The 127,304-nt window shown below is 37.7% G+C and overlaps 1 protein-coding gene, 3 long non-coding RNA genes and 56 other non-coding genes across 61 annotated transcripts; 39 read left to right on the forward strand and 21 right to left on the reverse strand.

Annotated features, from left to right (window-relative positions):
- The first annotated feature begins 13,503 nt into the window (after positions 1-13,503).
- On the forward strand, positions 13,504-15,107 carry LOC124344055. Its single transcript, XR_006919526.1, has 4 exons — positions 13,504-14,049; positions 14,115-14,360; positions 14,425-14,665; positions 14,727-15,107. It is a non-coding gene; the product is annotated as an uncharacterized LOC124344055 (long non-coding RNA).
- A 2,251-nt stretch (positions 15,108-17,358) lies between these two features.
- Positions 17,359-17,431, forward strand: Trnak-cuu. Its single transcript has one exon. It is a non-coding gene; the product is annotated as a tRNA-Lys (tRNA).
- Positions 17,432-17,527: 96 nt separating this feature from the next.
- Positions 17,528-17,600, forward strand: Trnav-aac. Its single transcript has one exon. It is a non-coding gene; the product is annotated as a tRNA-Val (tRNA).
- An 8,175-nt stretch (positions 17,601-25,775) lies between these two features.
- Trnak-cuu lies at positions 25,776-25,848 on the forward strand. Its single transcript has one exon. It is a non-coding gene; the product is annotated as a tRNA-Lys (tRNA).
- A 96-nt stretch (positions 25,849-25,944) lies between these two features.
- On the forward strand, positions 25,945-26,017 carry Trnav-aac. The gene has a single exon. It is a non-coding gene; the product is annotated as a tRNA-Val (tRNA).
- Positions 26,018-26,511: 494 nt separating this feature from the next.
- On the reverse strand, positions 26,512-26,585 carry Trnan-guu. The gene has a single exon. It is a non-coding gene; the product is annotated as a tRNA-Asn (tRNA).
- Positions 26,586-28,787: 2,202 nt separating this feature from the next.
- Trnak-cuu lies at positions 28,788-28,860 on the forward strand. Its single transcript has one exon. It is a non-coding gene; the product is annotated as a tRNA-Lys (tRNA).
- Positions 28,861-28,956: 96 nt separating this feature from the next.
- On the forward strand, positions 28,957-29,029 carry Trnav-aac. Its single transcript has one exon. It is a non-coding gene; the product is annotated as a tRNA-Val (tRNA).
- A 494-nt stretch (positions 29,030-29,523) lies between these two features.
- Trnan-guu lies at positions 29,524-29,597 on the reverse strand. The gene has a single exon. It is a non-coding gene; the product is annotated as a tRNA-Asn (tRNA).
- Positions 29,598-31,586: 1,989 nt separating this feature from the next.
- Positions 31,587-31,659, forward strand: Trnak-cuu. Its single transcript has one exon. It is a non-coding gene; the product is annotated as a tRNA-Lys (tRNA).
- Positions 31,660-31,755: 96 nt separating this feature from the next.
- Trnav-aac lies at positions 31,756-31,828 on the forward strand. Its single transcript has one exon. It is a non-coding gene; the product is annotated as a tRNA-Val (tRNA).
- Positions 31,829-32,329: 501 nt separating this feature from the next.
- Positions 32,330-32,403, reverse strand: Trnan-guu. Its single transcript has one exon. It is a non-coding gene; the product is annotated as a tRNA-Asn (tRNA).
- A 2,199-nt stretch (positions 32,404-34,602) lies between these two features.
- Trnak-cuu lies at positions 34,603-34,675 on the forward strand. The gene has a single exon. It is a non-coding gene; the product is annotated as a tRNA-Lys (tRNA).
- Positions 34,676-34,771: 96 nt separating this feature from the next.
- Trnav-aac lies at positions 34,772-34,844 on the forward strand. The gene has a single exon. It is a non-coding gene; the product is annotated as a tRNA-Val (tRNA).
- Positions 34,845-35,345: 501 nt separating this feature from the next.
- On the reverse strand, positions 35,346-35,419 carry Trnan-guu. The gene has a single exon. It is a non-coding gene; the product is annotated as a tRNA-Asn (tRNA).
- A 25,080-nt stretch (positions 35,420-60,499) lies between these two features.
- Positions 60,500-62,103, forward strand: LOC124344062. Its single transcript, XR_006919528.1, has 4 exons — positions 60,500-61,045; positions 61,111-61,356; positions 61,421-61,661; positions 61,723-62,103. It is a non-coding gene; the product is annotated as an uncharacterized LOC124344062 (long non-coding RNA).
- A 2,156-nt stretch (positions 62,104-64,259) lies between these two features.
- On the forward strand, positions 64,260-64,332 carry Trnak-cuu. Its single transcript has one exon. It is a non-coding gene; the product is annotated as a tRNA-Lys (tRNA).
- Positions 64,333-66,830: 2,498 nt separating this feature from the next.
- LOC124344065 lies at positions 66,831-68,434 on the forward strand. Its single transcript, XR_006919530.1, has 4 exons — positions 66,831-67,376; positions 67,442-67,687; positions 67,752-67,992; positions 68,054-68,434. It is a non-coding gene; the product is annotated as an uncharacterized LOC124344065 (long non-coding RNA).
- Positions 68,435-70,589: 2,155 nt separating this feature from the next.
- Trnak-cuu lies at positions 70,590-70,662 on the forward strand. The gene has a single exon. It is a non-coding gene; the product is annotated as a tRNA-Lys (tRNA).
- Positions 70,663-70,758: 96 nt separating this feature from the next.
- On the forward strand, positions 70,759-70,831 carry Trnav-aac. The gene has a single exon. It is a non-coding gene; the product is annotated as a tRNA-Val (tRNA).
- Positions 70,832-71,341: 510 nt separating this feature from the next.
- Positions 71,342-71,415, reverse strand: Trnan-guu. Its single transcript has one exon. It is a non-coding gene; the product is annotated as a tRNA-Asn (tRNA).
- Positions 71,416-73,619: 2,204 nt separating this feature from the next.
- Trnak-cuu lies at positions 73,620-73,692 on the forward strand. Its single transcript has one exon. It is a non-coding gene; the product is annotated as a tRNA-Lys (tRNA).
- Positions 73,693-73,788: 96 nt separating this feature from the next.
- On the forward strand, positions 73,789-73,861 carry Trnav-aac. Its single transcript has one exon. It is a non-coding gene; the product is annotated as a tRNA-Val (tRNA).
- A 512-nt stretch (positions 73,862-74,373) lies between these two features.
- Positions 74,374-74,447, reverse strand: Trnan-guu. The gene has a single exon. It is a non-coding gene; the product is annotated as a tRNA-Asn (tRNA).
- A 2,203-nt stretch (positions 74,448-76,650) lies between these two features.
- On the forward strand, positions 76,651-76,723 carry Trnak-cuu. The gene has a single exon. It is a non-coding gene; the product is annotated as a tRNA-Lys (tRNA).
- A 96-nt stretch (positions 76,724-76,819) lies between these two features.
- On the forward strand, positions 76,820-76,892 carry Trnav-aac. The gene has a single exon. It is a non-coding gene; the product is annotated as a tRNA-Val (tRNA).
- Positions 76,893-77,404: 512 nt separating this feature from the next.
- Positions 77,405-77,478, reverse strand: Trnay-gua. The gene has a single exon. It is a non-coding gene; the product is annotated as a tRNA-Tyr (tRNA).
- A 2,183-nt stretch (positions 77,479-79,661) lies between these two features.
- Positions 79,662-79,734, forward strand: Trnak-cuu. Its single transcript has one exon. It is a non-coding gene; the product is annotated as a tRNA-Lys (tRNA).
- A 96-nt stretch (positions 79,735-79,830) lies between these two features.
- On the forward strand, positions 79,831-79,903 carry Trnav-aac. The gene has a single exon. It is a non-coding gene; the product is annotated as a tRNA-Val (tRNA).
- A 501-nt stretch (positions 79,904-80,404) lies between these two features.
- Trnan-guu lies at positions 80,405-80,478 on the reverse strand. The gene has a single exon. It is a non-coding gene; the product is annotated as a tRNA-Asn (tRNA).
- Positions 80,479-82,660: 2,182 nt separating this feature from the next.
- Trnak-cuu lies at positions 82,661-82,733 on the forward strand. The gene has a single exon. It is a non-coding gene; the product is annotated as a tRNA-Lys (tRNA).
- A 110-nt stretch (positions 82,734-82,843) lies between these two features.
- Positions 82,844-82,916, forward strand: Trnav-aac. The gene has a single exon. It is a non-coding gene; the product is annotated as a tRNA-Val (tRNA).
- Positions 82,917-83,417: 501 nt separating this feature from the next.
- Trnan-guu lies at positions 83,418-83,491 on the reverse strand. Its single transcript has one exon. It is a non-coding gene; the product is annotated as a tRNA-Asn (tRNA).
- Positions 83,492-85,674: 2,183 nt separating this feature from the next.
- Trnak-cuu lies at positions 85,675-85,747 on the forward strand. Its single transcript has one exon. It is a non-coding gene; the product is annotated as a tRNA-Lys (tRNA).
- Positions 85,748-85,843: 96 nt separating this feature from the next.
- On the forward strand, positions 85,844-85,916 carry Trnav-aac. Its single transcript has one exon. It is a non-coding gene; the product is annotated as a tRNA-Val (tRNA).
- A 501-nt stretch (positions 85,917-86,417) lies between these two features.
- Positions 86,418-86,491, reverse strand: Trnan-guu. The gene has a single exon. It is a non-coding gene; the product is annotated as a tRNA-Asn (tRNA).
- A 458-nt stretch (positions 86,492-86,949) lies between these two features.
- Trnal-caa lies at positions 86,950-87,069 on the reverse strand. Its single transcript has 2 exons — positions 87,032-87,069; positions 86,950-86,994 (listed from the first exon to the last, which is right to left on the reverse strand). It is a non-coding gene; the product is annotated as a tRNA-Leu (tRNA).
- Positions 87,070-88,455: 1,386 nt separating this feature from the next.
- On the forward strand, positions 88,456-88,528 carry Trnak-cuu. Its single transcript has one exon. It is a non-coding gene; the product is annotated as a tRNA-Lys (tRNA).
- Positions 88,529-88,638: 110 nt separating this feature from the next.
- Positions 88,639-88,711, forward strand: Trnav-aac. The gene has a single exon. It is a non-coding gene; the product is annotated as a tRNA-Val (tRNA).
- A 501-nt stretch (positions 88,712-89,212) lies between these two features.
- Trnan-guu lies at positions 89,213-89,286 on the reverse strand. The gene has a single exon. It is a non-coding gene; the product is annotated as a tRNA-Asn (tRNA).
- Positions 89,287-89,744: 458 nt separating this feature from the next.
- Trnal-caa lies at positions 89,745-89,864 on the reverse strand. The gene is made up of 2 exons: positions 89,827-89,864; positions 89,745-89,789 (listed from the first exon to the last, which is right to left on the reverse strand). It is a non-coding gene; the product is annotated as a tRNA-Leu (tRNA).
- Positions 89,865-91,251: 1,387 nt separating this feature from the next.
- Trnak-cuu lies at positions 91,252-91,324 on the forward strand. The gene has a single exon. It is a non-coding gene; the product is annotated as a tRNA-Lys (tRNA).
- A 96-nt stretch (positions 91,325-91,420) lies between these two features.
- On the forward strand, positions 91,421-91,493 carry Trnav-aac. The gene has a single exon. It is a non-coding gene; the product is annotated as a tRNA-Val (tRNA).
- A 501-nt stretch (positions 91,494-91,994) lies between these two features.
- On the reverse strand, positions 91,995-92,068 carry Trnan-guu. Its single transcript has one exon. It is a non-coding gene; the product is annotated as a tRNA-Asn (tRNA).
- A 458-nt stretch (positions 92,069-92,526) lies between these two features.
- Positions 92,527-92,646, reverse strand: Trnal-caa. Its single transcript has 2 exons — positions 92,609-92,646; positions 92,527-92,571 (listed from the first exon to the last, which is right to left on the reverse strand). It is a non-coding gene; the product is annotated as a tRNA-Leu (tRNA).
- A 1,387-nt stretch (positions 92,647-94,033) lies between these two features.
- On the forward strand, positions 94,034-94,106 carry Trnak-cuu. The gene has a single exon. It is a non-coding gene; the product is annotated as a tRNA-Lys (tRNA).
- A 96-nt stretch (positions 94,107-94,202) lies between these two features.
- On the forward strand, positions 94,203-94,275 carry Trnav-aac. Its single transcript has one exon. It is a non-coding gene; the product is annotated as a tRNA-Val (tRNA).
- A 501-nt stretch (positions 94,276-94,776) lies between these two features.
- On the reverse strand, positions 94,777-94,850 carry Trnan-guu. The gene has a single exon. It is a non-coding gene; the product is annotated as a tRNA-Asn (tRNA).
- A 458-nt stretch (positions 94,851-95,308) lies between these two features.
- Trnal-caa lies at positions 95,309-95,428 on the reverse strand. Its single transcript has 2 exons — positions 95,391-95,428; positions 95,309-95,353 (listed from the first exon to the last, which is right to left on the reverse strand). It is a non-coding gene; the product is annotated as a tRNA-Leu (tRNA).
- Positions 95,429-96,815: 1,387 nt separating this feature from the next.
- On the forward strand, positions 96,816-96,888 carry Trnak-cuu. Its single transcript has one exon. It is a non-coding gene; the product is annotated as a tRNA-Lys (tRNA).
- A 96-nt stretch (positions 96,889-96,984) lies between these two features.
- On the forward strand, positions 96,985-97,057 carry Trnav-aac. The gene has a single exon. It is a non-coding gene; the product is annotated as a tRNA-Val (tRNA).
- A 501-nt stretch (positions 97,058-97,558) lies between these two features.
- Positions 97,559-97,632, reverse strand: Trnan-guu. Its single transcript has one exon. It is a non-coding gene; the product is annotated as a tRNA-Asn (tRNA).
- A 1,964-nt stretch (positions 97,633-99,596) lies between these two features.
- Trnak-cuu lies at positions 99,597-99,669 on the forward strand. Its single transcript has one exon. It is a non-coding gene; the product is annotated as a tRNA-Lys (tRNA).
- A 96-nt stretch (positions 99,670-99,765) lies between these two features.
- Positions 99,766-99,838, forward strand: Trnav-aac. Its single transcript has one exon. It is a non-coding gene; the product is annotated as a tRNA-Val (tRNA).
- Positions 99,839-100,339: 501 nt separating this feature from the next.
- On the reverse strand, positions 100,340-100,413 carry Trnan-guu. The gene has a single exon. It is a non-coding gene; the product is annotated as a tRNA-Asn (tRNA).
- Positions 100,414-102,386: 1,973 nt separating this feature from the next.
- Positions 102,387-102,459, forward strand: Trnak-cuu. The gene has a single exon. It is a non-coding gene; the product is annotated as a tRNA-Lys (tRNA).
- A 96-nt stretch (positions 102,460-102,555) lies between these two features.
- Trnav-aac lies at positions 102,556-102,628 on the forward strand. The gene has a single exon. It is a non-coding gene; the product is annotated as a tRNA-Val (tRNA).
- Positions 102,629-103,129: 501 nt separating this feature from the next.
- Trnan-guu lies at positions 103,130-103,203 on the reverse strand. Its single transcript has one exon. It is a non-coding gene; the product is annotated as a tRNA-Asn (tRNA).
- Positions 103,204-105,176: 1,973 nt separating this feature from the next.
- On the forward strand, positions 105,177-105,249 carry Trnak-cuu. The gene has a single exon. It is a non-coding gene; the product is annotated as a tRNA-Lys (tRNA).
- An 11,666-nt stretch (positions 105,250-116,915) lies between these two features.
- LOC124341852 (corepressor interacting with RBPJ 1-like) lies at positions 116,916-118,687 on the reverse strand. 2 transcript variants are annotated; one of them, XM_046794802.1, is made up of 7 exons: positions 118,576-118,687; positions 118,350-118,506; positions 118,172-118,266; positions 117,853-118,103; positions 117,621-117,781; positions 117,455-117,546; positions 116,916-117,385 (listed from the first exon to the last, which is right to left on the reverse strand). In XM_046794802.1, the coding sequence occupies exons 2-7, from the start codon at positions 118,419-118,421 to the stop codon at positions 116,998-117,000; spliced, it is 1,059 nt and encodes a 352-aa protein (XP_046650758.1). In that variant the 5' UTR covers positions 118,422-118,506; positions 118,576-118,687; the 3' UTR covers positions 116,916-116,997. The 2 variants fall into 2 exon arrangements, with proteins under 2 accessions (XP_046650758.1, XP_046650757.1); XM_046794801.1 differs by having other exon boundaries at positions 118,572-118,681.
- Positions 118,688-127,304: the final 8,617 nt, after the last annotated feature.

Raw genomic sequence — 127,304 nt, forward strand, 5'->3', positions numbered from 1 at the left:
GTTGAGGAGTCAAACAACAATTTGGTTTACAGCGGGTAAGACATCGCTACTATTTATGGGGTGCGTCCAAAGTCCAAAAAAGTTAGCTGGGCTATCTAAGGTGAACGCCTGGTTATCCTGATTTCTCGAATTTCTATTGTTCCAACGTCAGGAATCGATTATTTGTTGCCTTTGGTGTCCAATATTATGGTTGCCAAAGTTCTATGTTTTAAAAACTGACGTCAAATCGACGACCTCTAGAAGTTTTTTGCATGTGATGACAACAAAAATGATTTTGCTTCCCTAGTAATTGCATTGTTGCTTCGCAGAAAAACTGAAAAGCTTGCATTTGAACTGTCTGGCAACAGTTTGATATTTTGCAAGGGGTGTCGACACTAACGACAAAGGAAGAAAGAAAAAGTAGGGTAGGTAAGATATACGAGATAAAATGAAAACCAAACAAAAAGAACAACGGCAGGTAAATTTAAATAATTTTCTTTCCTTTTTTCTCCTGTTATCTCCTGTTGCCAAACTATCAGAATTTTGTAGCTGAAAATTCTTTTGAGCCAGCATATGGCAGTCGCTGAAGCGATCACGTGCCAAGCTAGCACGTAGCTAGCCAGGCTGTCTAAACGTTCAACTTAGGTAGCCCAGCTAACTTTTTTTTACTTTGGACGCACCCCTGATTATGTTTTTATTTGATTTACTCCTTTAGTACCGACTCTAGCGACCGTTAGCGACTTCATTAGTCGTGTTCATCTCCACGTTCACCTTCGTGTTCACCACCGCATTCACCGCCACGTTCGCGTTCACCTTCACGTTCACTTCCACGTTCACCACTGCGTTAGCGTTCTTCGTGTTCACCATCGCGATCGCGTTCACCTTTGCGTTCACCTCGGCGCTCTGGTTCAAGTTCACGTTCTCTCTCTAGTTCAACTACGTGATCTACGGGATCATTTTCTTTTAAATATTCACCTTCACGTTTGGAGCCTGAAATCCTTGATGGTTATGAGACCGACAAGGAATTGAAAACTGCCGGTCGATAACCAATCCATAGCCGAATCGTTTTTTAAATAACATGTTGTGGTTGACCAAAGGAATGGGGTAATATTGGAACGCGATGAAATGATAAAATCTGGCAGCCAAATCGCTGGTTTTCTACAAAAATCATAAATGCGGCAACGGAACTATACTCTAAGAAGGGTCATCTGAAAAATGTCAAAATTCTCGGTGTCATCGACAAAATTGCTAGATGAATATGTTCAGCAGTCTGGTCTACGATGCCCCGTCGACTTTTTGTTTTACTCGATGTACCAGTAATGAATTTGCTGTATGGAACCAACTAAGCGCACATTCCCAAGGTCACGGGCCAGCACTATTGGTGCAGACAGAGGGAGGATTGAGCTAATGGTGCAGACAACCTTGATTATAAAAGGAAAAAATCTGTTGAGCTTTCGTACTTTGGGCGTATTCCATTCCAAGAAATCACCTAAATGAATTTCATGTTAACAATTTTAATATGCGTTGTTCTCCATTCTAAATTATTCGTATTAGATGTCATAAGAATTTAGAAGTTAATATGATTTTTTTTAATTCATTGGTTTAAAAGTAGTGGCCAATTAAGTAACTAACTTTAGATGAATTAAAACAAAGCGAAAAGCGTAAGCGTTTGGTTGATTGTTACGAATACTTGTATTTTGAAGTACCAGTAAGCAGGAACCTAGTACACTACGTTTGAAATGCGAGTGGCACAGCATTTATGAGATTAGAAAATGCTCTGGACGTGACGCTGGGTTTTTGTATCCCACATGTTTAAAAAATCCCAACACAAATTTCCTTTTTAAACGGCAAAAGAACATTGTAAAAAAAATTATAAGCTAGAAACAATCCTAAAGCTACTTCCGTGTTTTTTATACCAGGAAGAATATGTGAGCGGTCATATATTTTTACTTAATAAGAGTTTTTTTTCGATAAGGCAAAAGCCAAGACCAGGCCTCCTCTTACTCGAGATGTTTTCAACGACGTCTATCAGTAAAGTATCCTCCTACGAAATATCAAAATAAATGTAAAAACAAATTTTGATGCATCTTGTTATAATCTATAAAGGAAAGACTTCTATGATTTAATTGATAGCTTCCTCGTGTCTCTTGATCCCGTCGTTACACCCCACCCCACCCCCCACTCACGAGAATTTAGGAAGAGAAGAACCAATAGATAAAGTGTAAGTCTTATTTGTTCTGAAACGTCTGAATGAATGTCTGAATGATATGTCTGAATGTTTATTTAGCAACGAAGATCTATAAATGAAATGTGACGTATATTCAAAATCCTTTAAACTCCTCTTCGGTCTTGAGAAAAAGTGCAATAATGGCTTCAGATCTAAAGTATCGTTCATACCCACGCCTTTTGCATTATATTTACGTTACGTATAGCGTTTCTGTTTTGTTTCGCATCGCTACGTACGGAGTGAACAAGATTTTACACTAAAAGTTTGTTCAAACTACAAAATGTGTTACCGGAAAAATTGCGAGGAATTTGTCACAATAGCAGATGTTGTTTGGTAAAAATCTGCCATTTTGTAACTGTCAATAGTGTCAAAACGTTTATTTTTCATATGACAATATTCGTCATATAGGATTATTTACAACACGAAGAATTAGATTTCCAAATGGAAACAGAATATTTTGAAGACCCCGAACAATCAGAAATTGAATACGAGAATGCCATGAGACTATGGAGAAGGTAAGCCAAAGTAGTACTCTTACTAATTTTGTTGTTGAAACTAAAAAAGAAAAGAGCCATGGCGAACCGTCGACGTCCAGTTGGTAAAATTAAAGATATGCAGATATGAAAATTAAGATATCCTTTACATGTGCAGATAGACTGTGGACTAGGTTTCAAGACTTATCTGAAGAACTTAGAAAACATTCACGCTGTAATTCCATCCTAGTTATTAAATTTAAAATGGTTTTATTTTTCGTAATATTACTCAATTACTCGCATTTCTTTAACAATCTTTGAAAACTTATTACTCAAGTTGTTCCAATTCTGAAAAAGAAAGATACAAGGTTTTGGAAGGCTATTTTTGTTCGTGAGTAATTACCTACTTGTTGTTATACATGAATGTTAAATTACTTTCAAATATTTCAAAATCTACGTATTTCAGAAGAAAGGTTGGCTGTTATATTACGGTTTCTCGCATCAGGAGATTGTTTATAATCGCTGTCATATTTTTTTCTGATTGATCATTTTACCATTTCTACAATAGTTGTAGAGACTTGCATTGCAATTGCTGATGCGTTGTCTACGCAGTATTTTAAGAAGCCAGATATTGATGACTGGAAGAAAAAAGCAAGATATTTTTAAAAAATTTGAAATATTCCAAATTACGTTGTAGCTAGATATGGAAAAAATATTTCTATCTAATGCCCCAATAATGCCGAATATCATTGGTTTAACTATAAAGGTTTTCATAGTTTGTTGATGTTTGCCATCTACGTGATTCCAACTACTACAAAGTTAATTGATTTGAGAGCCTATGGCAGAAAAAGGGATGCAAGTATTTTCGCATAATCCCAAGTAGCTATAGAAATTGAAAATGGAGATATGAGACTACCTGTTCCATAAAAGTTAACGTGTTGCAACATCAGACTTACCCATTTCTCCTTTATGGTTCTTTCTTGGTTTTAAAAAATTATTCTATAAATATTTGAAGCAATAATGAATCATTCCATTCATCAAATATTTACACGATAGGATGATGCTTTTCCTCTGAAAATCTATCTTGTGAAGCCGAACCCATCAGCAAGGACTAAAAAGATTCTGTCAGAAAAACAAAGAACATTCAACTACAGGTGCTGTGTTATAAAAATAATTGATAAAAAGAAAATAACAAATCCCCTTTTCCCTGTTAAAATATATTGAAGGCTGTCACGGGCTAGGCAAAATATTGAAAATGCCTTTGGCATATTAGCTAACAGATTCAGGCTTTTCCTCAAACTAATAACGGCAAAACCGGAAAAAATAGAAAAATTCATCCGAGCCAGTGTTGTGCTGAATAGCATGGTAATTTAAGAGAATAGCTCCTTCTACTTTGATAATCAAATTCTATTGCGACAAATTCGACAAAAACGGAAATTTCATAGAAGAATCTTGGCGATCTCAAAATTGTTCGAGTTCTTTTAGTTAACATACACATTATTGTGGAATTATGATAGTTATATAGATTATGATTTTGAAATAGGACTATTGAAGCCAAAATAGGACCCAATTTCACTAATGATTCAAAAGCAGCCAGAGATAAATTTACGGACGAAGATATATGAACGAAGGCTATATTAGTTGGCAAACAGAAATTTTCAACGCCACTGGAAGAATTGATGCCTGATGGGTTTGTGTAAATCATCTGATACAGGCTTGTCAATCAAGATATTTGAACCGACTTCATCTATTTTTTTTCATTAAATTTTTGATTTTAACGACAAATGGCTATAGAAAAATTAGTATTTTTCTGTACCACTTTGTAAAAAAATAGAAAAAAACCTTACAAATATAATGATGATCAATCGTAGTGTGTAGCAACGTATTCTAAATGAAGTTTCTTGACTTTAAATTAAGTTTTTTTTTCATGACGTTTCCAACTTTTTCCATTCGACATGACCTTTACAGCCACACAGGGAAAAACACACTTAATCAGTCGAATCTTTACTTGTTCTTTCTTTCTTTTTTTTTCCTTTTCTTTATCCCTGTTGACACTCTCGTACAAAAGCTGCTCCATTTTAAAACTTAAATCGTTTTTGATTCCTTTACTCTTCATGTCAGCTACAATACAAAAATGTTTGAATTGTAATTAATGAGGATTATTGATGAGATTTATTTGATGAGATGAACTAACCCTCTTCAGAAAAAAACTGCAAAAGTTCCTCCATTCTTCAAAAACTTTATCAGCAATAATAGTTTCTTCCTTATTATTCCGCTTTTCAGGTTATTATCATTCTATTGAGACGTGGTTAGTGATTTCTTTATCAGTTTGCATCTCGGGAGCCTTTCTTTTTTTATACATACAGGGCTTTCAGGAAACGATAACTGACAAAGGTTATAATAAAAAATAAAACTGAATTGTGTGGGGATTTCGATTTATTTGATGGTTCAGGTTTTGAAGTGTCATTTGTTTTTGTTCTTATTTGATAGATCTTTAGAACGCTTGTCTACGAAATACGTTATTAAAAATAAACAATTAAAAAAATTTGAACATTCTTATTAAGGTTGTACCACATTCAGGCCCAGTCATTCAGGCGACGTTCAGGCGACGTTCAGGCCCACCTCTTTTTTTACGTGCCTTTCAGGCCCAATTTTGACGTCATTCAGGCTCAAGTTTCTTTTTTTATAAAATCATGGAAATTTTTTCATATTCGTTCGCAATAAAACGTCAATATTCGGGGAACAGGTGGGTGAGACGAATAAGGCGTCGCTTAGTGATCTATAGTCGGGTCACTTTGGGTATCTGAGTTTGACTCCCCTGGTAAGCATAGTTGCTCCCACACCTGGGCACTACCACTAAACGTATACAGTTCACACGCTACTACAAATCTTCTGATTCAAAGCTATCGTGTCGTCTTGTTCTGTATGTGACATTTTCTAGCTCAGAAAATATCACATACAGAAAAATTTTACGTGCCTGAAAGGCACGTAAAAAAAGTGGGCCTGAACGTCGCGGGTCTGAATGACTTGGCCTGAATGTCATACACCCATTATTAATTAAACTGAATGCCTACTACTATGTGATGAAAGGTTAGTATATTTTAGATAAACATTTCTCAGTTTCATTGTTTAGTTCTTCCATGGAAACACTATTTAGGCTAATTGGAAATTAAGCATATTATTTGTTCGAGTCAAATGAATCTTAATTGCAGTGATGAGATAAATTCTGATTGCTCGTTGATGCAACAGAAGTTGCATTTGAATATCTCCTATTAATAACATGGTTTTGAGGAATTGGGTTTAGGTACAAGTAAACGTGACAAAAAAATTTAAAATCTTTGTCTGATGTGTGCATCCATGAAAGTCATGTTCTCGTACAAGTCCCAACCTAAATTTCTTGTAGAGTCATCTGTGGCAGCGCCTGATGGATCTTCTTTCGACAAATTTTTCCTCGTTTCATGACAGGCGTGGCAAAAAATTAAATTGATTCCGACACACAGCTTGCAATGTGAAGTGATAATGAGCTAGAAAACTTGACGGTACAGTGTCTTGTTTGAGAGTAATGGTCGGATAAAGGGATCAACTAAAAATGACTGAAAAATGAAAAGACGGAGGGAAGGGGAAGCAAACGTACGATTTCACCAAACGAAATACTTTCGTCTGACTAAAAAATGGTCGTCAGAAAATATCCCATGTAAGAGATCAAAGAAAGTCGTCAATTCTACAAACGTGTATGTAACAAAAGAAATCATTACAAAATTCAACAGTTTTATAAAGTGTCAGGACCATAAGAGGGGATGTTTTTTCCTCACATATGATGCATCACTTTTACCAAATTCTAGCTCTGTTGACGAGGTGGCCTTGACGCTAACGAAAACTCCTTTCCAAAACTTCTTCGATTTTAATGACATTTTTAGCAAAATGGAAATAGTGAAACGCTCTTAAAAGGCGTGATGAGCGTTAGGTGGGAGATCTCTTCTTGGTCATTTGAATATTTTCCAAACATTACTAATTTGCATAGCATTTCTTTAATTAGCTGAGAATGCTATTCAGCACATTGCCGTTTGAAAGCAAGTGTTTTGGATTGATTTTTGAAATTGTTCATTGTGTGGGCGGGTTTTTTATTGCTTCATCCATTCTTTCATAAAGAAATACGGAAAAATCTTTTGGTGCGTCATTCTTCTTAATGAACGTTGGATAGTGAAAACTAAAAAATAAATTTTCGGTCGAATGGAATCATCTGGGTAAAGTGATGGGAATTCTAAGAATTCAGCGTAAAGCCAAAAGTCAACTATTACTCTTGAAGCTGCAAAAGAAGTTGCCAGGATAGGCTTCGTGTGTAAGAAAACTTGGAAAAAATTACGGGCTAAATTTAGGAATTTTACGGCTTAATTTTGGAAAATTGCAAGATTTTTGTGGCAATGAGGTTAGGTTAAAGACCATTACCAAGTGTTGGAATGGGTGAAAATTTAGTTGGTTGATGTTGCTTTTTCACTTTAGCATTGAAGAAAAACGCTAGATAGGAAAATTGATAATTAAATTCTACACTGCAATTGTTAACTTCTGAAAGGGAAAAAATCCCTCAATCCAAAACATATGGAATTATACCTTCTGGAATCGTCTGCATTGAGTCGTTAATTTAATATTATTCATTATGTGGTAGTACAGCAATTGAATCAAAACACCTGAACGTTTAATTCCGATGAAGCGTCCAACATTTCCGTCGCCTTCTATTCCACTAGTTCTCATTCCTAGTTGGTTTTCACGAAAAATACGACGCATGTCGTCTCTGGAATCGTAACACAGGGCGCAACAGCCATCATAATTGAAAGAGGGGTCAATCCCAAAAGCTTCCTCCAAGCCGAGATTATCAGCAGTATATTGAGTTAATATGCCAAGCACACGCACGGTTTCTTTTCCTTGAATATTTAGGAGATATCCAGCCATCTATTTTTTTTATTTCTTGAACTTTGTAACTCATTAACTGCTCATATCCGCCACCTTCTGAAAGATGTTTGGAGTTAGAAATTGCAATAAGAGGTTTGTTTGCCAGGCGAGCATTCAATTTTGGAACTATATTATAAAAAGTTAAATAGAACCTTTTGTGCCGCTAGGTGGACCAGCTCGCATTCCATTGCTCAAAGAAGCCGCGTCAGAAAACAATGAGTAAATACAATTACGTGATCTAAGTTCACTGCTTCTTTGGACAATCTGCTTTCTTGAAAATGTGTTTAAGTTTGATATTTCGTGTAAACACCGTGAACTTCTCATTACTTCTTACAACTTTTAACGTTGCAGGAAAGACTTCTGCTAATTCTGGGTCCAATACGAGGGACTGAATTGCTTTTTGGATTGAAATGTATTGCGCCGTTTTGTATTTGTTACTTAATCCATGTCTCCCTATTTTTATTGTTTCATGGGACACGAATCTTTCGAGTCTTTTGTATAATTTTTGTACTTTTCTCTCAGACTGAATATCGTCAAATACATGCTTTAGCGAAACGAGCTGTTCTATTACTTCCTCACTTGTATCTTTTACAATTTCAGTGATCCCTAGCGTTTGAAACGAATTGTGAATCATAAATTAAGTTTTGTTGACAAACAACTGTACGAAAGAAGAAAAATATTTTGCAATTTCAACAGTTTTGTGGAATACCACACTTTGCTCGTAGGTTCGACATTATTTTAAACGCTTCGTCTGCAAAATTCTTGTAACATAAAAAAAAAATTCATTTACCTCGTCATTCTCGGATTCGTATGATCCCTCACTAAAGCCTGACATATCAATTTCCATTCGTGTAATGCAGTTTTGATTACTTTCCTTCAATATTTCAGTATCATGGTCATTCAGTTGAACGTGGCCGCATTCCGTTACTTGAGTAAAATCTGTGAAATTACCACTATACAAATTTATAAAATGGCGTACGTAGTTCATCTTTATGGAGTTCACAGATACAAAACAATTACCTTTAGCACTTTAGTGGGATAAGTCATTTCACTACAATTTTCATGCTTATTTAGATGTGTATAAATAACATAACTGTCACCTATCACTAAATTTTTTTCGCAAATAGTGCACTTATACACTTTTTTGTCAGTTGATTACTTGTCCGTTATGCCGTTCTTCGATTGAAGTACGAGCTTTTCTTGGTTCTTAAATATATCTAGAGATCACATTTTTTTTCTTTGTGTTTTTTACTATGCATGTGCCTTTGTGTTTTGTTACTACTGCAATAGTACAATATACATACTATATACTATACTATGTCAATGACCAAAGAATTTGGAAAGACGGTTTATTAACAATGGAAAGCATAATTTCATATAACATGTGCGTGAAAAAGGAAATATTATAAAGTTTCATTTTTAGATATTGCAGAATTTATATGTGCAGTGTTATATCCACCATCTGCCGAGCGTTTTTTTTTTTTTTTTGAGAAGTATACCTGGATTTTAGTTGGAAAAGCTTGAAGAAGATGCCCTTTACGAAATCCTTAAGTTATTTACGGCCTGATGACAGCAACATTAAAATCAACAGAAGTGAATGCAATATCACCCAATTCAGAAATGTTTTCATACAAATTAAGAAAGTAAATAACGATTATTGCAATCTACATTTTAAAGAAACAATTGGTAATTTTAATAATGTAGATTAGAAGCAGGAAAAGAATAACAAGTAAACTGAATTGGACAAAATTACAAGGCCACATACAACACGACACGAGAGACACAGTGGATGCATTGAATGTATAAAAACTTTTTTTTAGATTAAAAATATTGTAGTTTATTACTCTAATTTAAAAAACTACGCAAGAAAAGAAAATATTGATAAAAAATTTGCATTTTAAAGTTGTTGAAATTGTTCACTTTTAGCTGTGTTAGAAGCGGCAAAGCTGTTCTCTCTGAAAACGACAGATCTGTCATTCTTTTACTTTCTGGAAAAAATTATAAGCCGATGACATAAATTGTTTGATGTTTTTAGAAGATCATATTGCTTCAAGTTAATTATTAAAAATCTTCTATTTTTCAGGCAAGTTTTATTATGTTTACTTTCATGTTTTACTGATGATGATATTCGAATAATTCGTAGTAATATTTCAGTGGTTTACCTTAAGATTATCACCGATTTATCGTTGACTATGGAATTCATCACATATGTGCAACGTTATTTAAAATAACGTAATTTTGTTTCTAGAGTACTGCAGCAACGATCCAAACGATACTATCAGGGAGAGACTATAAATTTCTGAACTCAGAACTAAAAGTTGGGCCCATATACACAGTATCACACGATAGAGATGAAAAACTCTTTCGTGTGTCACTCATAGTGCCAAAGCTTTTAATAAAAAATTACATTATTTGAATGATGCATCGCCATGTGTTTTGCATGAAACACATGGTGATGACGAGTAGGTTTTTCTTTTTAATAATTTATTTACATTACTTTTAGGTTTGGATCTGGATGATTTATATGCGTGTCGCTTTTTGGAAGCTGGCTAGAATTTGTGTACTGTTGCTGCCGTAAGGAAACTTGTGGAACGCGGATACCTTACTCAGGATGTATGGCATTTCGGACCCTACAATTTCGGCCCCGTACCATTTCGGCCCAGTCCGAAATCGACCTACCAATTCGGCCACACTATTACCTTTTCGGTCCCATTTTTATTAATATTTTTTAAATTGTTAAAGTTAATGTTCAAAATTATGTTAAAAGTTTGCTTTTCACATCGAAAGTTTAAACATTTAAAGGAACTTGGATTAGGGCCTTCTTATATCGAACTGATTCTCGTGTTAAGACATGCTGCCGTCAACTATTATCTTTAAATTTGCTCCCTGCTGAGAAAATCAGAAAGCTTTTCTATAAAATTAAAGATCAAATTGAGATGGAAGAGAATTTTGCCTGATCTTTTATCCTTTTGCATTTATGTAGAAAACACCTGGATTAATAGCTCTATCTGGCCCCCCGAAAATAGGTCTATTTTTATGCAAATGCGCAGAACCAACAACCACGTAGAAGAATTCCATAACTTCCTCCGTGTTCTAGTTAACGCCAACAACTCCCCTAATCTCATAAAATTTATTGGAATAGTGCTTTCAGAGGCAGAATCCATTGATTTACAGGCCAAACTCTTATCTCAAAATGAAGCTCTGAGTAACTTACACTTATTTATTTTATTTTAATAAAGGTGCCATTACAGACCAAGTTTTGGACATTTTAGGCCCCGGGCCGAAATGGTCGAAAAGGTATGGGGCCGAAATGGTAGGGTCCAAAACGTCGGAATACCCCCTTACTCGCCAGTGGAGGTTATTTTCTTAAAATGCAGTTGGTAGCAATATTTATAATTTCTCATTTTTTAACTATTTCAGTTGTGGGCCACTTTTCAATTTGGCTGTTGCCGTGGAATCCGATAGAGAACAATTATACTTTGGATTCCACATTGGTTCTGTCAGATCAATCGTTCTTCAGGAACTCACAAAAAAATGATTCTCAACAAAAAGGAAAACACATTGGGGGTATCCTTGTTTACAAAGTTCAAGTGTGAACTTATGGTTCCTGGCGTATTTTATGGTGTTTCATTTTTTCATAAATGATATGTATATGCTAATTTTCTGTTTATTAGGTCATCGTGCACAGTTCTTCAGTGAGACTTCAAAAAAGGATGCTGAAAATATGGCCTTCTTTAAGTTGGCCTCCAATCTGTTTCGTAGTAAAGTTATTGAACACTACGGTCACTACAGGGAAGAGGCGGAACAGAAACGTCAAACGAGAAACCCTGAAGTAGTTCAGGCGCCTTTTATGGCTCCAAATGCAGTTCAGGCGTCCGTCATGGCTCCAAATGTAATTCAGGCGCCCGTCATGGCTCCAAATGTAGCAGCCAATGCTGCTACAGTTGGAGTAGTTGAAAACGCATCCATTCAAGATGGTGGTAGGCGCAATAGGATTCTGGATTAGCATGATGTTTAAATCACCCATTGCCATTCATTCTTAAAAAGTGTGTTCTCTTTAATCATTAATTCTTGCCGGCTCCCATTCCGGTTCCATTGCCGGAAGCGGATAGGACAAAATGTCTTCAATAAAACTTGGTTGATGACATTGGAATATAGCAAATTTCAAGCCTGGCTAGCTCAGTCGGTAGAGCATAAGACTCTTAATTTCAGGGTCGGGGGTTCGAGCCCCCCGTTGGGCGTTGCATATTTGCGAATATTGTTGATTTAAGTTAGATTTTGGGAGACCATCGTTAGTATTTTGTATTCATTTCAGAAAAATTCAATGTTGGCATGAAGTTTTCATAGTGTAGTGGTTGTCACGTCGGCCTAACACGCTGAAGGTCCTCAGTTCGATCCTGGGTGGAAACAGGGAAGTATTTTTAGAAAGACTATCAATCAGATGCATATTTGGAATTTATGCAAAGGCCATATTCTTTGTGAATGAAATCTACAATCTGACAATCTGAAAATATTCGCAATGCTGTATCCGGAAGAAGTCAACAGCCAGGGGGAGATCAATGGCGACTGCTTTTGTTCTGCAGGTGCTATAACCCTTAAGAGACTTTCTTCTTTAGCCAATCGACAATGCCTTTTGGTTTTAGGAATGTGGGAAATGACTTGCGCTGGATGGAGAAGAATTCCATCAACACCAGAAAAGGGGAATCTATGATAGATTACACCTGAACCTGGAACAGTAGCTCCACACAGAGAATGAACATGATGCGTGTGCACCCTACGCTGCAAATGTTCAGTAGATTCAACAGTCATTAGCTAAAGAACCATATCGTGAGTGTGCACTCTACAATGCAAGCTTTAGTCGGGTATAAAGTCATGAGAAGAAGAGTTCAAAATAGAGCAAGAGAGTTCAATCACCATGCGCCCCTGGGTGGGATCGAACCACCAGCCTTCCGATTAACAGCCGAAAGCGCTAGCCAATTACAAACAGAGGCATGTTAATTAGCTAACGACACCCATTAGGAAAGCAAACAATACATTTTTGTGCAGCTGTGCTGTGCTGTGCCTGGAAGAATTTCTTCTTGTTCCTATTTCATAAACATCGTGGATGTTTTATGAATTCATTAATTCAATTAACTTTAAATGGTGTATTGGACATTAATTTACATATCCTGTAAGAATTAATCGCTTTGAATAAGCGAAACAGTAAATATATCAAATTCAAATTCATTGAAGTGGTGTTTGCCAGCTCGTCAAAGCAGTATTTTTGATTTTTCTTCAACACCAATGCAAGATATGACTTATAAGAAGTTATTATGTCAATTATTCATGTGTGAACGAAGTAGAAATGAAAATCCATATTTTTACCTAAAATGTATCATTATTGAAAATTGACTTCAATTCCGTAGGTTGACTAGTCTGCTAAGAACTATCAATAATAGCTAAATTTCGATAATCGAGATTCGAACTCGGGTCAATTGATTGGAAGGCAACTATGCTAACCACTATACCACCATCGCTTGATGTGAGTGAACGTCATCATTTTCGTATTATATTGTCACATCTTTCTAAATTACAGAAAATCGACAAGTATTACCACTTGGTGACCTTGTATCGTGGTACATTAAGCATTCTCTATCATGATATCAAAGCAAACTCTCTAATTATCCCTGAGAGATTTTTAAAATTCTTATTTTAAAAAGCCGAAGGCTTACCGCCTTTTAAGGGTGAGAGATTTGAAGAAACAAAAGTTCCGACAGCGCTCCAAATAGTCTTAACTGTGAGAGGTCCCTGGGGAATTGGGGTGATTCGTGATTGGTCGAAGGGTTTTTCGGGAATGTGACGCGTTCGTGCTGCTCTGATCGCGACGCGACTTATCTTATTCGATGTAGAATGACTTTTTACATAGGTAATGACTAAATTTTTTAACTATTAACGAAAATAACGAGAGATTGGGAGCAAAAAGGGGAAAAAAAGGGGAAACTTCTAAAATAGATTGCACATATCATTCCACACAATTTAAGGGTCCAGTCAGTTCTAATGGGAAGAACAACTTTCCATTTTACCGAAAAGACTAAATTTGTGATGCGTTTTTTGTGGTTCGCGAGATATTTGCGAAAGAAAAACACACCCAGATTGACTTTTAGCTTGATTGTTGACTAGCAGACGACGGTAAGTATTAACAGGCTTACAGTCAATCTGCTTGTGGCATGGCGAATTGATGGATTGAATGTTTGTGATAGATTTCATCTCGTGAAACACTGTGTTTTTATTTCATATGTTAACTATTGCTGAATTCTAATAAGAAAAAAAACCATGCATCCAGTATCACAACTGATGGTTCATTTACCCATAAAATGCCAGATTGGCAGATAGTTCAAATGTGGGTGCTGAATGAATTGGTAAATGTAAAAAATGGAATTGACAGTAGGTTTTCATTATGTTACTTATCTTTCTGTGTAATGAAAACTAAACAAACAAATTATTTGCAGATTATTTTTATCATCAGACATTGCTACCTTTCAGAAAATATGTCTTGAAGATGACGACAAGTTGCCAGTTGATTCATATGTCACACTTATTGATATCCTAGCACACTATACTTTATTCGGCATCCTAAAAATGTTTCCCTTCTGACTTTCCCTCATTTAAAAGGCATTGATGATGTAATGGTGCTAGGCGAACATTTTACCAACAGAGAGAAATTAAAGCTGCAACCGTAGAAAATGGAATTGACAGTATGTATTCCTTATTCAGTAATCTTTCTTTGTAATGAAAACTAAACCACAAAATTATTTGCAGATTACATTCATCATCAAACAAATTTCAGTTTCAGAAAGTGGAGTTTTGTCTTGAAGATGACAACAGTTGCCAGTCGATTGACATAACACCCTAAGTGATATCATAGCAGGAGCTTGTGATTTATAGTTTGCTACCATACTTTATTCGTGATGCCCTTTATTTGACATGCAAACAAAAATTTCCCTTATTAGAATGCCTTGATTTGAAAAAAAGGCACTGATCTTAGACTTCCTGCAAATTGGTAAAATTTAAATGCATTTGATTGTTTAAAGAGTTATTTAATTTCGGTTCTTTATTTTTAGGTACCCTGAAGCAACAACCTTGACATGCAAAATTGTATTTCATTCTGGCACAACAAATAGCAGGAAAACATATCATTTTCTTGAAAGGTTTTGTAATTGAAATCAGGATTTTATTATGATCCCTTAATCTTCAATTCCAAATCAGGAGTTTATTGTGGTCCCTTAAAACTTTTGGCATCTAAAGTGTATTGCAAAAGTAATGAGCGTGGTGTCAAATGTAATTTATTAACTGGAGAAAAAGACATTTTGCTAAAGCTACTGGTAAATCCCCTTTTTCCCATGTATCGTGCACTGTTGAAATGATCCAATAGTGAAAATCTTATCAACTCTTCTCCTGTTAAGTGCGATCAAACATAAATAATAAAAACGACTATTGTGTTACATTTGAATTCATTTATTTAAATACAAAATTGAATAAATAAATCGAAAATTTTTTAACATTACACACTGTAAAATTCTCACTAAAAAAACCACAACAATGACGCCATGACGGACAGCTAGTCGACAGAATACAGTGTCAAAACACACAATAGAGGGTAGGGCAAAGCAGAATCCCACCAAAGTGCGTTATTTCAAATAGTTCAAATTTTCATAAAATGATTGTGACTAAATGATGACAAACAAAGACAATCAATCGTGAAAAGTAAGACTACTGCGAAAAATAAATTTTTTAATTTACCAATAAAAAAAATACAAAAAGGCAGAATAATTTCACACAAGATGTGCAACAGTGAGAGTAAAAGATGACGAACAGAGAGAACAATACGAAAACTAAATTTTTAAATTTCTTAATCAAGAAAAAAAACGAAAGGAGACTTTTAAAATCTCGAAGGTGCCACAGAGGGGCTTGATTTTGCAATGCGATGATCATGTGAATTTAGAAAACCATAAGTTTGTCAGGAGTGGGATTTCAACCCACGCCTTCATTGAAGACCAGAACACTGCAACTTTTCTATATTGAATCAAGGAATATGTTCTTGAGTCTGGCGCCTTAGACTGCTCGGTCATCCTGACCACATCATATGTACCTAAATACCTTGTCCCTTAGTTATGTGGCATTGAAACTCTTTTCTGCACTTGCTCGCTGCACTTGCTCGCTGCACTGGCAGAGGGAAGTCCATAAACACCAGAAGGGAATCTATGATAGCAGCCGAACGCGCTAGCCAATTGCGCCACAGAGGCATGCTGATTGGCTTACGACACCCATAAGGAAAGCAAACATTACATTTTTACTAAGGCCAACACGAATAAAATCTTGCAGTTGACTTCCGGTATGCCATAGTGTAGCCCGTACGAAACTTTTAGCTAGTTCCGCACTAGAAATAGCTACGAAGTTAGGAGTATTTAGCTAGAAATATTCAGACTAAAATTTTTAAATTCCACATTGGGAATTTTAGGGTAGTTTTAGCTGTTTTTTCTAGCTAGAAATCTTAGATTGAAGGTAGCTTGAAATTTTCTCGCTACCATACCAATTGACGAAAAAGGGATTTTCCGCGGGCGCTTCCTTTATTAGCCTGGTCACCCATCCAGTTACTGTTTTAAAATTATTTGCAGCACTTATTTAGCTATGGTCGCTGGTTGTCCAAATCTGGCAGCTTCTGATGTTTCCTAAAAATTTGTTTCCATTAATATTTGATCCTATTATAGCTATGTCGATAATTCTTCACTTAGACTTCAAATTATAAAACTAATCAAATAGAATCAAGTAAAAACTTATATAAAAATAAAGAATTAAAAAATATATATTTTCAACATTGTACCTATTGCCCATACCTATTAAGCTATTATACTATGCGTAGGTTATACATAGAAAAATCTGTAGGCCTATTTTGTGTTTAGGACTACCTCATATGCAGCGTTTTTTTAACCTTTTTTATATCACGATTTATTTCGCGATCAAATTAAAAGCGAAACCCTAGATTCAAAATTCCATACTAAAATTAGCTGTAACAGTTAGGAAATATATTAGGGGGGAAAAATTCGAGCTGATTTTAAGGTCAATTATTTCAAGCCAGATCATAAAACGTCCTAGCTAGAAAAATAAAAGCTGATTTCTGCTAAAAAAAGTGGAGCGAAACCCTAGATGAAAACTTCCATACTGGAATTAATTTACAGTTAGGAAATATATTTAGGGAGAAAAATTCAAGCTGGTTTTCAGGTTAATTTTTTCAAGCAAAATAAGAAAACGCCCTAGCTTGAAGAAAAAGCTGATATCTGCTAAAAAAAAGGGGAATTATGTTGAGGTAAAAAATTTCGAGGTGATTGCAAGCATCATAGCTGGTTTGATTTTTTAGCCTAGCACCGCGCGAGCTGTTATTAGCTAACAGTTAAAATTTAAGCTAAAAGTTTCGTACGGGAGAGGTTATCACATCGTCTTCGCAAGCTGAAGATCCTCAGTTCGTTCCTAGGTGGAAGCATCAGAAAAGCTATGGGAACAAATAATATCCGAAGAAAAGTAAAAAAAAATGAGTAATAGTAGTGTATCTCATCTAGACGATTAGAAGTATTAGGCAACTGTGAACTACCCACAAAACCAAACAAACATAATAAAAGTTCGTTCACGGCTAGCGGACAGGACAAAATGTCTTCAATAAAACTTGGTTGATGACATTGGAATAGAGCAAAATTTCAAGCCTGGCTAGCTCAGTCGGTAGAGCATGAGACTCTTAATCTCAGGGTCGGGGGTTAGAGCCCCCCGTTGGGCGTTACATATTTGCAACTATTGTAGATTTAATTTAGATTTTGGGAGACCATCGATAGTATTTTGTAGTCATTTCAGAAAAATTCAATATTGGCATGAAGTTTCCATAGTGTAGTGGTTATCACGTCGGCCTAACACGCTGAAGGTCCTCAGTTCGATCCTGGGTGGAAACAGGGAAGTATTTTTTAGAAAGACTATCAATCAGATGCATATTTGGAATTTATGCAAAGACCATATTCTTTGTGAATGAAATCTACAATCTAACAATCTGAAAATATTCGCAATGCTGTATCCGGAAGAAGTCAACAGACAGGGGGAGATCAATGGCGACTGCTTTTGTTGTGCAGGTGCTATAACCCTTAAGAGACTTTCTTCTTTAGCCAATCGACAATGCCCTTTGGTTTTAGGAATGTGGGAAATGACTTGTGCTGGATGGGGAAGAAGTCCATAAACACCAGAAGAGGGGAATCTATGATAGATTACACCTGAACCTGGAACAGTAGCTCCACAGAGAGAATGAACATGATGCGTGTGCACCCTACGCTGCAAATGTTCAGTAGATTCAACAGTCATCAGCTAAAGAAGCCATATCGTGAGTGTGCACTCTACAATGCAAGCTTTAGTCGGGTATAAAGTCATGAGAAGAAGAGTTCAAAATAGAGAGAGATTTCAATTACCATGCGCCCCTGGGTGGGATCGAACCACCAGCCTTCCGGTTTTTTTTTTTTTTTTTATATTTAAACGATTTATTGTCACAATTAAAATTTAAATTTCTTTACAGATACTTGGGGCATTTACGAGATTTGTGACATAAGTGACTTGCTGTGGCCAAGGAGAGACATTACAAACAGAAAAAGAAAACATTTCGAGACGGAAATGAAAGAGGACAAATGATTTTAGTAAAAAATGTGGAATTTAACAATACGACATCTGGGGGGGGATCCAAGAAATAATAGTTGTAATGAGAGAACAATGTTGTATAAAGGTAAGAAGAAATCTGTTGAGAATTTTGAGAGGAAATATTTATGGATTAGAAGGTGACATCTGGGGAGAATTTTTTGAATGAAGGAGGCTTGACCAGAGAGACTGTATTTCATTGATGGCTGGGGTGAGGTTTTGGCTGCGGGCGGTCCAGACGGTGATGATGTAGGATTGAATGAGGGCCAGTATTTTCTCTTTATTGGGGCCATTTCCAATGTCTCCATTTATTGTTGATTTGAGTGGTTTTTGACATCCAAGTTTCGTTAGTTGAATTCGAAGCCATAAACTGATGTGGACTTTCTCAGAACAGAGTAACATAAGATGGTCGTCAGTTTCTTGGTCGCCATTGCATAGAGGACATTGGTCATTTCTAGAAAGTCTGAGGCTTGTGAGGCGCATTTTGGTAGGGAGCTGATTATGGTTGAAATCCCAGACCAGTTCAGCGTTTCTTCCTTTCATTTTGGCCACCCAACGCCAGATGGAAGCCCAGTCGAGGTCTGGTTTCGCAACTTCGGTTCTCCCTGGTTTTCCAAGGTTAGCGATCAGGTGATTGTAGGTGGCGCGGTGATTGGATACGGTTGACGATGTGAAGATGCCAGCTTTAAGTAGATCGGTGATGGTTGAAAGTGCGGTGGTGAAGTATGGATGTGATGAATGGGTTGCATTAAATCTGGGCTGGGTGATTTGTTGAAGGAGATTCTTGAGGTGTGGACCCAACCAATAAACGGCTGCAGCTCTCTCAATAGCCTCGGGATGGATTAAAGATTTAAAGATTTGACGGGTGAAAAGGGATTGGAAGAATTGAAAAAGTAAGGTGACTCCAAGTCCACCTTGGAGTCGGGGGCGGATCAAAACATTTAGGGGTGGGTGCTCTCTTCTTTGTGCCCAAAGAAATTTGTTGCATTTTTGTTGGAGGAGAAGGGCTTGGGTTTTGTTGCAAGGGAGTACATGAGCTATATGAACAAGTTGTGATAAGACATGTTGTTTGATGAATAGGGCGCGACCATAAAAAGTGAAATGACGGTGTGTGTTTGTGATAAGAATATTTTGTATGATGTTGTACTGTCTTTGCCAATTGTCTCTTACTGTTGTTTTTATTTCAGAAGAAAAAGTAATTCCAAGAATTTTCAAATTGTCTACTTGAGTTATCCAATCATGTGGCCAAGTACGTTTAGGATGAGTTTGATTGAAATTGCTTCTACGTGGGATCGAACTCCTAACCTCAGGAATCCCAGCCGACGCCGCTACCGTCTGCGCTACTACGGCCTGTGGATATTGATTTAAGGTCCAAGTGCCTAGACCAAGTAATTTTGTCTTCCCCTTGTTAATACGTGCATTTGTCCAGGCACAAAATTCTAGAATAATCTCGCATGCACGACGTACATCTTTCATTGATGAGACAAAAACTACTAGATCATCTACATCTGCACGAACTTTGATGCGCTTTCCGTAGTGTTCAATTCCGTCAATACCCCTAGACAAGCAAACTAAAAGCGGTTCAATATAGAGGGCAAACAGATGGACTGACAGAGGGCACCCCTGTCGCACGGATTGTGCATTGTCCACAGTACCGACTATGTCATTACCGTTCAATGGGCATAGTTCAGTTATACTGTACAGCGTTTTCAACCAATCAACAAAGAGGGGGGGATAGCCCATGGCTGTCATTACTTCCCACAGAACGTCTCGATTGACAAGGTCATATGCTTTCTCTAAATCGTACGCGAGAATGGCGGCTGGTTTGAGAGAAGATACCTCTTTTGATTTACGACCTGTATTATCAATGACATCTCGGATTAAACACAAGCTGTCAAAGATATAGCGGCCGGGTACACCACCTTTTTGATGTGAGTCTAGAGAGTTTTGAAGAGATTTTCTCAGACGAAAAGCCAATACTGACGCGATTAACTTATAATCGGTATTTAACAAAGAGATTGGTCGGTAATCGGTGATTTTACTCGGTGATGGGATTTTTGGGACTAATCTTATAGCTGCCCTTCCCTGCGACGGCTGGAGTTTTCTTTTTTCGAGGACGCAATTCATCATTTCCAGAAAATGAACACCAATAACATCCCAAAATTTTATATAAAACTCAAAAGGAATGCCATCTGTACCCGGGGCCTTGTTCTTTTTAGTTGCCTTAAGGGCGATGTTAATTTCATCTACTGTGAACGGATCTTGGGTATTGGGGGAGGGCTGGTTCTGAAAAATTCTACTAAAGTGTTCAATTATTTCTTGATTAATCTGCTCAGGTTGGGTAATTTTACAGTTATCATTAGTTTTGAGCTGAGTGATCAGAGACTTCTGGAAATTGCTCGTTGACTTGTTCATATGAAAGGTAGATGGCTCTTCTTCGGCTATACTTTGAACGCGTGAACGTATTGCAAATCCCCTCAATGCTTCTCGCTCCCAGGCTAGAAACTCACGTTTCAACTCCATGTAACGCGCATGATTGAAATTTACATTGTTCACGGTTTCTTTTAGTTGATGTTGGAGTAATTTCCTTTTGACTCTCTGATCACAGATTCTCTTTTTACAATAGTTAATTGATAATCGCCTGAGGCTAGGTTTGAAAATAATCTCCCACCAATGGTCTACGTTTTCAATACGGGATGGGTGTTGGGACATTTCTTCAATAAAGACATGCACCAAGTTTATATATTCTTCTTCCTCAAGAATTGATGAGTTAAGTTTCCATAAATTCCTTGACTTATTTCTCACTACACTAGGAGGGGTGGTGCTGTTTATATACCCTACGATTGGTCTGTGATCCCCGAGTGGTAAGTCGTGCAAATGGATATCAGAAAATTTTACGTGATGGTGGCAATAAATTCGGTCCAATCTAGCCTGGCTAGCCGCACAATTGTACGTCCAACAAGGTTCATTTTTCCGAATTTCTCTCCAGACATCTGTTAATGAAAGGGCTTTTACTAAATCTCGGAGGGGTTCTAGTAATGCTAGTCTAATTTTAGGTGGTGTTGTGTTGCTACTTTTACGGTCATCGATCTCGTCAACGGCATTAAAATCTCCCAATATAATTGCTGGTGCCTTATACTGGGCAACATAAGCCGGAATAGTTTGCCGGAGGAAAGAATCTCTATAACTTTTATTTTGGTCACCAGATGGGGCGTAAATACACACGAAAGCAAGACAATTTACTTCCATGGCTATCAGCCTCCCCTCCGGTTCAAACAAAATGTTTTTGGCGCTCAGCCCGTGTCGTACTAGGATGGCTGTCCCATGTTGTCTAGGACCGAGATTTGTGTGCATCTGGTAATGTTTAGTAAATACGGTGCTAGAGTGAAATACTACTTCTTGCAAACATATAATATCAAGTTTATGATGTAAAAAGAAATTGAGTATTATTTGAAGTTTGTCAGGTGACGATATTCGGTTGATATTATATGTCGCGATGTTAGTCATGATTAATATTTAAATTTGGGTTTAGAGGGTTGGGTCTTGTTATCGTGGGCTTTTTTCCTTCTAACGGCCTCCATTGCTTTGAGAGTTTTATCTTCTATGGGGGTTGATGGAGTGCCGAGGGGGACGCCCAAGGACTCCTGAGTCTCACTCACATGACTAGCCTCCTGGCTATCAAGTGGGCGTTGTCCTGGCTGAATACTCCCACCAGAAAAAGAAATGTCTTCATCAGGATTTGAAATCGAAACCACCTCGGTTGCATCCATCTCTTCAACCTCCTCGTTATCCATCTGATCTATCGTGGATGGAATAGATGGTACTCCAGGTGCGTTTTGAGCGGGTTGAACATCGTTCCCCCCAGGAAGGGCGGGAAAAGAATTAATGTCCACACCCGGTATCGAAACTGGAACCTCTCGAGTCGGAGACCCGAGTTCAACCAACTGAGCTACACCAGATTCAATTTCCTCAGCTACCTCGCCCGAGCCAGAGGAAGAGGCAGTACAACTCCTCTTTTTTGATTGTTTTTGGTGGTCACGGAATTCTCTCGTATGTTTAATTTTCTTTTTCTTAACCGATTTGGACGCAACAGACGAACCTACACAGTTAGTGTCTTCAGCGTCAGAATCGGTGTCAGAAGAAGATTCAGTTCCATCGGGTTTCGAAATTGGATCTTCTGGAGCTCCATCAAGAACGACCACAGTCGACGTCGTTGGCCTCTGGGCTAACTCAGGGAATGAATCAGCGTCAACAGTTGGAGCAATTGGCATTTGCCCGCCACCAATCGGTTCTGTCTCCTAAGGCTTCCTAGCAGTTGTCCTAACTGGCCCACGATTTGGTAGTACACTACTATAGCTACGTGTTCCAATGGGGCCTTTTGAAATGGTGCTGGGAGTGGTTAAACTACGGGGTTGCTTGGGACAATTAGCTAAAACATGGGTGGGAGAATCACACATGCGGCATGTCTGCATTTGCCCTGCATAAGACACCATTATTGGTTCCTTGTAGCTTCCAAAGGTGATATAAGACGGGATGCTCTTGTGGATTTCCATATCCACATTGACAACTCCAGTCTTTATCCCGTTCCACCTTGGAAGCGACCTATCCTGGTACGTGTCCCAAAAAATCCGAGAAATCACTCCATACTCACGCAATCTCTTGTTGAGCAGGCTAAGGTCATCATCGAATTTGAAATGTTGAATTCTAACGCGTACAAGGTTAACTGACCTATCTCTAACTCTAATTCGGACCTCTTTGCCACTAATAACAACAGACTCTTTAGCACTAAATTTATCCAAGAATTCAATGTGGTCTTTGACGGTCTTGAACCCAATTCGGAAGACACAAAAAGCTCGTCCTGGTAGGCGACAAACTGCATCAAAGATGCAATCAGATTCGTTACTACCCTGCTCGAAACATTCGTAGAATTCATGCCTGGTCACTTCACTATTACCAAAAGAGATTTCGGCAGTACGTGGCCAGACGTCTGGGGATTCCGTTCCCATTTTACCCACAATAAAGGGGCAAGGAGACGGAGAAAGAAACAATACAAAATAAATGGAACAAAAAGCAAAATGGCGCTTAACAAACAATAAGAGAAACACGAAAGACAAGCAACAATACAATAAAGAGAACAAAAAAAAGAACAAATAGTTTTTTGACTCACAGCAAGATGTCACACTTGGGAGATCAGTTAGACACGTCTAGTCACAGCCGAACGCGCTAGCCAATTGCGCCACAGAGGCATGTTAATTAACTAACGACACCCATTAGGAAAGCAAACAATACATTTTTGTGCAGCTGTGCTGTGCTGTGCTGTGCTGTGCCTGGAAGAATTTCTTCTTGTTCCTATTTCATAAACATCATGGATGTTTTATGAATTCATTAATTCAATTAACTTTAAATGGTGTATTGGACATTAATTTACATATCCTGTAAGAATAAATCGCTTTGAATAAGCGAAACAGTAAATATATCAAATTCAAATTAATTGAAGTGGTGTTTGCCAGCTCGTCAAAGCAGTATTTTTGATTTTTCTTCAACACCAATGCAAGATATGACTTATAAGAAGTTATTATGTCAATTATTCATGTGTGAACGAAGTAGAAATGAAAATCCATATTTTTACCTAAAATGTATCATTATTGAAAATTGACTTCAATTCCGTAGGTTGACTAGTCTTCATTTGAATTCAGAAAACCATAAGTATGTCAGGAGTGGGATTTGAACCCACGCCTTCATTGAAGACCAGAACACTGCAACTTTTCTATATTGAATCAAGGAATATGTCCTTGAGTCTGGCGCCTTAGACTGCTCGGGAATCCTGACCATATCATATGTACCTAAATACCTTGTCCCTTAGTTATGTGGCATTGAAACTCTTTTCTGCACTTGCTCGCTGCACTGGCTCGCTGCACTGGCAGAGGGAAGAAGTCCATAAACACCAGAAGGGAATTTATGATAGCAGCCGAACGCGCTAGCCAATTGCGCCACAGAGGCATGCTGATTGGCTAACGACACCCATAAGGAAAGCAAACATTACATTTTTACTAAGGCCAACACGAATAAAATCTTGCAGTTGACTTCCGGTATGCCATAGTGTAGCCCGTACGAAACTTTTAGCTAGTTCCGCACTAGAAATAGCTACGAAGTTAGGAGTATTTAGCTAGAAATATTCAGACTAAAATTTTTAAATTCCACATTGGGAATTTAGGGTAGTTTTAGCTGTTTTTTCTAGCTAGAAATCTTAGATTGAAGGTAGCTTGAAATTTTCTCGCTACCATACCAATTGACGAAAAAGGGATTTTCCGCGGGCGCTTCCTTTATTCGCCTGGTCACCCATCCAGTTACTGTTTTAAAATTATTTGCTGCACTTAATTAGCTATGGTCGCTGGTTGTCCGGATCTGGTAGCTTCTGATATTTCTTAAATATTTGTTTCCATTAATATTTGATCCTATTATAGCTATGTCGATAATTCTTCACTTAGACTTCAAATTATAAAACTAATCAAATAGAATCAAGTAAAAACTTATATAAAAATAAAGAATTAAAAAATATATATTTTCAACATTTTACCTATTGCCCATACCTATTAAGCTATTATACTATGCGTAGGTTATACATAGAAAAATCTGTAGGCCTATTTTGTGTTTAGGACTACCTCATATACGCGTTTTTTTAACCTTTTTTATATCACGATTTATTTCGCGATCAAATTAAAAGCGAAACCCTAGATTAAAAATTCCATACTAAAATTAGCTGTAACAGTTAGGAAATATATTAGGGGGGAAAAATTCGAGCTGATTTTAAGGTCAATTATTTCAAGCCAGATCATAAAACGTCCTAGCTAGAAAAATAAAAGCTGATTTCTGCTAAAAAAAGTGGAGCGAAACCCTAGATGAAAACTTCCATACTGGAATTAGCTTACAGTTAGGAAATATATTTAGGGAGAAAAATTCAAGCTGGTTTTCAGGTTAATTTTTTCAAGCAAAATAAGAAAACGCCCTAGCTTGAAGAAAAAGCTGATTTCTGCTAAAAAAAAGGGGAATTATGTTGAGGTAAAAAATTTCGAGGTGATTGCAAGCATCATAGCTGGTTTGATTTTTTAGCCTAGCACCGCGCGAGCTGTTATTAGCTAACAGTTAAAATTTAATCTAAAAGTTTCGTAAGGGAGAGGTTATCACATCGTCTTCGCAAGCTGAAGATCCTCAGTTCGTTCCTAGGTGGAAGCATCAGAAAAGCTATGGGAACAAATAATATCCGAAGAAAAGTAAAAAAACAAAATGAGTAATAGTAGTCTATCTCATCTAGACGATTAGAAGTATTAGGCAACTGTGAACTACCCACAAAACCAAACAAACATAATAAAAGTTCGTTCACGGCTAGCGGACAGGACAAAATGTCTTCAATAAAACTTGGTTGATGACATTGGAATAGAGCAAAATTTCAAGCCTGGCTAGCTCAGTCGGTAGAGCATGAGACTCTTAATCTCAGGGTCGGGGGTTCGAGCCCCCCGTTGGGCGTTACATATTTGCAAATATTGTAGATTTAATTTAGATTTTGGGAGACCATCGTTAGTATTTTGTAGTCATTTCAGAAAAATTCAATGTTGGCATGAAGTTTCCATAGTGTAGTGGTTATCACGTCGGCCTAACACGCTGAAGGTCCTCAGTTCGATCCTGGGTGGAAACAGGGGAGTATTGTTTAGAAAGACTATCAATCAGATGCATATTTGGAATTTATGCATATTCTAAATCTGCAATCTGACAATCTGAAAATATTCGCAATGCTGTATCCGGAAGAAGTCAACAGACAGTGGGAGATCAATGGCGACTGCTTTTGTTGTGCAGGTGCTATAACCCTTAAGATATTTTCTTCTTTAGCCAATCGACAATGCCCTTTGGTTTTAGGAATGTGGGAAATGACTTGTGCTGGATGGGGAAGAAGTCAATAAAAACCAGAAGAGGGGAATCTATGATAGATTACACCTGAACCTGGAACAGTAGCTCCACAGAGAGAATGAACATGATGCGTGTGCACCCTACGCTGCAAATGTTCAGTAGATTCAACAGTCATCAGCTAAAGAAGCCATATCGTGAGTGTGCACTCTACAATGCAAGCTTTAGTCGGGTATAAAGTCATGAGAAGAAGAGTTCAAAATAGAGCAAGAGATTTCAATTACCATGCGCCCCTGGGTGGGATCGAACCACCAGCCTTCCGGTTAACAGCCGAACGCGCTAGCCAATTGCGCCACAGAGGCATGTTAATTAATTAACGACACCCATTAGGAAAGCAAACAATACATTTTTGTGCAGCTGTGCTGTGCTGTGCTGTGCTGTGCCTGGAAGAATTTCTTCTTGTTCCTATTTCATAAACATCGTGGATGTTTTATGAATTCATTAATTCAATTAACTTTAAATGGTGTATTGGACATTAATTTACATATCCTGTAAGAATAAATCGCTTTGAATAAGCGAAACAGTAAATATATCAAATTCAAATTCATTGAAGTGGTGTTTGCCAGCTCGTCAAAGCAGTATTTTTGATTTTTCTTCAACACCAATGCAAGATATGACTTATAAGAAGTTATTATGTCAATTATTCATGTGTGAACGAAGTAGAAATGAAAATCCATATTTTTACCTAAAATGTATCATTATTGAAAATTGACTTCAATTCCGTAGGTTGACTAGTCTTCATGTGAATTCAGAAAACCATAAGTTTGTCAGGAGTGGGATTTGAACCCACGCCTTCATTGAAGACCAGAACACTGCAACTTTTCTATATTGAATCAAGGAATATGTCCTTGAGTCTGGCGCCTTAGACTGCTCGGTCATCCTGACCACATCATATGTACCTAAATACCTTGTCCCTTAGTTATGTGGCATTGAAACTCTTTTCTGCACTTGCTCGCTGCACTGGCTCGCTGCACTGGCAGAGGGAAGAAGTCCATAAACACCAGAAGGGAATCTATGATAGCAGCCGAACGCGCTAGCCAATTGCGCCACAGAGGCATGCTGATTGGCTAACGACACCCATAAGGAAAGCAAACATTACATTTTTACTAAGGCCAACACGAATAAAATCTTGCAGTTGACTTCCGGTATGCCATAGTGTAGCCCGTACGAAACTTTTAGCTAGTTCCGCACTAGAAATAGCTACGAAGTTAGGAGTATTTAGCTAGAAATATTCAGACTAAAATTTTTAAATTCCACATTGGGAATTTAGGGTAGTTTTAGCTGTTTTTTCTAGCTAGAAATCTTAGATTGAAGGTAGCTTGAAATTTTCTCGCTACCATACCAATTGACGAAAAAGGGATTTTCCGCGGGCGCTTCCTTTATTCGCCTGGTCACCCATCCAGTTACTGTTTTAAAATTATTTGCTGCACTTAATTAGCTATGGTCGCTGGTTGTCCGGATCTGGTAGCTTCTGATATTTCTTAAATATTTGTTTCCATTAATATTTGATCCTATTATAGCTATGTCGATAATTCTTCACTTAGACTTCAAATTATAAAACTAATCAAATAGAATCAAGTAAAAACTTATATAAAAATAAAGAATTAAAAAATATATATTTTCAACATTTTACCTATTGCCCATACCTATTAAGCTATTATACTATGCGTAGGTTATACATAGAAAAATCTGTAGGCCTATTTTGTGTTTAGGACTACCTCATATACGCGTTTTTTTAACCTTTTTTATATCACGATTTATTTCGCGATCAAATTAAAAGCGAAACCCTAGATTAAAAATTCCATACTAAAATTAGCTGTAACAGTTAGGAAATATATTAGGGGGGAAAAATTCGAGCTGATTTTAAGGTCAATTATTTCAAGCCAGATCATAAAACGTCCTAGCTAGAAAAATAAAAGCTGATTTCTGCTAAAAAAAGTGGAGCGAAACCCTAGATGAAAACTTCCATACTGGAATTAATTTACAGTTAGGAAATATATTTAGGGAGAAAAATTCAAGCTGGTTTTCAGGTTAATTTTTTCAAGCAAAATAAGAAAACGCCCTAGCTTGAAGAAAAAGCTGATATCTGCTAAAAAAAAGGGGAATTATGTTGAGGTAAAAAATTTCGAGGTGATTGCAAGCATCATAGCTGGTTTGATTTTTTAGCCTAGCACCGCGCGAGCTGTTATTAGCTAACAGTTAAAATTTAAGCTAAAAGTTTCGTACGGGAGAGGTTATCACATCGTCTTCGCAAGCTGAAGATCCTCAGTTCGTTCCTAGGTGGAAGCATCAGAAAAGCTATGGGAACAAATAATATCCGAAGAAAAGTAAAAAAAAATGAGTAATAGTAGTGTATCTCATCTAGACGATTAGAAGTATTAGGCAACTGTGAACTACCCACAAAACCAAACAAACATAATAAAAGTTCGTTCACGGCTAGCGGACAGGACAAAATGTCTTCAATAAAACTTGGTTGATGACATTGGAATAGAGCAAAATTTCAAGCCTGGCTAGCTCAGTCGGTAGAGCATGAGACTCTTAATCTCAGGGTCGGGGGTTCGAGCCCCCCGTTGGGCGTTACATATTTGCAAATATTGTAGATTTAATTTAGATTTTGGGAGACCATCGTTAGTATTTTGTAGTCATTTCAGAAAAATTCAATGTTGGCATGAAGTTTCCATAGTGTAGTGGTTATCACGTCGGCCTAACACGCTGAAGGTCCTCAGTTCGATCCTGGGTGGAAACAGGGGAGTATTGTTTAGAAAGACTATCAATCAGATGCATATTTGGAATTTATGCATATTCTAAATCTGCAATCTGACAATCTGAAAATATTCGCAATGCTGTATCCGGAAGAAGTCAACAGACAGTGGGAGATCAATGGCGACTGCTTTTGTTGTGCAGGTGATATAACCCTTAAGATATTTTCTTCTTTAGCCAATCGACAATGCCCTTTGGTTTTAGGAATGTGGGAAATGACTTGTGCTGGATGGGGAAGAAGTCCATAAACACCAGAAGAGGGGAATCTATGATAGATTACACCTGAACCTGGAACAGTAGCTCCACAGAGAGAATGAACATGATGCGTGTGCACCCTACGCTGCAAATGTTCAGTAGATTCAACAGTCATCAGCTAAAGAAGCCATATCGTGAGTGTGCACTCTACAATGCAAGCTTTAGTCGGGTATAAAGTCATGAGAAGAAGAGTTCAAAATAGAGCAAGAGATTTCAATTACCATGCGCCCCTGGGTGGGATCGAACCACCAGCCTTCCGGTTAACAGCCGAACGCGCTAGCCAATTGCGCCACAGAGGCATGTTAATTAATTAACGACACCCATTAGGAAAGCAAACAATACATTTTTGTGCAGCTGTGCTGTGCTGTGCTGTGCTGTGCCTGGAAGAATTTCTTCTTGTTCCTATTTCATAAACATCGTGGATGTTTTATGAATTCATTAATTCAATTAACTTTAAATGGTGTATTGGACATTAATTTACATATCCTGTAAGAATAAATCGCTTTGAATAAGCGAAACAGTAAATATATCAAATTCAAATTCATTGAAGTGGTGTTTGCCAGCTCGTCAAAGCAGTATTTTTGATTTTTCTTCAACACCAATGCAAGATATGACTTATAAGAAGTTATTATGTCAATTATTCATGTGTGAACGAAGTAGAAATGAAAATCCATATTTTTACCTAAAATGTATCATTATTGAAAATTGACTTCAATTCCGTAGGTTGACTAGTCTTCATGTGAATTCAGAAAACCATAAGTTTGTCAGGAGTGGGATTTGAACCCACGCCTTCATTGAAGACCAGAACACTGCAACTTTTCTATATTGAATCAAGGAATATGTCCTTGAGTCTGGCGCCTTAGACTGCTCGGTCATCCTGACCACATCATATGTACCTAAATACCTTGTCCCTTAGTTATGTGGCATTGAAACTCTTTTCTGCACTTGCTCGCTGCACTGGCTCGCTGCACTGGCAGAGGGAAGAAGTCCATAAACACCAGAAGGGAATCTATGATAGCAGCCGAACGCGCTAGCCAATTGCGCCACAGAGGCATGCTGATTGGCTAACGACACCCATAAGGAAAGCAAACATTACATTTTTACTAAGGCCAACACGAATAAAATCTTGCAGTTGACTTCCGGTATGCCATAGTGTAGCCCGTACGAAACTTTTAGCTAGTTCCGCACTAGAAATAGCTACGAAGTTAGGAGTATTTAGCTAGAAATATTCAGACTAAAATTTTTAAATTCCACATTGGGAATTTTAGGGTAGTTTTAGCTGTTTTTTCTAGCTAGAAATCTTAGATTGAAGGTAGCTTGAAATTTTCTCGCTATAATTTCGCTATATCGCTTTATATAAGTAAAAACTTATATAAAAATAAAGAATTACAAAATATATATTTTCAACATTTTACCTATTGCCCATACCTATTAAGCTATTATACTATGCGTAGGTTATACATAGAAAAATCTGTAGGCCTATTTTGTGTTGAGGACTACCTCATATGCAGCGTTTTTTTAACCTTTTTTATATCACGATTTATTTCGCGATCAAATTAAAAGCGAAACCCTAGATTCAAAATTCCATACTAAAATTAGCCGTAACAGTTAGGAAATATATTAGGGGGGAAAAATTCGAGCTGATTTTAAGGTCAATTATTTCAAGCCAGATCATAAAACGTCCTAGCTAGAAAAATAAAAGCTGATTTCTGCTAAAAAAAAGTGGAGCGAAACCCTAGATGAAAACTTCCATACTGGAATTAGCTTACAGTTAGGAAATATATTTAGGGAGAAAAATTCAAGCTGGTTTCCAGGTTAATTTTTTCAAGCAAAATAAGAAAACGCCCTAGCTTGAAGAAAAAGCTGATTTCTGCTAAAAAAAAGGGGAATTATGTTGAGGTAAAAAATTTCGAGGTGATTGCAAGCATCATAGCTGGTTTGATTTTTTAGCCTAGCACCGCGCGAGCTGTTATTAGCTAACAGTTAAAATTTAAGCTAAAAGTTTCGTACGGGAGAGGTTATCACATCGTCTTCGCAAGCTGAAGATCCTCAGTTCGTTCCTAGGTGGAAGCATCAGAAAAGCTATGGGAACAAATAATATCCGAAGAAAAGTAAAAAAAAATGAGTAATAGTAGTGTATCTCATCTAGACGATTAGAAGTATTAGGCAACTGTGAACTACCCACAAAACCAAACAAACATAATAAAAGTTCGTTCACGGCTAGCGGACAGGACAAAATGTCTTCAATAAAACTTGGTTGATTACATTGGAAAAGAGCAAAGTTTCAAGCCTGGCTAGCTCAGTCGGTAGAGCATGAGACTCTTAATCTCAGGGTCGGGGGTTCGAGCCCCCCGTTGGGCGTTACATGTTTGCAAATATTGTAGATTTAATTTAGATTTTGGGAGACCATCGTTAGTATTTTGTAGTCATTTCAGAAAAATTCAATGTTGGCATGAAGTTTCCATAGTGTAGTGGTTATCACGTCGGCCTAACACGCTGAAGGTCCTCAGTTCGATCCTGGGTGGAAACAGGGGAGTATTGTTTAGAAAGACTATCAATCAGATGCATATTTGGAATTTATGCAAAGGCCATATTCTAAATCTGCAATCTTACAATCTGAAAATATTCGCAATGCTGTATCCGGAAGAAGTCAACAGACAGGGGGAGATCAATGGCGACTGCTTTTGTTGTGCAGGTGATATAACCCTTAAGATACTTTCTTCTTTAGCCAATCGACAATGCCCTTTGGTTTTAGGAATGTGGGAAATGACTTGTGCTGGATGGGGAAGAAGTCCATAAACACCAGAAGAGGGGAATCTATGATAGATTACACCTGAACCTGGAACAGTAGCTCCACAGAGAGAATGAACATGATGCGTGTGCACCCTACGCTGCAAATGTTCAGTAGATTCAACAGTCATCAGCTAAAGAAGCCATATCGTGAGTGTGCACTCTACAATGCAAGCTTTAGTCGGGTATAAAGTCATGAGAAGAAGAGTTCAAAATAGAGCAAGAGATTTCAATTACCATGCGCCCCTGGGTGGGATCGAACCACCAGCCTTCCGGTTAACAGCCGAACGCGCTAGCCAATTGCGCCACAGAGGCATGTTAATTAACTAACGACACCCATTAGGAAAGCAAACAATACATTTTTGTGCAGCTGTGCTGTGCTGTGCTGTGCCTGGAAGAATTTCTTCTTGTTCCTATTTCTTAAACCTCGTGGATGTTTTATGAATTCATTAATTCAATTAACTTTAAATGGTGTATTGGACATTAATTTACATATCCTGTAAGAATAAATCGCTTTGAATAAGCGAAACAGTAAATATATCAAATTCAAATTCATTGAAGTGGTGTTTGCCAGCTCGTCAAAGCAGTATTTTTGATTTTTCTTCAACACCAATGCAAGATATGACTTATAAGACGTTATTATGTCAATTATTCATGTGTGAACGAAGTAGAAATGAAAATCCATATTTTTACCTAAAATGTATCATTATTGAAAATTGACTTCAATTCCGTAGGTTGACTAGTCTTCATGTGAATTCAGAAAACCATAAGTTTGTCAGGAGTGGGATTTGAACCCACGCCTTCATTGAAGACCAGAACACTGCAACTTTTCTACATTGAATCAAGCAATATGTCCTTGAGTCTGGCGCCTTAGACTGCTCGGTCATCCTGACCACATCATATGTACCTAAATACCTTGTCCCTTAGTTATGTGGCATTGAAACTCTTTTCTGCACTTGCTCGCTGCACTGGCTCGCTGCACTGGCAGAAGGACGAAGTCCATAAACACAAGAAGGGAATCTATGATAGCAGCCGAACGCGCTAGCCGATTGCGCCACAGAGGCATGCTGATTGGCTAACGACACCCATAAGGAAAGCAAACATTACATTTTTACTAAGGCCAACACGAATAAAATCTTGCAGTTGACTTCCGGTATGCCATAGTGTAGCCCGTACGAAACTTTTAGCTAGTTCCGCACTAGAAATAGCTACGAAGTTAGGAGTATTTAGCTAGAAATATTCAGACTAAAATTTTTAAATTCCACATTGGGAATTTAGGGTAGTTTTAGCTGTTTTTTCTAGCTAGAAATCTTAGATTGAAGGTAGCTTGAAATTTTCTCGCTACCATACCAATTGACGAAAAAGGGATTTTCCGCGGGCGCTTCCTTTATTCGCCTGGTCACCCATCCAGTTACTGTTTTAAAATTATTTGCTGCACTTAATTAGCTATGGTCGCTGGTTGTCCGGATCTGGTAGCTTCTGATATTTCTTAAATATTTGTTTCCATTAATATTTGATCCTATTATAGCTATGTCGATAATTCTTCACTTAGACTTCAAATTATAAAACTAATCAAATAGAATCAAGTAAAAACTTATATAAAAATAAAGAATTAAAAAATATATATTTTCAACATTTTACCTATTGCCCATACCTATTAAGCTATTATACTATGCGTAGGTTATACATAGAAAAATCTGTAGGCCTATTTTGTGTTTAGGACTACCTCATATACGCGTTTTTTTAACCTTTTTTATATCACGATTTATTTCGCGATCAAATTAAAAGCGAAACCCTAGATTAAAAATTCCATACTAAAATTAGCTGTAACAGTTAGGAAATATATTAGGGGGGAAAAATTCGAGCTGATTTTAAGGTCAATTATTTCAAGCCAGATCATAAAACGTCCTAGCTAGAAAAATAAAAGCTGATTTCTGCTAAAAAAAGTGGAGCGAAACCCTAGATGAAAACTTCCATACTGGAATTAGCTTACAGTTAGGAAATATATTTAGGGAGAAAAATTCAAGCTGGTTTTCAGGTTAATTTTTTCAAGCAAAATAAGAAAACGCCCTAGCTTGAAGAAAAAGCTGATTTCTGCTAAAAAAAGGGGAATTATGTTGAGGTAAAAAATTTCGAGGTGATTGCAAGCATCATAGCTGGTTTGATTTTTTAGCCTAGCACCGCGCGAGCTGTTATTAGCTAACAGTTAAAATTTAAGCTAAAAGTTTCGTAAGGGAGAGGTTATCACATCGTCTTCGCAAGCTGAAGATCCTCAGTTCGTTCCTAGGTGGAAGCATCAGAAAAGCTATGGGAACAAATAATATCCGAAGAAAAGTAAAAAAACAAAATGAGTAATAGTAGTCTATCTCATCTAGACGATTAGAAGTATTAGGCAACTGTGAACTACCCACAAAACCAAACAAACATAATAAAAGTTCGTTCACGGCTAGCGGACAGGACAAAATGTCTTCAATAAAACTTGGTTGATGACATTGGAATAGAGCAAAATTTCAAGCCTGGCTAGCTCAGTCGGTAGAGCATGAGACTCTTAATCTCAGGGTCGGGGGTTCGAGCCCCCCGTTGGGCGTTACATATTTGCAAATATTGTAGATTTAATTTAGATTTTGGGAGACCATCGTTAGTATTTTGTAGTCATTTCAGAAAAATTCAATGTTGGCATGAAGTTTCCATAGTGTAGTGGTTATCACGTCGGCCTAACACGCTGAAGGTCCTCAGTTCGATCCTGGGTGGAAACAGGGGAGTATTGTTTAGAAAGACTATCAATCAGATGCATATTTGGAATTTATGCAAAGGCCATATTCTAAATCTGCAATCTTACAATCTGAAAATATTCGCAATGCTGTATCCGGAAGAAGTCAACAGACAGGGGGAGATCAATGGCGACTGCTTTTGTTGTGCAGGTGATATAACCCTTAAGATACTTTCTTCTTTAGCCAATCGACAATGCCCTTTGGTTTTAGGAATGTGGGAAATGACTTGTGCTGGATGGGGAAGAAGTCCATAAACACCAGAAGAGGGGAATCTATGATAGATTACACCTGAACCTGGAACAGTAGCTCCACAGAGAGAATGAACATGATGCGTGTGCACCCTACGCTGCAAATGTTCAGTAGATTCAACAGTCATCAGCTAAAGAAGCCATATCGTGAGTGTGCACTCTACAATGCAAGCTTTAGTCGGGTATAAAGTCATGAGAAGAAGAGTTCAAAATAGAGCAAGAGATTTCAATTACCATGCGCCCCTGGGTGGGATCGAACCACCAGCCTTCCGGTTAACAGCCGAACGCGCTAGCCAATTGCGCCACAGAGGCATGTTAATTAACTAACGACACCCATTAGGAAAGCAAACAATACATTTTTGTGCAGCTGTGCTGTGCTGTGCTGTGCCTGGAAGAATTTCTTCTTGTTCCTATTTCTTAAACCTCGTGGATGTTTTATGAATTCATTAATTCAATTAACTTTAAATGGTGTATTGGACATTAATTTACATATCCTGTAAGAATAAATCGCTTTGAATAAGCGAAACAGTAAATATATCAAATTCAAATTCATTGAAGTGGTGTTTGCCAGCTCGTCAAAGCAGTATTTTTGATTTTTCTTCAACACCAATGCAAGATATGACTTATAAGACGTTATTATGTCAATTATTCATGTGTGAACGAAGTAGAAATGAAAATCCATATTTTTACCTAAAATGTATCATTATTGAAAATTGACTTCAATTCCGTAGGTTGACTAGTCTTCATGTGAATTCAGAAAACCATAAGTTTGTCAGGAGTGGGATTTGAACCCACGCCTTCATTGAAGACCAGAACACTGCAACTTTTCTACATTGAATCAAGCAATATGTCCTTGAGTCTGGCGCCTTAGACTGCTCGGTCATCCTGACCACATCATATGTACCTAAATACCTTGTCCCTTAGTTATGTGGCATTGAAACTCTTTTCTGCACTTGCTCGCTGCACTGGCTCGCTGCACTGGCAGAAGGACGAAGTCCATAAACACCAGAAGGGAATCTATGATAGCAGCCGAACGCGCTAGCCGATTGCGCCACAGAGGCATGCTGATTGGCTAACGACACCCATAAGGAAAGCAAACATTACATTTTTACTAAGGCCAACACGAATAAAATCTTGCAGTTGACTTCCGGTATGCCATAGTGTAGCCCGTACGAAACTTTTAGCTAGTTCCGCACTAGAAATAGCTACGAAGTTAGGAGTATTTAGCTAGAAATATTCAGACTAAAATTTTTAAATTCCACATTGGGAATTTTAGGGTAGTTTTAGCTGTTTTTTCTAGCTAGAAATCTTAGATTGAAGGTAGCTTGAAATTTTCTCGCTATAATTTCGCTATATCGCTTTATATAAGTAAAAACTTATATAAAAATAAAGAATTAAAAAATATATATTTTCAACATTTTACCTATTGCCCATACCTATTAAGCTATTATACTATGCGTAGGTTATACATAGAAAAATCTGTAGGCCTATTTTGTGTTGAGGACTACCTCATATGCAGCGTTTTTTTAACCTTTTTTATATCACGATTTATTTCGCGATCAAATTAAAAGCGAAACCCTAGATTCAAAATTCCATACTAAAATTAGCTGTAACAGTTAGGAAATATATTAGGGGGGAAAAATTCGAGCTGATTTTAAGGTCAATTATTTCAAGCCAGATCATAAAACGTCCTAGCTAGAAAAATAAAAGCTGATTTCTGCTAAAAAAAAGTGGAGCGAAACCCTAGATGAAAACTTCCATACTGGAATTAGCTTACAGTTAGGAAATATATTTAGGGAGAAAAATTCAAGCTGGTTTCCAGGTTAATTTTTTCAAGCAAAATAAGAAAACGCCCTAGCTTGAAGAAAAAGCTGATTTCTGCTAAAAAAAAGGGGAATTATGTTGAGGTAAAAAATTTCGAGGTGATTGCAAGCATCATAGCTGGTTTGATTTTTTAGCCTAGCACCGCGCGAGCTGTTATTAGCTAACAGTTAAAATTTAAGCTAAAAGTTTCGTACGGGAGAGGTTATCACATCGTCTTCGCAAGCTGAAGATCCTCAGTTCGTTCCTAGGTGGAAGCATCAGAAAAGCTATGGGAACAAATAATATCCGAAGAAAAGTAAAAAAAAATGAGTAGACGATTAGAAGTATTAGGCAACTGTGATTGCAGACAACGCTATATAAGAAACCCGCTTTCCCATCCCACCCTCCAAGACACGTCCTTTGCATTCCCGCACGCCAATGTCAAACATTTAAAGAAATGACAACGCAATGTCTGACGTCCGGTTCGGGTGGCTCATCTCAAGCTTCTGCTTTGAGATTTGTAGGAAAAAGTAAACCAAAAGCACCAACATTTCCCTTCCAAAAACTTTTTTCTAATTTGCAATTTGCAACGGAATGGATTACACAACTTGACTGCATCCAGTGTGGTTCGCATGAGCAGCAGGTAAAAAAAAAACAGCCCTCAACAGTAAGCACCGCAGTAATAAAAAAGAACACAGTCGCATCTATGGGAAAAAGTCAAATCAAAGTACAAAAGAGTCAAATTACCAACAATGTGTATGCCAAATTAAAATTAAGTGATTATTTCCTTTGACAACGCACTTTTTGTGTGTATGCAATCATTCCGATTACTATTGGTGGTTTCACGAAAACAGAAACTATAAAATTGCTTGAATCTGAAATTTTTCGGCGTAAGGTTTTGCATTGTACTACTTGTCTTTAAATTTGGAAGTTACAGAAAGTTTCTTGAGTTACAGACAGCTCAGATTCAGCGCCAAGAATTTAATCCTGTAGAAGTTTACAAAGATTCGGTCGCTTCACTGATGTATGTCGACGTTATAGGGATTTCATAGTTTACTGACGTAAAAATTAAAAATCGTGTACAGGGATAATTTGGGAATGAGTTTTTTTTGCTTTAAGGATTTTTTCCCCAAATGTGGGAAACTCACGCATGTGACAAAACGCAGGGTTTTGCCGAAAAAAGGGGGGTTGCGGCCGGGTAGCACACTCGTCCGTGGACGTCTTTCTTTAAACGTCCTACAACTTGGGCTTCGAGTTCCACTCCATTGTTGTACTGCCGAGCTACGGGTGTTCCCCAAAACCCGAGAACCAACTTTCCAATACTTGTTCCACACCTCAGTTTGACGTCTGGCGTGAAATCTTGCAATACGGTGGTCATGCCATCACCCTCTTAAGAATATCTCAGACAGAGAACTCTAATTAAACTCATGACGCCATCGGTAGAGAATCACTACACCCAACTGCCTCAGTTTACAAAAGACATCCCTACGAGTTACAAGATCCAATGTCTGGCCTTGTAGCAAAAGGAACCAATCATGGCATAAACACACGCAATCAAAGACACAAACAGAAGCACAACCACATTTCCTTCTAACAATTTTTGTTGTTATTGCAAACAAAACTTTTTCCTTACAAAGTTATTGCAGAATAACAAATTCTCATTAGCGCATCGTTCATTAGCTACCGTGTTTCGGCCTAAGTCGGAAGATGTCAACGCTACCGCCACGGTGGCGTCGCACTCAAGGGAAAACCTAAAACCCAGTCGTACGTTGGCACAAGATATTGTGATTTCTGAGCCAATCTTCCTCCCACCCCCTCCCCCCAAATAAAAACTAAAAAAAAAAACCTAAAAGCGTATGAGTATCTGGTCAGCAGGGTTGTTTATTTTTCAAAAGACTTGTTGAATTTTAAAAAGGCACATGAACCCAAGTTAAACAAATGCACTTTTCGTGATAGTTGGTTAAATTAGGAATACATAATTTGTCCGTGATGCAAATTTAAAAATGAAATGCGAATGGAGGGGCGTTTGGTGCTTGTACGGAACGAGTAGTTGGTCTAAAGAAACATAAAGAAAATTTGATGCCGAATGGGCAACGGTATGCCATCAATTCGCTGTGGTTCTACCACAGTCTTCGTCCTACCAATATAGCAAAATTGTGTTCCCATGCAAAGTCATGTCGCAAAATGCCAACCAGTCGGCTGAGTAAACAAGCAATAGGAAAAGTCGAGCAATCGACCACGGCATGCGGTAGTGCTTACTAAAATTAGAGCGAAATATACCATCAGAGACCAATTCGCCACGAATAGGTAGGACCCATAACGCCATACGCGTCACTGGCTAAAGCGATAATAGTTTTGTTTGCTTTTTCCTCGCTGTGAGCATCGCCCGATAGCTGTTTCTGCACAACCATTGCGCGAAAAACAGTGAATCCAATACATTAAGTACCATTTACGTTCACATAACGCCAATGCCGGTAATATGGTTAACTACCATACGAGCCACCGGGTAGATGTGTCAAGTTCATCCCAACCAAGGTGAAATCTATATCGAGCATGCTCTAGTGCGTCATTAGTCTGTGTAGCGTCAATGCTTAACTAGCCCATAACCAGTCAGATGACAAAAGAAGCAAACTGTTTTTCAATTATAAAGGCCTAAGCCAAACATACAAAGCGCTCGTCTGTTCAACACGCCCATGACGTGGGCTGAATTTCACTTCCCCTCCCATAACAATCGTCACCACGACAAGGGTCTTCGCTGAAAAATTCTTGCACACTACTCTGGTTTTGTGTAATTGATTTATTCCGTAAAACATTTTGTCGTTACAAGTTGCGTTGCTACCAACCTGTAATTCTACAAACACATGCTCTTAGTAGTACGAAAAAATATAAGCAAAACGTAGTCCAAACTGAGCGTGCCGGAAAAAGTTGACATTTGAAACGTTAAACGAAATACGTAAGAGGAGCCGTAGTCTGAACGATTATTTGGCCTATACCAGTTGATTGCCAACAGTAGCAAGGCACACCGTTAATAACCGCAACCACAGAAAGGAGGAGATGAGCACGTAAATTCCGCAGCGGGACAACAAGTCAACCAATAGGCAGTGACCACATACATAGTAAGGTTCAAAGCAGTAAAAACAGCCGCATCCGAAGGGCGGAAGCGGAATGCGTCTGGGACCGCGCTTGCGAGATTAGACATGCAAAACCTCTTCAGGCCATGACAATAGCAATACCGATAGGTTAGCGTTCATTAATCTTTATTGTAACTGTGTCGGGGAAAAAAATAAACTCGCATGTAACCAGCGTCAATGACAAAGTAAAAATACCGTGTTTACATCTTTGTTCTCAACAATTTCGAAGCAAGATTTTGGGCACTACTCTACAAGACTGACTGAATACCAGGGAAGGCGAGAAAAAAAAGGGAACAGTATAAAACACTGACACATATGTTGCTGTTGTGGTTTCGTCCCAAAATCACGCTGTGTGCGACAAAAAAAAAGACACAAAACAACAACAATAACGTTCAACTAGAAAGAAAAAAAAAGCATCACTCACTATGCTGCGTCTCCAGAAAGGAAGCAAGAGCGGAGGCAGACGGACGTTGCATGAAAAATTTGAGCTGGTGAACTGTACCGTGACGTACAATACCAACCAAGGGATTGGCTAACGAAAACATTAACTTACACAATTAAAATAAAAAAAACCATTAAACGCAAGACATCATGTGAAACCAATTCAAAAAGCAAATGCCACCTCGCAGTCGCGAATCGTACCCGCAACCCGATTGGCTGCACAGTTGACGCAACCAGCCACCCTTCACCACTCCTTATGCAGAGTGTGGCTCCTACGAGTTACTTACACGGTAAGCGGTGCAGCATTTCCCTAATGATCGAAAAGACGTCAGCTTCTTTCGAAAAAATAAAAAAAGAACTACAGCAATGGACATTAGAACCTAATAAATAAATAAAAAACTTTTTTTTTGTTAGACACAGAAATTTCAGTTAAACATTTTTAAATTTAATGTTAGCCACTTCGACTTAATTAATAACTGTCGGGGTTCAGTAGAATCTGTATTAACCGAAAACTGTTGAACAGCACATTTTCAATTACCATCTGACTGTCACTGGTCTAGACTTATACGGTATCATTGAGACTTGGTTGAAAGTAGGCTATGGTGACGTTATACTTCGTAATGTTTGCCCTTCAGGCTACTCTCCAATACGCAGCTTTCCAGTAACTAGTGGTCGTGGTGGTGGAGTTGCCCCACTCTTTTGTGACTCTATTTGTGTTAAACATCTCAGAGTTGATTTCAGCCCTACATCATTTGGATAATTCCTTGCTTCTCTCTCTGTGAATGGCACTACAATATGACTAGTGATAAATATATCGCTCACCGTCACTTAGTTCCATTCGGTTCTTGGTTGAGTATGATCTTTTTGAGATGCTTATATACCTACTCCTTCAAAATTTATGATCGCGAGAGATTTCAACATCCATGTAGATTCTCTGAGCAATCTTTTATGTCAGAAATACGTGTATTTCGTTCAATCTTGTGACCTTATTCAGCGTGTTACGGAATAGACTCATAACAGCAGTCATGCTCTTGACTTAGTTATCCTACAAGAGTGGACAACTAGGTTCTGGACTGTCACGCATTGGATATTCTGAGTGACCATCACGCTGTTCATTGGCTTGCCAATGCCGAACGTTAAGATCGTCCCTAAAAATCAGTCGCACTCCAAAACCGCAAAGCTATCGATCTTGACGAATTCACATCAGATCTCCTCACACTTCCTCTTCTCACTGAAGAAACTAACGACATTTCTCGTCTTATTGAATAATAGTATAATTCAGGCTTGACTAATGTACTGGAAAAACATGCTTTACTTCAAGAAAGGTTATTTTCAGTTTCCTGTGATAATCCTGGAACAATCAAGTCATTGCCTCTTATCGGAAACTTGTGAGGAGGCTGTTGAGGCGTTTGAAGTTGACGGCTTCGACAATCAAAAAGAAGATTTTACATGACGCCTCGGGGAAACTAAGGATGCTAATTTCTAATGCTAAAATTTATTTTATTACCTCAAAAATCAATCAGCTCGCTTGGAAAAGGTCATTATTCAGGATCGTCTACTCGTTTTTTTTAAGAAATCACCTCTCCACCTCCCATCCCATGATGATCTTTCGACTCTTCTTCAGAATTTCTGCTTCAACAAGGAAAACTTCTTTAGTGACTTCTTCCCCTACAAGGATCAGGAAATGCGATCTTCCCTTCCGTCCTAGCTTTGGAACCGGACGAAATGATTGCCTCTCGTGTTTTCACGGCGTTTTTTTTCCTGTGTATCCAGCTGATTGCTTGCTGTCCTACCAAATCTTCTTCTTGATCCCGCACTGATGTTCTCGATGAAGAAGTATGCTGAAATACTTGTTACACCTATTACTAAATTGTTCAATCTCTCCCTTTCATTGGGTGTTTTTGCTGATGATATGGAACTTGCTGTTATGACTCCACTCCTGAAAAATCTGATCCAAACCGAAAGGTTTTAAACAATTACCGACCTTATTAAGTTTATAGTTTTTACACCAACGTTGTATTAACTTCTTTGCAATAAACCGTTACAATATTGTATATCAGATAATATCAATGAGATTTCCAGAGAGTAGTATAAATAACCTTTACATACATGTCAGAAAGACAGGGGAGGGAAACTTGTGAGACATTAGTTGGATACGAAACAATATCCAACAACTGCGGATGGCAGGTTAGCTATTTTCAATATCTGACAGATCTATGTCCAACCTGTCATTTTGTAAACAATTCATGAGCGTGCTGTCGTCAAACAGCTGCATGCCCATATGTAGAAAGAAACCGAGTCTCTCCTCGTCCCTGTGTTATCAGCTTATTAAGCCATGTTATTGTTCTTTCAGGTGATGATATATGTAATATCTAAGACATTGCGAATCGTACAGTCTTAGCTCACGCTTTTTCTCGTTCAACGAGTGAATCACGTGAGAATTCGACACTTGGTAAATTTTAAAGATATTTTTCGTTTGTACGCAATAAGTTGTCAATTATTGCTTACTAATTTGTATTATTCGGTTCCAGTCGTTTACTTCGCAGAAACTCAAAAATTGGTTATTGTAATAGTAAAACGTTTTGTACTAGCCTAAATACTAAAGTTGTCATTACTTTCTTTTAAATGTGTTCTTTATAACGTACCCTGTCTACCAGAAGAGACACTGCTAAGGCTAACACTCATTTGGATTCAATGAACATATTTCCAACCAGTCCAAGGATTGCATTTTAAGTTTTTGTTTAAAATTAAGTGGCTAATCATCTTGATATTTTTAAAAAAGGCATAGAAGTAAACGACGGTTCAATTTTATTGCCCGATCCTGGCAGCATTGAAAATGTGGGATTGAATTGAATTTAAATCTGAATACACTCCTTCACAGAACACATAATTCTTCTGTGAAGTTTGTAAGTATCGCTGTATAACTGTGCCTGTAATGTATTGCTAGTTCATCGCATTGGTATTATTTTTAAGAGAACTTGACTACGAGTGAATTTCAACTAGCAAAATCTTAAAGAAATAAAATCAGGAATCCAACATCGAAGGTAATTTAGTAGAGAATTTAGACTTTATTTTCAAATTCAATTAATTAATTAATTCAATCAAATTATGATTTACATGTAATAAACATTAATTTATTTGTCTTATATTTTGATTTGAAATGCAGATAGCCAAGAAAGTTTCTATGCTGGTGGAATACAATGGCAACTCATAGAGGCTATGAGGAAATGGCGAATTTGATTGAACTTAAGCGTACCTGCAATGGAGGGGTAAGCAATTGATTTGAAGAAAAGGCTTACTTATATTATGGCCTTTCATATTATTCTCTTCAAGGAAACTGAATTTCATTTACATATCGTATGGATTGCTTTTAGCCACCCTTTTAAAAATCGTTTGTCCTCCGAAGACGATGGGGTCAAAGCCACTCGCCCAACCTTGCATCGGTGAAATCAAGAACAACCTTAAGTGAGAATACTCTTTCATAATTATTTTTTTCTTGTGTTTTTATTAAGAATACAGATATCAGTGGAGCTTGTGAGGACGGAAATCATTTTTATCTCATCACAATTTCTGCAACATCAGATTTTGCCCCTCTTACAAACGACGTTTGGGGACATGTCTACCATCCGAATGGCTTCCTCTAGAACATTCCTTTTCCAATCCGTTTTGTTGATGACATCGAATTTGGTCATGGTGGTATATTGTCGAGTCATTGCTGTTGATTTATGATGTGCTGGTGTTGGAATAAACGAGATAGCTGACATCATTAGTTTTGAGATCTTAAACGATTTCCAATATAGTACCTGCGTATCGACGATATGAATTTCCGATAATAAATTAGGAGGAATTGTTCGTCAAAAACAAACCAAATGCAATCTTTTTTAAACCATATGCACACGATGCATTACAGATAAAATGGAACTACGTTGGTGAATAAAATTGTTTCGGCAAAATCCATGTTTACATCATTCCTCTTCCCACCATTGTAGATACATAGTGAAAGAAATAAATATGAAAGCTCGGTTGCATTTCTGTTAAGTTCAGTAAATATGGAAAATCTGAGTAAAAACAAGTATCTGTTTCAAAAAATTATAAAATTTTATGAAGTGAAGGTATAATTAAATATTCTATTCGGCATCATCATCAGTTAAAAAGGTTACCGACTATCGGTAGTTAGGTATCGACACAAATCGATACTAGGTATCTAAATTTTGAAAACGATGATTAAAAGTCACCAAAAGAGACAGATCGGTAGTCTTATAACCCAAATTTGATTTCGAGGATAATAATGCACGATTTTTCTCATTTTTTCTCCGCTGGGCTTTTAACTTATAGATTTTTGTAAACATTTAGTCAAAATGAATTCCTATAATAATTCTGTACGTAGGGAGCCATTATAACTGTTGCTGTTATAGAAAATTAATAAGAATATATCGGGTCAATAATACTAGAGCTAAGAGCTGTGATCAACTTACACTATACAGGCCTACTTAGCACGCATAATATAACATTTTTTTTTCAGTTCAGGTTTACATAAAAATATATATTGAATGCTATCTACAACTATATGTAATATGATTTAGAGTATATGGGACTTTGCAAAATTTTGTCAAGTGACCATATTTTGAAGAATTAAGTCTTGTGATGTGTTATACGCTTCTATCAGAAAGGTTTTTGATTTCCAATATAGTATGTAAACCAATAAAAGAAACAATATAGCAATCACAAATTGTAATGTCTCAGTTCAATTTCATGATTTTTATATCGATTCATGGTTTAGTGGTTAGTGTACTATCTTGGGATTCTATAGGTCTTATTAGAATCAAATCATACTAGAAACAATTTTTTTTACCTTTTTACATTAATTTCTTATCTATGGGAGATTGGGTCGCACAGACATCTCAGAACTATGTCGGAATCATGTGTGTAATTTCCGATGTCTAAACGACATAGTTTTCTTCTAGTTACATCACTGAATCACGACACATTGACAACATAGCAACGATAGTCGGGAGCCAACTAGGCAGTAATCAAGTAAATAAAGTTGTTTTTCGATTTCATATTGAAATGCGATTGAACCTGGTTATTTTTAGCATTCGGATATAATGCGGTATTAATAAACTACGTCAATGTTTAACAATTATTTTTGCCGTTTATAAATGTTTAGTTTTACGAATGAATAAATTATGCACGCACCTTTTTTCAAAAACTTGTTTTATTAGTCATTAGCTGTTCATATGAGCTTTCTGGGGGTGGGCGTCATTAGTGTTTTTGCACTTTTGTCCATTTGAACATTATTACAAATGGTGCATAGTTTTTTTGAAAAAAGGTCTCAACAACTGGAAAAAATGCCCAATCGACGCAATGGTACTGTGGCTTTTCCAACTCTCTCAATATTACAACGGTGAAATCATACGAGGCCTTTACAACTTTTGACAGTACTGGATTCTTTCTAAACTGGAATTTGTTTACAATCAAGAAGAAGACAATCCTATTCTTCCAGAAATGGTTCATCCTGAAAACATTATCCAAAAATGAAGAATGCGGAAAAAAAGTCAGCAAACATTTCGAAAAGTGTGAAATAAACGTTGCTCAAAAATATTTTGACTCACAAATAAAGATCAAGATTGCGTTTCAGTATATGAAAGAGCTCTTTATGTCGTAAATGATAAAGATGGAATCTCAATAAGGCCAACAACAGGCAACAAAATTTTACATCATAGGTACTCTAGGTACCTCAAATATTGTCACGTTCTTCCCTCAACTATCGTGCACATACGAATACTTGGGTAATTGCTACCACGTACTAGCCTGTTATATGGCGATTGATAGACAACAGACCAAGTAAAAAAAACAAATGCGACTTTGTACCGAAAGCGAAGAAGGAAGCGGGCGGACAAGAGATCCAGATGAAAATGTCCCAGAAAGCTTGACAGACCAGCTCTACCGAAGGAAAACAGCGATACTCTAAGTAGAAATGACAACGTTGGTGGATTGGATCATGCTGATGATGCAACAAAGACGAATAAGAGATCTCTAATGAAACGTCCCAGAAAGCTTGAAAAACATGCTTGAACGAGCGAAAACAGCAATACTTTAAGTGGAAAAAATGACGACGGTGGGTTGTATTATGGTTATGACGCAGTCGACGATCGGTTGATGGCTAAGTTATAAACAAGAAAAGCCGATTAGTACCTCTGCACAAGGAGAATAAAACTATTTCTAACGGCAATATCCCCTCAACTGATAAAGGAATAGAGGTTCTCAGACTGGTACGAATCATTTGATACAGATTTCAAAATAAGCTTCGATAGCAAGGAGGAAAAAAATGCAGCACGTGCAAAGTGGGACGATAGAGAAATAATCCGTTTAGGCAATTTATTATCGGAACTCGATCAACTTGAAATACCGAGAAAAAAAGAAAAAAACCACCATTATTAAAGAAAACATTTCTTTTATTATTTATTTCTTTGTACAATTTTTAAAATTAAATGGTTTACCGAATTTTCAATTAAAGGTTGAGGAGTCAAACAACAATTTGGTTTACAGCGGGTAAGACATCGCTACTATTTATGGGGTGCGTCCAAAGTCCAAAAAAGTTAGCTGGGCTATCTAAGGTGAACGCCTGGTTATCCTGATTTCTCGAATTTCTATTGTTCCAACGTCAGGAATCGATTATTTGTTGCCTTTGGTGTCCAATATTATGGTTGCCAAAGTTCTATGTTTTAAAAACTGACGTCAAATCGACGACCTCTAGAAGTTTTTTGCATGTGATGACAACAAAAATGATTTTGCTTCCCTAGTAATTGCATTGTTGCTTCGCAGAAAAACTGAAAAGCTTGCATTTGAACTGTCTGGCAACAGTTTGATATTTTGCAAGGGGTGTCGACACTAACGACAAAGGAAGAAAGAAAAAGTAGGGTAGGTAAGATATACGAGATAAAATGAAAACCAAACAAAAAGAACAACGGCAGGTAAATTTAAATAATTTTCTTTCCTTTTTTCTCCTGTTATCTCCTGTTGCCAAACTATCAGAATTTTGTAGCTGAAAATTCTTTTGAGCCAGCATATGGCAGTCGCTGAAGCGATCACGTGCCAAGCTAGCACGTAGCTAGCCAGGCTGTCTAAACGTTCAACTTAGGTAGCCCAGCTAACTTTTTTTTACTTTGGACGCACCCCTGATTATGTTTTTATTTGATTTACTCCTTTAGTACCGACTCTAGCGACCGTTAGCGACTTCATTAGTCGTGTTCATCTCCACGTTCACCTTCGTGTTCACCACCGCATTCACCGCCACGTTCGCGTTCACCTTCACGTTCACTTCCACGTTCACCACTGCGTTAGCGTTCTTCGTGTTCACCATCGCGATCGCGTTCACCTTTGCGTTCACCTCGGCGCTCTGGTTCAAGTTCACGTTCTCTCTCTAGTTCAACTACGTGATCTACGGGATCATTTTCTTTTAAATATTCACCTTCACGTTTGGAGCCTGAAATCCTTGATGGTTATGAGACCGACAAGGAATTGAAAACTGCCGGTCGATAACCAATCCATAGCCGAATCGTTTTTTAAATAACATGTTGTGGTTGACCAAAGGAATGGGGTAATATTGGAACGCGATGAAATGATAAAATCTGGCAGCCAAATCGCTGGTTTTCTACAAAAATCATAAATGCGGCAACGGAACTATACTCTAAGAAGGGTCATCTGAAAAATGTCAAAATTCTCGGTGTCATCGACAAAATTGCTAGATGAATATGTTCAGCAGTCTGGTCTACGATGCCCCGTCGACTTTTTGTTTTACTCGATGTACCAGTAATGAATTTGCTGTATGGAACCAACTAAGCGCACATTCCCAAGGTCACGGGCCAGCACTATTGGTGCAGACAGAGGGAGGATTGAGCTAATGGTGCAGACAACCTTGATTATAAAAGGAAAAAATCTGTTGAGCTTTCGTACTTTGGGCGTATTCCATTCCAAGAAATCACCTAAATGAATTTCATGTTAACAATTTTAATATGCGTTGTTCTCCATTCTAAATTATTCGTATTAGATGTCATAAGAATTTAGAAGTTAATATGATTTTTTTTAATTCATTGGTTTAAAAGTAGTGGCCAATTAAGTAACTAACTTTAGATGAATTAAAACAAAGCGAAAAGCGTAAGCGTTTGGTTGATTGTTACGAATACTTGTATTTTGAAGTACCAGTAAGCAGGAACCTAGTACACTACGTTTGAAATGCGAGTGGCACAGCATTTATGAGATTAGAAACTGCTCTGGACGTGACGCTGGGTTTTTGTATCCCACATGTTTAAAAAATCCCAACACAAATTTCCTTTTTAAACGGCAAAAGAACATTGTAAAAAAAATTATAAGCTAGAAACAATCCTAAAGCTACTTCCGTGTTTTTTATACCAGGAAGAATATGTGAGCGGTCATATATTTTTACTTAATAAGAGTTTTTTTTCGATAAGGCAAAAGCCAAGACCAGGCCTCCTCTTACTCGAGATGTTTTCAACGACGTCTATCAGTAAAGTATCCTCCTACGAAATATCAAAATAAATGTAAAAACAAATTTTGATGCATCTTGTTATAATCTATAAAGGAAAGACTTCTATGATTTAATTGATAGCTTCCTCGTGTCTCTTGATCCCGTCGTTACACCCCACCCCACCCCCCACTCACGAGAATTTAGGAAGAGAAGAACCAATAGATAAAGTGTAAGTCTTATTTGTTCTGAAACGTCTGAATGAATGTCTGAATGATATGTCTGAATGTTTATTTAGCAACGAAGATCTATAAATGAAATGTGACGTATATTCAAAATCCTTTAAACTCCTCTTCGGTCTTGAGAAAAAGTGCAATAATGGCTTCAGATCTAAAGTATCGTTCATACCCACGCCTTTTGCATTATATTTACGTTACGTATAGCGTTTCTGTTTTGTTTCGCATCGCTACGTACGGAGTGAACAAGATTTTACACTAAAAGTTTGTTCAAACTACAAAATGTGTTACCGGAAAAATTGCGAGGAATTTGTCACAATAGCAGATGTTGTTTGGTAAAAATCTGCCATTTTGTAACTGTCAATAGTGTCAAAACGTTTATTTTTCATATGACAATATTCGTCATATAGGATTATTTACAACACGAAGAATTAGATTTCCAAATGGAAACAGAATATGTTGAAGACCCCGAACAATCAGAAATTGAATACGAGAATGCCATGAGACTATGGAGAAGGTAAGCCAAAGTAGTACTCTTACTAATTTTGTTGTTGAAACTAAAAAAGAAAAGAGCCATGGCGAACCGTCGACGTCCAGTTGGTAAAATTAAAGATATGCAGATATGAAAATTAAGATATCCTTTACATGTGCAGATAGACTGTGGACTAGGTTTCAAGACTTATCTGAAGAACTTAGAAAACATTCACGCTGTAATTCCATCCTAGTTATTAAATTTAAAATGGTTTTATTTTTCGTAATATTACTCAATTACTCGCATTTCTTTAACAATCTTTGAAAACTTATTACTCAAGTTGTTCCAATTCTGAAAAAGAAAGATACAAGGTTTTGGAAGGCTATTTTTGTTCGTGAGTAATTACCTACTTGTTGTTATACATGAATGTTAAATTACTTTCAAATATTTCAAAATCTACGTATTTCAGAAGAAAGGTTGGCTGTTATATTACGGTTTCTCGCATCAGGAGATTGTTTATAATCGCTGTCATATTTTTTTCTGATTGATCATTTTACCATTTCTACAATAGTTGTAGAGACTTGCATTGCAATTGCTGATGCGTTGTCTACGCAGTATTTTAAGAAGCCAGATATTGATGACTGGAAGAAAAAAGCAAGATATTTTTCAAAAATTTGAAATATTCCAAATTACGTTGTAGCTAGATATGGAAAAAATATTTCTATCTAATGCCCCAATAATGCCGAATATCATTGGTTTAACTATAAAGGTTTTCATAGTTTGTTGATGTTTGCCATCTACGTGATTCCAACTACTACAAAGTTAATTGATTTGAGAGCCTATGGCAGAAAAAGGGATGCAAGTATTTTCGCATAATCCCAAGTAGCTATAGAAATTGAAAATGGAGATATGAGACTACCTGTTCCATAAAAGTTAACGTGTTGCAACATCAGACTTACCCATTTCTCCTTTATGGTTCTTTCTTGGTTTTAAAAAATTATTCTATAAATATTTGAAGCAATAATGAATCATTCCATTCATCAAATATTTACACGATAGGATGATGCTTTTCCTCTGAAAATCTATCTTGTGAAGCCGAACCCATCAGCAAGGACTAAAAAGATTCTGTCAGAAAAACAAAGAACATTCAACTACAGGTGCTGTGTTATAAAAATAATTGATAAAAAGAAAATAACAAATCCCCTTTTCCCTGTTAAAATATATTGAAGGCTGTCACGGGCTAGGCAAAATATTGAAAATGCCTTTGGCATATTAGCTAACAGATTCAGGCTTTTCCTCAAACTAATAACGGCAAAACCGGAAAAAATAGAAAAATTCATCCGAGCCAGTGTTGTGCTGAATAGCATGGTAATTTAAGAGAATAGCTCCTTCTACTTTGATAATCAAATTCTATTGCGACAAATTCGACAAAAACGGAAATTTCATAGAAGAATCTTGGCGATCTCAAAATTGTTCGAGTTCTTTTAGTTAACATACACATTATTGTAGAATTATGATAGTTATATAGATTATGATTTTGAAATAGGACTATTGAAGCCAAAATAGGACCCAATTTCACTAATGATTCAAAAGCAGCCAGAGATAAATTTACGGACGAAGATATATGAACGAAGGCTATATTAGTTGGCAAACAGAAATTTTCAACGCCACTGGAAGAATTGATGCCTGATGGGTTTGTGTAAATCATCTGATACAGGCTTGTCAATCAAGATATTTGAACCGACTTCATCTATTTTTTTTCATTAAATTTTTGATTTTAACGACAAATGGCTATAGAAAAATTAGTATTTTTCTGTACCACTTTGTAAAAAAAATAGAAAAAAACCTTACAAATATAATGATGATCAATCGTAGTGTGTAGCAACGTATTCTAAATGAAGTTTCTTGACTTTAAATTAAGTTTTTTTTTCATGACGTTTCCAACTTTTTCCATTCGACATGACCTTTACAGCCACACAGGGAAAAACACACTTAATCAGTCGAATCTTTACTTGTTCTTTCTTTCTTTTTTTTTCCTTTTCTTTATCCCTGTTGACACTCTCGTACAAAAGCTGCTCCATTTTAAAACTTAAATCGTTTTTGATTCCTTTACTCTTCATGTCAGCTACAATACAAAAATGTTTGAATTGTAATTAATGAGGATTATTGATGAGATTTATTTGATGAGATGAACTAACCCTCTTCAGAAAAAAACTGCAAAAGTTCCTCCATTCTTCAAAAACTTTATCAGCAATAATAGTTTCTTCCTTATTATTCCGCTTTTCAGGTTATTATCATTCTATTGAGACGTGGTTAGTGATTTCTTTATCAGTTTGCATCTCGGGAGCCTTTCTTTTTTTATACATACAGGGCTTTCAGGAAACGATAACTGACAAAGGTTATAATAAAAAATAAAACTGAATTGTGTGGGGATTTCGATTTATTTGATGGTTCAGGTTTTGAAGTGTCATTTGTTTTTGTTCTTATTTGATAGATCTTTAGAACGCTTGTCTACGAAATACGTTATTAAAAATAAACAATTAAAAAAATTTGAACATTCTTATTAAGGTTGTACCACATTCAGGCCCAGTCATTCAGGCGACGTTCAGGCGACGTTCAGGCCCACCTCTTTTTTTACGTGCCTTTCAGGCCCAATTTTGACGTCATTCAGGCTCAAGTTTCTTTTTTTATAAAATCATGGAAATTTTTTCATATTCGTTCGCAATAAAACGTCAATATTCGGGGAACAGGTGGGTGAGACGAATAAGGCGTCGCTTAGTGATCTATAGTCGGGTCACTTTGGGTATCTGAGTTTGACTCCCCTGGTAAGCATAGTTGCTCCCACACCTGGGCACTACCACTAAACGTATACAGTTCACACGCTACTACAAATCTTCTGATTCAAAGCTATCGTGTCGTCTTGTTCTGTATGTGACATTTTCTAGCTCAGAAAATATCACATACAGAAAAATTTTACGTGCCTGAAAGGCTCGTAAAAAAAGTGGGCCTGAACGTCGCGGGTCTGAATGACTTGGCCTGAATGTCATACACCCATTATTAATTAAACTGAATGCCTACTACTATGTGATGAAAGGTTAGTATATTTTAGATAAACATTTCTCAGTTTCATTGTTTAGTTCTTCCATGGAAACACTATTTAGGCTAATTGGAAATTAAGCATATTATTTGTTCGAGTCAAATGAATCTTAATTGCAGTGATGAGATAAATTCTGATTGCTCGTTGATGCAACAGAAGTTGCATTTGAATATCTCCTATTAATAACATGGTTTTGAGAAATTGGGTTTAGGTACAAGTAAACGTGACAAAAAAATTTAAAATCTTTGTCTGATGTGTGCATCCATGAAATTCATGTTCTCGTACAAGTCCCAACCTAAATTTCTTGTAGAGTCATCTGTGGCAGCGCCTGATGGATCTTCTTTCGACAAATTTTTCCTCGTTTCATGACAGGCGTGGCAAAAAATTAAATTGATTCCGACACACAGCTTGCAATGTGAAGTGATAATGAGCTAGAAAACTTGACGGTACAGTGTCTTGTTTGAGAGTAATGGTCGGATAAAGGGATCAACTAAAAATGACTGAAAAATGAAAAGACGGAGGGAAGGGGAAGCAAACGTACGATTTCACCAAACGAAATACTTTCGTCTGACTAAAAAATGGTCGTCAGAAAATATCCCATGTAAGAGATCAAAGAAAGTCGTCAATTCTACAAACGTGTATGTAACAAAAGAAATCATTACAAAATTCAACAGTTTTATAAAGTGTCAGGACCATAAGAGGGGATGTTTTTTCCTCACATATGATGCATCACTTTTACCGAATTCTAGCTCTGTTGACGAGGTGGCCTTGACGCTAACGAAAACTCCTTTCCAAAACTTCTTCGATTTTAATGACATTTTTAGCAAAATGGAAATAGTGAAACGCTCTTAAAAGGCGTGATGAGCGTTAGGTGGGAGATCTCTTCTTGGTCATTTGAATATTTTCCAAACATTACTAATTTGCATAGCATTTCTTTAATTAGCTGAGAATGCTATTCAGCACATTGCCGTTTGAAAGCAAGTGTTTTGGATTGATTTTTGAAATTGTTCATTGTGTGGGCGGGTTTTTTATTGCTTCATCCATTCTTTCATAAAGAAATACGGAAAAATCTTTTGGTGCGTCATTCTTCTTAATGAACGTTGGATAGTGAAAACTAAAAAATAAATTTTCGGTCGAATGGAATCATCTGGGTAAAGTGATGGGAATTCTAAGAATTCAGCGTAAAGCCAAAAGTCAACTATTACTCTTGAAGCTGCAAAAGAAGTTGCCAGGATAGGCTTCGTGTGTAAGAAAACTTGGAAAAAATTACGGGCTAAATTTAGGAATTTTACGGCTTAATTTTGGAAAATTGCAAGATTTTTGTGGCAATGAGGTTAGGTTAAAGACCATTACCAAGTGTTGGAATGGGTGAAAATTTAGTTGGTTGATGTTGCTTTTTCACTTTAGCATTGAAGAAAAACGCTAGATAGGAAAATTGATAATTAAATTCTACACTGCAATTGTTAACTTCTGAAAGGGAAAAAATCCCTCAATCCAAAACATATGGAATTATACCTTCTGGAATCGTCTGCATTGAGTCGTTAATTTAATATTATTCATTATGTGGTAGTACAGCAATTGAATCAAAACACCTGAACGTTTAATTCCGATGAAGCGTCCAACATTTCCGTCGCCTTCTATTCCACTAGTTCTCATTCCTAGTTGGTTTTCACGAAAAATACGACGCATGTCGTCTCTGGAATCGTAACACAGGGCGCAACAGCCATCATAATTGAAAGAGGGGTCAATCCCAAAAGCTTCCTCCAAGCCGAGATTATCAGCAGTATATTGAGTTAATATGCCAAGCACACGCACGGTTTCTTTTCCTTGAATATTTAGGAGATATCCAGCCGTCTATTTTTTTTTATTTCTTGAACTTTGTAACTCATTAACTGCTCATATCCGCCACCTTCTGAAAGATGTTTGGAGTTAGAAATTGCAATAAGAGGTTTGTTTGCCAGGCGAGCATTCAATTTTGGAACTATATTATAAAAAGTTAAATAGAACCTTTTGTGCCGCTAGGTGGACCAGCTCGCATTCCATTGCTCAAAGAAGCCGCGTCAGAAAACAATGAGTAAATACAATTACGTGATCTAAGTTCACTGCTTCTTTGGACAATCTGCTTTCTTGAAAATGTGTTTAAGTTTGATATTTCGTGTAAACACCGTGAACTTCTCATTACTTCTTACAACTTTTAACGTTGCAGGAAAGACTTCTGCTAATTCTGGGTCCAATACGAGGGACTGAATTGCTTTTTGGATTGAAATGTATTGCGCCGTTTTGTATTTGTTACTTAATCCATGTCTCCCTATTTTTATTGTTTCATGGGACACGAATCTTTCGAGTCTTTTGTATAATTTTTGTACTTTTCTCTCAGACTGCATATCGTCAAATACATGCTTTAGCGAAACGAGCTGTTCTATTACTTCCTCACTTGTATCTTTTACAATTTCAGTGATCCCTAGCGTTTGAAACGAATTGTGAATCATAAATTAAGTTTTGTTGACAAACAACTGTACGAAAGAAGAAAAATATTTTGCAATTTCAACAGTTTTGTGGAATACCACACTTTGCTCGTAGGTTCGACATTATTTTAAACGCTTCGTCTGCAAAATTCTTGTAACATAAAAAAAAATTCATTTACCTCGTCATTCTCGGATTCGTATGATCCCTCACTAAAGCCTGACATATCAATTTCCATTCGTGTAATGCAGTTTTGATTACTTTCCTTCAATATTTCAGTATCATGGTCATTCAGTTGAACGTGGCCGCATTCCGTTACTTGAGTAAAATCTGTGAAATTACCACTATACAAATTTATAAAATGGCGTACGTAGTTCATCTTTATGGAGTTCACAGATACAAAACAATTACCTTTAGCACTTTAGTGGGATAAGTCATTTCACTACAATTTCCATGCTTATTTAGATGTGTATAAATAACATAACTGTCACCTATCACTAAATTTTTTTCGCAAATAGTGCACTTATACACTTTTTTGTCAGTTGATTACTTGTCCGTTATGCCGTTCTTCGATTGAAGTACGAGCTTTTCTTGGTTCCTAAATATATCTAGAGATCACATTTTTTTTCTTTGTGTTTTTTACTATGCATGTGCCTTTGTGTTTTGTTACTACTGCAATAGTACAATATACATACTATATACTATACTATGTCAATGACCAAAGAATTTGGAAAGACGGTTTATTAACAATGGAAAGCATAATTTCATATAACATGTGCGTGAAAAAGGAAATATTATAAAGTTTCATTTTTAGATATTGCAGAATTTATATGTGCAGTGTTATATCCACCATCTGCCGAGCGTTTTTTTTTTTTGAGAAGTATACCTGGATTTTAGTTGGAAAAGCTTGAAGAAGATGCCCTTTACGAAATCCTTAAGTTATTTACGGCCTGATGACAGCAACATTAAAATCAACAGAAGTGAATGCAATATCACCCAATTCAGAAATGTTTTCATACAAATTAAGAAAGTAAATAACGATTATTGCAATCTACATTTTAAAGAAACAATTGGTAATTTTAATAATGTAGATTAGAAGCAGGAAAAGAATAACAAGTAAACTGAATTGGACAAAATTACAAGGCCACATACAACACGACACGAGAGACACAGTGGATGCATTGAATGTATAAAAACTTTTTTTTAGATTAAAAATATTGTAGTTTATTACTCTAATTTAAAAAACTACGCAAGAAAAGAAAATATTTATAAAAAATTTGCATTTTAAAGTTGTTGAAATTGTTCACTTTTAGCTGTGTTAGAAGCGGCAAAGCTGTTCTCTCTGAAAACGACAGATCTGTCATTCTTTTACTTTCTGGAAAAAATTATAAGCCGATGACATAAATTGTTTGATGTTTTTAGAAGATCATATTGCTTCAAGTTAATTATTAAAAATCTTCTATTTTTCAGGCAAGTTTTATTATGTTTACTTTCATGTTTTACTGATGATGATATTCGAATAATTCGTAGTAATATTTCAGTGGTTTACCTTAAGATTATCACCGATTTATCGTTGACTATGGAATTCATCACATATGTGCAACGTTATTTAAAATAACGTAATTTTGTTTCTAGAGTACTGCAGCAACGATCCAAACGATACTATCAGGGAGAGACTATAAATTTCTGAACTCAGAACTAAAAGTTGGGCCCATATACACAGTATCACACGATAGAGATGAAAAACTCTTTCGTGTGTCACTCATAGTGCCAAAGCTTTTAATAAAAAATTACATTATTTGAATGATGCATCGCCATGTGTTTTGCATGAAACACATGGTGATGACGAGTAGGTTTTTCTTTTTAATAATTTATTTACATTACTTTTAGGTTTGGATCTGGATGATTTATATGCGTGTCGCTTTTTGGAAGCTGGCTAGAATTTGTGTACTGTTGCTGCCGTAAGGAAACTTGTGGAACGCGGATACCTTACTCAGGATGTATGGCATTTCGGACCCTACAATTTCGGCCCCGTACCATTTCGGCCCAGTCCGAAATCGACCTACCAATTCGGCCACACTATTACCTTTTCGGTCCCATTTTTATTAATATTTTTTAAATTGTTAAAGTTAATGTTCAAAATTATGTTAAAAGTTTGCTTTTCACATCGAAAGTTTAAACATTTAAAGGAACTTGGATTAGGGCCTTCTTATATCGAACTGATTCTCGTGTTAAGACATGCTGCCGTCAACTATTATCTTTAAATTTGCTCCCTGCTGAGAAAATCAGAAAGCTTTTCTATAAAATTAAAGATCAAATTGAGATGGAAGAGAATTTTGCCTGATCTTTTATCCTTTTGCATTTATGTAGAAAACACCTGGATTAATAGCTCTATCTGGCCCCCCGAAAATAGGTCTATTTTTATGCAAATGCGCAGAACCAACAACCACGTAGAAGAATTCCATAACTTCCTCCGTGTTCTAGTTAACGCCAACAACTCCCCTAATCTCATAAAATTTATTGGAATAGTGCTTTCAGAGGCAGAATCCATTGATTTACAGGCCAAACTCTTATCTCAAAATGAAGCTCTGAGTAACTTACACTTATTTATTTTATTTTAATAAAGGTGCCATTACAGACCAAGTTTTGGACATTTTAGGCCCCGGGCCGAAATGGTCGAAAAGGTATGGGGCCGAAATGGTAGGGTCCAAAACGTCGGAATACCCCCTTACTCGCCAGTGGAGGTTATTTTCTTAAAATGCAGTTGGTAGCAATATTTATAATTTCTCATTTTTTAACTATTTCAGTTGTGGGCCACTTTTCAATTTGGCTGTTGCCGTGGAATCCGATAGAGAACAATTATACTTTGGATTCCACATTGGTTCTGTCAGATCAATCGTTCTTCAGGAACTCACAAAAAAATGATTCTCAACAAAAAGGAAAACACATTGGGGGTATCCTTGTTTACAAAGTTCAAGTGTGAACTTATGGTTCCTGGCGTATTTTATGGTGTTTCATTTTTTCATAAATGATATGTATATGCTAATTTTCTGTTTATTAGGTCATCGTGCACAGTTCTTCAGTGAGACTTCAAAAAAGGATGCTGAAAATATGGCCTTCTTTAAGTTGGCCTCCAATCTGTTTCGTAGTAAAGTTATTGAACACTACGGTCACTACAGGGAAGAGGCGGAACAGAAACGTCAAACGAGAAACCCTGAAGTAGTTCAGGCGCCTTTTATGGCTCCAAATGCAGTTCAGGCGTCCGTCATGGCTCCAAATGTAATTCAGGCGCCCGTCATGGCTCCAAATGTAGCAGCCAATGCTGCTACAGTTGGAGTAGTTGAAAACGCATCCATTCAAGATGGTGGTAGGCGCAATAGGATTCTGGATTAGCATGATGTTTAAATCACCCATTGCCATTCATTCTTAAAAAGTGTGTTCTCTTTAATCATTAATTCTTGCCGGCTCCCATTCCGGTTCCATTGCCGGAAGCGGATAGGACAAAATGTCTTCAATAAAACTTGGTTGATGACATTGGAATATAGCAAATTTCAAGCCTGGCTAGCTCAGTCGGTAGAGCATAAGACTCTTAATTTCAGGGTCGGGGGTTCGAGCCCCCCGTTGGGCGTTGCATATTTGCGAATATTGTTGATTTAAGTTAGATTTTGGGAGACCATCGTTAGTATTTTGTATTCATTTCAGAAAAATTCAATGTTGGCATGAAGTTTTCATAGTGTAGTGGTTGTCACGTCGGCCTAACACGCTGAAGGTCCTCAGTTCGATCCTGGGTGGAAACAGGGAAGTATTTTTAGAAAGACTATCAATCAGATGCATATTTGGAATTTATGCAAAGGCCATATTCTTTGTGAATGAAATCTACAATCTGACAATCTGAAAATATTCGCAATGCTGTATCCGGAAGAAGTCAACAGCCAGGGGGAGATCAATGGCGACTGCTTTTGTTCTGCAGGTGCTATAACCCTTAAGAGACTTTCTTCTTTAGCCAATCGACAATGCCTTTTGGTTTTAGGAATGTGGGAAATGACTTGCGCTGGATGGAGAAGAATTCCATCAACACCAGAAAAGGGGAATCTATGATAGATTACACCTGAACCTGGAACAGTAGCTCCACACAGAGAATGAACATGATGCGTGTGCACCCTACGCTGCAAATGTTCAGTAGATTCAACAGTCATTAGCTAAAGAACCATATCGTGAGTGTGCACTCTACAATGCAAGCTTTAGTCGGGTATAAAGTCATGAGAAGAAGAGTTCAAAATAGAGCAAGAGAGTTCAATCACCATGCGCCCCTGGGTGGGATCGAACCACCAGCCTTCCGATTAACAGCCGAAAGCGCTAGCCAATTACAAACAGAGGCATGTTAATTAGCTAACGACACCCATTAGGAAAGCAAACAATACATTTTTGTGCAGCTGTGCTGTGCTGTGCCTGGAAGAATTTCTTCTTGTTCCTATTTCATAAACATCGTGGATGTTTTATGAATTCATTAATTCAATTAACTTTAAATGGTGTATTGGACATTAATTTACATATCCTGTAAGAATTAATCGCTTTGAATAAGCGAAACAGTAAATATATCAAATTCAAATTCATTGAAGTGGTGTTTGCCAGCTCGTCAAAGCAGTATTTTTGATTTTTCTTCAACACCAATGCAAGATATGACTTATAAGAAGTTATTATGTCAATTATTCATGTGTGAACGAAGTAGAAATGAAAATCCATATTTTTACCTAAAATGTATCATTATTGAAAATTGACTTCAATTCCGTAGGTTGACTAGTCTGCTAAGAACTATCAATAATAGCTAAATTTCGATAATCGAGATTCGAACTCGGGTCAATTGATTGGAAGGCAACTATGCTAACCACTATACCACCATCGCTTGATGTGAGTGAACGTCATCATTTTCGTATTATATTGTCACATCTTTCTAAATTACAGAAAATCGACAAGTATTACCACTTGGTGACCTTGTATCGTGGTACATTAAGCATTCTCTATCATGATATCAAAGCAAACTCTCTAATTATCCCTGAGAGATTTTTAAAATTCTTATTTTAAAAAGCCGAAGGCTTACCGCCTTTTAAGGGTGAGAGATTTGAAGAAACAAAAGTTCCGACAGCGCTCCAAATAGTCTTAACTGTGAGAGGTCCCTGGGGAATTGGGGTGATTCGTGATTGGTCGAAGGGTTTTTCGGGAATGTGACGCGTTCGTGCTGCTCTGATCGCGACGCGACTTATCTTATTCGATGTAGAATGACTTTTTACATAGGTAATGACTAAATTTTTTAACTATTAACGAAAATAACGAGAGATTGGGAGCAAAAAGGGGAAAAAAAGGGGAAACTTCTAAAATAGATTGCACATATCATTCCACACAATTTAAGGGTCCAGTCAGTTCTAATGGGAAGAACAACTTTCCATTTTACCGAAAAGACTAAATTTGTGATGCGTTTTTTGTGGTTCGCGAGATATTTGCGAAAGAAAAACACACCCAGATTGACTTTTAGCTTGATTGTTGACTAGCAGACGACGGTAAGTATTAACAGGCTTACAGTCAATCTGCTTGTGGCATGGCGAATTGATGGATTGAATGTTTGTGATAGATTTCATCTCGTGAAACACTGTGTTTTTATTTCATATGTTAACTATTGCTGAATTCTAATAAGAAAAAAAACCATGCATCCAGTATCACAACTGATGGTTCATTTACCCATAAAATGCCAGATTGGCAGATAGTTCAAATGTGGGTGCTGAATGAATTGGTAAATGTAAAAAATGGAATTGACAGTAGGTTTTCATTATGTTACTTATCTTTCTGTGTAATGAAAACTAAACAAACAAATTATTTGCAGATTATTTTTATCATCAGACATTGCTACCTTTCAGAAAATATGTCTTGAAGATGACGACAAGTTGCCAGTTGATTCATATGTCACACTTATTGATATCCTAGCACACTATACTTTATTCGGCATCCTAAAAATGTTTCCCTTCTGACTTTCCCTCATTTAAAAGGCATTGATGATGTAATGGTGCTAGGCGAACATTTTACCAACAGAGAGAAATTAAAGCTGCAACCGTAGAAAATGGAATTGACAGTATGTATTCCTTATTCAGTAATCTTTCTTTGTAATGAAAACTAAACCACAAAATTATTTGCAGATTACATTCATCATCAAACAAATTTCAGTTTCAGAAAGTGGAGTTTTGTCTTGAAGATGACAACAGTTGCCAGTCGATTGACATAACACCCTAAGTGATATCATAGCAGGAGCTTGTGATTTATAGTTTGCTACCATACTTTATTCGTGATGCCCTTTATTTGACATGCAAACAAAAATTTCCCTTATTAGAATGCCTTGATTTGAAAAAAAGGCACTGATCTTAGACTTCCTGCAAATTGGTAAAATTTAAATGCATTTGATTGTTTAAAGAGTTATTTAATTTCGGTTCTTTATTTTTAGGTACCCTGAAGCAACAACCTTGACATGCAAAATTGTATTTCATTCTGGCACAACAAATAGCAGGAAAACATATCATTTTCTTGAAAGGTTTTGTAATTGAAATCAGGATTTTATTATGATCCCTTAATCTTCAATTCCAAATCAGGAGTTTATTGTGGTCCCTTAAAACTTTTGGCATCTAAAATGTATTGCAAAAGTAATGAGCGTGGTGTCAAATGTAATTTATTAACTGGAGAAAAAGACATTTTGCTAAAGCTACTGGTAAATCCCCTTTTTCCCATGTATCGTGCACTGTTGAAATGATCCAATAGTGAAAATCTTATCAACTCTTCTCCTGTTAAGTGCGATCAAACATAAATAATAAAAACGACTATTGTGTTACATTTGAATTCATTTATTTAAATACAAAATTGAATAAATAAATCGAAAATTTTTTAACATTACACACTGTAAAATTCTCACTAAAAAAACCACAACAATGACGCCATGACGGACAGCTAGTCGACAGAATACAGTGTCAAAACACACAATAGAGGGTAGGGCAAAGCAGAATCCCACCAAAGTGCGTTATTTCAAATAGTTCAAATTTTCATAAAATGATTGTGACTAAATGATGACAAACAAAGACAATCAATCGTGAAAAGTAAGACTACTGCGAAAAATAAATTTTTTAATTTACCAATAAAAAAAATACAAAAAGGCAGAATAATTTCACACAAGATGTGCAACAGTGAGAGTAAAAGATAACGAACAGAGAGAACAATACGAAAACTAAATTTTTAAATTTCTTAATCAAGAAAAAAAACGAAAGGAGACTTTTAAAATCTCGAAGGTGCCACAGAGGGGCTTGATTTTGCAATGCGATGATCATGTGAATTTAGAAAACCATAAGTTTGTCAGGAGTGGGATTTGGACCGCATCATATGTACCTAAATACCTTGTCCCTTAGTTATGTGGCATTGAAACTCTTTTCTGCACTTGCTCGCTGCACTGGCTCGCTGCACTGGCAGAGGGAAGAAGTCCATAAACACCAGAAGGGAATCTATGATAGCAGCCGAACGCGCTAGCCAATTGCGCCACAGAGGCATGCTGATTGGCTAACGACACCCATAAGGAAAGCAAACATTACATTTTTACTAAGGCCAACACGAATAAAATCTTGCAGTTGACTTCCGGTATGCCATAGTGTAGCCCGTACGAAACTTTTAGCTAGTTCCGCACTAGAAATAGCTACGAAGTTAGGAGTATTTAGCTAGAAATATTCAGACTAAAATTTAAAAATTCCACATTGGGAATTTTAGGGTAGTTTAAGCTGTTTTTTCTAGCTAGAAATCTTAGATTGAAGGTAGCTTGAAATTTTCTCGCTACCATACCAATTGACGAAAAAGGGATTTTCCGCGGGCGCTTCCTTTATTAGCCTGGTCACCCATCCAGTTACTGTTTTAAAATTATTTGCTGCACTTATTTAGCTATGGTCGCTGGTTGTCCAAATCTGGCAGCTTCTGATGTTTCTTAAAAATTTGTTTCCATTAATATTTGATCCTATTATAGCTATGTCGATAATTCTTCACTTAGACTTCAAATTATAAAACTAATCAAATAGAATCAAGTAAAAACTTATATAAAAATAAAGAATTAAAAAATATATATTTTCAACATTGTACCTATTGCCCATACCTATTAAGCTATTATACTATGCGTGGGTTATACATAGAAAAATCTGTAGGCCTATTTTGTGTTTAGGACTACCTCATATGCAGCGTTTTTTTAACCTTTTTTATATCACGATTTATTTCGCGATCAAATTAAAAGCGAAATTCTAGATTAAAAATTCCATACTAAAATTAGCTGTAACAGTTAGGAAATATATTAGGGGGGAAAAATTCGAGCTGATTTTAAGGTCAATTATTTCAAGCCAGATCATAAAACGTCCTAGCTAGAAAAATAAAAGCTGATTTCTGCTAAAAAAAAGTGGAGCGAAACCCTAGATGAAAACTTCCATACTGGAATTAATTTACAGTTAGGAAATATATTTAGGGAGAAAATTCAAGCTGGTTTTCAGGTTAATTTTTTCAAGAAAAATAAGAAAACGCCCTAGCTTGAAGAAAAAGCTGATATCTGCTAAAAAAAAGGGGAATTATGTTGAGGTAAAAAATTTCGAGGTGATTGCAAGCATCATAGCTGGTTTGATTTTTTAGCCTAGCACCGCGCGAGCTGTTATTAGCTAACAGTTAAAATGTAAGCTAAAAGTTTCGTACGGGAGAGGTTATCACATCGTCTTCGCAAGCTGAAGATCCTCAGTTCGTTCCTAGGTGGAAGCATCAGAAAAGCTATGGGAACAAATAATATCCGAAGAAAAGTAAAAAAAAAATGAGTAATAGTAGTGTATCTCATCTAGACGATTAGAAGTATTAGGCAACTGTGAACTACCCACAAAACCAAACAAACATAATAAAAGTTCGTTCACGGCTAGCGGACAGGACAAAATGTCTTCAATAAAACTTGGTTGATGACATTGGAATAGAGCAAAATTTCAAGCCTGGCTAGCTCAGTCGGTAGAGCATGAGACTCTTAATCTCAGGGTCGGGGGTTAGAGCCCCCCGTTGGGCGTTACATATTTGCAACTATTGTAGATTTAATTTAGATTTTGGGAGACCATCGTTAGTATTTTGTAGTCATTTCAGAAAAATTCAATATTGGCATGAAGTTTCCATAGTGTAGTGGTTATCACATCGGCCTAACACGCTGAAGGTCCTCACAAAAAAATGATTCTCAACAAAAAGGAAAACACATTGGGGGTATCCTTGTTTACAAAGTTCAAGTGTGAACTTATGGTTCCTGGCGTATTTTATGGTGTTTCATTTTTTCATAAATGATATGTATATGCTAATTTTCTGTTTATTAGGTCATCGTGCACAGTTCTTCAGTGAGACTTCAAAAAAGGATGCTGAAAATATGGCCTTCTTTAAGTTGGCCTCCAATCTGTTTCGTAGTAAAGTTATTGAACACTACGGTCACTACAGGGAAGAGGCGGAACAGAAACGTCAAACGAGAAACCCTGAAGTAGTTCAGGCGCCTTTTATGGCTCCAAATGCAGTTCAGGCGTCCGTCATGGCTCCAAATGTAATTCAGGCGCCCGTCATGGCTCCAAATGTAGCAGCCAATGCTGCTACAGTTGGAGTAGTTGAAAACGCATCCATTCAAGATGGTGGTAGGCGCAATAGGATTCTGGATTAGCATGATGTTTAAATCACCCATTGCCATTCATTCTTAAAAAGTGTGTTCTCTTTAATCATTAATTCTTGCCGGCTCCCATTCCGGTTCCATTGCCGGAAGCGGATAGGACAAAATGTCTTCAATAAAACTTGGTTGATGACATTGGAATATAGCAAATTTCAAGCCTGGCTAGCTCAGTCGGTAGAGCATAAGACTCTTAATTTCAGGGTCGGGGGTTCGAGCCCCCCGTTGGGCGTTGCATATTTGCGAATATTGTTGATTTAAGTTAGATTTTGGGAGACCATCGTTAGTATTTTGTATTCATTTCAGAAAAATTCAATGTTGGCATGAAGTTTTCATAGTGTAGTGGTTGTCACGTCGGCCTAACACGCTGAAGGTCCTCAGTTCGATCCTGGGTGGAAACAGGGAAGTATTTTTAGAAAGACTATCAATCAGATGCATATTTGGAATTTATGCAAAGGCCATATTCTTTGTGAATGAAATCTACAATCTGACAATCTGAAAATATTCGCAATGCTGTATCCGGAAGAAGTCAACAGCCAGGGGGAGATCAATGGCGACTGCTTTTGTTCTGCAGGTGCTATAACCCTTAAGAGACTTTCTTCTTTAGCCAATCGACAATGCCTTTTGGTTTTAGGAATGTGGGAAATGACTTGCGCTGGATGGAGAAGAATTCCATCAACACCAGAAAAGGGGAATCTATGATAGATTACACCTGAACCTGGAACAGTAGCTCCACACAGAGAATGAACATGATGCGTGTGCACCCTACGCTGCAAATGTTCAGTAGATTCAACAGTCATTAGCTAAAGAACCATATCGTGAGTGTGCACTCTACAATGCAAGCTTTAGTCGGGTATAAAGTCATGAGAAGAAGAGTTCAAAATAGAGCAAGAGAGTTCAATCACCATGCGCCCCTGGGTGGGATCGAACCACCAGCCTTCCGATTAACAGCCGAAAGCGCTAGCCAATTACAAACAGAGGCATGTTAATTAGCTAACGACACCCATTAGGAAAGCAAACAATACATTTTTGTGCAGCTGTGCTGTGCTGTGCCTGGAAGAATTTCTTCTTGTTCCTATTTCATAAACATCGTGGATGTTTTATGAATTCATTAATTCAATTAACTTTAAATGGTGTATTGGACATTAATTTACATATCCTGTAAGAATTAATCGCTTTGAATAAGCGAAACAGTAAATATATCAAATTCAAATTCATTGAAGTGGTGTTTGCCAGCTCGTCAAAGCAGTATTTTTGATTTTTCTTCAACACCAATGCAAGATATGACTTATAAGAAGTTATTATGTCAATTATTCATGTGTGAACGAAGTAGAAATGAAAATCCATATTTTTACCTAAAATGTATCATTATTGAAAATTGACTTCAATTCCGTAGGTTGACTAGTCTGCTAAGAACTATCAATAATAGCTAAATTTCGATAATCGAGATTCGAACTCGGGTCAATTGATTGGAAGGCAACTATGCTAACCACTATACCACCATCGCTTGATGTGAGTGAACGTCATCATTTTCGTATTATATTGTCACATCTTTCTAAATTACAGAAAATCGACAAGTATTACCACTTGGTGACCTTGTATCGTGGTACATTAAGCATTCTCTATCATGATATCAAAGCAAACTCTCTAATTATCCCTGAGAGATTTTTAAAATTCTTATTTTAAAAAGCCGAAGGCTTACCGCCTTTTAAGGGTGAGAGATTTGAAGAAACAAAAGTTCCGACAGCGCTCCAAATAGTCTTAACTGTGAGAGGTCCCTGGGGAATTGGGGTGATTCGTGATTGGTCGAAGGGTTTTTCGGGAATGTGACGCGTTCGTGCTGCTCTGATCGCGACGCGACTTATCTTATTCGATGTAGAATGACTTTTTACATAGGTAATGACTAAATTTTTTAACTATTAACGAAAATAACGAGAGATTGGGAGCAAAAAGGGGAAAAAAAGGGGAAACTTCTAAAATAGATTGCACATATCATTCCACACAATTTAAGGGTCCAGTCAGTTCTAATGGGAAGAACAACTTTCCATTTTACCGAAAAGACTAAATTTGTGATGCGTTTTTTGTGGTTCGCGAGATATTTGCGAAAGAAAAACACACCCAGATTGACTTTTAGCTTGATTGTTGACTAGCAGACGACGGTAAGTATTAACAGGCTTACAGTCAATCTGCTTGTGGCATGGCGAATTGATGGATTGAATGTTTGTGATAGATTTCATCTCGTGAAACACTGTGTTTTTATTTCATATGTTAACTATTGCTGAATTCTAATAAGAAAAAAAACCATGCATCCAGTATCACAACTGATGGTTCATTTACCCATAAAATGCCAGATTGGCAGATAGTTCAAATGTGGGTGCTGAATGAATTGGTAAATGTAAAAAATGGAATTGACAGTAGGTTTTCATTATGTTACTTATCTTTCTGTGTAATGAAAACTAAACAAACAAATTATTTGCAGATTATTTTTATCATCAGACATTGCTACCTTTCAGAAAATATGTCTTGAAGATGACGACAAGTTGCCAGTTGATTCATATGTCACACTTATTGATATCCTAGCACACTATACTTTATTCGGCATCCTAAAAATGTTTCCCTTCTGACTTTCCCTCATTTAAAAGGCATTGATGATGTAATGGTGCTAGGCGAACATTTTACCAACAGAGAGAAATTAAAGCTGCAACCGTAGAAAATGGAATTGACAGTATGTATTCCTTATTCAGTAATCTTTTTTTGTAATGAAAACTAAACCACAAAATTATTTGCAGATTACATTCATCATCAAACAAATTTCAGTTTCAGAAAGTGGAGTTTTGTCTTGAAGATGACAACAGTTGCCAGTCGATTGACATAACACCCTAAGTGATATCATAGCAGGAGCTTGTGATTTATAGTTTGCTACCATACTTTATTCGTGATGCCCTTTATTTGACATGCAAACAAAAATTTCCCTTATTAGAATGCCTTGATTTGAAAAAAAGGCACTGATCTTAGACTTCCTGCAAATTGGTAAAATTTAAATGCATTTGATTGTTTAAAGAGTTATTTAATTTCGGTTCTTTATTTTTAGGTACCCTGAAGCAACAACCTTGACATGCAAAATTGTATTTCATTCTGGCACAACAAATAGCAGGAAAACATATCATTTTCTTGAAAGGTTTTGTAATTGAAATCAGGATTTTATTATGATCCCTTAATCTTCAATTCCAAATCAGGAGTTTATTGTGGTCCCTTAAAACTTTTGGCATCTAAAATGTATTGCAAAAGTAATGAGCGTGGTGTCAAATGTAATTTATTAACTGGAGAAAAAGACATTTTGCTAAAGCTACTGGTAAATCCCCTTTTTCCCATGTATCGTGCACTGTTGAAATGATCCAATAGTGAAAATCTTATCAACTCTTCTCCTGTTAAGTGCGATCAAACATAAATAATAAAAACGACTATTGTGTTACATTTGAATTCATTTATTTAAATACAAAATTGAATAAATAAATCGAAAATTTTTTAACATTACACACTGTAAAATTCTCACTAAAAAAACCACAACAATGACGCCATGACGGACAGCTAGTCGACAGAATACAGTGTCAAAACACACAATAGAGGGTAGGGCAAAGCAGAATCCCACCAAAGTGCGTTATTTCAAATAGTTCAAATTTTCATAAAATGATTGTGACTAAATGATGACAAACAAAGACAATCAATCGTGAAAAGTAAGACTACTGCGAAAAATAAATTTTTTAATTTACCAATAAAAAAAATACAAAAAGGCAGAATAATTTCACACAAGATGTGCAACAGTGAGAGTAAAAGATAACGAACAGAGAGAACAATACGAAAACTAAATTTTTAAATTTCTTAATCAAGAAAAAAAACGAAAGGAGACTTTTAAAATCTCGAAGGTGCCACAGAGGGGCTTGATTTTGCAATGCGATGATCATGTGAATTTAGAAAACCATAAGTTTGTCAGGAGTGGGATTTGGACCGCATCATATGTACCTAAATACCTTGTCCCTTAGTTATGTGGCATTGAAACTCTTTTCTGCACTTGCTCGCTGCACTGGCTCGCTGCACTGGCAGAGGGAAGAAGTCCATAAACACCAGAAGGGAATCTATGATAGCAGCCGAACGCGCTAGCCAATTGCGCCACAGAGGCATGCTGATTGGCTAACGACACCCATAAGGAAAGCAAACATTACATTTTTACTAAGGCCAACACGAATAAAATCTTGCAGTTGACTTCCGGTATGCCATAGTGTAGCCCGTACGAAACTTTTAGCTAGTTCCGCACTAGAAATAGCTACGAAGTTAGGAGTATTTAGCTAGAAATATTCAGACTAAAATTTAAAAATTCCACATTGGGAATTTTAGGGTAGTTTAAGCTGTTTTTTCTAGCTAGAAATCTTAGATTGAAGGTAGCTTGAAATTTTCTCGCTACCATACCAATTGACGAAAAAGGGATTTTCCGCGGGCGCTTCCTTTATTAGCCTGGTCACCCATCCAGTTACTGTTTTAAAATTATTTGCTGCACTTATTTAGCTATGGTCGCTGGTTGTCCAAATCTGGCAGCTTCTGATGTTTCTTAAAAATTTGTTTCCATTAATATTTGATCCTATTATAGCTATGTCGATAATTCTTCACTTAGACTTCAAATTATAAAACTAATCAAATAGAATCAAGTAAAAACTTATATAAAAATAAAGAATTAAAAAATATATATTTTCAACATTGTACCTATTGCCCATACCTATTAAGCTATTATACTATGCGTGGGTTATACATAGAAAAATCTGTAGGCCTATTTTGTGTTTAGGACTACCTCATATGCAGCGTTTTTTTAACCTTTTTTATATCACGATTTATTTCGCGATCAAATTAAAAGCGAAATTCTAGATTAAAAATTCCATACTAAAATTAGCTGTAACAGTTAGGAAATATATTAGGGGGGAAAAATTCGAGCTGATTTTAAGGTCAATTATTTCAAGCCAGATCATAAAACGTCCTAGCTAGAAAAATAAAAGCTGATTTCTGCTAAAAAAAAGTGGAGCGAAACCCTAGATGAAAACTTCCATACTGGAATTAATTTACAGTTAGGAAATATATTTAGGGAGAAAATTCAAGCTGGTTTTCAGGTTAATTTTTTCAAGAAAAATAAGAAAACGCCCTAGCTTGAAGAAAAAGCTGATATCTGCTAAAAAAAAGGGGAATTATGTTGAGGTAAAAAATTTCGAGGTGATTGCAAGCATCATAGCTGGTTTGATTTTTTAGCCTAGCACCGCGCGAGCTGTTATTAGCTAACAGTTAAAATGTAAGCTAAAAGTTTCGTACGGGAGAGGTTATCACATCGTCTTCGCAAGCTGAAGATCCTCAGTTCGTTCCTAGGTGGAAGCATCAGAAAAGCTATGGGAACAAATAATATCCGAAGAAAAGTAAAAAAAAATGAGTAATAGTAGTGTATCTCATCTAGACGATTAGAAGTATTAGGCAACTGTGAACTACCCACAAAACCAAACAAACATAATAAAAGTTCGTTCACGGCTAGCGGACAGGACAAAATGTCTTCAATAAAACTTGGTTGATGACATTGGAATAGAGCAAAATTTCAAGCCTGGCTAGCTCAGTCGGTAGAGCATGAGACTCTTAATCTCAGGGTCGGGGGTTAGAGCCCCCCGTTGGGCGTTACATATTTGCAACTATTGTAGATTTAATTTAGATTTTGGGAGACCATCGTTAGTATTTTGTAGTCATTTCAGAAAAATTCAATATTGGCATGAAGTTTCCATAGTGTAGTGGTTATCACATCGGCCTAACACGCTGAAGGTCCTCAGTTCGATCCTGGGTGGAAGCAGGGAAGTATTTTTTAGAAAGACTATCAATCAGATGCATATTTGGAATTTATGCAAAGGCCATATTCTTTGTGAATGAAATCTACAATCTGACAATCTGAAAATATTCGCAATGCTGTATCCGGAAGAAGTCAACAGACAGGGGGAGATCAATGGCGACTGCTTTTGTTGTGCAGGTGCTATAACCCTTAAGAGACTTTCTTCTTTAGCCAATCGACAATGCCCTTTGGTTTTAGGAATGTGGGAAATGACTTGTGCTGGATGGGGAAGAAGTCCATAAACACCAGAAGAGGGGAATCTATGATAGATTACACCTGAACCTGGAACAGTAGCTCCACAGAGAGAATGAACATGATGCGTGTGCACCCTACGCTGCAAATGTTCAGTAGATTCAACAGTCATCAGCTAAAGAAGCCATATCGTGAGTGTGCACTCTACAATGCAAGCTTTAGTCGGGTATAAAGTCATGAGAAGAAGAGTTCAAAATAGAGCAGGAGATTTCAATTACCATGCGCCCCTGGGTGGGATCGAACCACCAGCCTTCCGGTTAACAGCCGAACGCGCTAGCCAATTGCGCCACAGAGGCATGTTAATTAACTAACGACACCCATTAGGAAAGCAAACAATACATTTTTGTGCAGCTGTGCTGTGCTGTGCTGTGCTGTGCCTGGAAGAATTTCTTCTTGTTCCTATTTCATAAACATCGTGGATGTTTTATGAATTCATTAATTCAATTAACTTTAAATGGTGTATTGGACATTAATTTACATATCCTGTAAGAATAAATCGCTTTGAATATGCGAAACAGTAAATATATCAAATTCAAATTCATTGAAGTGGTGTTTGCCAGCTCGTCAAAGCAGTATTTTTGATTTTTCTTCAACACCAATGCAAGATATGACTTATAAGAAGTTATTATGTCAATTATTCATGTGTGAACGAAGTAGAAATGAAAATCCATATTTTTACCTAAAATGTATCATTATTGAAAATTGACTTCAATTCCGTAGGTTGACTAGTCTTCATGTGAATTCAGAAAACCATAAGTTTGTCAGGAGTGGGATTTGAACCCACGCCTTCATTGAAGACCAGAACACTGCAACTTTTCTATATTGAATCAAGGAATATGTCCTTGAGTCTGGCGCCTTAGACTGCTCGGTCATCCTGACCACATCATATGTACCTAAATACCTTGTCCCTTAGTTATGTGGCATTGAAACTCTTTTCTGCACTTGCTCGCTGCACTGGCTCGCTGCACTGGCAGAGGGAAGAAGTCCATAAACACCAGAAGGGAATCTATGATAGCAGCCGAACGCGCTAGCCAATTGCGCCACAGAGGCATGCTGATTGGCTAACGACACCCATAAGGAAAGCAAACATTACATTTTTACTAAGGCCAACACGAATAAAATCTTGCAGTTGACTTCCGGTATGCCATAGTGTAGCCCGTACGAAACTTTTAGCTAGTTCCGCACTAGAAATAGCTACGAAGTTAGGGGTATTTAGCTAGAAATATTCAGACTAAAATTTTTAAATTCCACATTGGGAATTTTAGGGTAGTTTTAGCTGTTTTTTCTAGCTAGAAATCTTAGATTGAAGGTAGCTTGAAATTTTCTCGCTACCATACCAATTGACGAAAAAGGGATTTTCCGCGGGCGCTTCCTTTATTAGCCTGGTCACCCATCCAGTTACTGTTTCAAAATTATTTGCTGCACTTATTTAGCTATGGTTGCTGGTTGTCCGAATCTGGCAGCTTCTGATGTTTCTTAAATATTTGTTTCCATTAATATTTGATCCTATTATAGCTATGTCGATAATTCTTCACTTAGACTTCAAATTATAAAACTAATCAAATAGAATCAAGTAAAAACTTATATAAAAATAAAGAATTAAAAAATATATATTTTCAACATTTTACCTATTGCCCATACCTATTAAGCTATTATACTATGCGTAGGTTATACATAGAAAAATCTGTAGGCCTATTTTGTGTTGAGGACTACCTCATATGCAGCGTTTTTTTAACATTTTTTATATCACGATTTATTTCGCGATCAAATTAAAAGCGAAACCCTAGATTAAAAATTCCATACTAAAATTAGCTGTAACAGTTAGGAAATATATTAGGGGGGAAAAATTCGAGCTGATTTTAAGGTCAATTATTTCAAGCCAGATCATAAAACGTCCTAGCTAGAAAAATAAAAGCTGATTTCTGCTAAAAAAAGTGGAGCGAAACCCTAGATGAAAAATTCCATACTGGAATTAATTTACAGTTAGGAAATATATTTAGGGAGAAAAATTCAAGCTGGTTTTCAGGTTAATTTTTTCAAGCAAAATAAGAAAACGCCCTTGCTTGAAGAAAAAGCTGATATCTGCTAAAAAAAAGGGGAATTATGTTGAGGTAAAAAATTTCGAGGTGATTGCAAGCATCATAGCTGGTTTGATTTTTTAGCCTAGCACCGCGCGAGCTGTTATTAGCTAACAGTTAAAATTTAAGCTAAAAGTTTCGTACGGGAGAGGTTATCACATCGTCTTCGCAAGCTGAAGATCCTCAGTTCGTTCCTAGGTGGAAGCATCAGAAAAGCTATGGGAACAAATAATATCCGAAGAAAAGTAAAAAAAAATGAGTAATAGTAGTGTATCTCATCTAGACGATTAGAAGTATTAGGCAACTGTGAACTACCCACAAAACCAAACAAACATAATAAAAGTTCGTTCACGGCTAGCGGACAGGACAAAATGTCTTCAATAAAACTTGGTTGATGACATTGGAATAGAGCAAAATTTCAAGCCTGGCTAGCTCAGTCGGTAGAGCATGAGACTCTTAATCTCAGGGTCGGGGGTTAGAGCCCCCCGTTGGGCGTTACATATTTGCAACTATTGTAGATTTAATTTAGATTTTGGGAGACCATCGTTAGTATTTTGTAGTCATTTCAGAAAAATTCAATATCGGCATGAAGTTTCCATAGTGTAGTGGTTATCACGTCGGCCTAACACGCTGAAGGTCCTCAGTTCGATCCTGGGTGGAAACAGGGAAGTATTTTTTAGAAAGACTATCAATCAGATGCATATTTGGAATTTATGCAAAGACCATATTCTTTGTGAATGAAATCTACAATCTGACAATCTAAAAAAAAAAATTCGCAATGCTGTATCCGGAAGAAGTCAACAGACAGGGGGAGATCAATGGCGACTGCTTTTGTTGTGCAGGTGCTATAACCCTTAAGATACTTTCTTCTTTAGCCAATCGACAATGCCCTTTGGTTTTAGGAATGTGGGAAATGACTTGTGCTGGATGGGGAAGAAGTCCATAAACACCAGAAGAGGGGAATCTATGATAGATTACACCTGAACCTGGAACAGTAGCTCCACAGAGAGAATGAACATGATGCGTGTGCACCCTACGCTGCAAATGTTCAGTAGATTCAACAGTCATCAGCTAAAGAAGCCATATCGTGAGTGTGCACTCTACAATGCAAGCTTTAGTCGGGTATAAAGTCATGAGAAGAAGAGTTCAAAATAGAGAGAGATTTCAATTACCATGCGCCCCTGGGTGGGATCGAACCACCAGCCTTCCGGTTAACAGCCGAACGCGCTAGCCAATTGCGCCACAGAGGCATGTTAATTAACTAACGACACCCATTAGGAAAGCAAACAATACATTTTTGTGCAGCTGTGCTGTGCTGTGCTGTGCTGTGCCTGGAAGAATTTCTTCTTGTTCCTATTTCATAAACATCGTGGATGTTTTATGAATTCATTAATTCAATTAACTTTAAATGGTGTATTGGACATTAATTTACATATCCTGTAAGAATAAATCGCTTTGAATAAGCGAAACAGTAAATATATCAAATTCAAATTAATTGAAGTGGTGTTTGCCAGCTCGTCAAAGCAGTATTTTTGATTTTTCTTCAACACCAATGCAAGATATGACTTATAAGAAGTTATTATGTCAATTATTCATGTGTGAACGAAGTAGAAATGAAAATCCATATTTTTACCTAAAATGTATCATTATTGAAAATTGACTTCAATTCCGTAGGTTGACTAGTCTTCATTTGAATTCAGAAAACCATAAGTATGTCAGGAGTGGGATTTGAACCCACGCCTTCATTGAAGACCAGAACACTGCAACTTTTCTATATTGAATCAAGGAATATGTCCTTGAGTCTGGCGCCTTAGACTGCTCGGGAATCCTGACCATATCATATGTACCTAAATACCTTGTCCCTTAGTTATGTGGCATTGAAACTCTTTTCTGCACTTGCTCGCTGCACTGGCTCGCTGCACTGGCAGAGGGAAGAAGTCCATAAACACCAGAAGGGAATCTATGATAGCAGCCGAACGCGCTAGCCAATTGCGCCACAGAGGCATGCTGATTGGCTAACGACACCCATAAGGAAAGCAAACATTATATTTTTACTAAGGCCAACACGAATAAAATCTTGCAGTTGACTTCCGGTATGCCATAGTGTAGCCCGTACGAAACTTTTAGCTAGTTCCGCACTAGAAATAGCTACGAAGTTAGGAGTATTTAGCTAGAAATATTCAGACTAAAATTTTTAAATTCCACATTGGGAATTTAGGGTAGTTTTAGCTGTTTTTTCTAGCTAGAAATCTTAGATTGAAGGTAGCTTGAAATTTTCTCGCTACCATACCAATTGACGAAAAAGGGATTTTCCGCGGGCGCTTCCTTTATTCGCCTGGTCACCCATCCAGTTACTGTTTTAAAATTATTTGCTGCACTTATTTAGCTATGGTCGCTGGTTGTCCGAATCTGGCAGCTTCTGATGTTTCTTAAATATTTGTTTCCATTAATATTTGATCCTATTATAGCTATGTCGATAATTCTTCACTTAGACTTCAAATTATAAAACTAATCAAATAGAATCAAGTAAAAACTTATATAAAAATAAAGAATTAAAAAATATATATTTTCAACATTTTACCTATTGCCCATACCTATTAAGCTATTATACTATGCGTAGGTTATACATAGAAAAATCTGTAGGCCTATTTTGTGTTTAGGACTACCTCATATGCAGCGTTTTTTTAACCTTTTTTATATCACGATTTATTTCGCGATCAAATTAAAAGCGAAACCCTAGATTAAAAATTCCATACTAAAATTAGCTGTAACAGTTAGGAAATATATTAGGGGGGAAAAATTCGAGCTGATTTTAAGGTCAATTATTTCAAGCCAGATCATAAAACGTCCTAGCTAGAAAAATAAAAGCTGATTTCTGCTAAAAAAAGTGGAGCGAAACCCTAGATGAAAAATTCCATACTGGAATTAATTTACAGTTAGGAAATATATTTAGGGAGAAAAATTCAAGCTGGTTTTCAGGTTAATTTTTTCAAGCAAAATAAGAAAACGCCCTTGCTTGAAGAAAAAGCTGATATCTGCTAAAAAAAAGGGGAATTATGTTGAGGTAAAAAATTTCGAGGTGATTGCAAGCATCATAGCTGGTTTGATTTTTTAGCCTAGCACCGCGCGAGCTGTTATTAGCTAACAGTTAAAATTTAAGCTAAAAGTTTCGTACGGGAGAGGTTATCACATCGTCTTCGCAAGCTGAAGATCCTCAGTTCGTTCCTAGGTGGAAGCATCAGAAAAGCTATGGGAACAAATAATATCCGAAGAAAAGTAAAAAAAAATGAGTAATAGTAGTGTATCTCATCTAGACGATTAGAAGTATTAGGCAACTGTGAACTACCCACAAAACCAAACAAACATAATAAAAGTTCGTTCACGGCTAGCGGACAGGACAAAATGTCTTCAATAAAACTTGGTTGATGACATTGGAATAGAGCAAAATTTCAAGCCTGGCTAGCTCAGTCGGTAGAGCATGAGACTCTTAATCTCAGGGTCGGGGGTTAGAGCCCCCCGTTGGGCGTTACATATTTGCAACTATTGTAGATTTAATTTAGATTTTGGGAGACCATCGTTAGTATTTTGTAGTCATTTCAGAAAAATTCAATATCGGCATGAAGTTTCCATAGTGTAGTGGTTATCACGTCGGCCTAACACGCTGAAGGTCCTCAGTTCGATCCTGGGTGGAAACAGGGAAGTATTTTTTAGAAAGACTATCAATCAGATGCATATTTGGAATTTATGCAAAAACCATATTCTTTGTGAATGAAATCTACAATCTGACAATCTAAAAAAAAAAATTCGCAATGCTGTATCCGGAAGAAGTCAACAGACAGGGGGAGATCAATGGCGACTGCTTTTGTTGTGCAGGTGCTATAACCCTTAAGATACTTTCTTCTTTAGCCAATCGACAATGCCCTTTGGTTTTAGGAATGTGGGAAATGACTTGTGCTGGATGGGGAAGAAGTCCATAAACACCAGAAGAGGGGAATCTATGATAGATTACACCTGAACCTGGAACAGTAGCTCCACAGAGAGAATGAACATGATGCGTGTGCACCCTACGCTGCAAATGTTCAGTAGATTCAACAGTCATCAGCTAAAGAAGCCATATCGTGAGTGTGCACTCTACAATGCAAGCTTTAGTCGGGTATAAAGTCATGAGAAGAAGAGTTCAAAATAGAGAGAGATTTCAATTACCATGCGCCCCTGGGTGGGATCGAACCACCAGCCTTCCGGTTTACAGCCGAACGCGCTAGCCAATTGCGCCACAGAGGCATGTTAATTAACTAACGACACCCATTAGGAAAGCAAACAATACATTTTTGTGCAGCTGTGCTGTGCTGTGCTGTGCTGTGCCTGGAAGAATTTCTTCTTGTTCCTATTTCATAAACATCGTGGATGTTTTATGAATTCATTAATTCAATTAACTTTAAATGGTGTATTGGACATTAATTTACATATCCTGTAAGAATAAATCGCTTTGAATAAGCGAAACAGTAAATATATCAAATTCAAATTAATTGAAGTGGTGTTTGCCAGCTCGTCAAAGCAGTATTTTTGATTTTTCTTCAACACCAATGCAAGATATGACTTATAAGAAGTTATTATGTCAATTATTCATGTGTGAACGAAGTAGAAATGAAAATCCATATTTTTACCTAAAATGTATCATTATTGAAAATTGACTTCAATTCCGTAGGTTGACTAGTCTTCATTTGAATTCAGAAAACCATAAGTATGTCAGGAGTGGGATTTGAACCCACGCCTTCATTGAAGACCAGAACACTGCAACTTTTCTATATTGAATCAAGGAATATGTCCTTGAGTCTGGCGCCTTAGACTGCTCGGGAATCCTGACCATATCATATGTACCTAAATACCTTGTCCCTTAGTTATGTGGCATTGAAACTCTTTTCTGCACTTGCTCGCTGCACTGGCTCGCTGCACTGGCAGAGGGAAGAAGTCCATAAACACCAGAAGGGAATCTATGATAGCAGCCGAACGCGCTAGCCAATTGCGCCACAGAGGCATGCTGATTGGCTAACGACACCCATAAGGAAAGCAAACATTATATTTTTACTAAGGCCAACACGAATAAAATCTTGCAGTTGACTTCCGGTATGCCATAGTGTAGCCCGTACGAAACTTTTAGCTAGTTCCGCACTAGAAATAGCTACGAAGTTAGGAGTATTTAGCTAGAAATATTCAGACTAAAATTTTTAAATTCCACATTGGGAATTTAGGGTAGTTTTAGCTGTTTTTTCTAGCTAGAAATCTTAGATTGAAGGTAGCTTGAAATTTTCTCGCTACCATACCAATTGACGAAAAAGGGATTTTCCCCGGGCGCTTCCTTTATTCGCCTGGTCACCCATCCAGTTACTGTTTTAAAATTATTTGCTGCACTTATTTAGCTATGGTCGCTGGTTGTCCGAATCTGGCAGCTTCTGATGTTTCTTAAATATTTGTTTCCATTAATATTTGATCCTATTATAGCTATGTCGATAATTCTTCACTTAGACTTCAAATTATAAAACTAATCAAATAGAATCAAGTAAAAACTTATATAAAAATAAAGAATTAAAAAATATATATTTTCAACATTTTACCTATTGCCCATACCTATTAAGCTATTATACTATGCGTAGGTTATACATAGAAAAATCTGTAGGCCTATTTTGTGTTTAGGACTACCTCATATGCAGCGTTTTTTTAACCTTTTTTATATCACGATTTATTTCGCGATCAAATTAAAAGCGAAACCCTAGATTAAAAATTCCATACTAAAATTAGCTGTAACAGTTAGGAAATATATTAGGGGGGAAAAATTCGAGCTGATTTTAAGGTCAATTATTTCAAGCCAGATCATAAAACGTCCTAGCTAGAAAAATAAAAGCTGATTTCTGCTAAAAAAAGTGGAGCGAAACCCTAGATGAAAACTTCCATGCTGGAATTAGCTTACAGTTAGGAAATATATTTAGGGAGAAAAATTCAAGCTGGTTTTCAGGTTAATTTTTTTAAGCAAAATAAGAAAACGCCCTAGCTTGAAGAAAAAGCTGATTTCTGCTAAAAAAAAGGGGAATTATGTTGAGGTAAAAAATTTCGAGGTGATTGCAAGCATCATAGCTGGTTTGATTTTTTAGCCTAGCACCGCGCGAGCTGTTATTAGCTAACAGTTAAAATTTAAGCTAAAAGTTTCGTACGGGAGAGGTTATCACATCGTCTTCGCAAGCTGAAGATCCTCAGTTCGTTCCTAGGTGGAAGCATCAGAAAAGCTATGGGAACAAATAATATCCGAAGAAAAGTAAAAAAAAATGAGTAGACGATTAGAAGTATTAGGCAACTGTGAACTACCCACAAAACCAAACAAACATAATAAAAGTTCGTTCACGGCTAGCGGACAGGACAAAATGTCTTCAATAAAACTTGGTTGATGACATTGGAATAGAGCAAAATTTCAAGCCTGGCTAGCTCAGTCGGTAGAGCATGAGACTCTTAATCTCAGGGTCGGGGGTTCGAGCCCCCCGTTGGGCGTTACATATTTGCAAATATTGTAGATTTAATTTAGATTTTGGGAGACCATCGTTAGTATTTTGTAGTCATTTCAGAAAAATTCAATGTTGGCATGAAGTTTCCATAGTGTAGTGGTTATCACGTCGGCCTAACACGCTGAAGGTCCTCAGTTCGATCCTTGGTGGAAACAGGGGAGTATTGTTTAGAAAGACTATCAATCAGATGCATATTTGGAATTTATGCAAAGGCCATATTCTAAATCTGCAATCTGACAATCTGAAAATATTCGCAATGCTGTATCCGGAAGAAATCAACAGACAGGGGGAGATCAATGGCGACTGCTTTTGTTGTGCAGGTGATATAACCCTTAAGATACTTTCTTCTTTAGCCAATCGACAATGCCCTTTGGTTTTAGGAATGTGGGAAATGACTTGTGCTGGATGGGGAAGAAGTCCATAAACACCAGAAGAGGGGAATCTATGATAGATTACACCTGAACCTGAAACAGTAGCTCCACAGAGAGAATGAACATGATGCGTGTGCACCCTACGCTGCAAATGTTCAGTAGATTCAACAGTCATCAGCTAAAGAAGCCATATCGTGAGTGTGCACTCTACAATGCAAGCTTTAGTCGGGTATAAAGTCATGAGAAGAAGAGTTCAAAATAGAGCAAGAGATTTCAATTACCATGCGCCCCTGGGTGGGATCGAACCACCAGCCTTCCGGTTAACAGCCGAACGCGCTAGCCAATTGCGCAACAAAGGCATGTTAATTAACTAACGACACCCATTAGGAAAGCAAACAATACATTTTTGTGCAGCTGTGCTGTGCTGTGCTGTGCTGTGCCTGGAAGAATTTCTTCTTGTTCCTATTTCATAAACATCGTGGATGTTTTATGAATTCATTAATTCAATTAACTTTAAATGGTGTATTGGACATTAATTTACATATCCTGTAAGAATAAATCGCTTTGAATAAGCGAAACAGTAAATATATCAAATTCAAATTCATTGAAGTGGTGTTTGCCAGCTCGTCAAAGCAGTATTTTTGATTTTTCTTCAACACCAATGCAAGATATGACTTATAAGAAGTTATTATGTCAATTATTCATGTGTGAACGAAGTAGAAATGAAAATCCATATTTTTACCTAAAATGTATCATTATTGAAAATTGACTTCAATTCCGTAGGTTGACTAGTCTTCATGTGAATTCAGAAAACCATAAGTTTGTCAGGAGTGAGATTTGAACCCACGCCTTCATTGAAGACCAGAACACTGCAACTTTTCTATATTGAATCAAGGAATATGTCCTTGAGTCTGGCGCTTTAGACTGCTCGGTCATCCTGACCACATCATATGTACCTAAATACCTTGTCCCTTAGTTATGTGGCATTGAAACTCTTTTCTGCACTTGCTCGCTGCACTGGCTCGCTGCACTGGCAGAGGGAAGAAGTCCATAAACACCAGAAGGGAATCTATGATAGCAGCCGAACGCGCTAGCCAATTGCGCCACAGAGGCATGCTGATTGGCTAACGACACCCATAAGGAAAGCAAACATTACATTTTTACTAAGGCCAACACGAATAAAATCTTTCAGTTGACTTCCGGTATGCCATAGTGTAGCCCGTACGAAACTTTTAGCTAGTTCCGCACTAGAAATAGCTACGAAGTTAGGAGTATTTAGCTAGAAATATTCAGACTAAAATTTTTAAATTCCACATTGGGAATTTAGGGTAGTTTTAGCTGTTTTTTCTAGCTAGAAATCTTAGATTGAAGGTAGCTTGAAATTTTCTCGCTACCATACCAATTGACGAAAAAGGGATTTTGCGCGGGCGCTTCCTTTACTAGCCTGGTCACCCATCCAGTTACTGTTTTAAATTATTTGCTGCACTTATTTAGCTATGGTCGCTGGTTGTCGGATCTGGCAGCTTCTGATGTTTCTTAAATATTTGTTTCCATTAATATTTGATCCTATTATAGCTATGTCGGTAATTCTTCACTTAGACTTCAAATTATAAAACTAATCAAATAGAATCAAGTAAAAACTTATATAAAAATAAAGAATTAAAAAATATATATTTTCAACATTTTACCTATTGCCCATACCTATTAAGCTATTATACTATGCGTAGGTTATACATAGAAAAATCTGTAGGCCTATTTTGTGTTGAGGACTACCTCATATGCAGCGTTTTTTTAACCTTTTTTATATCACGATTTATTTCGCGATCAAATTAAAACCGAAACCCTAGATTCAAAATTCCATACTAAAATTAGCTGTAACAGTTAGGAAATATATTAGGGGGGAAAAATTCGAGCTGATTTTAAGGTCAATTATTTCAAGCCAGATCATAAAACGTCCTAGCTAGAAAAATAAAAGCTGATTGCTGCTAAAAAAAAGTGGAGCGAAACCCTAGATGAAAACTTCCATACTGGAATTAGCTTACAGTTAGGAAATATATTTAGGGAGAAAAATTCAAGCTGGTTTTCAGGTTAATTTTTTCAAGCAAAATAAGAAAACGCCCTAGCTTGAAGAAAAAGCTGATTTCTGCTAAAAAAAAGGGGAATTATGTTGAGGTAAAAAATTTCGAGGTGATTGCAGGCATCATAGCTGGTTTGATTTTTTAGCCTAGCACCGCGCGAGCTGTTATTAGCTAACAGTTAAAATTTAAGCTAAAAGTTTCGTACGGGAGAGGTTATCACATCGTCTTCGCAAGCTGAAGATCCTCAGTTCGTTCCTAGGTGGAAGCATCAGAAAAGCTATGGGAACAAATAATATCCGAAGAAAAGTAAAAAAAAATGAGTAGACGATTAGAAGTATTAGGCAACTGTGAACTACCCACAAAACCAAACAAACATAATAAAAGTTCGTTCACGGCTAGCGGACAGGACAAAATGTCTTCAATAAAACTTGGTTGATGACATTGGAATAGAGCAAAATTTCAAGCCTGGCTAGCTCAGTCGGTAGAGCATGAGACTCTTAATCTCAGGGTCGGGGGTTCGAGCCCCCCGTTGGGCGTTACATATTTGCAAATATAGAGCAGTAGATATTATAGATTTAATTTAGATTTTGGGAGACCATCGTTAGTATTTTGTAGTCATTTCAGAAAAATTCAATGTTGGCATGAAGTTTCCATAGTGTAGTGGTTATCACGTCGGCCTAACACGCTGAAGGTCCTCAGTTCGATCCTTGGTGGAAACAGGGGAGTATTGTTTAGAAAGACTATCAATCAGATGCATATTTGGAATTTATGCAAAGGCCATATTCTAAATCTGCAATCTGACAATCTGAAAATATTCGCAATGCTGTATCCGGAAGAAATCAACAGACAGGGGGAGATCAATGGCGACTGCTTTTGTTGTGCAGGTGATATAACCCTTAAGATACTTTCTTCTTTAGCCAATCGACAATGCCCTTTGGTTTTAGGAATGTGGGAAATGACTTGTGCTGGATGGGGAAGAAGTCCATAAACACCAGAAGAGGGGAATCTATGATAGATTACACCTGAACCTGAAACAGTAGCTCCACAGAGAGAATGAACATGATGCGTGTGCACCCTACGCTGCAAATGTTCAGTAGATTCAACAGTCATCAGCTAAAGAAGCCATATCGTGAGTGTGCACTCTACAATGCAAGCTTTAGTCGGGTATAAAGTCATGAGAAGAAGAGTTCAAAATAGAGCAAGAGATTTCAATTACCGTGCGCCCCTGGGTGGGATCGAACCACCAGCCTTCCGGTTAACAGCCGAACGCGCTAGCCAATTGCGCCACAGAGGCATGTTAATTAACTAACGACACCCATTAGGAAAGCAAACAATACATTTTTGTGCAGCTGTGCTGTGCTGTGCTGTGCTGTGCCTGGAAGAATTTCTTCTTGTTCCTATTTCATAAACATCGTGGATGTTTTATGAATTCATTAATTCAATTAACTTTAAATGGTGTATTGGACATTAATTTACATATCCTGTAAGAATAAATCGCTTTGAATAAGCGAAACAGTAAATATATCAAATTCAAATTCATTGAAGTGGTGTTTGCCAGCTCGTCAAAGCAGTATTTTTGATTTTTCTTCAACACCAATGCAAGATATGACTTATAAGAAGTTATTATGTCAATTATTCATGTGTGAACGAAGTAGAAATGAAAATCCATATTTTTACCTAAAATGTATCATTATTGAAAATTGACTTCAATTCCGTAGGTTGACTAGTCTTCATGTGAATTCAGAAAACCATAAGTTTGTCAGGAGTGGGATTTGAACCCACGCCTTCATTGAAGACCAGAACACTGCAACTTTTCTATATTGAATCAAGGAATATGTCCTTGAGTCTGGCGCTTTAGACTGCTCGGTCATCCTGACCACATCATATGTACCTAAATACCTTGTCCCTTAGTTATGTAGCATTGAAACTCTTTTCTGCGCTTTCTCGCTGCACTGGCTCGCTGCACTGGCAGAGGGAAGAAGTCCATAAACACCAGAAGGGAATCTATGATAGCAGCCGAACGCGCTAGCCAATTGCGCCACAGAGGCATGCTGATTGGCTAACGACACCCATAAGGAAAGCAAACATTATATTTTTACTAAGGCCAACACGAATAAAATCTTGCAGTTGACTTCCGGTATGCCATAGTGTAGCCCGTACGAAACTTTTAGCTAGTTCCGCACTAGAAATAGCTACGAAGTTAGGAGTATTTAGCTAGAAATATTAAGACTAAAATTTATAAATTCCACATTGGGAATTTTAGGGTAGTTTTAGCTGTTTTTTCTAGCTAGAAATCTTAGATTGAAGGTAGCTTGAAATTTTCTCGCTACCATACCAATTGACGAAAAAGGGATTTTGCGCGGGCGCTTCCTTTACTAGCCTGGTCGCCCATCCAGTTACTGTTTTAAATTATTTGCTGCACTTATTTAGCTATGGTCGCTGGTTGTCGGATCTGGCAGCTTCTGATGTTTCTTAAATATTTGTTTCCATTAATATTTGATCCTATTATAGCTATGTCGGTAATTCTTCACTTAGACTTCAAATTATAAAACTAATCAAATAGAATCAAGTAAAAACTTATATAAAAATAAAGAATTAAAAAATATATATTTTCAACATTTTACCTATTGCCCATACCTATTAAGCTATTATACTATGCGTAGGTTATACATAGAAAAATCTGTAGGCCTATTTTGTGTTGAGGACTACCTCATATGCAGCGTTTTTTTAACCTTTTTTATATCACGATTTATTTCGCGATCAAATTAAAAGCGAAACCCTAGATTCAAAATTCCATACTAAAATTAGCTGTAACAGTTAGGAAATATATTAGGGGGGAAAAATTCGAGCTGATTTTAAGGTCAATTATTTCAAGCCAGATCATAAAACGTCCTAGCTAGAAAAATAAAAGCTGATTGCTGCTAAAAAAAAGTGGAGCGAAACCCTAGATGAAAACTTCCATACTGGAATTAGCTTACAGTTAGGAAATATATTTAGGGAGAAAAATTCAAGCTGGTTTTCAGGTTAATTTTTTCAAGCAAAATAAGAAAACGCCCTAGCTTGAAGAAAAAGCTGATTTCTGCTAAAAAAAAGGGGAATTATGTTGAGGTAAAAAATTTCGAGGTGATTGCAGGCATCATAGCTGGTTTGATTTTTTAGCCTAGCACCGCGCGAGCTGTTATTAGCTAACAGTTAAAATTTAAGCTAAAAGTTTCGTACGGGAGAGGTTATCACATCGTCTTCGCAAGCTGAAGATCCTCAGTTCGTTCCTAGGTGGAAGCATCAGAAAAGCTATGGGAACAAATAATATCCGAAGAAAAGTAAAAAAAAATGAGTAGACGATTAGAAGTATTAGGCAACTGTGAACTACCCACAAAACCAAACAAACATAATAAAAGTTCGTTCACGGCTAGCGGACAGGACAAAATGTCTTCAATAAAACTTGGTTGATGACATTGGAATAGAGCAAAATTTCAAGCCTGGCTAGCTCAGTCGGTAGAGCATGAGACTCTTAATCTCAGGGTCGGGGGTTCGAGCCCCCCGTTGGGCGTTACATATTTGCAAATATTATAGATTTAATTTAGATTTTGGGAGACCATCGTTAGTATTTTGTAGTCATTTCAGAAAAATTCAATGTTGGCATGAAGTTTCCATAGTGTAGTGGTTATCACGTCGGCCTAACACGCTGAAGGTCCTCAGTTCGATCCTGGGTGGAAACAGGGGAGTATTGTTTAGAAAGACTATCAATCAGATGCATATTTGGAATTTATGCAAAGGCCATATTCTAAATCTGCAATCTGACAATCTGAAAATATTCGCAATGCTGTATCCGGAAGAAGTCAACAGACAGGGGGAGATCAATGGCGACTGCTTTTGTTGTGCAGGTGATATAACCCTTAAGATACTTTCTTCTTTAGCCAATCGACAATGCCCTTTGGTTTTAGGAATGTGGGAAATGACTTGTGCTGGATGGGGAAGAAGTCCATAAACACCAGAAGAGGGGAATCTATGATAGATTACACCTGAACCTGGAACAGTAGCTCCACAGAGAGAATGAACATGATGCGTGTGCACCCTACGCTGCAAATGTTCAGTAGATTCAACAGTCATCAGCTAAAGAAGCCATATCGTGAGTGTGCACTCTACAATGCAAGCTTTAGTCGGGTATAAAGTCATGAGAAGAAGAGTTCAAAATAGAGCAAGAGATTTCAATTACCATCCGCCCCTGGGTGGGATCGAACCACCAGCTTTCCGGTTAACAGCCGAACGCGCTAGCCAATTGCGCCACAGAGGCATGTTAATTAACTAACGACACCCATTAGGAAAGCAAACAATACAATTTTGTGCAGCTGTGCTGTGCTGTGCTGTGCCTGGAAGAATTTCTTCTTGTTCCTATTTCATAAACATCGTGGATGTTTTATGAATTCATTAATTCAATTAACTTTAAATGGTGTATTGGACATTAATTTACATATCCTGTAAGAATAAATCGCTTTGAATAAGCGAAACAGTAAATATATCAAATTCAAATTCATTGAAGTGGTGTTTCCCAGCTCGTCAAAGCAGTATTTTTGATTTTTCTTCAACACCAATGCAAGATATGACTTGTAAGACGTTATTATGTCAATTATTCATGTGTGAACGAAGTAGAAATGAAAATCCATATTTTTACCTAAAATGTATCATTATTGAAAATTGACTTCAATTCCGTAGGTTGACTAGTCTTCATGTGAATTCAGAAAACCATAAAATTGTCAGGAGTGGGATTTGAACCCACGCCTTCATTGAAGACCAGAACACTGCAACTTTTCTATATTGAATCAAGGAATATGTCCTTGAGTCTGGCGCCTTAGACTGCTCGGCCATCCTGACCACATCATATGTACCTAAATACCTTGTCCCTTAGTTATGTGGCATTGAAACTCTTTTCTGCACTTGCTCGCTGCACTGGCTCGCTGCACTGGCAGAAGGACGAAGTCCATAAACACCAGAAGGGAATCTATGATAGCAGCCGAACGCGCTAGCCGATTGCGCCACAGAGGCATGCTGATTGGCTAACGACACCCATAAGGAAAGCAAACATTACATTTTTACTAAGGCCAACACGAATAAAATCTTGCAGTTGACTTCCGGTATGCCATAGTGTAGCCCGTACGAAACTTTTAGCTAGTTCCGCACTAGAAATAGCTACGAAGTTAGGAGTATTTAGCTAGAAATATTCAGACTAAAATTTTTAAATTCCACATTGGGAATTTTAGGGTAGTTTTAGCTGTTTTTTCTAGCTAGAAATCTTAGATTGAAGGTAGCTTGAAATTTTCTCGCTATAATTTCGCTATATCGCTTTATATAAGTAAAAACTTATATAAAAATAAAGAATTAAAAAATATATATTTTCAACATTTTACCTATTGCCCATACCTATTAAGCTATTATACTATGCGTAGGTTATACATAGAAAAATCTGTAGGCCTATTTTGTGTTGAGGACTACCTCATATGCAGCGTTTTTTTAACCTTTTTTATATCACGATTTATTTCGCGATCAAATTAAAAGCGAAACCCTAGATTCAAAATTCCATACTAAAATTAGCTGTAACAGTTAGGAAATATATTAGGGGGGAAAAATTCGAGCTGATTTTAAGGTCAATTATTTCAAGCCAGATCATAAAACGTCCTAGCTAGAAAAATAAAAGCTGATTTCTGCTAAAAAAAAGTGGAGCGAAACCCTAGATGAAAACTTCCATACTGGAATTAGCTTACAGTTAGGAAATATATTTAGGGAGAAAAATTCAAGCTGGTTTTCAGGTTAATTTTTTCAAGCAAAATAAGAAAACGCCCTAGCTTGAAGAAAAAGCTGATTTCTGCTAAAAAAAAGGGGAATTATGTTGAGGTAAAAAATTTCGAGGTGATTGCAGGCATCATAGCTGGTTTGATTTTTTAGCCTAGCACCGCGCGAGCTGTTATTAGCTAACAGTTAAAATTTAAGCTAAAAGTTTCGTACGGGAGAGGTTATCACATCGTCTTCGCAAGCTGAAGATCCTCAGTTCGTTCCTAGGTGGAAGCATCAGAAAAGCTATGGGAACAAATAATATCCGAAGAAAAGTAAAAAAAAATGAGTAGACGATTAGAAGTATTAGGCAACTGTGAACTACCCACAAAACCAAACAAACATAATAAAAGTTCGTTCACGGCTAGCGGACAGGACAAAATGTCTTCAATAAAACTTGGTTGATGACATTGGAATAGAGCAAAATTTCAAGCCTGGCTAGCTCAGTCGGTAGAGCATGAGACTCTTAATCTCAGGGTCGGGGGTTCGAGCCCCCCGTTGGGCGTTACATATTTGCAAATATAGAGCAGTAGATATTATAGATTTAATTTAGATTTTGGGAGACCATCGTTAGTATTTTGTAGTCATTTCAGAAAAATTCAATGTTGGCATGAAGTTTCCATAGTGTAGTGGTTATCACGTCGGCCTAACACGCTGAAGGTCCTCAGTTCGATCCTGGGTGGAAACAGGGGAGTATTGTTTAGAAAGACTATCAATCAGATGCATATTTGGAATTTATGCAAAGGCCATATTCTAAATCTGCAATCTGACAATCTGAAAATATTCGCAATGCTGTATCCGGAAGAAGTCAACAGACAGGGGGAGATCAATGGCGACTGCTTTTGTTGTGCAGGTGATATAACCCTTAAGATACTTTCTTCTTTAGCCAATCGACAATGCCCTTTGGTTTTAGGAATGTGGGAAATGACTTGTGCTGGATGGGGAAGAAGTCCATAAACACCAGAAGAGGGGAATCTATGATAGATTACACCTGAACCTGGAACAGTAGCTCCACAGAGAGAATGAACATGATGCGTGTGCACCCTACGCTGCAAATGTTCAGTAGATTCAACAGTCATCAGCTAAAGAAGCCATATCGTGAGTGTGCACTCTACAATGCAAGCTTTAGTCGGGTATAAAGTCATGAGAAGAAGAGTTCAAAATAGAGCAAGAGATTTCAATTACCATCCGCCCCTGGGTGGGATCGAACCACCAGCTTTCCGGTTAACAGCCGAACGCGCTAGCCAATTGCGCCACAGAGGCATGTTAATTAACTAACGACACCCATTAGGAAAGCAAACAATACAATTTTGTGCAGCTGTGCTGTGCTGTGCTGTGCCTGGAAGAATTTCTTCTTGTTCCTATTTCATAAACATCGTGGATGTTTTATGAATTCATTAATTCAATTAACTTTAAATGGTGTATTGGACATTAATTTACATATCCTGTAAGAATAAATCGCTTTGAATAAGCGAAACAGTAAATATATCAAATTCAAATTCATTGAAGTGGTGTTTCCCAGCTCGTCAAAGCAGTATTTTTGATTTTTCTTCAACACCAATGCAAGATATGACTTGTAAGACGTTATTATGTCAATTATTCATGTGTGAACGAAGTAGAAATGAAAATCCATATTTTTACCTAAAATGTATCATTATTGAAAATTGACTTCAATTCCGTAGGTTGACTAGTCTTCATGTGAATTCAGAAAACCATAAAATTGTCAGGAGTGGGATTTGAACCCACGCCTTCATTGAAGACCAGAACACTGCAACTTTTCTATATTGAATCAAGGAATATGTCCTTGAGTCTGGCGCCTTAGACTGCTCGGCCATCCTGACCACATCATATGTACCTAAATACCTTGTCCCTTAGTTATGTGGCATTGAAACTCTTTTCTGCACTTGCTCGCTGCACTGGCTCGCTGCACTGGCAGAAGGACGAAGTCCATAAACACCAGAAGGGAATCTATGATAGCAGCCGAACGCGCTAGCCGATTGCGCCACAGAGGCATGCTGATTGGCTAACGACACCCATAAGGAAAGCAAACATTACATTTTTACTAAGGCCAACACGAATAAAATCTTGCAGTTGACTTCCGGTATGCCATAGTGTAGCCCGTACGAAACTTTTAGCTAGTTCCGCACTAGAAATAGCTACGAAGTTAGGAGTATTTAGCTAGAAATATTCAGACTAAAATTTTTAAATTCCACATTGGGAATTTTAGGGTAGTTTTAGCTGTTTTTTCTAGCTAGAAATCTTAGATTGAAGGTAGCTTGAAATTTTCTCGCTATAATTTCGCTATATCGCTTTATATAAGTAAAAACTTATATAAAAATAAAGAATTAAAAAATATATATTTTCAACATTTTACCTATTGCCCATACCTATTAAGCTATTATACTATGCGTAGGTTATACATAGAAAAATCTGTAGGCCTATTTTGTGTTGAGGACTACCTCATATGCAGCGTTTTTTTAACCTTTTTTATATCACGATTTATTTCGCGATCAAATTAAAAGCGAAACCCTAGATTCAAAATTCCATACTAAAATTAGCTGTAACAGTTAGGAAATATATTAGGGGGGAAAAATTCGAGCTGATTTTAAGGTCAATTATTTCAAGCCAGATCATAAAACGTCCTAGCTAGAAAAATAAAAGCTGATTTCTGCTAAAAAAAAGTGGAGCGAAACCCTAGATGAAAACTTCCATACTGGAATTAGCTTACAGTTAGGAAATATATTTAGGGAGAAAAATTCAAGCTGGTTTTCAGGTTAATTTTTTCAAGCAAAATAAGAAAACGCCCTAGCTTGAAGAAAAAGCTGATTTCTGCTAAAAAAAAGGGGAATTATGTTGAGGTAAAAAATTTCGAGGTGATTGCAAGCATCATAGCTGGTTTGATTTTTTAGCCTAGCACCGCGCGAGCTGTTATTAGCTAACAGTTAAAATTTAAGCTAAAAGTTTCGTACGGGAGAGGTTATCACATCGTCTTCGCAAGCTGAAGATCCTCAGTTCGTTCCTAGGTGGAAGCATCAGAAAAGCTATGGGAACAAATAATATCCGAAGAAAAGTAAAAAAAAAATGAGTAGACGATTAGAAGTATTAGGCAACTGTGAACTACCCACAAAACCAAACAAACATAATAAAAGTTCGTTCACGGCTAGCGGACAGGACAAAATGTCTTCAATAAAACTTGGTTGATGACATTGGAATAGAGCAAAATTTCAAGCCTGGCTAGCTCAGTCGGTAGAGCATGAGACTCTTAATCTCAGGGTCGGGGGTTCGAGCCCCCCGTTGGGCGTTACATATTTGCAAATATTATAGATTTAATTTAGATTTTGGGAGACCATCGTTAGTATTTTGTAGTCATTTCAGAAAAATTCAATGTTGGCATGAAGTTTCCATAGTGGAGTGGTTATCACGTCGGCCTAACACGCTGAAGGTCCTCAGTTCGATCCTGGGTGGAAACAGGGGAGTATTGTTTAGAAAGACTATCAATCAGATGCATATTTGGAATTTATGCAAAGGCCATATTCTAAATCTGCAATCTGACAATCTGAAAATATTCGCAATGCTGTATCCGGAAGAAGTCAACAGACAGGGGGAGATCAATGGCGACTGCTTTTGTTGTGCAGGTGATATAACCCTTAAGATACTTTCTTCTTTAGCCAATCGACAATGCCCTTTGGTTTTAGGAATGTGGGAAATGACTTGTGCTGGATGGGGAAGAAGTCCATAAACACCAGAAGAGGGGAATCTATGATAGATTACACCTGAACCTGGAACAGTAGCTCCACAGAGAGAATGAACATGATGCGTGTGCACCCTACGCTGCAAATGTTCAGTAGATTCAACAGTCATCAGCTAAAGAAGCCATATCGTGAGTGTGCACTCTACAATGCAAGCTTTAGTCGGGTATAAAGTCATGAGAAGAAGAGTTCAAAATAGAGCAAGAGATTTCAATTACCATCCGCCCCTGGGTGGGATCGAACCACCAGCTTTCCGGTTAACAGCCGAACGCGCTAGCCAATTGCGCCACAGAGGCATGTTAATTAACTAACGACACCCATTAGGAAAGCAAACAATACAATTTTGTGCAGCTGTGCTGTGCTGTGCTGTGCCTGGAAGAATTTCTTCTTGTTCCTATTTCATAAACATCGTGGATGTTTTATGAATTCATTAATTCAATTAACTTTAAATGGTGTATTGGACATTAATTTACATATCCTGTAAGAATAAATCGCTTTGAATAAGCGAAACAGTAAATATATCAAATTCAAATTCATTGAAGTGGTGTTTCCCAGCTCGTCAAAGCAGTATTTTTGATTTTTCTTCAACACCAATGCAAGATATGACTTGTAAGACGTTATTATGTCAATTATTCATGTGTGAACGAAGTAGAAATGAAAATCCATATTTTTACCTAAAATGTATCATTATTGAAAATTGACTTCAATTCCGTAGGTTGACTAGTCTTCATGTGAATTCAGAAAACCATAAGTTTGTCAGGAGTGGGATTTGAACCCACGCCTTCATTGAAGACCAGAACACTGCAACTTTTCTATATTGAATCAAGGAATATGTCCTTGAGTCTGGCGCCTTAGACTGCTCGGCCATCCTGACCACATCATATGTACCTAAATACCTTGTCCCTTAGTTATGTGGCATTGAAACTCTTTTCTGCACTTGCTCGCTGCACTGGCTCGCTGCACTGGCAGAAGGACGAAGTCCATAAACACCAGAAGGGAATCTATGATAGCAGCCGAACGCGCTAGCCGATTGCGCCACAGAGGCATGCTGATTGGCTAACGACACCCATAAGGAAAGCAAACATTACATTTTTACTAAGGCCAACACGAATAAAATCTTGCAGTTGACTTCCGGTATGCCATAGTGTAGCCCGTACGAAACTTTTAGCTAGTTCCGCACTAGAAATAGCTACGAAGTTAGGAGTATTTAGCTAGAAATATTCAGACTAAAATTTTTAAATTCCACATTGGGAATTTTAGGGTAGTTTTAGCTGTTTTTTCTAGCTAGAAATCTTAGATTGAAGGTAGCTTGAAATTTTCTCGCTATAATTTCGCTATATCGCTTTATATAAGTAAAAACTTATATAAAAATAAAGAATTAAAAAATATATATTTTCAACATTTTACCTATTGCCCATACCTATTAAGCTATTATACTATGCGTAGGTTATACATAGAAAAATCTGTAGGCCTATTTTGTGTTGAGGACTACCTCATATGCAGCGTTTTTTTAACCTTTTTTATATCACGATTTATTTCGCGATCAAATTAAAAGCGAAACCCTAGATTAAAAATTCCATACTAAAATTAGCTGTAACAGTTAGGAAATATATTAGGGGGGAAAAATTCGAGCTGATTTTAAGGTCAATTATTTCAAGCCAGATCATAAAACGTCCTAGCTAGAAAAATAAAAGCTGATTTCTGCTAAAAAAAAGTGGAGCGAAACCCTAGATGAAAACTTCCATACTGGAATTAGCTTACAGTTAGGAAATATATTTAGGGAGAAAAATTCAAGCTGGTTTTCAGGTTAATTTTTTCAAGCAAAATAAGAAAACGCCCTAGCTTGAAGAAAAAGCTGATTTCTGCTAAAAAAAAGGGGAATTATGTTGAGGTAAAAAATTTCGAGGTGATTGCAAGCATCATAGCTGGTTTGATTTTTTAGCCTAGCACCGCGCGAGCTGTTATTAGCTAACAGTTAAAATTTAAGCTAAAAGTTTCGTACGGGAGAGGTTATCACATCGTCTTCGCAAGCTGAAGATCCTCAGTTCGTTCCTAGGTGGAAGCATCAGAAAAGCTATGGGAACAAATAATATCCGAAGAAAAGTTAAAAAAAAATGAGTAGACGATTAGAAGTATTAGGCAACTGTGAACTACCCACAAAACCAAACAAACATAATAAAAGTTCGTTCACGGCTAGCGGACAGGACAAAATGTCTTCAATAAAACTTGGTTGATGACATTGGAATAGAGCAAAATTTCAAGCCTGGCTAGCTCAGTCGGTAGAGCATGAGACTCTTAATCTCAGGGTCGGGGGTTCGAGCCCCCCGTTGGGCGTTACATATTTGCAAATATTATAGATTTAATTTAGATTTTGGGAGACCATCGTTAGTATTTTGTAGTCATTTCAGAAAAATTCAATGTTAGCATGAAGTTTCCATAGTGTAGTGGTTATCACGTCGGCCTAACACGCTGAAGGTCCTCAGTTCGATCCTGGGTGGAAACAGGGGAGTATTGTTTAGAAAGACTATCAATCAGATGCATATTTGGAATTTATGCAAAGGCCATATTCTAAATCTGCAATCTGACAATCTGAAAATATTCGCAATGCTGTATCCGGAAGAAGTCAACAGACAGGGGGAGATCAATGGCGACTGCTTTTGTTGTGCAGGTGATATAACCCTTAAGATACTTTCTTCTTTAGCCAATCGACAATGCCCTTTGGTTTTAGGAATGTGGGAAATGACTTGTGCTGGATGGGGAAGAAGTCCATAAACACCAGAAGAGGGGAATCTATGATAGATTACACCTGAACCTGGAACAGTAGCTCCACAGAGAGAATGAACATGATGCGTGTGCACCCTACGCTGCAAATGTTCAGTAGATTCAACAGTCATCAGCTAAAGAAGCCATATCGTGAGTGTGCACTCTACAATGCAAGCTTTAGTCGGGTATAAAGTCATGAGAAGAAGAGTTCAAAATAGAGCAAGAGATTTCAATTACCATCCGCCCCTGGGTGGGATCGAACCACCAGCTTTCCGGTTAACAGCCGAACGCGCTAGCCAATTGCGCCACAGAGGCATGTTAATTAACTAACGACACCCATTAGGAAAGCAAACAATACAATTTTGTGCAGCTGTGCTGTGCTGTGCTGTGCCTGGAAGAATTTCTTCTTGTTCCTATTTCATAAACATCGTGGATGTTTTATGAATTCATTAATTCAATTAACTTTAAATGGTGTATTGGACATTAATTTACATATCCTGTAAGAATAAATCGCTTTGAATAAGCGAAACAGTAAATATATCAAATTCAAATTCATTGAAGTGGTGTTTCCCAGCTCGTCAAAGCAGTATTTTTGATTTTTCTTCAACACCAATGCAAGATATGACTTGTAAGACGTTATTATGTCAATTATTCATGTGTGAACGAAGTAGAAATGAAAATCCATATTTTTACCTAAAATGTATCATTATTGAAAATTGACTTCAATTCCGTAGGTTGACTAGTCTTCATGTGAATTCAGAAAACCATAAGTTTGTCAGGAGTGGGATTTGAACCCACGCCTTCATTGAAGACCAGAACACTGCAACTTTTCTATATTGAATCAAGGAATATGTCCTTGAGTCTGGCGCCTTAGACTGCTCGGCCATCCTGACCACATCATATGTACCTAAATACCTTGTCCCTTAGTTATGTGGCATTGAAACTCTTTTCTGCACTTGCTCGCTGCACTGGCTCGCTGCACTGGCAGAAGGACGAAGTCCATAAACACCAGAAGGGAATCTATGATAGCAGCCGAACGCGCTAGCCGATTGCGCCACAGAGGCATGCTGATTGGCTAACGACACCCATAAGGAAAGCAAACATTACATTTTTACTAAGGCCAACACGAATAAAATCTTGCAGTTGACTTCCGGTATGCCATAGTGTAGCCCGTACGAAACTTTTAGCTAGTTCCGCACTAGAAATAGCTACGAAGTTAGGAGTATTTAGCTAGAAATATTCAGACTAAAATTTTTAAATTCCACATTGGGAATTTTAGGGTAGTTTTAGCTGTTTTTTCTAGCTAGAAATCTTAGATTGAAGGTAGCTTGAAATTTTCTCGCTATAATTTCGCTATATCGCTTTATATAAGTAAAAACTTATATAAAAATAAAGAATTAAAAAATATATATTTTCAACATTTTACCTATTGCCCATACCTATTAAGCTATTATACTATGCGTAGGTTATACATAGAAAAATCTGTAGGCCTATTTTGTGTTGAGGACTACCTCATATGCAGCGTTTTTTTAACCTTTTTTATATCACGATTTATTTCGCGATCAAATTAAAAGCGAAACCCTAGATTCAAAATTCCATACTAAAATTAGCTGTAACAGTTAGGAAATATATTAGGGGGGAAAAATTCGAGCTGATTTTAAGGTCAATTATTTCAAGCCAGATCATAAAACGTCCTAGCTAGAAAAATAAAAGCTGATTTCTGCTAAAAAAAAGTGGAGCGAAACCCTAGATGAAAACTTCCATACTGGAATTAGCTTACAGTTAGGAAATATATTTAGGGAGAAAAATTCAAGCTGGTTTTCAGGTTAATTTTTTCAAGCAAAATAAGAAAACGCCCTAGCTTGAAGAAAAAGCTGATTTCTGCTAAAAAAAAGGGGAATTATGTTGAGGTAAAAAATTTCGAGGTGATTGCAAGCATCATAGCTGGTTTGATTTTTTAGCCTAGCACCGCGCGAGCTGTTATTAGCTAACAGTTAAAATTTAAGCTAAAAGTTTCGTACGGGAGAGGTTATCACATCGTCTTCGCAAGCTGAAGATCCTCAGTTCGTTCCTAGGTGGAAGCATCAGAAAAGCTATGGGAACAAATAATATCCGAAGAAAAGTAAAAAAAAAATGAGTAGACGATTAGAAGTATTAGGCAACTGTGAACTACCCACAAAACCAAACAAACATAATAAAAGTTCGTTCACGGCTAGCGGACAGGACAAAATGTCTTCAATAAAACTTGGTTGATGACATTGGAATAGAGCAAAATTTCAAGCCTGGCTAGCTCAGTCGGTAGAGCATGAGACTCTTAATCTCAGGGTCGGGGGTTCGAGCCCCCCGTTGGGCGTTACATATTTGCAAATATTATAGATTTAATTTAGATTTTGGGAGACCATCGTTAGTATTTTGTAGTCATTTCAGAAAAATTCAATGTTGGCATGAAGTTTCCATAGTGGAGTGGTTATCACGTCGGCCTAACACGCTGAAGGTCCTCAGTTCGATCCTGGGTGGAAACAGGGGAGTATTGTTTAGAAAGACTATCAATCAGATGCATATTTGGAATTTATGCAAAGGCCATATTCTAAATCTGCAATCTGACAATCTGAAAATATTCGCAATGCTGTATCCGGAAGAAGTCAACAGACAGGGGGAGATCAATGGCGACTGCTTTTGTTGTGCAGGTGATATAACCCTTAAGATACTTTCTTCTTTAGCCAATCGACAATGCCCTTTGGTTTTAGGAATGTGGGAAATGACTTGTGCTGGATGGGGAAGAAGTCCATAAACACCAGAAGAGGGGAATCTATGATAGATTACACCTGAACCTGGAACAGTAGCTCCACAGAGAGAATGAACATGATGCGTGTGCACCCTACGCTGCAAATGTTCAGTAGATTCAACAGTCATCAGCTAAAGAAGCCATATCGTGAGTGTGCACTCTACAATGCAAGCTTTAGTCGGGTATAAAGTCATGAGAAGAAGAGTTCAAAATAGAGCAAGAGATTTCAATTACCATCCGCCCCTGGGTGGGATCGAACCACCAGCTTTCCGGTTAACAGCCGAACGCGCTAGCCAATTGCGCCACAGAGGCATGTTAATTAACTAACGACACCCATTAGGAAAGCAAACAATACAATTTTGTGCAGCTGTGCTGTGCTGTGCTGTGCCTGGAAGAATTTCTTCTTGTTCCTATTTCATAAACATCGTGGATGTTTTATGAATTCATTAATTCAATTAACTTTAAATGTTGTATTGGACATTAATTTACATATCCTGTAAGAATAAATCGCTTTGAATAAGCGAAACAGTAAATATATCAAATTCAAATTCATTGAAGTGGTGTTTCCCAGCTCGTCAAAGCAGTATTTTTGATTTTTCTTCAACACCAATGCAAGATATGACTTGTAAGACGTTATTATGTCAATTATTCATGTGTGAACGAAGTAGAAATGAAAATCCATATTTTTACCTAAAATGTATCATTATTGAAAATTGACTTCAATTCCGTAGGTTGACTAGTCTTCATGTGAATTCAGAAAACCATAAGTTTGTCAGGAGTGGGATTTGAACCCACGCCTTCATTGAAGACCAGAACACTGCAACTTTTCTATATTGAATCAAGGAATATGTCCTTGAGTCTGGCGCCTTAGACTGCTCGGTCATCCTGACCACATCATGTGTACCTAAATACCTTGTCCCTTAGTTATGTGGCATTGAAACTCTTTTCTGCACTTGCTCGCTGCACTGGCTCGCTGCACTGGCAGAGGGAAGAAGTCCATAAACACCAGAAGGGAATCTATGATAGCAGCCGAACGCGCTAGCCAATTGCGCCACAGAGGCATGCTGATTGGCTAACGACACCCATAAGGAAAGCAAACATTACATTTTTACTAAGGCCAACACGAATAAAATCTTGCAGTTGACTTCCGGTATGCCATAGTGTAGCCCGTACGAAACTTTTAGCTAGTTCCGCACTAGAAATAGCTACAAAGTTAGGAGTATTTAGCTAGAAATATTCAGACTAAAATTTTTAAATTCCACATTGGGAATTTTAGGGTATTTTTAGCTGTTTTTTCTAGCTAGAAATCTTAGATTGAAGGTAGCTTGAAATTTTCTCGCTATAATTTCGCTATATCGCTTTATATAAGTAAAAACTTATATAAAAATAAAGAATTAAAAAATATATATTTTCAACATTTTACCTATTGCCCATACCTATTAAGCTATTATACTATGCGTAGGTTATACATAGAAAAATCTGTAGGCCTATTTTGTGTTGAGGACTACCTCATATGCAGCGTTTTTTTAACCTTTTTTATATCACGATTTATTTCGCGATCAAATTAAAAGCGAAACCCTAGATTCAAAATTCCATACTAAAATTAGCTGTAACAGTTAGGAAATATATTAGGGGGGAAAAATTCGAGCTGATTTTAAGGTCAATTATTTCAAGCCAGATCATAAAACGTCCTAGCTAGAAAAATAAAAGCTGATTTCTGCTAAAAAAAGTGGAGCGAAACCCTAGATGAAAACTTCCATACTGGAATTAGCTTACAGTTAGGAAATATATTTAGGGAGAAAAATTCAAGCTGGTTTTCAGGTTAATTTTTTCAAGCAAAATAAGAAAACGCCCTAGCTTGAAGAAAAAGCTGATTTCTGCTAAAAAAAGGGGGAATTATGTTGAGGTAAAAAATTTCGAGGTGATTGCAAGCATCATAGCTGGTTTGATTTTTTAGCCTAGCACCGCGCGAGCTGTTATTAGCTAACAGTTAAAATTTAAGCTAAAAGTTTCGTACGGGAGAGGTTATCACATCGTCTTCGCAAGCTGAAGATCCTCAGTTCGTTCTTAGGTGGAAGCATCAGAAAAGCTATGGGAACAAATAATATCCGAAGAAAAGTAAAAAAAAAATGAGTAGACGATTAGAAGTATTAGGCAACTGTGAACTACCCACAAAACCAAACAAACATAATAAAAGTTCGTTCACGGCTAGCGGACAGGACAAAATGTCTTCAATAAAACTTGGTTGATGACATTGGAATAGAGCAAAATTTCAAGCCTGGCTAGCTCAGTCGGTAGAGCATGAGACTCTTAATCTCAGGGTCGGGGGTTCGAGCCCCCCGTTGGGCGTTACATATTTGCAAATATTGTAGATTTAATTTAGATTTTGGGAGACCATCGTTAGTATTTTGTAGTCATTTCAGAAAAATTCAATGTTGGCATGAAGTTTCCATAGTGTAGTGGTTATCACGTCGGCCTAACACGCTGAAGGTCCTCAGTTCGATCCTGGGTGGAAACAGGGGAGTATTTTTTAGAAAGACTATCAATCAGATGCATATTTGGAATTTATGCAAAGGCCATATTCTAAATCTGCAATCTGACAATCTGAAAATATTCGCAATGCTGTATCCGGAAGAAGTCAACAGACAGGGGGAGATCAATGGCGACTGCTTTTGTTGTGCAGGTGATATAACCCTTAAGATACTTTCTTCTTTAGCCAATCGACAATGCCCTTTGGTTTTAGGAATGTGGGAAATGACTTGTGCTGGATGGGGAAGAAGTCCATAAACACCAGAAGAGGGGAATCTATGATAGATTACACCTGAACCTGGAACAGTAGCTCCACAGAGAGAATGAACATGATGCGTGTGCACCCTACGCTGCAAATGTTCAGTAGATTCAACAGTCATCAGCTAAAGAAGCCATATCGTGAGTGTGCACTCTACAATGCAAGCTTTAGTCGGGTATAAAGTCATGAGAAGAAGAGTTCAAAATAGAGCAAGAGATTTCAATTACCATGCGCCCCTGGGTGGGATCGAACCATCAGCCTTCCGGTTAACAGCCGAACGCGCTAGCCAATTGCGCCACAGAGGCATGTTAATTAACTAACGACACCCATTAGGAAAGCAAACAATACATTTTTGTGCAGCTGTGCTGTGCTGTGCTGTGCTGTGCTGTGCCTGGAAGAATTTCTTCTTGTTCCTATTTCATAAACATCGTGGATGTTTTATGAATTCATTAATTCAATTAACTTTAAATGGTGTATTGGACATTAATTTACATATCCTGTAAGAATAAATCGCTTTGAATAAGCGAAACAGTAAATATATCAAATTCAAATTCATTGAAGTGGTGTTTGCCAGCTCGTCAAAGCAGTATTTTTGATTTTTCTTCAACACCAATGCAAGATATGACTTATAAGAAGTTATTATGTCAATTATTCATGTGTGAACGAAGTAGAAATGAAAATCCATATTTTTACCTAAAATGTATCATTATTGAAAATTGACTTCAATTCCGTAGGTTGACTAGTCTTCATGTGAATTCAGAAAACCATAAGTTTGTCAGGAGTGGGATTTGAACCCACGCCTTCATTGAAGACCAGAACACTGCAACTTTTCTATATTGAATCAAGGAATATGTCCTTGAGTCTGGCGCCTTAGACTGCTCGGTCATCCTGACCACATCATGTGTACCTAAATACCTTGTCCCTTAGTTATGTGGCATTGAAACTCTTTTCTGCACTTGCTCGCTGCACTGGCTCGCTGCACTGGCAGAGGGAAGAAGTCCATAAACACCAGAAGGGAATCTATGATAGCAGCCGAACGCGCTAGCCAATTGCGCCACAGAGGCATGCTGATTGGCTAACGACACCCGTAAGGAAAGCAAACATTACATTTTTACTAAGGCCAACACGAATAAAATCTTGCAGTTGACTTCCGGTATGCCATAGTGTAGCCCGTACGAAACTTTTAGCTAGTTCCGCACTAGAAATAGCTACAAAGTTAGGAGTATTTAGCTAGAAATATTCAGACTAAAATTTTTAAATTCCACATTGGGAATTTTAGGGTATTTTTAGCTGTTTTTTCTAGCTAGAAATCTTAGATTGAAGGTAGCTTGAAATTTTCTCGCTATAATTTCGCTATATCGCTTTATATAAGTAAAAACTTATATAAAAATAAAGAATTAAAAAATATATATTTTCAACATTTTACCTATTGCCCATACCTATTAAGCTATTATACTATGCGTAGGTTATACATAGAAAAATCTGTAGGCCTATTTTGTGTTGAGGACTACCTCATATGCAGCGTTTTTTTAACCTTTTTTATATCACGATTTATTTCGCGATCAAATTAAAAGCGAAACCCTAGATTCAAAATTCCATACTAAAATTAGCTGTAACAGTTAGGAAATATATTAGGGGGGAAAAATTCGAGCTGATTTTAAGGTCAATTATTTCAAGCCAGATCATAAAACGTCCTAGCTAGAAAAATAAAAGCTGATTTCTGCTAAAAAAAGTGGAGCGAAACCCTAGATGAAAACTTCCATACTGGAATTAGCTTACAGTTAGGAAATATATTTAGGGAGAAAAATTCAAGCTGGTTTTCAGGTTAATTTTTTCAAGCAAAATAAGAAAACGCCCTAGCTTGAAGAAAAAGCTGATTTCTGCTAAAAAAAGGGGGAATTATGTTGAGGTAAAAAATTTCGAGGTGATTGCAAGCATCATAGCTGGTTTGATTTTTTAGCCTAGCACCGCGCGAGCTGTTATTAGCTAACAGTTAAAATTTAAGCTAAAAGTTTCGTACGGGAGAGGTTATCACATCGTCTTCGCAAGCTGAAGATCCTCAGTTCGTTCTTAGGTGGAAGCATCAGAAAAGCTATGGGAACAAATAATATCCGAAGAAAAGTAAAAAAAAATGAGTAGACGATTAGAAGTATTAGGCAACTGTGAACTACCCACAAAACCAAACAAACATAATAAAAGTTCGTTCACGGCTAGCGGACAGGACAAAATGTCTTCAATAAAACTTGGTTGATGACATTGGAATAGAGCAAAATTTCAAGCCTGGCTAGCTCAGTCGGTAGAGCATGAGACTCTTAATCTCAGGGTCGGGGGTTCGAGCCCCCCGTTGGGCGTTACATATTTGCAAATATTGTAGATTTAATTTAGATTTTGGGAGACCATCGTTAGTATTTTGTAGTCATTTCAGAAAAATTCAATGTTGGCATGAAGTTTCCATAGTGTAGTGGTTATCACGTCGGCCTAACACGCTGAAGGTCCTCAGTTCGATCCTGGGTGGAAACAGGGGAGTATTTTTTAGAAAGACTATCAATCAGATGCATATTTGGAATTTATGCAAAGGCCATATTCTAAATCTGCAATCTGACAATCTGAAAATATTCGCAATGCTGTATCCGGAAGAAGTCAACAGACAGGGGGAGATCAATGGCGACTGCTTTTGTTGTGCAGGTGATATAACCCTTAAGATACTTTCTTCTTTAGCCAATCGACAATGCCCTTTGGTTTTAGGAATGTGGGAAATGACTTGTGCTGGATGGGGAAGAAGTCCATAAACACCAGAAGAGGGGAATCTATGATAGATTACACCTGAACCTGGAACAGTAGCTCCACAGAGAGAATGAACATGATGCGTGTGCACCCTACGCTGCAAATGTTCAGTAGATTCAACAGTCATCAGCTAAAGAAGCCATATCGTGAGTGTGCACTCTACAATGCAAGCTTTAGTCGGGTATAAAGTCATGAGAAGAAGAGTTCAAAATAGAGCAAGAGATTTCAATTACCATGCGCCCCTGGGTGGGATCGAACCACCAGCCTTCCGGTTAACAGCCGAACGCGCTAGCCAATTGCGCCACAGAGGCATGTTAATTAACTAACGACACCCATTAGCAAAGCAAACAATACATTTTTGTGCAGCTGTGCTGTGCTGTGCTGTGCTGTGCTGTGCCTGGAAGAATTTCTTCTTGTTCCTATTTCATAAACATCGTGGATGTTTTATGAATTCATTAATTCAATTAACTTTAAATGGTGTATTGGACATTAATTTACATATCCTGTAAGAATAAATCGCTTTGAATAAGCGAAACAGTAAATATATCAAATTCAAATTCATTGAAGTGGTGTTTGCCAGCTCGTCAAAGCAGTATTTTTGATTTTTCTTCAACACCAATGCAAGATATGACTTATAAGAAGTTATTATGTCAATTATTCATGTGTGAACGAAGTAGAAATGAAAATCCATATTTTTACCTAAAATGTATCATTATTGAAAATTGACTTCAATTCCGTAGGTTGACTAGTCTTCATGTGAATTCAGAAAACCATAAGTTTGTCAGGAGTGGGATTTGAACCCACGCCTTCATTGAAGACCAGAACACTGCAACTTTTCTATATTGAATCAAGGAATATGTCCTTGAGTCTGGCGCCTTAGACTGCTCGGTCATCCTGACCACATCATGTGTACCTAAATACCTTGTCCCTTAGTTATGTGGCATTGAAACTCTTTTCTGCACTTGCTCGCTGCACTGGCTCGCTGCACTGGCAGAGGGAAGAAGTCCATAAACACCAGAAGGGAATCTATGATAGCAGCCGAACGCGCTAGCCAATTGCGCCACAGAGGCATGCTGATTGGCTAACGACACCCATAAGGAAAGCAAACATTACATTTTTACTAAGGCCAACACGAATAAAATCTTGCAGTTGACTTCCGGTATGCCATAGTGTAGCCCGTACGAAACTTTTAGCTAGTTCCGCACTAGAAATAGCTACAAAGTTAGGAGTATTTAGCTAGAAATATTCAGACTAAAATTTTTAAATTCCACATTGGGAATTTTAGGGTAGTTTTAGCTGTTTTTTCTAGCTAGAAATCTTAGATTGAAGGTAGCTTGAAATTTTCTCGCTATAATTTCGCTATATCGCTTTATATAAGTAAAAACTTATATAAAAATAAAGAATTAAAAAATATATATTTTCAACATTTTACCTATTGCCCATACCTATTAAGCTATTATACTATGCGTAGGTTATACATAGAAAAATCTGTAGGCCTATTTTGTGTTGAGGACTACCTCATATGCAGCGTTTTTTTAACCTTTTTTATATCACGATTTATTTCGCGATCAAATTAAAAGCGAAACCCTAGATTCAAAATTCCATACTAAAATTAGCTGTAACAGTTAGGAAATATATTAGGGGGGGAAATTCGAGCTGATTTTAAGGTCAATTATTTCAAGCCAGATCATAAAACGTCCTAGCTAGAAAAATAAAAGCTGATTTCTGCTAAAAAAAAGTGGAGCGAAACCCTAGATGAAAACTTCCATACTGGAATTAGCTTACAGTTAGGAAATATATTTAGGGAGAAAAATTCAAGCTGGTTTTCAGGTTAATTTTTTCAAGCAAAATAAGAAACGCCCTAGCTTGAAGAAAAAGCTGATTTCTGCTAAAAAAAAGGGGAATTATGTTGAGGTAAAAAATTTCGAGGTGATTGCAAGCATCATAGCTGGTTTGATTTTTTAGCCTAGCACCGCGCGAGCTGTTATTAGCTAACAGTTAAAATTTAAGCTAAAAGTTTCGTACGGGAGAGGTTATCACATCGTCTTCGCAAGCTGAAGATCCTCAGTTCGTTCCTAGGTGGAAGCATCAGAAAAGCTATGGGAACAAATAATATCCGAAGAAAAGTAAAAAAAAAATGATTAGACGATTAGAAGTATTAGGCAACTGTGAACTACCCACAAAACCAAACAAACATAATAAAAGTTCGTTCACGGCTAGCGGACAGGACAAAATGTCTTCAATAAAACTTGGTTGATCGCATTGGAATAGAGCAAAATTTCAAGCCTGGCTAGCTCAGTCGGTAGAGCATGAGACTCTTAATCTCAGGGTCGGGGGTTCGAGCCCCCCGTTGGGCGTTACATATTTGCAAATATTGTAGATTTAATTTAGATTTTGGGAGACCATCGTTAGTATTTTGTAGTCATTTCAGAAAAATTCAATGTTGGTATGAAGTTTTCATAGTGTAGTGGTTATCACGTCGGCCTAACACGCTGAAGGTCCTCAGTTCGATGGGTGGAAACAGGGAATTCTTTTTGGAAAGACTATCAATCAGATGCATATTTGGAATTTATGCAAAGGCCATATTCTTTGTGAATGAAATCTACAATCTGACAATCTGAAAATATTCGCAATGCTGTATCCGGAAGAAGTCAACAGACAGGGGGAGATCAATGGCGACTGCTTTTGTTGTGCAGGTGCTATAACCCTTAAGAGACTTTCTTCTTTAGCCAATCGACAATGCCCTTTGGTTTTAGGAATGTGGGAAATGACTTGTGCTGGATGGGGAAGAAGTCCATAAACACCAGAAGAGGGGAATCTATGATAGGTTACACCTGAACCTGGAACAGTAGCTCCACAGAGAGAATGAACATGATGCGTGTGCACCCTACGCTGCAAATTTTCAGTAGATTCAACAGTCATCAGCTAAAGAAGCCATATCGTGAGTGTGCACTCTACAATGCAAGCTTTAGTCGGGTATAAAGTCATGAGAAGAAGAGTTCAAAATAGAGCAGGAGATTTCAATTACCATGCGCCCCTGGGTGGGATCGAACCACCAGCCTTCCGGTTTTTTTTTTTTATATTTAAACGATTTATTGTCACAATTAAAATTTAAATTTCTTTACAGATACTTGGGGCATTTACGAGATTTGTGACATAAGTGACTTGCTGTGGCCAAGGAGAAGCATTACAAAGAGAAAAAGAAAACATTTCGAGACGGAAATGAAAGGGGACAAATGATTTTAGTAAAAAAATGTGGAATTTAACAATACGACATCTGGGGGGGATCCAAGAAATAACTGTAATGAGAGAACAATGTTGTATAAAGATAAGAAGAAATCTGTTGAGAATTTTGAGAGGGAATATTTATGGATTAGAAGGTGACATCTGGGGAGAATTTTTTTTGAATGAAGGAGGCTTGACCAGAGAGACTGTATTTCATTGATTGCTGGGGTGAGGTTTTGGCTGCGGGCGGTCCAGACGGTGATGATGCAGGATTGGATGAGTGCCAGTATTTTCTCTTTATTGGGGCCATTTCCAATGTCTCCATTTATTGTTGATTTGAGTGGTTTTTGACATCCAAGTTTCGTTAGTTGAATTCGAAGCCATAAACTGATGTGGACTTTCTCAGAACAGAGTAACATAAGATGGTCGTCAGTTTCTTGGCCGCCATTGCATAGAGGACATTGGTCATTTCTAGAAAGTCTGAGGCTTGTGAGGCGCATTTTGGTAGGGAGCTGATTATGGTTGAAATCCCAGACCAGTTCAGCGTTTCTTCCTTTCATTTTGGCCACCCAACGCCAGATGGAAGCCCAGTCGAGGTCTGGTTTCGCAACTTCGGTTCTCCCTGGTTGCCCAAGGTTAGCGATCAGGTGATTGTAGGTGGCGCGATGATTGGATACGGTTGACGATGTGAAGATGCCAGCTTTAAGTAGATCGGTGATGGTTGAAAGTGCGGTGGTGAAATATGGATGTGATGAATGGGTTGCATTAAATCTGGGCTGGATGATTTGTTGAAGGAGATTCTTGAGGTGTGGACCCAACCAATAAACGGCTGCAGCTCTCTCAATAGCCTCGGGATGGATTAAAGATTTAAAGATTTGACGGGTGAAAAGGGATTGGAAGAATTGAAAAAGTAAGGTGACTCCAAGTCCACCTTGGAGTCGGGGGCGGATCAAAACATTTAGGGGTGGGTGCTCTCTTCGTTGTGCCCAAAGAAATTTGTTGCATTTTTGTTGGAGGAGAAGGGCTTGGGTTTTGTTGCAAGGGAGTACATGAGCTATATGAACAAGTTGTGATAAGACATGTTGTTTGATGAATAGGACGCGACCATAAAAAGTGAAATGACGGTGTGTGTTTGTGATAAGAATATTTTGTATGATGTTGAACTGTTTTTGCCAATTGTCTCTTACTGTTGTTTTTATTTCAGAAGAAAAAGTAATTCCAAGAATTTTCAAATTATCTACTTGAGTTATCCAATCATGTGGCCAAGTACGTTTAGGATGAGTTTGATTGAAATTGCTTCTACGTGGGATCGAACTCCTAACCTCAGAAATCCCAGCCGAAGCCTTTACCGTCTGCGCTACTACGGCCTTTGGACATTCATTTAAGGTCCAAGTGCATAGACCAAGTAATTTTGTCTTCCCCTTGTTAATACGTGCATTTGTCCAGGCACAAAATTCTAGAATAATCTCGCATGCACGACGTACATCTTTCATTGATGAGACAAAAACTACTAGATCATCTACATATGCACGAACTTTGATGCGTTTTCCGTAGTGTTCAATTCCGTCAATACCCCTAGACAAGCAAACTAAAAGCGGTTCAATATAGAGGGCAAACAGATGGACTGACAGAGGGCACCCCTGTCGCACGGATTGTGCATTGTCCACAGTACCGACTATGTCATTACCGTTCAATGGGCATAGTTCAGTTATACTGTACAGCGTTTTCAACCAATCAACAAAGAGGGGGGGATAGCCCATGGCTGTCATTACTTCCCACAGAACGTCTCGATTGACAAGGTCATATGCTTTCTCTAAATCGTACGCGATAATGGCGGCCGGTTTGAGAGAAGATACCTCTTTTGATTTACGACCTGTATTATCAATGACATCTCGGATTAAACACAAGCTGTCAAAGATATAGCGGCCGGGTACACCACCTTTTTGATGTGAGTCTAGAGAGTTTTGAAGAGATTTTTTCAGACGAAAGGCCAATACTGACGCGATTAACTTGTAATCGGTATTTAACAAAGAGATTGGTCGGTAATCGGTGATTTTACTCGGTGTTGGGATTTTTGGGACTAATCTTATAGCTGCCCTTCCCTGCGACGGCTGGAGTTTTCTTTTGTCGAGGACGCAATTCATCATTTCCAGAAAATGAACACCAATAACATCCCAAAATTTTATATAAAACTCAAAAGGAATGCCATCTGTACCCGGGGCCTTGTTCTTTTTGCCTTAAGGGCGTTGTTAATTTCATTTATTGTGAACGGATCTACAAGAAAGTTGTCACTCTCCGGGATCGAACCTAGTACTCCTCGATTCAACGCTTGAGCGTTTAACGACTGAGCTACCACTGATACACCCGAATCGTTTTTAGTGGGTTTTGTACGGGTAAGTGCACCTCTAATCCCTTCTAGAAATTTTCCAGCTAATTGGGTATTGGGGGAGGGCTGGTTCTGAAAAATTCTACTAAAGTGTTCAATTATTTCTTGGTTAATCTGCTCAGGTTGGGTAATTTTACAGTTATCATTAGTTTTGAGCTGAGTGATCAGAGACTTCTGGAAATTGCTCGTTGACTTGTTCATATGAAAGGTAGATGGCTCTTCTTCGGCTATACTTTGAACGCGTGAACGTATTGCAAATCCCCTCAATGCTTCTCGCTCCCAGGCTAGAAACTCACGTTTCAACTCCATGTAACGCGCATGATTGAAATTTACATTGTTCACGGTTTCTTTTAGTTGATGTTGGAGCAATTTCCTTTTGACTCTCTGATCACAGATTCTCTTTTTACAATAGTTCATTGATAATCGCCTAAGGCTAGGTTTGAAAATAATCTCCCACCAATGATCTACGTTTTCAATACGGGATGGGTGTTGAGACATTTCTTCAATAAAGACATGCACCAAGTTTATATATTCTTCTTCCTCAAGAATTGATGAGTTAAGTTTCCATAAATTCCTTGACTTGTTCCTCACTACAGTAGGAGGGGTGGTGCTGTTTATATACCCTACGATTGGTCTGTGATCCCCGAGTGGTAAGTCGTGCAAATGGATATCAGAAAATTTTACGTGATGGTGGCAATAAATTCGGTCCAATCTAGCCTGGCTAGCCGCACAATTGTACGTCCAACAAGGTTCATTTTTCCGAATTTCTCTCCAGACATCTGTTAATGAAAGGGCTTTTACTAAATCTCGGAGGGGTTCTAGTAATGCTAGTCTAATTTTAGGTGGTGTTGTCTTGCTACTTTTACGGTCATCGATCTCGTCAACGGCATTAAAATCTCCCAATATAATTGCTGGTGCCTTATACTGGGCAACATAAGCCGGAATAGTTTGCCGGAGGAAAGAATCTCTATAACTTTTATTTTGGTCACCAGATGGGGCGTAAATACACACGAAAGCAAGACCCTTTACTTCCATGGCTATCAGCCTCCCCTCCGGTTCAAACAAGATGTTTTTGGCGCTCAGCCCGTGTCGTACTAGGATGGCTGTCCCATGTTGTCTAGGACCGAGATTTGTGTGTATCTGGTAATGTTTAGTAAATACGGTGCTAGAGTGAAATACTACTTCTTGCAAACATATAATATCAAGTTTATGATGTAAAAAGAAATTGAGTTTTATTTGAAGTTTGTCAGGTGACGATATTCTGTTGATATTATATGTCGCGATGTTAGTCATGATTAATATTTAAATTTGGGTTTAGAGGGTTGGGTTTTGTTATCGTGGGCTTTTTTCCTTCTAACGGCCTCCATTGCTTTGAGAGTTTTATCTTCTATGGGGGTTGATGGAGTGCCGAGGGGGACGCCCAAGGACTCCTGAGTCTCACTCACATGACTAGCCTCCTGACTATCAAGTGGGCGCTGTCCTGGCTGAATACTCCCACTAGAAAAAGAAGTGTCTTCCTCTGGATTTGAAACCGAAACCACCTCGGTTGCATCCATCTCTTCAACCACCTCGTTATCCATCTGATCTATGGTGGATGGAATAAATGGTACTCCATGTGAGATTGGGGCGGGTGGAACAGCGTTCCCCCCAGAGAGGGCGGGAAAAGAATTAATGTCCACACCCGGTATCGAAACTGGAACCTCTCGAGTCGGAGACCCGAGTTCAACCAACTGAGCTACACAAGGTCCAATTTCCTCATCTACCTCGCCCGAGCCAGAGGAAGAGGCAGTACGACTCCTCTTTTTTGATTGTTTTTGTTGGTCACGGAATTCCCTCGTCTGTTTCATTTTCTTTTTCTTGACCAATTTGGACGAAACAGACGAACCTACACAGTTGGTGTCTTCAGCGTCAGCGTCGGTGTCAGAAGAAGATTCAGTTCCATCGGGTTTCGAAATTGGATCCTCCCTCTGGATCTCCATCAAGAACGACAACAGTCGACGTCGTTGGCCTCTGGGCTAACTCGTGGAATGTATCAGCGTCAACAGTTGGAGCAATTGGCATTTGCCCACCACCAATCGGGCCTGTCTCCTGGGGCTTCCTAACAGTTGTCCTAACTGGGCCACGATTTGTTAGTAATACACTACTATAGCTACGTGTTCCAATGGGGCCTTTTGAAATGGTGCTGGGGTTGGTTAAACTACGGGGTTGCTTTGGGCAATTAGCTAAGACATGGGTGGGAGAATCACACATGCGGCATGTGTGCATTTGCCCTGCATAAGACACCATTATTGGTTCCTTGTAGCTTCCAAAGGTGATATAAGACGGAATGCTCTTGTGGATTTCCATATCCACGTTGACAATTCCAGTCTTTATCCCGTTCCACCTTGGGAGCGATCTATCCTGATACGTGTCCCAAAAAATCCGAGAAATCACTCCATACTCACGCAATCTCTTGTTTAGCAGGCTAAGGTCATCATCGAATTTGAAATGTTGAATTCTAACGCGTACAAGGTTAACTGACCTATCTCTCACTCTAATTTTGACCTCCTTGCCACTAATGACTACTGATTCTTTAGCACAAAATTTATTCAAAAATTCAATATGGTCATTGACGGTCTTGAACCCAATTCGGAAAACGCAAATAGCTCGTCCTGGTAGGCGAGAAACTGCATCAAAGATGCTATCAGATTCATTACTGTCGTGCTCGAAACATTCGTAGAACTCATGCCTGGTCACTTCAGTATTACCAAAAGAGATTTCGGCAGTACGTGGCCAGACGTCTGGGGATTCCGATCCCATTTTACCCACAATAACAGGGGCAAAAGGACGGAGAGAAAAATGCAAAAAGAGGGAACAAAACCAAAATGGCGCTCAACAAACAACAAGGGAAACAGGACACACAAGCAACAATACAACAAAAGAGAAACAAAAAAAAGAACAAATAGTTTTTTGACTCACAGCAAGATGTCACACTTGGGAGCTCAGTTAGACACGTCTAGTCACAGCCGAACGCGCTAGCTAATTGCACTACAGAGGCATGTTAATTGATTAACGACACCCATTAGGAAAGCAAACAATACATTTTGTGCAGCTGTGCTGTGCTGTGCTGTGCTGTGCCTGGAAGAATTTCTTCTTGTTCCTATTTCATAAACATCATGGATGTTTTATGAATTCATTAATTCAATTAACTTTAAATGGTGTATTGGACATTGATTTACATATCCTGTAAGAATAAATCGCTTTGAATAAGCGAAACAGTAAACATATCAAATTCAAATTCATTGAAGTGGTGTTTGCCAGCTCGTCAAAGCAGTATTTTTGATTTTTCTTCAACACCAATGCAAGATATGACTTATAAGAAGTTATCATGTCAATTATTCATGTGTGAACGAAGAAAAGAAATAAAAATAGAAATGAAAATAGAAATGAAAATCCATATTTTTACCTAAAATGTATCATTATTGAAAATTGACTTCAATTCCGTAGGTTGACTAGTCTTCATGTGAATTCAGAAAACCATAAGTTTGTCAGGAGTGGGATTTGAACCCACGCCTTCATTGAAGACCAGAACACTGCAACTTTTCTATATTGAATCAAGGAATATGTCCTTGAGTCTGGCGCCTTAGACTGCTCGGCCATCCTGACCACATCATATGTACCTAAATACCTTGTCCCTTAGTTATGTGGCATTGAAACTCTTTTCTGCACTTGCTCGCTGCACTGGCTCGCTGCACTGGCAGAAGGACGAAGTCCATAAACACCAGAAGGGAATCTATGATAGCAGCCGAACGCGCTAGCCGATTGCGCCACAGAGGCATGCTGATTGGCTAACGACACCCATAAGGAAAGCAAACATTACATTTTTACTAAGGCCAACACGAATAAAATCTTGCAGTTGACTTCCGGTATGCCATAGTGTAGCCCGTATGAAACTTTTAGCTAGTTCCGCACTAGAAATAGCTACGAAGTTAGGAGTATTTAGCTAGAAATATTCAGACTAAAATTTTTAAATTCCACATTGGGAATTTTAGGGTAGTTTTAGCTGTTTTTTCTAGCTAGAAATCTTAGATTGAAGGTAGCTTGAAATTTTCTCGCTACCATACCAATTGACGAAAAAGGGATTTTCCGCGGGCGCTTCCTTTATTAGCCTGGTTACCCATCCAGTTACTGTTTTAAAATTATTTGCTGCACTTATTTAGCTATAGTCGCTGGTTGTCCGGATCTGGCAGCTTCTGATGTTTCTTAAATATTTGTTTCCATTAATATTTGATCCTATTATAGCTATGTCGATAATTCTTCACTTAGACTTCAAATTATAAAACTAATCAAATAGAATCAAGTAAAAACTTATATAAAAATAAAGAATTAAAAAATATATATTTTCAACATTTTACCTATTGCCCATACCTATTAAGCTATTATACTATGCGTAGGTTATACATAGAAAAATCTGTAGGCCTATTTTGTGTTGAGGACTACCTCATATGCAGCGTTTTTTTAACCTTTTTTATATCACGATTTATTTCGCGATCAAATTAAAAGCGAAACCCTAGATTAAAAATTCCATACTAAAATTAGCTGTAACAGTTAGGAAATATATTAGGGGGGGGATTCGAGCTGATTTTAAGGTCAATTATTTCAAGCCAGATCATAAAACGTCCTAGCTAGGAAAATAAAAGCTGATTTCTGCTAAAAAAAAGTGGAGCGAAACCCTAGATGAAAACTTCCATACTGGAATTAGCTTACAGTTAGGAAATATATTTAGGGAGAAAAATTCAAGCTGGTTTTCAGGTTAATTTTTTCAAGCAAAATAAGAAAACGGCCTAGCTTGAAGAAAAAGCTGATTTCTGCTAAAAAAAAGGGGAATTATGTTGAGGTAAAAAATTTCGAGGTGATTGCAAGCATCATAGCTGGTTTGATTTTTTAGCCTAGCACCGCGCGAGCTGTTATTAGCTAACAGTTAAAATTTAAGCTAAAAGTTTCGTACGGGAGAGGTTATCACATCGTCTTCGCAAGCTGAAGATCCTCAGTTCGTTCCTAGGTGGAAGCATCAGAAAAGCTATGGGAACAAATAATATCCGAAGAAAAGTAAAAAAAAAAATGAGTAATAGTAGTGTATCTCATCTAGACGATTAGAAGTATTAGGCAACTGTGAACTACCCACAAAACCAAACAATCATAATAAAAGTTCGTTCACGGCTACTCGTTCCGACTTAATTCCGGCTCCAATTGTACCTACTGTTCCGGCTTTAGTTCCAGCCCCAGTTCAAGCTCCGTGTTCTGCACTAATTCTAGTTCAACCTCAGCGTGAGGTGCCAGCTGCAGCACCAGCGGCTCCAACCAAGCCGACAATCGGCCTAGTCTGTGACAGTGACGACAAGTGGGAGCCCGCTGGAGAAGCTGCTCCAAGGATCCACCCAGCTGAGCAAGAAGAAGAATACGGTGATTCAACTGTGCCTTACAGAATCATCCAACTTCAGCTCAACATACAAAGACGAACGAGAATTCCGTTTCATGAAAGAGACGAATCCAACATTCACCGCAGCGGAGCAGAGAGGCGAGTGGGCTGCGAGGGCCTTTTTATCAACCGACAAGGAGCCGAGGAACGGGAAGAGGAGGAACCAGAGGAACAGAGACCAAATCAGCTTACGATGGTATGAAGTAACCAAAAGTGTATTCTCTGGAATGGCAACTAAATAAGCTGCTAAATACACTTAGTAAACATCTCACAAGACAGAACATGCAGAAAATGCTGAGTAGCTCGCCGAAGAAGAGAAATCTCTCCGTATTTTGTAAACGTCCCTATCGTTTTTCCAACAAAAAATCATCATTTCCTACCCCAAGGGAAGAATGGAAAGAAGAGACGAAGAAGAAACTAAGAGGAGACAAAGCTGCGCGCGGGGTTCTCTCTTTCCTCTGGGCAGGAATATTCTTTGCAAACAAAATGCCTTTTCCTAAAAAATAAACAATAAATAAAGTACAATGAATATCGTGGTCAAATAAATCTTAAAATGTCACCTGATAACTAGGGAATGCAGTTATCTAATTTGAAATGGGAACTGAAGATGACTTAATCGGGAAAAAAACAACTAATAATGACACCGGCGAAAGCTCCATAAGCCTCCATGCAAGACCAACTTTCAGTTAGTGCACACATTTTTGGGGTGGTTTTAATAGAACTGGCAACTTCGAACGTTCACCATACTGGGAGAAAGACCTATCCAAGATGGCCAAGAAAACCTCGAACCACTCTTTTCATGGTGTATTAGAATGGTGGGGGAACTTATGGTTGGAATCGGTTATCTCGAATAAAGCCAGTTTCCGGACTAAGGGGAGGAGCTTAGTGCAAAAGGCTATATTCTTAACAGCCAATTGCAGGGCGTGTCGCCTGTTGTTGGTGCCCCCTATGAACCAAAATACCAAATTCTTTTGTAAAATTATTCGTCTGTAAAAAAGTATATATTTTTAACATTTCCGATAATTGAAATCAACTGGTTGTCACAGTGGTAAGAGTTCCGGTCTACGGCTCCAGAATGTGTAGGTTCGTGCTAAATATTCTTCACTTCTTTTTTCATATTTTTTGTCTATTAATTTTAAAATAATTTAAGCTGGAAAAATAATACTTAATTATTATGATTGACTCTTCCTTTACGTATCTGCAGTACCCATGCAATGTGCAATTGGACTTAGAGCATTTTCAAACCGTTGAGAGCATTCAAGGGGGTTTTTAGCTCATAGTTGACCCAATTGTCCACCAGTCAGCGCTGATCATAGGCGACCACTGGCTTCATGCCAAATCCAAATGTCTTAACTTCCATTGAATTGGTGACAAACCCACCCACCTAGCCCTCGTCACCCACCAAACTTTGAAGTTGAGTAGGTGGGTGGTGGCCACTGGGGGTTGATGAGATAAGAGAGAGAGACGACGACCGACCTTGAGAGACGAGACGACCTTTGGACTCGGCATACCACGCGTCAAGAACGTTGCCGTGCGTCATGATTGACCGATTGACCCTAGCGGTGTCATGGTGTAGAAGAGGGGATGGACGGATGGTATGTTCACGTACTAGAATCACAGACTAAGAGGGTAAAGACTACGAACGGCTATAAACCCCTTGAAGCGATGCTCGTCCTATGCCGTATGGTGGCGCGTCGAGCACGCTCTACCAAAGCCATTATTTTTCCTTTTTCCCTACAGCGTTTCACGATTTTCAGGCCCATTTCAGAAAATCTTGAAACGCTGTTTCCTGGGCCTGAAAATGGGCAAAAAGGGGGTTTAATAAATGAATTTTTAGATTGTGTCTAGAGATCACATATAAATTTTAAAAAATTCACACAACATATCCTAACACATATTTAAGCTATATTTACACAAAAATTCACTATTGAAATGTTAATGGTTCACTTACAAATTTACGGTGTGTGAAGACTCATATCAGTAGGGAAAAAGGAAAAATAATGGCTTTGGTAGAGCGTGCTCGACGCGCCACCATACGGCATAGGACGAGCATCGCTTCAAGCATTCCTCTTAGCCCTATCCCCGATCGTAGTCTTTACCCTCTTAGTCTGTGCTAGAATTTTCCACACCCGCTGGGGGACTTCTTGTCATAGCATAGCCGCTGCAACTTTTGCAACAAGAAGCCCCCAGCGGGTGTGTTGATTACTAAAACTGAAAATGACGATTGGGGGGGTCTATAAAAACATGAAAATCTTACAGAAAAATCGGTCCCGCCTTCAAAAAACTAATAGAACTTGAAGTAGAAGAAAAAATGAATAAAACGAGACTAAATTTGTAATTTGAGGTCGTTTAGGTTAGAAACGGGAGAGATTTTTAAACTTTTCGTTTCCCCATAAGCGCCATGTTAAAACGCGCAAAGACGGCTCACCGATTTTTCAATAGATTTTAATTTTTTTGTAATACTAAGTTACATTGAAATTAAACCAAAATTGGAACTTCAGTTAATTTTGCAATTCTCTTTAACCCTGAATTTTAAAATACCAAATTTTTAATTAAAAAACACCGTTTAGCATAAAGTAAATTTTTAAACACATTTTTTTTTTTTAAATATGATCACTTTATTTTTTCTTGGGCGGGTTTTAAAAAGAGTAAGAAAACATAGGTATAAATAAAGCTCATTAAAAAAATCACTTTTAACAATTTGTTTTGGGTTAAAATGCTAAAATGACTGTACTATAAACATAAGGCCGCTATAAACCGCTTAAGGAGTTACTACAAAAGTATCAAAAACTTTAACGTGAAAATTAAAAACGCGATCAAATAAAAAAAAATTTTACTTGCACGGCTTCTTCTCTTTAAGTATCTTCATTGAACGGGTTTTCTTATCAAAGTATAAATAATCATCAACAGTCAAAGTTAAATACCTAACAAAATAGCAAAAACATTGAAATCAATGAGGTTGTTTAATCTTTATTAGATCGGAATACAATCAATTCCAAAAGTTTAAAAAATACAGCGAACTGCAATTGAAAAAATTTAGTCTCTGTATTTTTTCCTCTTCATTCTTTCGTCAGATTCTTCGTGTCTTCTCTTTTCTCGATGTTCTTTTTCTCTGGATCGCGATCGTCTATCACGGCTACGAGGCCGTTTGGGACTACGGCTGCCATCGCTTTGATGGACTTTTCTGTAACCTTTGCCATCCTCCCTGGAGGAAGATGCTGTCAACCGAGACGGACTTCTACTTCGGCGTCTCTCATTCCGCGACGAAGATGCTGTCAATGGAAGTGGACTTCTGCTTCTTAGTTTTAGAACCCGTGAAGAAGATGCTTTCAATGGAGGTGGACTTCTATTTTCTCTCTTTTCATTCTTTCTCTTCTTCTTCTTCTTTTTCCCTTTTTCCTTGTCTTCCAGTTTTTCCAGCTTCCTAATTCATGAACCATTAAACTTTATAGATATATTTAACACGAGAATTTGTGATGAGTAAAGCACATACTTAAGTAGTTTCTTCTTTTCTTTGGTTGATAAAGTTTTCAGAAATGTCAATTCTTCTGCTGCAGGCTCCTCCTCAGACTTGGATAATTGTTTCTAAAATTCAAAAGACAAGCACTGTCAGAACTCAGAACAAATGAATAAATACAGGTTTGCATTGCACTTATTACCTGCATTGGAACCGCCATTTGCTCTAAAGTACTAATAGCACTTTTGGTCATAGCCAAACCAGTTTCCTTCATATCATTCATCAACTTCTCAGAAGGATCAGCAGCTGCAATGGCTTCATCAAAGGCATCTCTAGCCTTGTTGAACAAAGGGCATTCCCTGTCTACATGTTCAAATAATCAATCTTGAAATATAAAAAAAAAAATTTAATGACACAGTTACATTAAATATTACCTGTGTTTACGTGTCCCCATTTGTGACATTTGATACAACGAACATTTCTGACAGCAATACCAAAAGGTTGGTCCCTGATGTCCTCATCACCACGACAATAATCTTCACGTGGAGCATTATATTTTCTCTGCCACTCAAACTTGAATTCTGGTTCCCCATCTTCTTTTTCTCTTTCTTTCTTCATTCCTGGTGGTGGTTCATACAGAAAATTGACACTCAGCTTCTCCTTGCTTTCCTTGCTGACAAGTGATCTGAATTTTTAAAAAAGTATCAGTTAATATAAATGATATTATATTTAAATTTTTTGTTGTGGATTTACTTGTTGACGTATAAATCTTGTTCTTTTTCATACTGAGCTTTCAACTCTTCCTGCTTTTTCTTCTCTGCATCCGTCTTTTGTTGAGCCATCCAGACCTAAAAATGTATGATTCAAATAGTTTACACAGTAAATTACATATTCTACAACTGATCTTAAACTGACACACGGTCGGACATACCCTTTTCAAGTTATCTCGAGATCCAGGGTGAAAGAACTTCTTGCACATGTAGTTATTGAATCCTTTGCCCATTTTTCAGCTTCCTCAAATTCGTAGCGCCGCTGGATAAAATGGAGGGTACTCAAAGCCAAAAGGATACAATAGATCAAATGAATCACTATAAAGTAAAAAGTAAGTCAGAATTTTCCAAAAATTTAGAACACACAAATCAGTTGCGTCAACCTACGATGATACGATCAAGTCTTCGTCTACAACGGTTACAAGTTGTAAAAACAAACGCGAAACGCGATGTTGCCACATTTTTTGAATTTTTCCCAGGTTAACCTTTCTTATCCACTTTAAACTCTGATCGCTAGATGACGTATGATACATCCAACGCTCGTCCACGTCTGCGTATAAGTTCAACAAAATTAATTTAAAAATAAACGATAAAAAATAAATGGTAATGTAATCCGAAATCTCGATTGATGATCAGAATAAAGATAAGTTACCATAGCAAATTAATCCTTCCAATTTTATAAATTTATTTTTTTTAAATGATTTACTTGATTTTTGTACTTATGTTTCTTCTTTCTTTATCTTTTTTCACTTGTCTGCAGTATTTTGATGTTTCTCATCTTAATAAATCCACAGCCACCTGATAGCCACGAATTCGTATTAAATCTGCTTCATCTTGGAACGACATTAAACGATTCGTAAGTCGAGAAATCAAGGGAAAAGGTAGAAATAAGAAAACACACATAATTATGATTGCACTAAATCAAACCGCATTAAATATTGAATTTACTGCAAAACTTCCTCTGCTCCCTTGGAGCCATAAAAATCGTACTCTCCTTTATTATCTGAAAGTTCTGCAGGGATATGAGCTTCCGGTAGCTAGTGTACTAAAATGCGCCTATACGTCTACTAAACGAGGACGAGGACTTAATGGTTGTTTATCGCTGTGCTGTGATTATATTTTCAGTATAGGAGAAGGTGTGAAAAGTTTCTGCCCGTTTTAAAAATACAAATAAGCAGAACCTATCAGAATAATCAATCAAGAAATGTGTTGAAGGCTGAATAGATCATTTTTTTTAGGTTTCTCTGCATACGAATCCGGAACTTTCTAACCCTCTTTCAGTCGATCCAGGTAAATTCTTGCAGAAAAATGCTAATGATATATCCCTCCCCCACTCCTGGCTGGCGGTCAAAACTTCCGCTGTTTATTATATCTTTGACTCGAAGAAAGAATCCATATTTACGAGAACGTTAATACTAATGCCTAAACAACGATTGATATTCGCGAGCCATAAAAACCAACCAACGCTTAAAAATTATTATTCAAACGTTTTTGGTTTTGTTATTATTATTATTTTTTTTTGCTAATTGCCTTTCCAATCATCTGCGAAATTATTTATTTTAAACTTGTAAACACATTGCTGCTGGAAATATTTCTTTCCAAAAATATGTGTTCTTGCTTTGTATGAACGAGTGATAGTCGGAAGTGACAGTCAACAACGAAATGGGGTATGTTTTCAAATTTGCTATAATGGCAATTTTGAACTAAACTTTGTCGGCTCCCAACTATAACAGTAGGAAGAGAGGTCAGACCTGAAATGTGTCCTGTACACTGTCATGTTCTCCTTCACTGGCGGGTCACTTTTTTAAGGGGGGAGGGGAATTAGAAACCAAAACAACTCTAAGAAAAACACATTTTTTTACTTTTGTGCGATGGGGCGCAGCAGTGAATGAAGCAATCGATCGACTATTCAAGGGGTAGGCCAAAATCAAACATCATGATCATGAAGGAGAAGTTGTGGTCTTGTCCAAGTTGGAAGAAGAAAAGACGCGGCTTCGACTGAATGGCGGACCTCACGTACTTTTTTTTTATGGATCCCCCGTTTTCTTGTCGAAAAAAGGATACACACTAAATAGTCAATGCGTTTAGTACACTACAGCGATCAACTCTTTTCATTCTATTTCCTCTGATTTTTCAGTTTCCACGCGGCATGCGACTGCTGGCCAAAGTTCAAGCCCATCAATGTTAACCGTGGGCATTGTGCCCCATGATCAAAGGGGTTGTGCTATATGTATCGGACGTTTTGGCTCACAAAAGACTCTTTTTGACTCTGAAATGTGTTTTGGCCATTCTGATGGGGAGTCGATTCGACGGGAAGAATTGCGGATCTAGCGGCAAAGCGGGTGGCGAACCTATTGTCCAACATCGGAACCTTTCATTTCTTCTTCCCATTTTGCCTTGGCATTTCCAATGGGGCTGTAGTGTGTGTTTCCCATTCACAGGATAGCTCTCATGTTGCCTTTGAATACACCACATTTCCCCCTTTTGTAGCCTATCCGGGGCACTCTGCACAGTAGGCCGATATTATAGGCCCTTGTACTACACGAGCTGGTTCGGAACCGCACAAGTTCCGACCGAGTGCGATATGTATGTGTACGAAGCATGTGTTTTGAGAGTGAATGCCGCCGCTGGGCCACACCTGGCGCTATATGTTGTATATGTGTGTACTTTTTTCTTCTTGTACACTATTGATGAGAAAAAGCCCTCTCGTTTGGACACGCTTCATTCGCGACTCGATTGTCTGTGTCAATGCTATAGTAGTCTCTCTGTTGGAGACGATGCCGGCGGTCCTGGTACTACACCAGCACAACAGGCAATCCAGGAACCATCAGGAATAATCGAAAACACGCCGAAGGTTATTCCAGCATAAGAATGTGTGCGCACATATTTGAAATAGTATATTGTATTTTGTGTGCCGTGCATATTTTGTCTTTTAGCATAGGAAACAAACAGGAACATCAGCATTATCGGACACACATTTTTCTTGCATGATCGAAAGGTCAATTTATTTTACTTAGTAAGGTTATTTGTTGTTGCCAGTTCGTTTTTTGCACGGGAAAGGGCACTTATATTTTCGCACGGGGAATTTCAATGTCCTGTTTTTCCTTTTCGATTCTGCATGCAGAATAAGTTTAGTTACGCCATTAACTTGTTGGACAGCAAATCTGTCATAGAATTCATTTAAAAAATAACTTTTCAAACGTGACTTCAAAATACGACCAGAAGTTAACAAATGAAGATGAATGGATCAGATTAAGTTTGCAGTTTTTCCATTCTTCGGAAATTTTAGGGGGAAAAAAAGAAGAAGAAGAAAGAGATGTAGAGACTACTAATCCAGTCAAGTTCGACAAGTACTCGAGATTAATCACAATGCTACGGTTCTCTTTTTTTTCTTTCTTCTACTATATTTTTGGGCCTGGAAAATTGAATAGAGATTGTTTTCTTGTCTCTAAGTAAGTGGATTAAAAAATCCGAGTCTCGGCCCAAGTAGTCTTTACATAGGCACGTTGCTGAGTCCAGATAGGCAGATACATAGTGAGTGAAAAGGCACCCGTGCACAATCTAAGCTGATCTGCGCAAAGGGTCGAAATATTGTTTTCTCACGGGCCATCAGGTAGACAAGAAAGTGTATATAGCAGCGGGGTCTTCCTTCTATTTTTTTTTTCTTGAAGATGATGAGGGGTATCCCCTACCCCCCACCCACCCTATGTGTGTGTGTGTGTGTGAAAGAAAATCGGCTATGTCGGCAACTCTAGCAGCAGCAGAGGTAGACAGAGTGCCGACAAGCCCCAGGAATGTCATTGAAACCCAGTTAAAGAATAGGCTAAAGAGAGGAAAAAGAAGAAGAAGGGGGTCATATACCATTGTGCCTTGTGGAGAGAAGATGGTGGCGGTGGGGTCTTTTCCCATTTTTTTTTTTCGAATCAAAGAGAGGCGGGTTTTTAGCGGCTATTGTGGCCCATTGTATGGGCGATCAGTGGCTTCAGTGTCCCGGCGCTCCTTTGTCCCTCTTGTCATTGGAACACATATTCAAACGTAGCGCCGTTTTGTATGTGTGTCTACTATACATGTAGATCTATCTGCTGCTGCTGGGAGTCGAGCGGAGGTGGTCTTTGGCTTCTTGGTGGGCCGCCAGGAAAGTGCCTGTACAGCCCCCTTCCGATGTCTGTTTGCAGGCTCATTCTATCTAACTATAGAACCCCCCCCCCCCCCTTTCAGGAGTTATATTTCCTTCTCATCATTCTTTCGATGATGTATAGTCTGCGCACTAAATAGCTAGCCCATTTCTCTTATTTAGGCCCCATTCGCAGCCAAAAGATGAGGTCGAGAATTGTAACTTTTTTTTTTCACAGAAGAATGCGCGATGAGATCGTCTTCTCTCGCTAACATCCTAAACTGCTGTTAATGGTGCTGCTCTGCTCTTGGATCGCGGCTCAATCGCTCAGTTGTATTATATGCTCTAGGGTGGCATTATATCATTTGGCGTATACTATACTACCGGCATTCACTGTCCCATTTGGATATTGCGCAATAAAAGAATCATTTGATGATGTATCAATGGAAAGCGGAGGAATGTCTGGCGCATTCTACCGCCACTCTCTCATTTCTCTATAGTCGACCTAGCTGTGTTAGTCATACAGTCCTTTTGTATTCATTTCAGTTTTTCAGCACATTTGCGCATCACGTATGCGCTCGACAATTTTCTGGATTCCTGTCAGTTCAAATCAACCGGCTATGACAGCTTCGTTCTCACACAATTTGACAAGCTGTATGTAATAAAAGTATTTAGGGTGGACAGCTTCGAATCGTCCGAACAACTTGTTCGATGGTCAAATTCGGCAGTTCCATAATGACGTCATATGAAAGTTAAGTTCTTCGTCTGTGGAAAATATATAGATTATTCAAAATAAACTGAAGTTCAACGTCAAAGAGAATAAAGGTTTACTTTATATGTGACTAAATATACTTCGTGATGAGGTGTAATTGTGATGAGTAAGCGCAGAAGATTTCCAAATATTGTTTATTAATTGAAATTTCGTTCTGGAAAAAGAGCCATGACGGAGAGACATGCCGGGTTGTTGTTTTAACAGATCCGATTCAAATGCGATCAATTCAATGAAGCCATTTGTTATCGAGCGAGCGCAAGAGTATAGGGACAAGCCAATCTCACGCTTATTTATTAGCGTGGCGGCAAGCCATTGGAAATGGATGTTTGTATGAATCAGCCGCGGCTCTGCTGTGGTGAAACGGCGTGACAACAAGTAACAACAGACAATGTTTCCTCTCATTTTCCTTTGCTGCGGAAAAAAGGGAATCTTTCAACTTTCGAGTAAGTATAATAATATCCATTATTCCGTTACCGAGTTTCAGCAGTTTGCGCGTAAATTGCTGGCGGCAAACAAAAATATATAGCACTTCCGGCGGCGAAGTTGCGCTGTTTCTCTCGGGATTTACGACTACCCCGTAAATCTCGATGCCGATTGAACGTCGAAAACTGCGTTCGTCACATCGCACCCATCAGGTAGCGAGCTTTTTTTTTTTTTTTTGCTTCCAGTAAATCTCTTTTGCTGGATTGCTGCAACAGCTTTTTTGGGGGGGTTATTTCCTCTTTACGACGTCGTTAACGAGTTCCGACGGTATGGCAAAACGTAGAACGTAACGAAAACGAACTGAATCAATTTCGTGCGAGTATAGCCGTTGTTTTGTTTTTTTCTTTTCTTCTTTAACGTCGAAAAAGGAAAACGAAATGGAACCAGTTTGCCTCGTATATATATACTCTCTCTCGTGTGTACATAATTACTAGTGTTTGGCTTTTTTCAGAACAAAAGGAAAATAAACCCCCCGAAAAATAAAACAGGTAAAACAAGGAGTAGCACACGCGGTTCACCGGAAAATGAGATTTACACCTTTTCGACAGCCTCAAGTGCGCTTCCTTTTTTCCCCTTGTAGAGTTCGGTCGTCGTTCAAATGAAGGGGGGATACATCCATCTGGAAACAGAGATCTGGTTATTGTTGTGTAATAATTTCACTTAACCCCCTCTCATTTTCTATGACCCCGCTCACTCCGCGGCGCTCATACTCCGCGCTTACTACTCGTATCATTACGAAAAAAGGGAGTGTTTCTTTTATATTCCTGCTGGTTGGTTTAGACAATAACGTTATATTGTACTTCATGTCTGACACAAACGCGTGTTTGCTGCCAGCTTCTATATTCTTGTCTGTAGAATAGTTGATTTTTTGTTAACGACGAGTTAAATTGATTTCCGACACCTGGTCAGCTGCTCTTCTCTATTCGTCGTTTTTTCCCTTTTGTCTATATTTATTCTTTCCTTGTAATAGGTTGTGAGATCCCATACATTTTCCTTGTCTGGTTTGAGAATCAATTTGCTTCGTTTCCTGTCCGCGTATTTCAACTCCCCAATTCTCTTTTTTTCTTATTGCTGGTTTTGTGGTGATTTGGGGGTTTATTACAAACAGTCCAAATGGCTAAAAAGCTCACCGGGTTTTCCGTTTAATTGCTGACTGCTGATGGTACAAACATGTAGTGAAAGTCTACGGCGTCTCTCGGTATACATGCTACATATTTTTTTTAATTTCGTTATGGAGCCAACCTGTGAGACTTTGGCATATCATCAACAACAAAAGTAACAAATCGATCTCAACAAAAGTGATTGTTTTTATTTTCCAAGAACTTTATCGTGTTCCTTTCTTGAGTTTTGGTGTTTTTCATCTATATAAATTATTCTCTCGATGTTATTTGAAGATTGGCATTTGGACGCATATCATCAAGCGCGGATGAATAATTCAAGGAGCGAGTTGGTGTTTATACTAGCGCTATAGGTGTTGCCGTACTTTACATACAGGCATAATGAATGGAACGCACACGTATATACAGCGCACTCATCCGATATCTTGGCTCGGTTGCTCTTCTTTTTCTCTACATTCTACGTGTCTATATTGGAGAACCAGCAGCAGCCGGGGGTTCGACAATCCCCTGATATGTGAGGATTGTTTTTTTCTTTTTTTCTTTCCTTATCTCTTTTTGGTATAATACTTTATTATTCGTTTATTTCCTTGTAGGTGTTTGAGTGTGTTCTTCTCCGATTCTCTGTCTTTCTAGTATTTCTTCTCGACACCTATTGTTTCGGACCGCCCGGCTTTCGTACAAAACAACTGCCAGAACCCGCACAGCTGGTGGCCCTCTCTTTTCTCTTCGGCTCTAGATGTAAGAACGTGTGTTGGCTGTCTTGTCGGCTCACACCTTCACACAGCCATATATATCTACATATACAACATCTCCCACAGTTCAAACCGAATGGAACTTTTCTTTCCAATTGTTTTTTTTTTTTTTTTTTTTTTTTTTTTTCCTGCTTTTCTCTTTTTGTTTTTCGCTGTTTTTCTAAGGTATATATATAAATGTATATTTCTCTCTAGCCCTTTTACACTCTATCATCGCGGGGCCGCGTTGTTTTCTCTATTCCTCAGCGATGTGCTGCGGTCGTCATTCGTCGATTTCCAGTTTGAACGCCACCATGTTTTGTTTTTTTTTCCTACTTTTGCCGTTATAACTACTTTTCGTCAATCAATTGCAGCCACACATTTGACTGCGTCCCCTTTTCTGACGCGTTTATCTAAATGGTTATTTAGCTGTCTTGAAACTTTTACTGTGTCAAACGATTTATCCGAAATTGTATAATAATAAGCTAAGAATTTTCTTTTGGATTGAAATTGCTTCGACCCTCCCCGATGGTGTATTATTATGCTATAAATCATGAGTGTTGTATATAATATAATAGATCGGAAATTATTCACTGAGTGAATTATTCATCGATGCGCGGGTTGACTCCCCTCTGAGCTCTTTCCCATTTCTTATTTTGTTGTATACTGCGCTGCGATCTAATTGCTTTTCAATTTCTTTTGTTTTTACCATTCGACTGACTTTTTTATTTTTTCAAATTACAAACTGTGAACTGATAAGGTTATAGTTGGGCTAACTTACGCGAGCGGTGCGCATTCCGGTTTGATGATTGATTCTCTTCATTCATTTGCATGGGTCGACTAATGTATAAGATTAGGGAAATAACTGGCTCTCTTAACTTAAAAATACACTCCAGCAGGTAAGTTCAATGCGCGAATGAATCACTTGTACCTTTTTTCGATGCTATTGATAATTTCATATCATTCCCAATATGTAGTTTCAAACCTTATATTTTGGTTTTTAAAAAGGCGATGAAGGCGCGTACTGGAACAAACAGGATGACGAAGCCATTCCATTCCACTTTTACATTTGCCCATAAATTTCTTGCAGGCCGATCGTTCACCTCTTTTGCGCTTGAATGTGATACAATATAATTGAACGTGTCATTAGATGAGTTTAACGGAGGCTTTCACAGGTGTGGAAATCAATCCGGGGATGACCAAATCATCAAAACAGGAACGGGGAAATAAGTCATTTAGTATTATCAGATCGTACCGAATTGCGTAAGAAGAAGGAATTTATTTAGCTCATTTTTTAACCCATAACTTGAATTTTCCATCAACGGAATTTAGTGCGTAGAATTCCTTGCGTGATAAATTACGTGAATGGGGTAATAGACGTGTATGCAGCATATACGTGAGCGCTGCGGAGGTCAATATAATAAGACGAGCCCACTCGTTCCCCTGAAATTTCTACGTGTACCTATCACGTTCTTAGTTCATCCAAACGTTTTGACTAATTTTCACGAAAAGAACGTTTATACCAGTCAGAGTTTCGAGACTAAACGTGTTTTTCTTATTAAATGAAGATTGCCGCCGTCTCGTGTTGGTTCGGCTGGAAGAAGAAGAAGCGGCGCCGCGTTTGAAACGCCTTTTATGGGTCGCCACCGCGCTGTCGTCGTCGTTGACGTCGCAAACCGTCGCAAACCAACTTTCGTCGTTCACGTCCGTTTATTTCGTGGGAATTTTTAACAATAACGACAATCACATCCAGCAGTGAGAATTGCTGCAGAGAAATGAAAGTGAAACACGCCAGTTATATCTTCTGAATTCGCAATTAATAAAGACACGTACGTTTTGTACTCGCGTAAATATTATACCGAGAAAATATGAACTGCTAAATGACATTTCTCTTTTCT

This window comes from Daphnia pulicaria, chromosome 6, assembly GCF_021234035.1.
Source record: "Daphnia pulicaria isolate SC F1-1A chromosome 6, SC_F0-13Bv2, whole genome shotgun sequence".
In the NCBI taxonomy this organism is placed as follows: Eukaryota; Metazoa; Arthropoda; class Branchiopoda; order Diplostraca; family Daphniidae; genus Daphnia; species Daphnia pulicaria.

Coding starts and splice junctions, on each gene's coding strand:
- LOC124341852 (XM_046794802.1), bottom strand. CDS start 118,421: ATGGGCAAAGGATTCAATAACTACATGTGCAAGAAGTTCTTTCACCCT. Junction 117,782..117,852: donor ATGGGGACACGTAAACACAG/GTAATATTTAAT, acceptor TTGAACATGTAG/ACAGGGAATGCCCTTTGTTC. Junction 117,547..117,620: donor AAATGGCGGTTCCAATGCAG/GTAATAAGTGCA, acceptor TTTGAATTTTAG/AAACAATTATCCAAGTCTGA.